The 123319-nt window shown below is 30.3% G+C and overlaps 6 protein-coding genes across 7 annotated transcripts in view; 3 read left to right on the forward strand and 3 right to left on the reverse strand.

Annotated features, from left to right (window-relative positions):
- The window catches only part of Dnaaf4 (Dynein axonemal assembly factor 4), an 8474-nt gene extending 7393 nt beyond the window's left edge, over nt 1-1081 (reverse strand). Inside the window, 2 exon segments of the mRNA XM_067280825.1 lie at nt 430-580; nt 959-1081. Of these exon segments, the coding sequence (XP_067136926.1) occupies nt 430-580; nt 959-1081 (274 nt within the window).
- Nucleotides 1082-5286: 4205 nt separating this feature from the next.
- Nucleotides 5287-63074, reverse strand: Sf3b3 (splicing factor 3b subunit 3). Its single transcript, XM_067280824.1, has 26 exons — nt 62952-63074; nt 43617-43875; nt 39322-39398; nt 36232-36325; nt 35393-35565; nt 35179-35320; nt 32351-32463; nt 31750-31812; nt 29711-29785; nt 28740-28843; nt 28412-28673; nt 22553-22625; nt 22330-22481; nt 19858-20013; nt 19622-19777; nt 16643-16780; nt 16159-16436; nt 14568-14742; nt 8704-8909; nt 8330-8609; nt 8034-8246; nt 7858-7956; nt 5925-6068; nt 5743-5847; nt 5543-5638; nt 5287-5453 (listed from the first exon to the last, which is right to left on the reverse strand). The coding sequence occupies exons 2-26, from the start codon at nt 43840-43842 to the stop codon at nt 5409-5411; spliced, it is 3645 nt and encodes a 1214-aa protein (XP_067136925.1). The 5' UTR covers nt 43843-43875; nt 62952-63074; the 3' UTR covers nt 5287-5408.
- On the forward strand, nt 56150-57004 carry LOC136983927 (uncharacterized). Its single transcript, XM_067280814.1, has one exon. The coding sequence runs from the start codon at nt 56150-56152 to the stop codon at nt 57002-57004; it is 855 nt and encodes a 284-aa protein (XP_067136915.1).
- Nucleotides 63075-66160: 3086 nt separating the features above from the next.
- Cog4 (conserved oligomeric Golgi complex subunit 4) lies at nt 66161-103198 on the forward strand. The gene is made up of 23 exons (XM_067280827.1): nt 66161-66250; nt 66347-66524; nt 68495-68577; nt 69128-69242; nt 70693-70794; nt 70892-70967; nt 71766-71959; nt 72030-72186; nt 72915-73021; nt 75034-75083; nt 75162-75258; nt 75455-75497; nt 78835-78953; nt 82254-82339; nt 83276-83498; nt 88326-88388; nt 88465-88521; nt 90599-90745; nt 93847-93939; nt 94020-94121; nt 94196-94324; nt 94400-94491; nt 103032-103198. The coding sequence occupies exons 2-23, from the start codon at nt 66453-66455 to the stop codon at nt 103072-103074; spliced, it is 2250 nt and encodes a 749-aa protein (XP_067136928.1). The 5' UTR covers nt 66161-66250; nt 66347-66452; the 3' UTR covers nt 103075-103198.
- Nucleotides 103199-104626: 1428 nt separating this feature from the next.
- LOC136983930 (GDP-D-glycero-alpha-D-manno-heptose dehydrogenase-like) lies at nt 104627-111343 on the forward strand. 2 transcript variants are annotated; one of them, XM_067280818.1, is made up of 2 exons: nt 104627-104775; nt 110301-111343. In XM_067280818.1, the coding sequence occupies exon 2, from the start codon at nt 110312-110314 to the stop codon at nt 111308-111310; it is 999 nt and encodes a 332-aa protein (XP_067136919.1). In that variant the 5' UTR covers nt 104627-104775; nt 110301-110311; the 3' UTR covers nt 111311-111343. The 2 variants fall into 2 exon arrangements, with proteins under 2 accessions (XP_067136919.1, XP_067136920.1); XM_067280819.1 differs by having other exon boundaries at nt 104676-104762; nt 110283-111343.
- A 9454-nt stretch (nt 111344-120797) lies between these two features.
- Nucleotides 120798-121427, reverse strand: LOC136983928 (jerky protein homolog-like). Its single transcript, XM_067280815.1, has one exon. It carries the CDS (start codon nt 121425-121427, stop codon nt 120798-120800), a length of 630 nt encoding a protein of 209 aa, XP_067136916.1.
- Between the last annotated feature and the right edge of the window lie 1892 nt (nt 121428-123319).

The raw sequence follows: 123319 nt of genomic DNA on the forward strand, positions 1-123319 counted from the left end.
GGCTTACAGGAAAGCGGCGCTGAACATCCGACGTATACGTTTTCGCGTTTAAAACTTCGGCCTCAACTCGCTATTAATTAATAGTATTACATTTCAAAACTTTTCCCGGGTATTCCTCAATCCAAGATTCTGTCCCACAATTTGCTAGAGCTACCCTTATTTGTCTAGCTATGCCAATTTTCCAAAATTTTTTAATAGTGGCAACCCCAATTTGCTAAACTTTTTTGCGACATCCCTACTTCTTTATCGATGTAAATTCGCTGCGCTTTTCGTACCTTTAGTAATACACTTAAGAAGTGTTACGGCGCTGTTCGGCAGTATTTCGCGGCAACCTTGAAGTGTGGTCGAGCCGACCTATTGTGCGCCCTTCGATATAACGGACATCCGTCATTATATCGAAGATGGCCCGTGTGCAGAAAACATTATTACCTAAATTTTCATGATACAGATTTTTCCAAAGACCTTTCTCTCGTTTGACGAGAGCAAATGATACGGCATCATCTCCGACGAAAGCGTTGCACTTCTTGATATCGATGGCTTTTTTTAAAAACGCTTCCCAAAAGAAAGGCGGATGACTTATCTTGAAAAAAAGAAAAAAATATTAACAATTTTATGCATTGAAAATTATTTAATTTCTTTTTAAAAAGTCCTCTTAGTGTCCACAGGACTAAGAGGACTTTTTGTTTCAGCAACGTCATTACGGATTCGAACCCGGGTCCACCGGCTGTCTCATTATTATTTAAAATTATAATACTTTAAAAACAATAAATGTATATAAATAATTTATAAATTGTTTTTATTGATTTATGATTTAAATTTTGATTGTGAATAAATTTAATTTTTATGTATTGTCTTAATTAAAATTAATAATTCCCTGGTTAATTAGGTTATTAATAACCCAATTTTAATTAAAATTAGTTAATTGAGTTATTAATTAATAAATTTGTGTCATTCAAACCTTTAAGTACTGACTAGATGATAAAATTGAAAGATTCTTCTTGTTTACGTTATTTAAGGCAACATTAATGGAGATATTTTCTTCTGTTTCCGACCAAGAAACATCTTTTATAAAAATAGGCATCTTTATAAACGCATTTATGTTTGAATTCGTTACTATAGCAACGTCCACACAGTGTTGCCAGAAGATTTCCAGCTGAATAAAAATTCATCTCGAAATCTTCGTAATTTTGTTAAATTTTTCATTTAAATTATCATTATTCTCTTTATTTACTGTCAAAATTTCTGACAGTAAATAATGTTGTTATAAATATGACAAAAGTTATAATTTTGCCATCTCGAGAAAGATCAGTCACTACCGGTCAGCGGACAGTCGGCGTTGTAATATTCAATCCTAATGAATGCATTATAAAAAAAAGATTATATTTATTATATAGTTTACATCAAATCATATCGAATTATAATAAAAATTTTAGATTTAATAAAGAATACAATACGATACATAATACATACTTTTCCTGTTAACAATGGAGTCGTGCTTAGAATCCATCTGTTTGTCTTTAATCCTTAAAGACAAACAGATGGATGCTAGTGAGAATTTGTCTTCAATGTTTTTAAAATAGCCCAATAAAGATCAGTGTTAAATCAATATAAAACCTTTCTTTGTAAAAATAGTCATATGCTCAGTATATCCCCATTATTTAGTAACTTCTTAAGTTACCTGCTGGAACATCTTTCCTGCATTTCATGTTAGATGTGCAAGGCAGCCAGCAGAGCAACTCCTTTTAAAAGCCAAAAACTGGCCTTATTATCCATATTTTAGGAAAAAAATTTTTGCTACTTTGGGAATATTTTGTCCCCATGAACAATTTTTCTATTGACAGCTCAGGATAATTAGGCTCTTTTTTTTAGTTAGTTTGTTTGTTTAGTTAAGATATGGCAATGCAACACTTGGGCAATCTGCCTAGGGAGGTCTTTCTACGGGTAACTAGCCCCTATTCGGGCATTACAGACATGGAGAAAACCCGGAAAACTCGCTCCACGTGGCCAGCCTGTCCCGGTGAGGCATGAACCCACGACCGAACTCCGTGTTTGGGGAACGAAACCGCTAGGCCATGGACCAGCCTTTTTTTTCTAGACATAATTTTTATTTCCTCTTTTTAAGGGGCCAGTTTTAGACTAATTTTACACTTGACACAGCAATTGTCTTTGCCACTGAAACAAAATATTAGGCAACTGTATAAGTAATAAAGATATGGCTGTATTTAGAAATTCCAAATAACCTTAATGTAGTACATACATATATATATATATTAGAAATTTTACATCAAAATCCTCACTATCAAATATTTAAACATAATACTGTTTAACCTTGTTAATTCAAAATTAGAATTTAATAGATTTTACTGTCATTTCCTAGATATTAGCATTATATTAAATACAGTAATTTGAAATTTTAAGATCCTTTTGGATAACTAAAAATAAATAATAATTTATTATAAAATGTAAAATATATGTAAATATAAAAAACATACCTTAACCAAGTTATTTTATAAAGAAATTTTCTTGGAATGTCAGTTATCATTGTCCTAGAGACATTATTATTATTTAGAAAATACTTTTCCTGTTTTAATAAACTTGGTAATAGAGGGTAACCCAAAAGGAAGTTAACTAAGACATATACTATTAATTAAAAAATCAGCATACCTTAAAGACTATTCTGTTGTTATTAAACTTGGCATTTGCAATGGGTGTGTAAAGATAAAGAAACAATTAATTTTTTTTGCAATAGGACTTGACTTTTTAATTAGAATGCAATAGCAACATAATGGTCACATAATAGTATGTAGTAAAACCATCTCTATGCCAACACAAAATATAGTAGTGCCTTGACTTATGAGTTTAATTTGTTCTGTGACAGAACTCTTAACTCAAATTACTCATATATCAAATCAATTTTTCCCATTGAAATGAAATGAAATGCCATTAATCCATTCCAGACCACAAAACATCGCAATGTTTTTTGTTATATGTTTTTAAATAAGACATATGTACGTATAAAAAAAACAATAAAATGTACTGCAATAAACTGGTTTTGCAGATGTTGCGGCATTCGCTGCATAAATAAAGAAAAGATGGAAAATTTGAGAAACGAGAGACGGTGGCTCCGCACACAGCATGGAAGTGAACTAATGCCTACGTCACTCAATCATGTGTTTTTCTATAAGCTAGCCTGTCAGACATTGGAAGAGTAACAAAAATGATGAAATTGCAGCAGTTTTCCATCATCTTTTTCTTAACCTATGATTTGCTGTGGTGTTTGCTGCACCAACTAGTGGTGGGGTATCTGAAGCTGGCTCATAACCTGAATGTTAGCTCTCAACTCAAAGCATAAAATGTGTCGAGACAGCTTGTATCTGAAAAAACTTGAGTCGAGATACCACTGTATATGGCAAGGCATGAAGTCAAACAACAGTCTAATGTTGTAATTGTTGGGCTAGTTTGCTCACATTCCATGATAGTTGCAACTGCTTTCCTAGCATTTCTCACTCACACTTGATTAGCAAAAGGTCTGGGGACTTTGTCTCCACGGGGTTCATATCCTTTCATGGCCAACTCTGTTCAGAGATTCTCACCATCTTAGTCTGGTATTATTATGCTGATGACCATGGAAGGTGTGACATCATAGGTAGTTCAATTGGCTGAAGACTGTTGTCAACATACTGACCTGATATCAGAGTGCTTTGTAGCAATACTAGAGATCTGCTGTTGTAGGAGATGGATACCAAAACTGTAACTGCACAGCACTGAATTGAATGACCATATGATCATCTGTGTCCAGAGAGAAGCAGTGAACACTACATGACTCCAATAGGATACCGTTCAGGATTCCTAGATTGACCTGCTTATGTTGGGTGATCAATGAAAGATGTTTAGGGACAGTAGGAATTAAGTTCTGTCTCTGTCTCTCCCAAGTGTTGCTGAATGGTCCCCTTTGATAGTACAAGCTGTGTAGAGGAAGGTACATTCCTTTGGATAAAGAATAGGGATGTGACATTGTGCAATTAGAAGAGCAGCCATTACAATAACAATCTATTTTAGATTTGTCACTTTTGAACATCCAGATCATTTGTGATATGTGGGCAGCAGTGGGTTCAGGATGGCAAGCATCATCTTACTGCCATATCGCTTCTACCAAAATGGAAGCTAACGTAACGTGGCTTTTCTTAAGCTTATAATGCAACCTCTCTCAAACTCATTTAGTTGCACTTATTGTCAACAGAACATGTAGTGCTCACTGTTGAGCCATTTTCACAGACTACTTAACATTAATAAACAGGAAACCATGTAAAATCTGTCCATTGGTGCAAACAGTACTGCTTATATGAACCCCAGAATGTATTCCGTTGCACTCTGGAAACATTCAGTGCACTCATTGGCAAAGAAATTTTAATCATTTGTCTATCTAGACGAATGGTAGTTGCGCAGAGTTTTCTGGCTTTTGGCTCTACTTTTTTTGGAATGCCTTGATTTTTTGCAACAGAATGTATTTTTGAGATTATTTTTAACAATAGTTAAAACCAGTTTGAATCACAAACAACATACAGCTTTCCAGTCATTTATAATGAAGAAAATGAATCATGAATTCATGTTCTTATTACAACTTACAAGTAGATAGATGATTTCTAAACTTTTACATGATATATTTTTATTTCATTAGTAATTCTGATAATCAAAATACTGGATAATTTGATTTTTTTCTGTTGGGTCCTTAGAAATTTCAAAGATAGTGAACTCTTATTAATTCATTTCATATTATACTTTTATTATACCACTACAGTAAAAGAGTTTGTATGATTGGTTCTTATGTTAACTGTCTTTTAATGAAATACATTGAATATGTTTATATTTAATAATACAGTAGAGCATTGATTATCCGACTTAATTGGGGACTGCGGTTGGTCGGATAACCGAAAAGTATGAAAAAATACATTATTAGTATAGTGTATTAGGCCTGGTTTAAATACTAGCCTCCCTTTAATGGTCGAGCCAGTGCTGCCAGCTAAAACATGCAAAAATTTAACAAAAATAATATTAAAGTAGTCAAGACATAACCAAATATTGTAGCGCCACATCACTAGCGGACATTTGAATTTGCCGACTAGAACGCGGTCGGTTAATCGGGGGTCGGATAATCGATGCTCTACTGTAATTTATCATTTGTATAAATATAGAAAATGATTTGACAATATACTCAAATTTTTTCCCTACAGTATTTTAAGTTATCTAATTAAAATTATTATAATTTTATATAAAATCAAAACACAATTATAGAATATAATAATGAATAATGGTTTAATATCATGATAAAAATTGCATTCTATTTTACAGTGATCATTGAAATTATAAATATACAAAATAATGAAGTTAAAATCAAAACATTCTGGACTTCAGAATGCATATCGAGTTCTGATATCTTCAAGTTTCTTTGAAACCTGTAATAATAAAATTATTATTTATTAATTAATTTATATACATTTATTATTCATTATTAAGGTTCAAATTTAATTAATTCAATACTAACTTCACTGGGATTCCTGTCCAAATCTTCAGCAATGCTTTTTTGTTTTGCTGGTTCTAATGAATTAAACTGTTCACATAAATCTCCATCAATTACATTCTTTAAAAAAGAAGTAAAAATTAATTGCAATATAAAAATATCCATTAAAAAAATAAAAACGTATTATTTTTTTCCTTTAAAAAATAATAAATAATAAAACCTACCTTAACGGGAAAATAGTATGATCGGAAAGACAAATGATCTCGACCGCAGAGAGGTGGGTTTTCTGATCTCATATGCATTTCCAAATGTTGAAAAAAGTCGTGATCCTAAAATAAAATTTTTAATGAAAATGTATTTATATATATAACATGTTTAAAATATAAAACAATATATTTGAACATACTTCATGAGATGTAAATGGAACTAGAACACCAACGGTGCCTGATAGAGTCGTATAAACTAAAGATTCACTTCCTCCTGGAATGAGAGTAGCTTTTTGCAATGACAGAACAATTTCACCAACATGAAAATTTGCAATTACTTCTGCCTAAAAAATAAATTTTTTTTTATAAATAATAAAATTCAAATTTTTAAAAGAAGTGTTATAGTATACTGTTCAATTATGTAAAGAAAAAAATGCAGATGTCTATAGAATAATTATCATCAACTGTCAAAATAGTTTGCTGATATTATTTTTAACATTTATCTAAATATGCATTGATAAAGTAAATATATTTTTTGGAAAGTGAATTCTTTCTCATATTAGACAGAACTGTTGTAGTCATGAAAATACTGTATATTCCTGAATACAGTTTGAATCTTATAAATATAGCATTTATATTTTATCACCAAACAAGCTGCCGGATTTTATCAAGCTATATTTTAAGGCTATGTAATAATCAGAATCAAAAGCAATTTGTCTAGAGGCAAGCAGTTTGGCCACCATCACTTGATAAATTGACAGACATTCCATTATTATAATCTCTAATTGTGTTTGGTTTTATCAGAAATGATTGTGTGGGTACGACGAAGTCAGACTGCCGTCTAATTTCAGCTAACAAGTCAGAGGGACTTGCCCATGAGTCAGAGATGGCTTATTTTTCTGTAGGGTTTCCCGCAGGGACAGGACTACTTTTTCATCCGGTCAAGTGTGGGAGGGAAGGTGGAGCCGTGGTAAGGCGATAGGCGAATATTCAGGCAAGCAAGACACCAGTTAACAGGATAACAATGATTTTTTGGAATCAAGAGAAACGTTACAAATGCCTAACACACACACACACATATATATATATATCCCTAACACATGAAGAGAGAGAGAGTTCACATGGATGGGTTCCATGCCTCCTAGACAATCCAATGTTCTATAGTGTCGTACCTGTATGCCAAATCGGTAGGATATCCAAAGTTTTCGCACAAGAGACATTAATTCCTTCAGATTCAGAGATGTTAATTATCTTCGGCACACCTTCTATCTACCGGTTGACGATCGACTCCCTGGAGGGGGGGAACCATCTTATATACTTTTTTGCTGGGAAAGTTGGTCATGTGAATGTGATCAGGCCATAGGTGTTCCCAGGATTGGAAACAATACGGCAAATTTGGGCGCTAACTATAAACTTAAGTTGTAAGCTGATCTGTACTCAGCGTAAGAACAATGGATAGTTGACAGTTATATGACCAGGGATGCATATTTTCTCGGCCAGGACATTTTCTAGCGAGGGTGTTTATAACAGGAAAGATTCTCAATTTATAGTAGGGAACAATTATTACAATTTTTCGTTCAGGGGAAGTTCCAGATCTCACAATTGTATCTTGTAGCTGGCCTATTTGAAGAATTTTCTGTTTCATATGCTAAATTATGAGAGCTTGCATAGTACTTTTTTCATCATAAATAAGATTTCATCATTAGTTTGACTGAAGATTATCAAAATTAAAAGAAGCACATTGTTATATACAATACTAACTAAAGAATGACATCGGAAAGTATTTCATTCAATAACATGGTAGTAGTCAACATGTTAAGCAGTCACATATTAAACAGAAATTTTTATTAAAACTATATAATTATATACAACAATATTTTAATCTTTACTAATGTGTTATACTATTTTTATATTAAAGATTGTATTATTAAAAAAGGAAGAGTAAAAATATAAAAAATTTCTAATAAAATATAGCAATAGATAATATCTAAAATTTTATAGAATGACAAATCTTTCCTTAACAACAAATACCTAATTGCCCATTCAAAGTAATAAATAAATGAAGGAATTTTATAAATAATAAATTATCTTTGAAAAAATAACTTGTAATTTAAAGAAAATACAATATTTTACCTTTTGTGAAGAGCCACCAAGCCAACCTCTGTCCCATAAAGCTTTAACACCCGTGGGATCTTCATCTACATCATCACTTATAACAGTTGGAAGACGAATCTGCGCATTTTTATAATCAGAATTAAAACTTTTACATGAAAGAATTATAATCAAATTAATTTAGAAAAAATAATTACAACAGATATATTTCCATATTTATCAGCACCAGCAACAGTATCATAATCCAACAGACAAGCTGAAGTAACCCATCTGGGATTTGTATCATCGGCAAAAACAAGCAATTGATTCTCTTGACGCTTATATCGTAAATAAAAGAAACTATCTTGTACATCTCCAACTATCACACGGTGACCGACAGCATGAATAGTTACTATTAAATTAGGAATGTGCTGGAAAAAATTAAAAGATTTTCTTTTCAATTTTTGTTCAAAATCAAAAATAAAAAATGAATAAAATATTTATTATATATTACTTTATTTTCACATTTTCTAAGTAATTTTTTCTTTCCTAAATCGTATATTCTCAACAAGCGGCCAACACCAATTAAAATTCTCCCCTGAAACGGGCATATTGCAGTTGGCACTTCGTCGACAGGGGTTGCATGTACTAATTCTAGATGTCCTTCTTCCTTTATTCTGTATGTGTGAACAAAACCACCATTGCTTTGACGAGGATTTAAATGTAGTTCTTTTGCCACTCCAACAAGCACAAATATTTCATCACCATGATTTGCAAACTTTGCTAAGGTAATGCTAATCAAAAATTAATTTAAATAATTTTTATGTCATAAAATTTTCATTTTGTTTTGTATTAGAAAAATATATATATATAATGATCTTATTTTACCTAACAGCAGCTTCATTTTGTTCTAGAGCAATTTTCTGAATAGTTTTTCCTTCAATAGGATCTAAGATACGAATAACTGAAGCCCACATTCCAGGTCCAGCTTTAGGTGCACCAAAAGTAGCTTCAGGTAGATTTTCACTCAGAAAAGCAGCAGCCATTTCAGCTGCTAATTCTTGTTCATCTTCACCAGCAGCTTCAACCATTTCCTAAAAATATTTATATAAATAACATATTGTCTTTTTAAATGCAGTTAAACATTTACCTCTAATTATGAAAACATATTACAACATATACAGGGATTTAGTTCATAAATACAATACAAGGTAATAAAAGGGAAGAAAATGAAAATATTTTAAAGGGCAAAATTAGTTCTTTTAAATAAAATATTGTTCGAAAATCCTTCGTTCCGACATTCGACTTTGGAAATTCGGTTTCATTAAAATATTGTTGTAATATGAGAATTCAATTGTGCTATTATCAGCACAAATAAAAATTCTAGATCTGAAAAATATTTTAAATTTTAAAGGAAAGTTAGGGAAAATCCAATAATACAGAAGCAAATCTTATATGTCTACTAGATATGAGAGACTTTAAAATTCAATAATTCTTATTCTTTATTCCAATATATACAAATAATATTGATTTTGAATGGAAGAAACATATCATACAGTGATAAAGACAATGTAAAGTAAGTAAGATTTCAAGTAAGAATAAAATGTTTTATCTTCTATAAATGTGCAAAAATGTGGAGATCATCTGAAGATAATCGTTAATAAAATTAAAGTTAAAATTAATAATTATTAAAAGAAAAAAAATTAATCAAAAAATAAAATATTTGACCAGTCAAGAGAAAAAAAACTATTTTATAAATATTTCTTTTAAACTTTTATTCTGAAATAAGAATAAGAATAAATGTGGTTTAGTCTAAGAATTACTATTCATCAATTTAATTAAAAGCGTATGCAAAAGAAATAGAAACAAAATGGAAGAAAAACTGAATAAATTAATAAAGAAAAAAAAAATTAATAAAAAGCTATGGACAGAAAAAATAAAACTACAAATCTTTACTTAATTATTATTAACTCATAAGTTTGTATTAAGTGAAAAATAATATCTGGAGACAAAATTATTTACAAAAAATACTTATAAATATTCAAAATGGAAAAATACAGTCCGAAAAATAGCTTTGAAAAGATGTTCAGAGTTTTCTGTTTTGACAGACTGAATGAAAAATTTCCAATAAAGTATGGCAAAACAAAACTATATCCCATATGTGGGTGGCGTCAAGTTGTCTTGGCTGTTGGTGACTTTTTCTTTGACTTTACCTTTTTAATAATATACTAGATTTACTACCTTTGATACACTGGTCAAATGAAGCCGACTGATTTTAAGTAATACAATATTCTTGTGGCAGTCTTTTTTTTTCTGAATTATTCTAAAGTAAGAACTCCTCCTAGTGATATGTCTCAAGGTCAGAATGGGAGGAAAGGAGAAAAACACCACCATTCTCCAAGTTATCTAGGAGCTAAATGTCCAAAGCTTGAACATTATTTTATAAAACAAGAATATGTTTTGAAAGCTGATAGAGAGGGTTTAACTTCTTTTTGGCAGTACCTGGAGTCAACCTTAAGTGCAGTTGTAGTGAAATTGATGACTATAGAAGATAAGATTGCCAGTTTGGAACAGGCTTATCGGACTACTTTGTTTTCAGTGAAATCATTGGAGAGTGAATGTTCAAATATTCGATTGGGATTAGATAGACTGGAGCAACAAGAACAACTTGATGATATTGGTGAGTCGCATGCTTTTGTCTACGATAGATTCATTAATGCCTCGAGGAAAAATAATTTGATGTTTAATCATAGTGTTCCACACAAGTTAGAAATTATTGATTATATGGTTAATTTTCTGTCTAAGGAATTAGAGATGGATGACTTTTCTAAACAAGATACAGTCAACATCTCCAGTACACGGGGAAAAAGTCGAGAGTTTTATTAAGTAAAGAATTTCACAGGTTTTCCAAGATGACAATTGTATTCAATTGTCATTTTTATTGTATTCATCTTGGGAAACTTGAAATTCTTTACTTCAGAAATTCAGATTGAAGTTCCAACAAGTTGACAGATAGACGAGCGACATTTAGTTTGGCACCAGATTTGTCTGCCGATTCGTGTTTATGCCATATGAAATTGGTTTCTTACTTAAAAGATTATCATTCTAAGTCTAGTTACATGATGATGATTTATTTATAGATGATAAGCATTATACCTTTTCTATCTTGGAGTCCCCACTTGTTGAACTTCTTCCTCCTTTTTTATTTTAAACTTCTCTCGTGTTTGACTATCTGACGGGTCTCTACAGCACATGACATCCCTCCAAGACTCAACTTGGATCTGGGTCAACCTTTCGATCAGCTTCCTTATCTTTCTGGAATTGTAACGGTATTAGCTCTAAAAGTTCTGTGATTATGAGTTATATGCATAACCACCCAGACCTGTTATATATGGATTTAGTGGAGACCTGGTTGGTTTCATTTGAAGAGGTTATTCTTAGTAGGTTATTGCTATCAAATTGGAACTTTCATGTAATACTGGTGGATAAACTTATAGGCCCAGGAAGGCCTAGTAGTGGTATTCTTTTCTTCTTTAATGAACCTAAAGCTTATTTTGAGCTATTGGATTTTACCCAGACATACTTGTGATTAGTCTAACTCATTCAAACATTTTTGCTTCTCAATCCATCTTAGTATTGATTATTTATGCTAGAACTCCTCAAAAACAGCAAGACATTCATCTTGATTTGTTCTCTGATATCTTGGAAACCTGTTCTCCAATGTTTGATGGAGTTGTCATTATGGGTGACTTTAATGTAGATATTAGTCACGAATTTGACACTTTTGAATACAATCAGACACCACATATTTACAATTCAAGGTGATCAAAGGACCTAAAAATCAACACTAATGGCAGAATGCTTTTACAGTGGTTAATAGTACATGACCTTATTCTTCTCAATGGGCAAACCAGAGATTATCCTGCAGAATTGACTTTTCTTTCAAGTATTGGTTGTTCAGTTATTGACTTCATGATTGTTTCTCAAAGCAAATGTCACTTAATAGAGACTAAAAAACAGAATGTCTGCCATTATCAGATCACTTCTCTATGACCTTGGTCTGGTAGTTCTGAATATCTTTTGGACGGGAAGACCAGTTTCTTTGAGACTTGCTTTGTTTGGAATGAGTCCAAGGTAGGTGCACTTCTGATGCTGTTAAGTCATGTTTTCAGAATAGGAAATTTGCTAATGAATCAGATGATTTTTATCATGTAGTAATTGTTGATTTATTTTCCTTGGCAAGAAACCTTAGCATTTTAAGAGGAGTCAGGGTTAATAATGCCCATTATTCTCCCTGGTTTGACAAACCTTGTCTTGTACTTAAGAAAAAGCAGAATCGAAAATGCAAATCTCTCTGTATTTTTTGAAGATAGGGCCTTGTCAAACTTGCCTGTTTTTAAAAATTGAATAGAGAATTATAGCTCATTTATCAAAGTTAAAACATGGAAATTTTTGGGTAATTTTACCAAGAATTTTGTAAACATTAAAGACTCCAGGACCTTTTGACTACATGTCAGATGGTTTTGTGTGACAAAATATATGACCAATCATATCATTTCCTTGGCTACCTGGTATAATTTTTTTAAACAGTTATTTAGTATTTAGACTTCAATCTTGCTAGACATCCAATTTCTGTCTGGAGCCCTGTTTGTGTAGAATTCTTTTTAGATACTCCAATTTCACTATCAGAGGTGAGCCTTGTACCTGCTCCAGGAATGGATAATATTCCTGGTTTATTGGCTGCTTTTATTGACTATGAAGAAGTGTTTGATAGTGTAGTCTCATCAATTCTATTTACAAAATTAAAAGCATTGAAAATCTCTGATAAATTTATCAAGATAACACAAAGTTTATTTGTAGGGCTAGAATCAAGGCTTATTACTACTTCAGGCACCACAGAAGGTTTTAAGTTAGAAAGGGCCTTCCACACAGTGGTGCCCTTAGCCCTTTGCTGTTTGTTTGCTATGTAAACAACATGGTACAACTTTTGATGATTTAAGAAATGATGCCATTATCTTTGGTGGTTTTGACATTCAACTACTTCAGTTTGCAGGTGATACAGTATTATTGTCAACATCAGACTTCAACTTTCAGAAAAAGCTGGATCTACTATTACAATATTCATCTTCTTTGGGTTTAATTTTCATAAGTCCAGGATTATGATTTTCAGATAGGAAAGATGGCTAATAAAAACTGATAGGTTTTTCATAAATAGTAGACATTAGCATTTTAAACATAATGGTTTACCTGGGTATTTTGTCAATTATGTTTCCTTCATGAAGGGTAAAGCACTCCCTAAAGTAAAAGTAGTGATTGATATCTTATGTAAGATGAGAAATAGTTGTCTCTTTAAAAGATTAGCTGCCTCTCTAGTCATGTTGTGTTGGTTGTATGGTTTATCTTTATGGAGACTTTTTTGCTTTGAGAAGATTGATTCAATTGAGTTCATGTTTTTTTGTCACCTTTTTTGGTCTTGAGAGATTGATACCAACATAAGCTATCAGATCTGAATTAGGTTTGGAATTTCCTCATAATCGTTTTATTAAACTTGTTCTTAAATTTTTGTCAAATATTGTCTCAGACTTGTCCTCTCTTGTGTTCACAGCATACTCTGTTTTAAAAGAACTGTCAATGAGTAGATCCCCAAAAAATGGTTGGTATACCCAATTGGACAGTCTACTGAACCGAATCAGCTTTTCCTTAGCTTTAATCGACCCATCACCAGAGACTATAAATTACTATTGTAACACAATTATATTAGAATTCAATGATTTTTTTTTGTCAGAGAGGAGAACAAAAAGATAACCAATGCTAAGTTCCACCTCTAGTATACAGAAATATTGGGCAGCTGTCAGGCATTTTTTTTACCATCATCAACAATTGCCTTATGCAGTAAAGAAAACGATTGCCAAGATATATTTAAATAAATTTCATTTAACTGGGAAAAAATTTAAGGTTAATTTTAATTCTTTGAATAGCTATCCGTATTGTACACAAGGAAATGATACTTTGAATCATTATACATACAAGTGTAAAAGTTTGTTCTTTTTTTGTCCAATTGAAGATTATAGCAATGTTTGTATTTCTACTGGGGACAAAATACATGTATTGTTTTCTAACACAGATTCTGTTAAAACAATTTGGAAAAAAATATAATTTTATTGTAAATGCCATTAACTGTATTAGCTCTTCTTCCTAGAAGAGAAATCCTGTAAGGAGTATATAAAATAAAAATAAAACTATACACCATACACAATATTATATAAAATATCATGTATGGACAAATGAAATTATAGTCACAATCAGCTCAATCATAAATTAATTGTACTATTCTAAATGTACAGTAGAGCGTCGTTTATCCAAATCAATTGGAGACTGGGGTTGTTTGGATAACTGATTATGTATGAAAAAATATATTAACCTATCCGATGTTGAAATTTTTCTCTGTTGCGTGTCACTTCGTGTTGAATTTTCATTGATTTTAAGCCTAACGAAAATTTTTATAATAATAATCGAGGCTATTGTATCATTAAAAATTATTTATTTACTTTGTACAAACAAAAAAAATATATTGAAAAATATAAAAACAAAAAAATTATACTTTAGAAGTTAATTTAGTATCAAAAACGTTCAATTCAGCATGACACAGTCCGACTGGAAAGCTTTCGGATAAACGACGCTCTACTGTGTTGTATTTTATCATGATAATAGGATTTACATCAAAATAAACTCTTATTTTTATTAAATTTTACCTCAGCCATTTGTTGCTTTCTCTGAACTTTAGTCTTTTCAGTGTAGGCATTATGATCGGTTTCAATAATAATTAAATAACCGGTTTCTGGTTGAATCACAAATCTTCGAGGAGTATATTCCAAGGGGGTTGAAACTTGATTAAAGACAGCTCCCAATTTTTCCAAAGCCAAAATTCTACATAAAAGTTATATTTTTATAACAACATATAATTAAGTATTTTTTAAAAGTCTATAATTTAAAATAGAGAAATAATAATATAAATTTGAAACACTATTAAAAGATTATTTTGAAAAAGTTGCTTTATTGTTCTGTATTATTTTCAAACTATAGTTCAAATCTATTACAACTTGAAACTGAACTGATGTACACAGTGTGGCTACAAAGTTCTAAGATTGCTTTTAAAAATATACAAAAAGTTTTCATTTCAAGTCAGCTGGGGTGAAATTAGAAGAATATGGAGTGATGCAACATTGACATTTCTGGAGGCTAGAAAATGACACACAACTGCTGTGTTGTAAGATTATTAGGTGCATTATTGTGCAGCAGTTTCTTTGTCCTTGTTTAACTGCTCTGCAACCTTCTGAATAGTAACATGTTGGTCAGAAGCCAATGACTGTCAAACTCATTTAATGTTTTCCTGGTTTCTACTTGATGCCTGATGACTGCTCCTTGGGTCATCTTTGACTTCCTCTGTCCCACTGTGAAATTGCACATGCCAAAGAAAAATGTTGGAACAAGTCAAAGAAGCCTCGCCAAATGCCTTCTGGATCTTATCGAATTATTCTGCTAGTGTTCTGCTCAAATACATACAGAATTTGATTGTATACTATTGTTCTTTTGACACCATTCTAACATGTCACACAAAACACATCCATAGAGCGCTGCACTAAACCAATACTGATACAAGTTAGCTGAGATGTTAAAAAAGGTCAGTTAGACAAAGTTCAATTGATAATTCATAATGGCGTTGCTTGTTGATGCTACAGAAAATCAGTCCTAAAACCTTATAGCCACATTTTTTAAATACTTCTATGATTCAAATACAGTATCTTAAAAAAAAAAACAATTATAAATATTAAATATTTTAAATATGTAGCGAATTAATCTAAATTTAAAGTAATATATTAGCTGTAATTAACAGAGTGATATAATTGTAATTACCTTAAAAATCAATTGTCCAAAAACAGGATTAGAAACTCAGTTATCCAAAATGGTTTGCAAATAAATAAATAAAAACAATGTGTAGTGTTATACATACCAAGAGTATAATACACAGACACTCAATTCTCCACATAACTGGAAATCACTATGTCATCTGTTGATTGTAGCACCCGTGAAACTAGGCCATAAACATAAAATTATGTTAGATTTTCAGTAAATTAATTTACCTTCAAATACAGTAAATGCATTACAGTATTTATAGTTCATGAAACTTAAAATTCACTGTGCTTGATGTAAAAAAAGATAAGAACAAATGAGTTTCTGAATTATCTGAGACTGTATATCTGAAAAAAACCTTATTCCCATTAAGTTTGGATAATTGAGTTTCCATTGTATTTCCTAAATTAAGAAGATTCTTTTTATTTTTACCTCAACGTGTTAGAGGAAATAGCGACAATCCCTTCAGGACATTGTTCTGATGAAAATCCAGATGCATATTCTAATGTCTCATATGATAATGGAGTTAAGTGAAATCTGTTTTGATAATAGTAGCTCAGCCATGATCTACTAGACATTGCTAATACTGAATCACTTCCCTGCATCCGGACTTTAAACAGCTTTACCGGTCTTGATCCTAGATAACGGGTTCTAGTATCAGATAAATCACCTGTTATTTGATCCAATACAGTTCTTAATAATACTCCATTCTATAAAAGACAAACAAATCAGCTTATATATTAGAAAAAGTCATCATCAAAACTTAAATTAAAATTATTTCATATTAAATCAGATTTTCAATTTAATCAACAATGCTCATATGGCACGGACAAATGTCATCATTTTCTAATTCTTAACACAAATATTAAATATGTAATAAAACGTCCACAATATTTTAATTAAAAAATTCTCATACTTGTAATCCAATATTGAGATATAATATTCCTTGACCACTTGTATCTCTGGTGCCACCTTCAGAACCGCCCATTTCAACAATAGCCAATGATTCGGGAGTTGCAGGTAATGCCTGCATACTAAGTGGAGAAAGACAATCCTGTTAGGAAAAAATTAATAAATGAAACGTATTAAAAAAGAAATAATTTGATATTTCATAACTTAAACTATCTTAATATAAAAACTGAAACGTTTTTATAATTAATTAATTACAATGCAATTAAAATACCAATTTATTGTTGGTATTTTTTTTTGTCTTTCTTACTACTGGTGTGTTTATTTGTGTACCTGTGTTTGTGTCTGCATACGCACATGCATAGATTCACAAAGGTTGTTCAAAAGTAATTACAAAAATGTGTGGAATTTAAAACAACATAAATACATTAATTAAGCATCACCAGATAAATGGTCTTTTTCAAAAACTTTCCTTTGCAAATACAGAAGTTTCACTTTCTAGAATGGTTTAATGGAACTCCCTAAGAATGTCTGATATTGATGTGAAGACCCTAAGAATGTCTGATATTGATGTGAATCTTGTTTCACCCATATTTATTTTATTTTTGGGAGAAGCCAGAGATCACACAGTACAAAGGTCTAAGCTAAAAGCAGGGATGCACAACCTGCGGCCCGGAGGCCACATACAGCCCCCTTTCATTGTTTATGCGGCCCTCGAACGGTACAAAATTCCTTCTTTCGAAGTTTCTAAGTGTAGAACTTTATCCCTTTCACAAAGTCATTAGCACCCTACTGTTTTATGACTTTCCCTGAAGTGAGAAATGGGGGGTTGAAGTTCTTCTATTTCTAGCTAACATGCTTTCTGATTTAGATATTGAATATTTTAAGTCTAATACATAGTATTATAACGATTTTTAGAAGAATCAAATAAAATGTTAGAACATCATTTCTGATGTTATCAGGAAGTTTCTATTTTGGTGGGCAATTTTCAATTTTATGCTTCAGAAAACTTTCTTATTCATCTAAATAGTGTCAAATAACAAAAATAAGTGACAATAGCGCTGGAAAACAATGAAAATAACAATTTTTAGTGTTTGTTTACATTCTAGATTCTAATTGGTATAGTTAAATTTGAATTAATCTTTTCTGAAAAGATGCTTATTCATCAACCTAATGTCATTCAAACTAGAAAATACCAATCAGAGTTCAAAGAGAAATGTACAAAAGCTATAACAACCAATTATTTACAAAGTCTCTCCATAGACTAACAATAGAAAAAAATTTTTTTGCACAAAAATTTTTAATTATTATGTTGGACCAAGAAAATTAATAGCTGGAATAGTCATACGACTAAAAGGAAGCTGATTGCACTAAAAAGTTTTGGATTTAATAATGATTTCAAACCACGTCAAGTCATAAACTTTCCGTGATTATCAACACTGCCTGCGGCTAAAATACTTAGACTCCTTGTGTCAACAAAGAGGGTTGTAAAATGGTCCAGCCCCCTGGACAGTAAACTTAATCTTAACCTGGCCCTTCTTCAGAAAAGGTTGTGCATCCCTGCTAAAAGCAAGTTAAAAAAACAAGTAATACTTTTCTCACACAAAAATCTCCTAAGACAGTTTCCAAATTAGTTCAATAATTAATAATTATAACAAGTAAAAAATTAATTTACATTTCACTGAACAACATTTTAAAACAATATTAGATATTCACATATATCAGATTATAAATTTAACTTAATCCTTAAAACTAATCTACAGATTAACTAATCAAAAGTTCTGTAGATTTATTAATCAGAGAAAATTCAATAAAAAAAAATTATCAAGAAACCATAATCAATTTCTGATACCTGCAACAACTCATTAAAGCAATCAAATTATAAGATCTTCTTGGGCTTTGTCCTTCCTTAATCATGAGAACAGAGTTAGATACATAAAAGTCAAGATCAGATACGGAAAGCTTAGGGTCAGGAGGCCCCGATTAACTATATAGGAACTTCTGATGAAAAAACCGGAAGTCACTTTATTTCAATTTGAAACTTTTCCCTTGAAAGGAGTAAGATAAATGACTGGCATGAGTCTATTGCTAACAGAAAAGTATTATGTACAGTACGGGGGCGAGACACTACAGCACTAATTTGAGGTGGAGCGCATATATTTTAAATTAAATAAATTTAAAATTGCAGCCCAGCACTGTGACCATGTCACAATAAATAATTGCTCGTTTTTTTAATGTTTCATTTTTATAATAAAAAATGGAACATTCAAAACAATTATTTCAAAAAATTTGCCCGAGTCAAAATCTTATTAAATAACACAGATTAAAAATATGATTTGTAAGAGAATAATCATTATCTCAACAGAATTAGTCTCTCTCTTTGAAGTTAAGCTATCTTTGAATTTCAACTCCATTCAAAGATATTTGGATTAGAAATGATAAAATTATTTTCCTTTAGCATATTGGAATCATTGAATAATGAAGGTTATTCAATATACATAATGAAAAAGTAAAATTTTAATATGAGAAGTTACTAGAAACATTTACTAATCATTCTTAAGTTAGAAAAAGAAAAACGTGATTCTAATATTAATTAAATAACTCAACACCAATTTAATAATAACCAATCAGAATACAAAGTACAATTTGTATCTTAGCATATACACCATCCAAGAATAAAAAAATAACATGAAATAACACATTTTATTTACACATGAACTAAAACAACATATTAAACTATGTTGTTTTAATTCATACATAAATAAAATGCATTATTTCATGTTATTTTTTAAATCATTTTTCTATAATTTTTTCTAATTTTAAAGAATAGTTTTAATTAAAAGAACATTTCATTGAAAAAGGTAGTTCAAATATTAATAATATGTTTTATATAATTTAAAAGAACAAAATTAAAATTTAATATAATAAATCTAATTTTTATATCAGGAACTTATGAGAGCTGAAATACTGAGTTTGAATAACTTACTGAAGGATCTAAAGATATGATTCTGACAGTATTATCTGCAAGGCCAACAGCTAGAAAACGAGATCTCTGTTCTCCAACGGGAACACTAGCAAGTGCCATACATATAACATCAATTGACATTTCCTTCCTGTCGGTATATTCATTTAGTTGACCAGACTATAATTAAATAACAAAACATTAAAAAATGTATTGTCTGTGTTAAATTTTTAAACTGAATACATAAAAATCATATTTACAGGATCCATTTCAAAATAAACTAACTCTCCACCAGTTAAAGCAATAACTACTTGTCTTTGATTAACAGCACATTTTACAATGGTTTTCTTTCCAGGAGTTTTCCATTCATTTACTCTTTTATCTGCTCTTATATGACGAATTCCATCTGGGTATATCTGAAAAAATAAAATAAAAATAACAACAACAGAACAATAGAGTTGAAAAATTAATAGTACTTTTCTCTAATACATAACCAAATCTTCCTATCAAAGCATAATAAATAATTTACTAATTATATTATGTAACAAAATAAAGATTTATTGTTTAATTTTCTGGCATTTTATCCTTTATATATAGAGATCAAACTGAAAGTTATAAATAAAAGTTTAAAATCTAAAATCCCTTATAAGCTAGATGCATAACTGAGACTATCATTAATAAAAATTTTGTAACATATTATTAAACATTTTGTAATTGTTAGTGATGGGACAATACCAAAATTTCTCTTGATTCTGATACAGATTCTGCTGAATACAGTACTTTCTAAAGTTTATTTTAGTTTATAAAAATTAACATACATTATGAGCATGGTACATTCATTAATTAAGCTGCAATTACTAACTTTTCCTTTAATGTATTTTTACAAAAAAAAACATACACACATACATATATGTTATGGATTAAGTAATTAACATGGGCATTATAAACAATACCCGGTCATTATGAATAATGACAAACAACATCGGGTATTATAATAAATTTCACATTCTTTATCATAATCTATCACATTGACTGTCAATATGAATACTGCTAACATCTGTCAGGCAAAGTGACGATAATGATACTTTGAAGAATGATCATTCAACAAACTATTAAATTTTTTTACACCATACGAGATGATTGCAAGTTATAACACCTCTGATTTTTTTTCTCAGGACTGGAAACAGAAACATGCGGTTTGTTTTAAAATACACGTGCACTCATTGTGAATGCGTGACAGAGATGGCAGAACTGTACAGCACACAGAACTCTAGCAGTAGTAGCGAGAATGCGGACTGTTTTTGATACTTAAAATGGCAACATTTTCATTACAAGAACAGCATGTAATCATTTGTTTTCTCCATTTGAGTGGCATGACACCGATTGAAATTCATTGCCAGTTGAGTGAGACGTGTGGTGATGGCGTCATGGATGTGTCTAATGTGCGTTCGTGGGTGCAACAGTTCAAAGAAGGCAGAATGTCATGTGACAACAAACCAAGACAATCTCGGCCTTGCACCAGATGGTCTGATGATATGATCGTGTGAGTGGAGAAAGTTGTTTAGGAGGATCGCCGAATGAGTGTGGAACACAACACCTCCAAAGTTGACATTTCCATAGGATCTGTGCACGCAATCCTGCATGAAGACCTGAAAATGCGAAAAGTGTCCTCCAGATGGGGTGCCATGAATACTGATGGACGACCACAAGGCTATGCACGTGGCTTGTTGCCAATGTTGACACCATCACCATATGTCTCACTCAACTGGCGATGAATTTCAATCAGTGTCACACCATTCAAATGGAGAAAACGAATGATTACCCGCTGTTCTTGTAATGAAAACGTCGTTATTTTAAGTATCAAAAACAGTCCACACTCTTGCTGCTGCCTCTAGAGTTCTGTGCGCTGTACAGTTCTGCCATCTTTGTAATGCCTTCACGAGTGCAGGCGTATTTTAAAACAAACCGCATGTTTCTAACTGTTTCCAATCCTGAGAGAAAAAAAAATCAGAGGTGTTATAACTTGAATGCACCTCGTATATCAAAATGACATTCCAAAAGTTTCCTTTAAGTTGATTTTTATGACAAAATTAATTTAATTATTAACAATAAGATATAATTTTAACAAAAAGTATTAACAGAGTTAATAATACTTACAAACTGAAATATTTTTTTAAAAATAAGTGAAATTTTCACAAATTATTTTGTTGAATGCTATGTGCAAAGTAATTGCCAAAGTGAAGTTATTTTAATAATGATTCTATTTATGTAGTCTGTGTTGATTAATAAAGAATTATATTTATTACATTAACCTACATTAATATAAACCATATAATATGTGCAACATTTTATTAAAATATTTTGAAATAATTCATAATAAATAAATAATTCTTAAAAAAAAAATGGGGATATTTTGAAAATCAAATGGCCCAACGAGAATGTAGCTTTATCCTTAATGTCTGGTCAATGTACTAAATTAGTCGATACTTACCAGGTTGTGTGGCCATTTTGATTATTATTCATAATGGAAAGGCATTACAAATAATGACCCATAACATATATATAACTAAAAATAATTGTATTTTGATAATTATTTTTGTTAATAAAACTTTTTATAGATTAAATAAAAAAAGAGGACTTTGCTAATAATTACTTAAATATTAATTCAACAAACAAATTATTTACATTTTATATTTATATTTTCACATATGCTTAAAATTTAAATAAATTACCTGAACTAAAGCATCATCACCAATTTGAGCACAAGAGAGTGTAGGTGTGGTACCCAGAAATCCTGAATCTGTAACTTCTTCAACAGTTTCTCCAATAGATAATACCAGAGTTGCATTAACGAATGATACAATGATATATGCATCATATTCATCTTAATAAATAAAAAAAATAAAATTATAAAATTATCATAACTCCACAAAATATATATATTATTCTACATACCATCAGATTTCTTTTTTACAGTCCAAACAGCATTAGGATTACCAGGTAGCTCAGAAACAGCCATTTCTGATACCTAAATGCAACAAAAATCACATATTTCAACATTAATAATTAGTTATATTCTAAAACAAATGTGTCATAATTTAAAGCTACTTTAATATTTAAAAACTTTTTAATAAAATATTCAACTAAAATTTTGTTGTAAGATTTAAGGCCAGTTCATATGTTGTGAGAAAAGAAAAGAGAACAAAAAACAACATTAAATAGGTTTAGCGCACAACACTTCATACATTACTAGTAAAATAGCTAATTTGCATAATATGAACTCTAAACCTAAGGACTATTTAAATATTAATAATTGGTTTGATCTGGATTGTCGCCTAATGATCCGTAACAGAAATAGAGCTTGGAGAGCGTTTAAGAAACGTGGTTTAGAATCGGATCGTAAATTATTTGTGTTATTTCGTAGTTTGGTTAAAAAGATCTGTGTAGCTAAGAAAAAAAAGTTCTTGTATACGGTTCAGAATTCGGATATCTTTCGTAAAAATAATAAATGGTTTTGGAATTTGTGTAAAATTAGAAATTATAATAGTAAAGTGAATATTTCTTTGGAGGAATGGTTTACTTATTTTTATTCTTTATATGGTTCTGCACTTCCGTATAGTGTAGATTTGTCTGTTTTCAATGAGTGTTTAAGTTGGTCTGATGAAATTTTGGATGTAGACATTATGGATTCCGAATTGAGCTATGTTTTAAGTAAAGTTAAGGTTGGTTCTGCGCCTGGGGTTGATGGTATACCTTCTGAATTTTGGAAAATGGATTGTGTTTTTCCGATACTGCTCAGAAGTTTTGATAGAATCTTGAGAACGGGGGCAGTCCCAAAAGACTGGGGCAGTGCTATTTTATGTCCGGTATATAAAAATGGCTCTAAAGTAATCCCTAGTAATTATAGAGGAATTTCACTGCTGAACTGTGTTTCAAAGATTTTTTTGTAATATATTGTATCACAGGTTGGTTACTTGGTTAAATTTGAACAATATTTTATTTGAGAATCAGGCCGGTTTTCGTGAAAAATATTCTACGGTAGATAATATATTTATTCTGCATACCCTTATTTCTAAGATTTTAATGAGGAAAAGGCGAAAAGTATATGCATTCTTTGTTGATTTGTCCTCAGCTTTTGATACGGTGGATAGAAATTTAATGTGGAAAAAACTTTTGAAATATGGCATTAGTTTTAAATTTGTTTCTTTACTTACAGAATTATATAGTGAGTCTAATGTAAAGATTAAATGGGGTCGTCTTTGTTCTAGGTCTTTTTTTACTGCTACTGGGGTTAGACAGGGCTGTTTTAAGTCCGGTATTGTTTAGTATATATTTAAATGATTTAATTGAACAAATAACTAATTCTGACTATGAAGGTATAGAGGTGAATGGCATTGGTATCAAAATATTGGCTTACGCAGATGACATAGTCTTGATAGCCGACTCTATTAGAGGTTTACAAGGATTTATTAATATTTTGGACAAATATCTTTTAGAAAATAACATGAGTTTGAATCTTATGAAATCTAAAGTTGTTGTTTTTCGTAACGGTGGTAAACTTGCTAAGTCGGACAAATGGTGGTTTAGAAATGATGTGATTCAGGTAGTTTCTCAATATAAATATTTGGGTGTTGTATTTAAATTTAACGGAAATTATAAATCCCATATTCAGATTGTGAAAAGGAATGCTTTTATTAAAACTGATAGAGTTATTCAGATGTGTAGGTCGGCTAAACTACGTAATTTAAAAGATTGTTTAAAGATTTTTAACTCAATTGTCACATCATCTTTGTTATATGCTGCCGAGGTTTGGGGTTATCAATCTGATGAGTTGGATCCAGTCCTGGCTAATTTTATTAAAAGATTATTTGGTTTGCCTCGTTGTACCCCAAGATATTTGATTTTTATGGAATGTTCGCTATTACCTTTGTCTTTTACAATACTAAATAAGTGTTTGAATTGGATCTTTAGGACTATTGATTTGGATGAAAAGCGATGGAGTAGAACGTGTTTAGGTTATGTGTTAAATAATAGGGATCTGCTGTGGTCCAAAGGTTTAAGGAAAATTTGTGCTGATAACGGTATTAATTTTGATGAATTGCTAAATAATTATCACTGTTGCGCTACTTTGAAATTAAATTATTTTGACAACTTTATCTTTGATTTAAATCGTCGTATTAATGTAAGTTCTTATAATGTTTGGTATAAGCACTTAAACAAATCTTTCTTCGACTGCTTGATTTATAACAATAATCTCTCTTTTAATATTTGCTCCACGATAATGCAAATCAGATGTAATTCCCTTAATTTTTTACAGAACCATCGCAGAGAAATTTGCATATATTGTCAGGGCGATCTGCCATTGGATGCTTTTCACGTGATAGCTAGATGTACAAACTTAGAAAAAATACGTGAAAGTATTTTTGGTATTCCTAGTATTCAGTTTGATAAGTTTTTGGCCCTCATTGGTAATGAATGTAATTTTGATTTAATTAATTTTGTTCAAAAAATTAAATTATTTTTTAGGTAATCTATTATTGTTTTATTGTTTCAGTGTACCTTTTGTACGAAGTTTGGCGTATATTTTGTGTTAATTTGCATATTAAAATATTTGATTTGACCGAAAGGTGGCATTCGCTTCTTTCCTTTAAAGTGTGTTCGTTGCAAGGGATTTTTGGGAGTCTATCTGCTGTTAGACGTGACTGCTTAACTCTTTTGCTTTTCTTTTTTAGGTGGGTATGATTACTTTTTTACTTATATAGTATTCTTTGTTCGGATAGTTCTCCCCACATTTGTTTTCTTTTATATATATATATTATATATTTTGGTTAAATATATAATGTTATCGTTTTGTGTAATATATTTCTTTATTTTTTGTATATGTTCAGTTTCTCTGTAAAATTTATGTATTGTATTTGTATATTAGTTTTGTTGTAAATGTTATGTTTTGATTTTGTACTCCCGCATCATGGGTTCGTCCTAGTATGACTAAATTAAATTAAATTAAATTAAATTACATTACTAGTGACATAATTCCATTCTCTTTGGTTAGAGAGAGAAGTTAACAGAAGTTCTACTTTTCTCTGTTGGTAGACCATAATCATCTTCATAATCTGAGTAAATAATAGTGCAAAATGGATAGAAAAAAATATGATATATTTCCAAGATTAAACTTGAAATTTTAAGAGAATAACTTCATTTTATCAGACATATAAAATATCTGTAAATATTTTATATTTAAGATATAAATGAGGAGCTTATTTCTAAAGAGACATAAGCACCAAATTTGTGATATTTGAACTAATGCCATAATATTACTCATTGCAAGCTCTACTGTTTATGTAAAAAGTGTGTCAAATAGGCCCAAGTCAAATAAATTTACATTTTGTTTTCAAATATATCCATTCTATTGTAGTTCCAGGTGGACATACTAATGGAAGTGTATGATCATATTACATGATTGCAAATGTCTGCTTGAAAAATAATGGCTGCATGATTACATGGTAAGAATGTTATTGATGATGTAGGATTTTATTTTTAAATTATTTAATAATTAAACAGTTATTTAAAATAATTATTTTAAATCTATGTGACTAAAATTATTACTTTAAATATGGCATTATCGGCTAATACAATAATGGCTACTAGTAGTTTGGAAGACAAAACAATGATACTGTCTAAAAAAAGTAAAAGTAGAAAAAAGAAAAGAAATCCTGTCAAGTGGAAAAAATGAAAGAAAAATTCAGGTGAATGTAAAAGGTTTCCATCTTGTCCCACAGATTTCTTGTAACTATGCAAAAAATATATTGGTAAGCCTACTTGGTTTTGTGAAGTCAATATATTATTAATCCACTGTCATAATAATCCGCACAACAATTCATATAAACAAAAGCAAAATGCCTGTAATTCTTTCCTTTATTTCAATTCAACCAGAAAAAAAAAAAGCTAGATAAGCCAATGATGCTAATGCAGTCAAACATATTGTGACTAATTCATATAGGATAACTATGTTTAAACACATTTGTATCATTTTACTGTAGGTAATTTTTTAAAAATAATGGTTAAAAAATATCCTAACAACACATTTATCCTGACTTTTAAATTCCTAAATTTGCATGACTACAATGTAAGGGTCTACTCCACTGCATTTCACAGTACTGACATGATCTCATTATCATATTCCACTTTAAAGAATCTCAATTGGCACAGCATACATAGTAGAAGAAACACTTATAAAGTTAGTTTAGAATCTAAAATATTATTAAAGCAAATTAAAAAGCTACAGTAGAGCATCGTTTATCCGAAAGAGTTCCAGTCGGCAAATTTAAATTTTCGCTAGTGCTGTGCCGCAGCAATCTTTGGCTATGTCTTGAGCTACTCCAATACTTTTTTTGTTGGTGTGTGTTTTAGTTGGCAGCACTGGCACTTTTGTGTAGTGTTTTTCTGAAGACTCTGTTTCGGGACATGTGTCGTGGTTAATCGAAATCCATTTTCATCGGAGACATTAATTTTGGATCTGTGAATTTTTTACTTGTAACAGATTGTTCTGGAGTTATTGGTGAGTTCGAAATGGCAACTAAACGTAAACACGTTGTTCTCAGTATTTCTGATAAACTTAAAATAATAGATCAGTTGAAGATATTAGTAATATTAGATTAACTTCCAAAATGTTTTTTTTTTATTTTTCAATATACAGGTAGGCCTCCTACAACGCGGTAGATACGTTCCTTGAAAATACCGCGTTGTGGGAAATCGCGTTATAGGAGACACCAACTTAATACAAAAACTGGGATTCAGTTCTAAAAAGAGAAAAACTGCCTTTTATGGTGTAACATTTTCATCATTTTTTAAATTTATGTACATAAAAAGCTTAAATAAAATTCAACATCATATAAAAACTAAAAAGATTATGATTTCAAGTCAAAATCAAAAAGAAACATAATGTTATGCTCAAATTCAGTCCTCATCGTCACTTATTATAGTTGTTCGAGAATGTTTGACTGGCCTTATTTCAAGATCTGAGCTTGTTCCATCAAGTTCCACTGCACTTATGTGATCCGTTGCGATTTTTCTGTTATGCGAAAGATAATTCGTTTCTAAATACCCTAAACCGCGTTGTAAGAAAATTTCCGCATTTTTCCAACCGCGTTGGAGCGAAAACGCGTTGTAAAGGTACCGCGTTGTAGGAGGCCTACCTGTATTTTGTTTGTACAAAATAAAGAAATAATTTTTAACAATACAATAGCCATGATTATTATCTTAAAAAAATTTATGTTGGGCTTAACATCGATGAAAATTCAACGCGAAGCGACACGCAATGGAGAGAATTTCAACATCGGATAGGTTAAAATATTTTTTCGTACATAATCGGTTATCCGAACAACCCCAGTCCCCAATTGATTCGGATAAACGACTCTCTACTCTACTTAGTAAGTTTTAAAAATTTTGAGATCTGAGATGAACAGACCATAAAAGTGAAGTCTAAAAGCTGGATTTAGGACCAAAATGAGGTATTTCCAAACTTTCATTCTATAGTTTCACATGTTCTATGTAATGTGGATTTTCTAAATTTGTTGTGGATACACCAAAAACTGGCATTGTAACTCTATTGATATTAGCTAGAAAGAATATTGCCTGTTTTTTAAAGTTTGTATTTCCTGCACTTACATCCATAACTTCTTCAAATATTCTGAGATCAGTTACAGAAAATGATTAAAGGCTCAATTACTTTAATTAGACGACTAAAAAAAATATTCTTCTATATAGAGTTAAGAATTTATAACTAATAATTATATAGAGATTGAAAATAATTACTTCTAATCCATGTCTCAAAACACGCAATGACGATCTTGGTCCTCTTCCACATACAGTATACAACTGTGGTGTGTCTTCATTAGCCAAATCAGCAATATGGCAAGTCATGATTGGTGACAAACTTTCAAGTTCATCTACCAAAACAAGATTCTTAAGTGGACGAGGTGCAAAGAAGAATGTATCACCTTCTTCCAGCGGCATAGCACTACTAAATTCTGGCTCATCGTCGTCATCACCAAGATGAGCAATTTGATATAAATAGCTGAAAAATGTATTCAATTTTATTTTTAAAATACAGATATTAATATAAAGTAACTGAAATACTTACTGATTTCCAAATTCAGAGGCAACAAATAAAAATCCAGTTTTCAAAACACACATAGCTGAAGCCACAGGTACTGTATCAAAATATTTTAGTTTAATTTCTGTAACCTAAAAAAAGTTTAATTATTTTAGAAATCATACAATAGCTTATAATCAATATTTTATTTAAATTTATAACTTATTTTTAAAAATAATAAATCATAAAATTAATTTTATAAAAGTATTTTTTGATTTAAAAGAAAATGCTACTAAATATTGATAGTAAGTAGTTTTTCTTTCCTTCATTAATCATTATAATAATAAGAATTCATAACAATACAATCTAAAAAAACTAAGTATTTTGAATCAATTTCATCAAATGATACCCAAGTAAAAAAAAAAGCTACTCTTACTGATTATTACATCACACTCATAATTAAATTTTTTATTTCTTTCTCTCCATTTTTATTGAATTCTGATAAAATTCTCTATTTCAAAATTTCTATTATTTGGATTTATCTATTCATTTATTCTCAATAAAAAAACAAATCAATTAAATTATATTGTTATTGAAATTCAAATTAAGTTAATTCTGTAATGGCTAACCAAAGCAGCCAAGGTATTGGGTTTTTGATCACCAGAATTAAAAAAACCACAGGATTTTTTGAAGGAATTTGTCTGTTATATCAAGCCCATCTCTCACAAACTCACAGTAATCATATATTATGTAAAATACTTTTTTAGATTATAAATAAAAAGTATAATATATATACAACATATTTTTAAAAACATGAAAATTATATATTACACATATAAAAACACAAATAGTTATATATGTATATATGTAACTGTGCTTAAAATGATACTAAAAATATAACAAAAACACATGAATTGAAAATAGTGCTTGTGACTGTCATTTTAATTGACAGATACAAATTTTTCAAATATGAAATAAATAAATTATATGAAATTAAGAATCTAAGCTAAATACATTACCATATCTTCATCTGCCTCCAAGGTAACTTTAAAAATATCACCTTGCTCAGTTTGTGCAAGAAAGAAAAACATTGCCTAAAATAATAAATTTTTAAAATTAAAGTATGTAGAAAAAAAATGATAATTAAATATTTTAAAATAAATTATGAAATATAATGACAATGTATGTTACAGACTCTTGATTATCATATTAATCTTAAACATTGTAATGTTTCATTTTTATATCATAAATAATTATTTTAATGTGTTTGAAATATTTAAAAAATTTCATTATATATTGAAATGTATTTCCAAACTAGGTATTATGTGAACATTAAAATATTGAATATCATCAAGAACATCAAGAATAATTACTAATGTATCTTATAGAATAATTTTAATAATTTATAGATGTAATCAAAACAACATATTGAAATTAAGTCAATTTCAGAAATACATCAATGAAAATACCCTAAAAATTTTTAAAAAGTAATATGTTTAAACTAATAACTTTGTTTCATAACATACAATTTGATACTCAATCTATTTAAGCTTATCACTTGATTACAAATTACATATTTCATATTCATTTAATCAACTAAATGCTAGAATTTCTGTAAAGATCAAACATATAATTCACTGTTTATACTAAATTTTAGAGTCATTCTAGTTTTACATAGTTAATATCTAGTTAAATTAATTTCATATATAAAAGTTTTAATATTTTTCAAAAATATTAAAATTATTTGAAATTTAAAGAAAACATACATTTAAAAACAGACTCAACAATTTAAAAAAACAATTATTCAACAAAGTGCACATTTTGTAATCAGATGCACTATAAATAATAACACCCACAAAGTAAATATAATCAGATAATATATGTTATATTTATGATTTTAATAATATACTTAGACTAGTTCATTTCTCTTATATTTACTTCAGAATATCTTTTTAAAATTTTTGTATTTATCACAATCATCGATATACTACTTTACTATATAATCATCAAACAATTGTATTCATCAAAATGGCTTAAAAATGTAAATAGCTAACTTTTCATATTCACCAGTCAAGACTCAAGTGAACTGAGTTTTAAGTTGCCATGAAATACAAATTGTTTATCATCATCCATCAGAGAAGCCATTATTAATTGCTCTTCGATTTTACACCACTGAAATTTTTCAGTGAACTATGGTTAATCTTTCATTAACTACTCAGCCAACCTGTTGCAAAGTAATAAATCACATTTCTCAATGTATTGAACAATTGAAGCCAGATTTAATTAATATATATGCTGAGAACTAAACAGGAACAACAATATGTCAGAACAGTTTTCTCTTATTGGATATGGAATTTGTTTTTTGTTAACTTTTCAATAAGTTCTAATAATAATTCTTTAACATTAGTAGTACAACTTTTTTAATTTTTCATAATAAAAATGTTCAAAATCATTTTTCTAGAATAGTTAACAATTATTAAACAAAGAGCGCACACATTTTTCTTTACATATGGCAAAACTTTGGCATCTGTTTTCACCAAACACACCGATCCTAACAACATTTTTTGACTTAAGACAAGAAAGCTTGCATCAAATAATTTTGTAAATATGAAAGTATGAGAGACAGCTCATATTGACTGAACCTAAGATCATATGAGTTTTGTTTTGAGAGTCAACTGAATATGGCGACAGAGTACTGTCACTAAGAAATATTTTATTTATAAATTAGTTAATAACAAACTTTCTTATAGTCATTAAATAATAGAAAAACAAAGTATAATGTAAACTGATTATTTATAATCTACTAACTAATTTTCCATATTTTAATCCTATCCAAATCATGCTTCAGAACAAAAACTGAGAATTTATGGCTAATGTATTCATTAATTAAAGTATGGAAAATTATTTAATAGATTTAAGCTTTAATTATTCTTGTTCTTAATCAGGTATGATTCAGAAGCAGTTCTGAACAGAAAAATGCTTTTCTATTCAAAACTGCTCTTCTCTTATTGCTTAACAATAATAGAAAAGTAGTAATAACTGTTTATTATTTTTTTACCTTGGTTTTATGAGTCGCACTGCAAACAAATATCATACCTCTCTCTGGATCATCAAGGTCATTCTAAAATTAAAATCATCATCTTAACTCAAATTAAATTAGAAGTTCATTTTAATATATGAGCATATATATGTCAATCTAATATATAATAATATGAAATAATTCATAAATTTCATCAAACAGCATTTAAGCTTAAATTGAAATAAAATTTCAAAAATGTAGTTAAAATTATGAAATAAAAAAAAACATTAAAATATTTTTGAAATGTTACAGAATTTAAATTAAAAAATTGTAGACAGAAAGTGAAACCACAATAGCAAGCATATTAAATTATTTTTCCTGATTTAATTTAATTATATGTAGAATATGTAAATAATATGCAGATAAATTTCAGCTTGTATTTAAGGAAATAAAAAATTAAATCTGTAATTATTGCTTACATGAATATTAATGGTTGTACTAACGTTTATTAAAATATGAAATCAACTCATTAAAATTTACATAGTTTTATTGTTTTGCAAACAGACATTATAAATACTAATAACTATTTTACAAAAACTTAATGAAAAATTCTCTTAAAAATAAAAAAGTTACTACTCACTCTTCTTCTTGGAATAGGACATCGAATATCTAACTGATCACCAAAGTTTTTGTAAGTTATATAATTTTCTGAACAAATTAAAACTCCACTAGGACCATCACTGCCACCTGGAACTATAGTTTAAAAACAAATATATTAATTAAAAAGTAAAGTATTTTTTATTGTGGAAGATTATAAACATTTATCCAAAATATGTTCTTATAAAATATAGTTTTAAAACCTTTGATTGGGAGAGATGAAATTTTACATCTTATAATTTAAAAAAACATTTCTTCTAACATACAAAATAAATAGTGTAGGAAAGAAAATGTTTTCTTCTGTCTTGCCTATTAAAAATTTTATTTCAAACTAATTTTACAAATAATCATATTATTAGATCTGTTTATTCATATTATATTAAACCATATTCATATTACCGTACTTTACGGACTATAAGATGCACTTTTTTCTTCGAAAAATTGCCTCCAAAATTCAGGTGCGTCTTATAGGTATTTTTTTAAAAAATTGTTTAAAAATTAAGGTGCGTCTTATAGTCTGTAAAATACGGTATATCATTTGTTTCTAAATCTCCTATGACATAATGACATAATACTACTATATACGACCTTTATTCAAAACAATTTGTTGATTTATAAATTAAATAAATATAAAATTTGGTCTACAAGAATATAATTCTAGAATTTATTAATGAACACTATTTACAAGCATTCTTTTTCATCTTTAGTTTTTTTCTTTAAGATTTTATTTCTGAATTGGATTTTTTCTAATTTATGAATAAACATTCGGTTAGTGCAAAGTAGCATGTCAAAATTGTAAATGTATTATGAAAATTATTTCTTTTGTCATCATCTTATATTAAACTTTATAGGTGAATTTTGGATAAACGTTAACTTTTATTAAAAATTAAAAATTTTAATTAGTCTTTCTAACTAATAAACAATTCCTAGTTACACAAAGTTTTATTTTCACACAAAAGAAAATAATAATACAGTAGAGCGTCGTTTATCCGAAAGCCGATCAACCGAAACGTCGGTTAACTGAAAGCTTTCTAGTCGAAATGTGTCATGCTGAATCAAACATTTTTGATACTAGATTAACTTCTAAAGTATAATTTTTTGTTTTTATATTTTTCTATATATTTATTTTGTTTGTACAAAATAAAGAAATCATTTTTAACGATTATTATAAAAATTTTCGTTAGGCTTAAAATCAACAAAAATTCAATGCAAAGCGACACGCAACGGAGGAAAAATTTCAACATGGGATAGGTTAATATATTTTTTCGTACATAATCGATTATCCGAAAAGTAAGTTATCTGAACAACCCCAGTCCCCAATTGATTTGGATAAATGATGCTCCACTGTAATTGCATAATTATTAAAATTAGGGTTTCTCAAATGGGATTCCGGGATCCCGGTTATTTTTTAAACCCGGAAATATCCCGGGAAAGTTTTCTTATCCCGGGAAATCCCACAAATTTCTTAAAAATTTACTTTTTTCTTATTTTATGTTAAGGTTGAGGAAATTTTGCAAATAGAAAGTATAATTAACTCATAAACTGTCAGAATACATTTGTATTTATTAATTTTAAATACTTATTCGTTTTTTTTTAATTTTTGCTCGTTATGGCACGTCACAAATGGTCAATAATCAAAACGTAGCTTATTTGTGGCAGGACACTCAAAATTCTTTACTAGTAATATCTGGAATAAGTGTGCTTATGCTGTCTTAATTTTTAACCATGCACAGTAGCTTCAATAACTGCGTAACGCCATGTTGTGCAAATTGGGCAAGGATACAAACGAGTAGGAAGTCTGCAAGTATGAAGTTTTTCTTCATAATCCTGATTATTAAAGACAAACAAACTGCTGAATTATTGGGCTATGATGTTTCTATTAAAGTAGTTGAGGTAAACAAATCAAGAATACTAGAGAACAAAAGAAAACTACAATCTTGAAAATAAACTAGAAATCTTTCGGGATACAGGTGAAAAACACATAATATTTGTCTTTTCTTAACTGCATTAAACCTGATTCCAATCACATCAATTGAATCGGAAAAGGTATTCTCGGTAACAAGACTTTTCATTACTAAAATAAGAATTAGATTGAGTGATCGGAGTAATGACCATCTTTGCTTTTTTAAAATATTATAAAAATTTACAATATCTTGTATTATGTTTTATTTAAATAACAAAAATTACCTTATAACTTAGAAGTTTGATCTAAGTTCATTTTTTAAAATTTTTAACTCAATTCAAAGCATTTTGTCGTTGTTGTTGTTGTATGCAGTTTCCAGCAAACTTTAATAAATTTTTTCTATTTGTGAAAATTTCTACGTAATTCAAAGGTAATTTTTAATATATGTCTTACGCAGCATATTAATATGATTTTGGAGGTTGCAGAACGTATTAAATTACTTTAAAAAACAACAAATAATTATATCATTTGATTTAATGATATTTTGTATATCTTAAAAATAATTCATTTTGTCCCGGCATTTCCCGGGAAACAGTTCACTTTTATCCTGGAATCCCAGGACAAGCAAAAGACCGGGAAATGAGAAACCCTAATTAAAATAGCATCTATTTATAAAATAGACCAGAAAATTGATAATCAGATATTGTAAATACTGTTTTTTTTTTATGTTTGCATAAATACTAAAACAAATAAATATGATAATAATGATAAAATAATTTTGATGAAAAAAATTCATTAATTTGCAATTAATATTTAATAACACAATTTTAAACAAATAAATTATTATAACCAAAATTTTTAAGTAATAAAATTTAAACAAATTTAAAAACATATAACAAATTTTCTACCTGATATAAGAAAATTTCCATGTTCTTCTAAAGGTTCGCTATATTTCCTGACTACGTGATTTAACCCCAAATCAAGTTCATAAAAAGTTAATGTCTGTTGAGTTGTTTGAGCTGCTTCTCCAGTAGGATCACTATCAGCATCCTAATATTTATGAAAAAATAATTAAATGTGAAAAGCCAACATTTTTACATTACAAAAATAAATTAATGTTACCTCATAATCCATTTCTAAGCATGCAAACATTGGGTTTTCAAAACCCACATCAACACCAACCATATGATATACCAATGTGTTGGATTTGTGGGCTTCCAATGGAGAAGATATGGTTAAATGTGCAGCTGCATCACGATTCAAAATATATACTAATTTTTGTTTTTCAACAGCTCCTATATTTAAATAAAATAATTAAAAAAAAAACATTATATTTTAATTATTAACATACAAACAATTTTTAATTTTTTAAAAATATCTTTTAGATTTTATAATGCTTAAATGAGTGTTGACATATGTAAATATAAACATTGATTTTGATACATGATATATATGAGCTTAAAAAGCATACTCATTTGTAAAAAGTGAAGATTTTTATTTAAAGAATAAAATGTTTCCTGAACAAATATACATTTATTTGATAACTGTATGTATCTCATAACAAATAATTTAACATTTAATCATTAACATTATAGCAAAGAATAATAATAAAACAGAATAAGTCAGGAGGATTTCTACATAAACTGAACATTTATAGGATTTAGTCAATTATATCTCTGAAATAATCAATTTTATCTGATAATATCTGTTTACTTTGAAAATTCCACACAAACTCAGTTTAATTATTTTTAAAATTACTTTCCTTCTAAAATATATTATTACATTAATGTTTTAGAACATATCAGTTTTCAAACGATTTTTAAGAACGAATTAAGTTCAAAAATCGAGGTTTGACTATAACATTCTCTTTTGCTACTGCATAATATTTGTACTATACCTACAGTATCCAAGTTTTAGGTGGCTAAAAGTTGAATATGTTTCATTTTTAATGACATACTTACCAATCATGACAGCTCTACCCTTTGGATCAATAGCTAAATATTGTCCTGGAACAATTCTCCGACAACCACTTTTACCAAAAGTTTCCTGATGAACCTAAAATAATCAAAGCAAATAAATTAAAAACTGAATATTATACAAAATTTGAATGCACAATAATATTTACTTGTATTAAGAGTAATTTCTTGACCCAATATAGCTTGATCTAAATAATTATACCAGTAGTAGATTATGCAAACATTCAATCAACACGAATTGCAATGAGACATAGTAAGCAGTAAATTACAATAATATCCTAATGCTTAAATCTAAAAACATTTTACTTATTTCTAGATTGTTTAGTTTAAATTGATAATCTGTTTAGTTTTTAAACTGACATTTGCTATTAATCACTAGAATGTACAATCAAACTAAGCCTTACTTAGACAAAGAACAGTTTGGATTCTTTGTTAGAGAATTAATGAATGTCTAAACAACATTACAATCCATTCACATGTAGAGGTGAATTGGCCAGTTGGCATTTTTGTATTTAGTGTCTCCTGACAAACAAGATTCCCCATCATTTTCTGATCTTTAATTAATAAAGTCAAAACACTCAGCTTAAATAAGAAACAGAAAAAGAGAAAGAGAAACACGACAAGAGGTGCAAGCTAGGAGCTGTCTTAAATTATTAGTCAAGTAGCATCTATGTGCTGTATGATACTGTAAAAAAGTTTTGTAAATATTGGGTTGTTCGGAAAGTAATTTAGTTTTTTCCATAGAAAAATAAACGCAATGTTCCTATAATAAATAAATCTTTTATTGAATTATATATTGACCATTTTGGTCAAATACCTGTTGTCATTGTTTCTGGTAGTAGCATGATTTCACATTCATAAAAATTTTGATCGTTGTTTACAAAAAAACTGATCCAAGTGATTTTTGACATTGTCATTTCAAGTAAATGTCTTCAGTTAAAAAAAATTTGTATAGACCAGAACAAGTAATAATCTGAGTGTGCCCGATCTGGCGAATATGGTTGGTGTGATAACACATCTCCATCTAAGCTATAACAGTTTCTGACGAGTTACCAAACTTGTGTGAAATTTGGCATTATCATGGTAAAACACTACACTTTGTTTGTTGATCAATTCTGGCCTTTTCTGTTTGATGATATTACTCAATTTGTTTACTCGATGGCAGTACACTTTCGAATCAATTGTTAAATTGTCTGGTAAAAGCTCAAAAAAAAATTTCTTTAAAATCCCACCATAGAGAGCATCTCTCGTTAATAACATGTGGAACCCATATATCGAGCTTTGAAACGAAACCAATTCGTTTTAAGTAATAATAAACGGTTCAATTTAACAGATTTAATCTCTTAGTGATTTCACGTGTTGTTATACAGCAGATTGCTTCAATCAGTACCTTTATTTTGTTTTCATTGGCTTCAAATGGCCATCCAGAATGTGGTGTATCTTCGATATTAAAATTGCCAGAACGCAATTTTGTAAACCAGTTTTGGCACTGTCTTTCTCTCAACACATCTTATCCAAACATGTACCACAATTTTTTTCTTGTTTGAACAGCATTTTGATTTTTTAGTTATAAAAAAGCAAAATATGCCGAAAATGATGCTTTCAATTTTCCATATTTGATGGGTCACCGAAAAAAAAACAATTGTACAGAATCGAACAAGATTTTTTACAAGTAAGCCTTAAAATGTCAGCTGTTGAAGTACATAATGAAAATGTGGTTTAAAATAAAACTGGCTGGTAAAAATACATCTAATTCCTCTAGTAATAAAAAAAACGAAATTACTTTCCGAACAACTCAATATATAACATTAACAACCCAATTTATTTGTATCACTAAACAATCTAATGGGTTAGCCTCAGGCAATTTTAAGGCAAATAAATAAATTAAATACAAATCAATTTTGCTAGAGATAGGATGTTATGTTGCTATCTCATGATAAATTTAATAATTAGAAATTAATTAATTGCAATTTAGAAAATTCTGGAATAAAAGAATCAGCCCAGAACTTAATTTAGAATATTCTTCCAATACATATCTAAGCTCTCAATTTCATTACAGATGCCACTACAATTGGTGAAAAACAGATCTTTTGCCAACTGTAGTGCTGACTACGATGAAATCAATAGCCCCATCTTGTAACCCCTTGGAGTCTAACATTTTGGTTCAATGACTTTTTTGTAGAATGCATATTTTTATAGTTATTTCAGTGGATTGATTAAAATGGATCACCCTGTATAGTTTTTGCTATTTTTGTTTCCTTTATGTTTAAATTTTTATTTTGTGTGTATCAATTCAAAATAAAATTTACTATAATAAAAACTTTTTTATTTTAATTTAAAGCCTGTGCTTAATTCATTGTAAAAATATATTATAATACCAATAAAATGTTCTGATACATAAAATAATTAAAAAGTAGTTTTCATAATCATAAATTCATAATTTTTACTAATAGGTCCCAAGAATTCCCAGAAGTAGAAAAAATTGTCTCAGAAACAGAAAAATAACCAAGATTCAGAAACCCTAGTATACACTGACTTTTAAAGTTATCGATTATTATAAACAAAAAATATATAAAGTTTTGTTCTTTATTATGCTTTATCCACATTTACAACACAACCTATTTCTCTCCCATAATCAAATACAAAAATTTGCACTAAACCTCACCAACTTTTTCCTTTATCATTACTTAAAGCAATCTTTGACCTAATAAAAATAATTTATATAATAAAGAATAAATATCTGAAGTACAGCTTAATAAATAATTCTAGATGTAATGAAAACTTTCCAGATATCAGGAAATTACGTATTTTCAAATTAATAAAGTTATGTACACTTATTTGAAAATGCTATAAATATTGTACTTCATTAAGATTTTAATTTTTAACAAAAATATGAATCTTAACTGTTAAAGTTTATTTAACATTTTAAAACTTTCACATCATTTTTTATACTTTTTATTTGAAATAACTCATTAAAAATAGTTTTGAAATGCAACAGTTATAAAATAAATTTTAAAGAAAACTATAAATATGATTTTTCATTAGATAAAACAAAATAAAATAAAACTTTGTTACCTTTTCAAAAATATTTTTTTGTGGAATGTATTCAAGTATCACAATCCGACCAGAATCTGATCCAATCACGAGGTAATCTGAAGACGAAATAATCATATTAATTTTCATGAAATATCAAAATTAATTTAATTATCATCATTATTAAAAATACACCAAATTATATCAAGTTCTTATTTAATACAAATTAACAAATTAAATAATTTTGAATTTAAGTGAGTGCTTACATTTAGAAAAACAAACTTCAAATATATTAATTAATTTCTTAAATAATTAAATTTAACATATAATAATTAAAGTATCAACTGATCAATAGATACTTTGACATACACTACACACCTTACGCTTCTGAGAACCAATATTTATTGTCTTACAAACGTTTTCAACCTGATCTACAGGTCATCGTCAGGTACAAAATGTTTGTAAGACAATAAATATTGGTTCTCAGAAGCGTAAGGTGTGTGTGTCAAAGTATTCAAAGAATCTAAGTGTATATTGAAAATGATCAATAGATGATAACATATTTTAATATTAAATTATTCCAATTATTAATTATTTTTATTAAAAAAATAGTAATTCAGTAGTTTGATAAATTATTAATAATTTACTTCCTTTTTAAGTGTTTGGTGTTTTCAAAAATTAATATAATTTTTAATGAAAATTAATGATTATAGATTAAATTTTTGCAACATGGATGATAATTTAGTCATTATACAGTAAAACCTACAAAAGGCAAAAACCTCCTTAAAATGGAAACTTGTGAAAAGCAGAAATCTGCATTTATGCCAATATTAATGTCAAATTTTTTCCTACAAAATAGCATTCCTAAGACAAAACCTGTGAAATGTGAACAGAAAGCTATATACATTATACTGCTGCTATTAATTCATGTTAGTTACAACCTGTCAAAGACAGAAATCTTTGAACTGAAAAGTCTAACAAAAACATTAGGTATAAAAATTAACTCTACTGATTTTTGTTTTGCTTATGACATAATGGATTTTATGGAACAGTTTAGTTAAGTAATATCATAACTGACAGTTTGTAAATTGTCTCAAAAAAATAATAATAAAGCTTAGTTCACACTGAGCAAATAGCAAAAGCGAATGAGAAAAGCGAAAGGCGATTTTTATTCACTTAGAGAAATTGACCCATACAACCAAAAGCAAAAAGCAATTGCAAATTTTAAGGAGCTAATCATTTGCAAGCAATAGAAAACATCATCTCAAAAAAACAAAATGGACACTTCCAATATTCCGTTTGTTTATTTATTGAGAAAGAAAGATATGTCAAAAAGAAAACAATGCTGGGTGAGAGGAATATTAAAAATCCATAATTACAACATTTACTCTATTGCATGAGAAAGTTTCTGTAGCTATCTTGAAAACAACAAGAACCACATGAAAACTAGCGGGAATGACTGGTGGCGAAATTTTTTTGCTAGTGAAAAAGCTAGACTGTTCCAAACTTCGAAGCAATTCACGAAATGGTAAAATTCAATGGAAACGATGTCATGTCTGATGTGTTATTCGCTCTGTTTTTTGCTTTCGCCAGCAAATTGCACTCAAAGTGAACTAAACTTAAATATGATTAAGGTATAACTACATCCCAGCACAAACTAATTTAGAACAAGCAAATATTTATTGTGACATTGTCACAATGCCAGGCTGCAATTTTTAATCATATTTTAAATTTATTTAACTTAAAATATATGCTCTCCACCTCAAATTAGTAGTGTCTTGAACCTGTACATCATACCTTTCCTGTTAGCAATAGACTCATGCCAGTCATCTAACTCAGTGTTTCCCAACCTTTTTTGTGCTATGCCCCACCTAAGCCTTTCTAAAATTCTTATGTCCCCCAACATATACGTTAAACTCTTTTGGAAGGTCTCTCGTTGTCGTGTTCATTGAAGTTTTTCTTGCACTTAATTGCCACACTGTTTTATTGTAACCACGATAAAACCCAATCCTTTCATCAAAGTCTTTTGCACTTTCCAGTCATTGCCGAACGTGACCTGGAACACCACAACTCACGTCTGCCCACCTCGAGGTCTGAGCAAAGAATGTCCTTTCTCCTCTTTCACTGGCCTCAGGGCCTTGTTCATCTCTTTGTTCTCAGTGTTTCCCAGAATTGTTAATCCCACCCCAAGGGAAAAGGGTTATAAAGGGAAGTTCTAAAAGGAAAGGAAAACAAAGAACAAATAAAATTAAAACTAACTTAAATCAATATTTACAATAAATATGGCATACAGCAGCTGTACGATTAACTTAAACTCTGGATGAGTTCATTTTCGAATTTTCCCCCCTTAACAATCAAATTGCCCCTCTGTGGGGCGTGGGCCCCATGTTGGGAAACACTGATCTAACTCCTTTCAGGGAAAATTTTTGAATTGAAATAACTTGATTTCCAGTTTGCATCAGAAGTTTGTATATAGATAATCAGGCTTCCTGCCCCTAAACTTTCTATATCTGGTCTCAGCTTTCATCTATCTAACTTCATTCTTGAGATTAAGGAAGAGCAGGCAGACAGATGACAGTGAAAATTTATAAGTCAGAGTTTTTCAAATTGCACCCAACAACAAAATAAAATTTGTTAAAAACTAGTAAACTTTAACAAGTAATCTAAAATACATGCATTAAATCTTACAACAGATTTAGTATGGCAAATAATAATCTTTTAGCTGTGAGCTGCAATGCTGGAACAACTAAAAGCTGAGCTTACCATCAAAATCCTGAGATGTAGCTCAGCTTAGCTCATTTGGTATAACTCTATTTAAGAGTACTGAATGGAATCTAAAAATGTACACTTTTAGTGAAACAACACAAAGAAGTTTCATTTAGAACAAATATATATATTTTTTCATTTGGCATAAAGAAGGTACAGAAAATAAAACATACATTCATCTATATAATTATATTATAAAAAAGTACAACCTTTGTAACACTCCAGCAAATTATTTAATACTGTAAAAATGTTTTCGACCATCTTTAACAGCCTTCGTCAGTTAAACGTATAATAATAAAAAGAACATTAAAAAAACAGAACGTAAGGAAATTAAATTATGAAAAATAATAAGTGCGCTTGCATAAGTACAACAATAGGTGCTTGGGGAGTATCAAAAATATCAAATAATGACAAAGTAACAAATATATATATATATATATATATATAATATAACATATGGCTTCACATCAAAAAATTGCAAAATTATAGTTTATAATCGTAAAGCTATTTCCATGCTGTAGACAAAGACTCAGTCTCTATGATTAATACACATTGTTTTTATTTGTGCTTTATATATCTCAAGCTTTTCAAGGTGTTTGATATTGTGTCTGTTAGTTGTTGGTCTAATAACGAAAGCTTGGTCCCATAGAACGTTAGCATCATGTTGGTTAGTGTAAGATGCTAAAACTGTATTATCCAGGTTCTTGTTGATAGAGTACTTGTGTTCTTTGCTCTTTGTTCCAAGTTTTGCAAAGTAGCACCTACATAGACCATATCAGAATCAAAACAAAAGTCTTTAATTGGTATGGAGTAAATGCTCGTTACAGCGTTCTGGTTGTCATTCATCTTATCATTCCTCAAAAACTAGTAAACTGTAGGATTACGTTGATAAATAATGCTTAAATTATTGAAGTTCGCAACATCATTCATCATTTTTCTTAAGAATGGGTAATAATTGAGTACTGTCATACGTTTACTGTTAATTATGAGAGAATGGTTAGTTCTATTTTGAAATGTTGCGATGAGTTTTTCTACGATATTCCTCTGGTAACCATTTTGCTGTGCTATTTTGATAATGTAATTCAATTTCTTGTAGGTATCGCATATGTTTGTACAATGAGTGTACGCCCATTTAATCCATTAGAAAGGTGGTACTTTTTTATAATTTAGTCTAATTCCAGTATAATTTATTATATTTATATAATTATAGATGAATGTGTGTTTTATTTTCTGTACCTTTTTCTTATTTATTTTGATGTCAATTCAATGATTGTAGCAACCTACTATAACTAGACTGAAAACTGATACAAAAATATATACACATTTTAAACCAATAATTACTTTCTTGTACTACTGCCTAAAACAGAAAGCCTGCCTAATTTGGAAAGTTCTCATGTAATTTCAGTTTTCACAAGTTTTACTGTATATGAAAAGATAAACTGACAATTAAAATGCTAATTATGATAATTGAAAACTATGTTACACTAATGAAAAATGAAAAATTACAAATATATGTTTCATTTTTGCAGTAATTTAGAGATATAAATACAACTTATTTTAAAATTATTCACCTTTAGAACCACCTGTCAATCTAAACGCCATCATCGATCTTATTACTCCAAATATTTCAACTGTAAGTAATGTATGTACTTTTCCTGTATTTGCATCTGGTCTTAAAAGTTCCAGAATTTTTCCTCTAGAAACAGCAATTTCTTGTTGTTTTGTACCAGAAAAATTACCATGAACAGCATGTGTTATGCCAGTAGCTCTCTGAAGTGTTAAATTATAGAGAAACATTTTTGTATTCCTAAATTCCAATTACGTCCAATACTGTAAAAAAGAAATAAAAACAACTTATTAGAATATTAAATTTGATTTTATAGTTTAATTAAATATTCTAATTAAATAAAAATTATATATAGAATATTAAAAAATATAATTATTATATTTGAATATATATAAAAAGAATTGTAATCGTTTTTGATTAGTTAGATACTACAAATTATCAAAATCTACTAGACTATTATTGAGATATGTACAGGTATCCCTCGTTCAACACAGTTTGAAAATTGAGGATATCCCTGTACAACAGGACTTCTAGTTTCACTCTAACACAGTTTTGAAAATCCTCCATACAAAATTTCACAATTTTTAAGTGTAAACTTCGTTATTCAATACTTTTTTTATTCAAGTAAGCATGCGTATCATCTCAAGTTTGCCTGTGGATTTTACAATATTAAAATTTTCTATTATTTTGTGGTTTTCGTCAGGTTTACTTTAATGAAAACTGATAAGACAAGGAAGAAAAAATTGCACTAACTTTCCTATCAACCAGGTGTGATTGTCGTTGCTTTCAGACTTTAGCCCTTAAGATTGCCACTGTTTTCCTTTTATAGATTAATCTTTGTAAAGTTTATTTAAAAATTTTTAGATAAGCGTTGTTAAATGTTTTTTAACTGTAGGTATTATTTACCTATGAATGATTGCTTCATTTGTAAAATGACAAACGAAATACAGTGGTGTCTTGTTACTTGAACAATTTGATATTCGAACACAAATTCTGGAAAAAACTCGCTCGGTACGCAACTGAACAAACATAACTCACTAGAACAAATTTTTGATTAATAATATATTTTTATTTTGTCATTCATAAAATTTTTTATGATAAAAATAAAAATATGAAAATGTTGCTGATATTCTGATCAAGATCAACAAAAAAAGCTGAGATGATGACAATATTTTGTAAAAAGAAAACACCCTGGTTTAACTAAAATTAATATTAATGCATATTACAGCACTTTTAGTTGTGATTGTTAATTAAGTATTCATTGGAAATAAATTATTGATGGGGATACTATAGATTACCACCTATGGAATTTTCGGACTTTGAGTATATATCTGAACTGAGGAGACCGAGACAAGTTCAACGATACCCTACTTTTGCACCGGAGACGAAAAATAAGAAAGTTATCATAGTTTTTAAGTTAGCATACTTTTTTAATGATTTCATGCAGATGGCACCGTAGTTGCTAGTGCTGCCATCTCATGGGTAAAGTCTGCAAACAAATTTAAAAAAGCACTCTGAAAGGCAAGAAATTGCATGAACAGTCGAATGCCACTTCCTTTTTTTTTCTTTTGTTCAAGAACTACCTTGAATCAATAACTAGTGATGTTAAACAATCCGCAGCCTGCCAGCGGCTCCCTTCCTGGGGGAGTCCGTCGGGAGCACAAACTCGAACGCCAGTTCCTTTTTTTCAAGCATCACGACTCCTGATTGCGATAGCACGGTTGGCTCGTAGTACTAGCCGACCACGAGCGATAGCGTGAGTGAGAAGCCGTAGCCCCCCCCCAAGGTCGATGAGTGAGAGGGTGTGCAAAAAGGACTTAACTCAAACTGTAGACAATCAGTGTGTTCGTGGATCAACATCTGCCTTTGTTGAAGGTATATATGGCCAAGTGCCGGACTGCCTGTTAAACACGCGACAGGCTTAGGGGAGAGAGTGATGAGACTCCCAATCAATGCGCGATCGGGAGTCGCGCATTGATAGTAGGGAACCATTGAACTCGTCTCGGTCCCTGAGTTCAAATATATACTCAAAGTCCCGAAATTCCATAGGTGGTAATCTATAGTACACCTTTATTGATTGCTTTAATAATTTAAAATGTAATAAATTATTTCAACATACAGTCGAGTCCGCATAAGTCAACACCTGGATAACTCAACACCATCGGTTAAGTAGTCAGTTTTCTGTGGTCCAGGCCAACTTACATAGGCATTAATGTTAAAAAACTCCAGTTTACTTGACACCATTTAACTCGTCACCACTGGATAAGTCGACATACTTTTGCTGTCCCATACTCCAATAAGTTGTCACCCTCTCCTGAAAAAATGAATTCACTCCACACATGCAGTGCAAACTCATTTTTTTCAGGAGGGGAGTCAATTTATTTATTAATATATAATTAATATATTATTATTATTAATATATATATACATATTAATAAAAATGCCTTAACATTTTATGTATTTTTATGTATAAAATAATAACAGATAAACAAAAAGAAAATATACAATCTACATCAATGTCACACCAGAATCCAATTTTGCATTTTCTCACACTAGAGCAGTAGTTCCCAACCTTTTTTTAATTGCGACCCTTGACCCCCCTTTTACATCAATCATATTTGATCAATAAAACAAAAAATAAAAGGTTTGACAAAATATATTTTAGGACTTAACAATAGTGATGATATTTTTTATTAAGTATTAATTATTAATGTGATGATTGAGCTTGCATCTGCTTAACTTCGGACTATAGAGCTAGCGAAAGGAATGACGAAACTAGATTGAGGTGCCTCTAGCGGCGATGTCGAGTAACAGAATCAGGGCTACAAAGCACCACTAAAAGTATGACATGCGAAATGGCCTTGTTAACGGAGGTCTCAACTATACCCAGCTAGTTTGCCACAGTCAAATTTCACCAGGCATAAGGAGAGGTGCGGGCGCCGGCTGCCCACTGATTATGTCGCATATCTCGTGTGTTGCCAAGCATAAATAAATTATTAACATTAAGACGACCCCCCTTGTGGGTCGCGACTCATCGGTTGGGAACTGTTGCGCTAGAGGCATTAAAAATCCTTAGACGTTACTTGCCAACAAAGTTCCCCCTAAGCTGTGCAACTGCGTGACCGCGCACTGCTCAAATTGTTGCCGCACATGAGAATTTATGTGCCGCGCAGGCGAGCATGCACACTGATTTGAATTGTTGTTTACTTATTTCTCACTCTGTCTGCAACATGATTATTGCTACGTATATTTCGATTAAATACATTAAATCATTGACAAAAGATAATATTTTATATGGAAGTATGTTTTAAGATGAATTTTAATCTCTACTTTATAATTATTTTAACTTTTATAAGAAAAAATAAGATTTTATATAATTTTTTGCTCAGAATCTGCTCAGCAAAAATTTTTTTTGCTCAGAGAAGTATATGTTCCGCTCGTCTACAAAAAAAATTAGAGGGAACATTGCTTGCCAACAATTGACAATTGTGAAGATGACGTTTTCAAAACGTTCGTGATCGTTGAAAAAGAAAGTCGAGACAGTTAAGTGCTCAAAACAACACTAAACAAATTTTTCAGTTTTTCATCTACAGAGTAATTGTAAATGGAGGACACAATGTATTGTAAGCCTATACTACTGTATAACGCACTACTGTATTTTATTAATTGTAGTTTTGTGGTTTTTTTTCCAACTTCGCTTTAGTCGTCACATCAGATAACTCAACACATTTCTACTTCCCCTTGGAGTGTCGACTTATGCGGACTTGGCTGTATATACAAGGGTAGTTTTTTCAAGCTCCAATGATCCATAAAACAAAGACAAGTGTAAATAACAAAATGAATTTATTACCAAAAATTAGGTACAAACATGGTTACTTTTCAACATAATCACCGTGAAGATTGAGGCATTTGTCATATCTGTAGATGAGCTTTTCCATCCCCTTGTCACAGAATGTTGCCACCAATGACTTGAGATGGGCCCTAATGTTGTTCTGAAGATAGTCATTAGTCTCAAACCTCTGCCCTGCTAGCCATGTTTCCAGTTCAGAAAAGAGGTGGAAGTTTTCACACATTAAAATGTTCCAAGCTGGGTGGAAGTCTTCACCACCTTTAAACACCCAGCATATAGCCCCGATTTAGCGCCAAGCAACTTGTTATTTACACTTGTTTTTGTTTTATGGACCATCGGAGCTTGAAAAGAAACAGCCTACATTGATAATATCATCTTGAAACAAAAGTATAAACTATGGATACTTTCAAGAATTTTATAATTATAAGAAACAAAAAAAATTTGGATTTAATTTGTAATAAAAATAACAATTATTAAGTCCTTTGGGCACATCAAATATTGTGATGTCACTTGGCGCACATGTATCCACAGGATACATAATACAATTAATGCAATTTTCATATTTTTACAGATATATTGGGTTGATGCAAAAGTTTGTCCAGTTTTTAGCACCAGCTGGCTTTGCATTGCAACACTGAAGTGTTATTTCCTTCACATGTGTAAAATTTCGATGTTGTTTGACCAAAGGGATCTCAGCTAGTATTTGAGAATAAAGTTGTGTTACTTAGTTGTGTTTTTTAAATTTTGTCAAGCATTAAAAATGGCAGAAAATAAGGAGCATTTTCAACATATGCTCTTTTATTTCCAAAAAGGCAAGAATGCTTAGCAGACACAAAAGAAGATATGTTCTGTGCATGGTGAGGGAGCCATTGACGATTCCACGTGCCGGAAGTGGTTCAGAAAGTTTCGTAAAAACAATTTTAATCTTAGCGATGCACCACCTTCTGGATGACCAGCCGAGGCTGATGACAACGAAATATTGGCACTAATTGAAAGTGATCAACATAAAACAACTCAAGAGATTGGAGAAATTCTTGGAATCAGTCAGTCAACAGTGTCAAGGCGATTACATCAACTTGGAATGGTTAGCAAGGCCGATGTATGGGTACTGCACGAGTTAACAGAAAAAAATTTGATAGACCGAATTTCTGCTTGCAATTCTCTACTGAAGCGCAATGAAATCAATCCATTTTTAAAGCAAATGATTACATGTGATGAAAAATGGATTGTGTATAATAATGTTAAGTGTAAAAGATCATGGTGTAAGCACGGAGATGCCCCTTCAACCAGTGTAAAAGCCAGTTTCTATCTGAAGAAGGTTATGCTATGCATTTGGTGGGACTGAAAGAGAATCATTTATTATGAGCTGTTACCTGAAAATCAGACCATTAATTCAGATAAATACTGTTCACAGCTAAGTGAATTAAAGCGCGCAATTGACCAGAATCGACCTGAATTAGCCAACAGAAAGGGCATTGTGTTCCATCAAGACAACGCTAGACCACACGTGTCTTTGGCCACCTGACAAAAACCTTTACAACTTGATTGGGATGTTTTGGTCCATCCACCATACTCTCCTGACCTTGCACCCTCTGACTACCATTTATTTAGATCACTTCAAAACAGCTTAGATGGTAAAAACTTTACTTCCCTGGAAGACTTGAAAAATCACCTGAATCAGTTTTTTAGCCAGAAATCTCAGAAATTCTATGAGCACGAACTTATGCAGCTACCGGAGAGATGGAGAAAGGTCATCAAACAGAATGGCACATACTATATTGATCAAATGTAAGTTTTAGTGAATAAAATTTTTCTTCAATTCTTTTCAAATAAACGGGACAAACCTTTGCATCAACCCAATATATACTTGACTACAATTATATCTTTGATTTCTACATTTTCTGCACTATCTAACAGTATGAAATAGTTTTGGATTTAAAAAAAAATGGGATTTTTATTTATATTTTCTGTAATTTGATCTGTAAATGCAAAAAACTAAACTTATCAAATTTCAACTCACTATAAATCATTTCAACTCACTATAAATCATTTCAACTTTCACTTTACATCAGGTTTGTTAAATTTCACAGGATTGTATTATCTTAACTTCAGGGTTGTAAAGCTTTGTTTATTGTAATAAACTCTGCCAGTCCCCCACTGTGAAGGACTGTTGTCAAACTGCTAATCATTTTATTATTTTGTTTTCAAAAACTCCCTTCTCTGTTAGTAGTGAGTCAAATGACTAACAAATTGTTTTCTTGCACCCAGGAGCTGATAGTTGTCTTTCGGCCAGTCTTTCATCTTTTGCTTCAGTTTTGTTATATCCGATAAGGACGACTGGATGCTACTCGCACTGTACAATCGTATTAGAGAACATTCTCTATCTTGGAAAAGAATATTTCAAGAGAAACTATGCTTCCAATTTTTTTCCAGTGCCTACTCAGAAACACCACTGATTCCATTTTTTTTTTAATTATTCTACGTAAATTACTGAACTATTGAATATGATGTTAATCTTACTTAGGAGAAATTAAGGAACTTAAGGAGAAATTAGATGGTAATATTTCGAAAAACATCTAAGTACATATGCTTTTCTATAACTTTAGGTTATTAAAACTTTTATTTCTTAAGACACAATTTGACATTACAATCTGTAATAACATTATAAAACAAAAAAATAACTTTGTCAAAATTACATGCTTTATTTGAACGCATGCTTTCCTTGCCACGTGATCTATAACTACGTACTCTGCATTTTTGAAAACTTCATTCATCCTTGAAAGAAGAGACAAAAGATAAGTGACCAGAATACGGCCCCAGGTTCTCCAAGTCGCAGATAGGGTGTTAAAATCTTTGTGGTTTCTGTTGCATGGATTTGTAGATTTGTAACACCTCTGCATGTCAGATATGTCTTTTCCTGATCAATATGATTTTTTATCATTCAATTTATTAAAAACAAAGAATGTCATTGAAAACAACAAAAAAAAACATTAATAATTAGTATTTTTTGCTGCTTACAAAGGTTTTGTGAGTTGAATTAAAAACTGCATGATTAAGATTAACAACAATTATTCAATTTAAAATGTTTTTGGCTTCAGTTCAAACCAATCATAACATATAAATAAATATCAAATGCAGCACAATGAAATTTTGTTATTCTGTATTTGATGATAAAACTGCTTGGAGAATTTAATATATTTTAATAAATTACTTTTATCATTTAATTTTATAATAAACAGTTCTCTAATCAATTAAATAACAATGATGATGGATAAATACAGGTAGGCCTCCTACAACACAATAGATACATTCCTTGAAAATACCGCGTCGTAGGAAATCGTGTTATAGGAGACACCAACTTAATACAAAAACTGGGATTCGGTTCTAAAAAGAGAAAAACTGCCTTTTATGGTGTAACATTTTCATCATTTTTTAAATTTATATACATAAAAAGCTTAAATAAAATTCAACATCATATAAAAACTAAAAAGATTATGATTTCAAGTCAAAATCAAAAAGAAACATAATGTTATGCTCACAAATTCATTCCTCGTCGTCACTTATTATAGTTGTTCGAGAATGTTTGACTGGCCTTATTTCAAGATCTGAGCTTGTTTCATCAAGTTCCACTGCATTTATGTGATCCGTTGCAATTTTTCTGTTATGTGAAAGATAAATCGTTTCTAAATACTCTAAATCACGTTGTAAAAGTACCGCATTGTAAGAAAATTTCCACGTTTTCCCAACCGGTCTGGAGTGAAAATGCATTGTAAAGGTACCGCATTGTAGGAGGCTTACCTGTATTTAGCAACTGTAAATATTGCTTTATGAGAGTCAATGATATAAAATTCTCTAACATTTTTGAGATTATAGACTTATCTCCAGAATAATATTTTTTGTTAATTTTGAAGATAAATCTACAGGCCTAAAAACAACTAAAAATTTTTATATCAGTCAGCTCTAATAAATTCTAGTCAGTTCAATACGTATAATCAGTAAATTAAAATTTTTTAATATCATTACGATATATGCAATAAATAGTTTTAAATCTGGTAATTATAAATTAACGAATTATGTTACAATTAAATCTATTTTACAAACCCAAGCTCCAGCATATAACATATAGTTTGTAAAGAAAAACAAGCCCACTGAAAACCTTGTTTTTCATTACAAACTGTATTTCCAGCATACAAACTGCAGTTTGTATGCTGGAGTTTGGGCATGTAATATAGTTTTACTAGTTTATATTTAATATTAATTTTATTTAATTTTTTACAGTTTATATTTAATCAATTCTTATTACTCCATTCAAAAACTAAGGCTACATGTAAACAGTTAACAAATCATTGAAACACTTTTTGTCATTACCTCTCTGACTAGTCCTTATAATTGAGAGACAAAAATAATTACATATTTCTGTGTGTAAATGTATGTGTAGACACGTGTGCACAAGACACAGAATTGTTTCCATGAAAACCAATATAGAAAATCCTTGTTAGTTCAAAATTCAAGGGACAAAATAATCATGACTTTGAATTATCTGAGATTTACATATTTATGTACGATATGCCAAATGCCATGTAACTAATGTAATTTTTTAAGCAAACAGAATATGGCAACATATATATACAGAACACTATTTTCATTAATTAATAATTAATAATAATATAAATAAACTATGGGTAAACAGCATGTGTCCACTGAAAACCTCATATGTTGCCAGATAGGTTTTATAAAATTGAAACAGAATTCAATAAAATAAAAACCATTCAAACATCCAGCACAAGTTCTTTAATACTAAGAACGTTTTCAAACGCATTAAGCGTCCATCATCAGTTAATGCATGTGCGCTCTTGGATAAGGAGAGAGCACACGCATTGCACAGACCTTTGTGATACAGTTAAGGAAGTACAATATATCTGAAGAACAGCATTACAACATGGCTACAGAGGAGAAAAAATAGATGCTCTCATCGAGAAAGATCATAATCTTGTGCGTGGGAAGAATGGAAACCACCAAAAAAAAAAAAGTGGTCCTCAATTACATACCCTTTTTTAAGTCATTTGTTAAGAGGATTTCCAAAAGTAGGAACATGCAAATCATTTATCGACGCAATCCCACCATATACAAGCTATTAAGAAATGACAAGAAAAATTATGAATTTAACTCCTTAACAGGAATATACTCAATACTGTTACGAGACCATAGGTTCAACTCTAACATGGTATATATAGGGGGTGACGTTGAGAAATTTGAAAAAGAGAATAATTGAACATAAGCAGTTAGTGTACAAAATGGTTGATAGTACAGTCCTTGCTAATTATGCCAAGCAACAGGGCATCACGGTCTTTTGGGACCAAGCCTCTATCATCAAGGCTACTACACCAAAACACGCGATAAAGTTTTTGGAAAAATTGGAAATTCACAGGGCACAGAAGAGCACACATTGAATCAATTATAGGGACACCAATCGGCTTTCCACCGCTTGGAAGTCCTTTTGTGACGTGTTGGCTTAATTCTATATAAAAGGCATAATTACACTTAGGATATTCATGGATAAATTATTTTATTTGTTTACTTTAAGCATATCATTAATTTTTGTATTTATCGCTTTTATTACTTGCTTGTTAATTTTTATTTTTACTGTATAACCATTTATTTAAAATTTAGTTTACGTAATTTTTGTTCGAATTTCACATTCGATTTAAGGAAAGTAACTGATGATGGACGCTTAATGTGTTTGAAAACGTTCTTAGTATTAAAGAATTTGTGCTGGATGTTTGAATGGTTTTTATTTTATTGAATTTTTAGTCTCCTGTAAAACAGAATTCCTTGAACTGTAGTGCAAATCATTTTTAAAGTGACCCAAAAAGTAGTAGTAACTTCTCCAAACATATTAGCCTAGAGCCCTGAAAAAGTCTCAATCTGCTACTTATAGCCCAATCTTGAAATCCCAAAACCCAGTAGTATTTTATGAGATAAGAGAAAATGAGGTACTCCATGGGTAAGGTGATATCTGAAAATGTGTTACTGTAAAAGCAAAGCCATATTCACCAGATTACAGTTGTTCCTGGTCTAGTGTTCTCTTATAGCATGGAGGCACTTTGACCTAAACGAACAAATTAACACATGCATATCATAGTTCGGACAGAATTTTCACTTCAAATTTCAAAGTAGCCATATTCCAAACTAATCATAAGAATAGAGTTTACCAGTAGAGTATCATGCCAACAGTAATGCGTGAAATGTCTTGCAAGTGGCATGATACGAGTTAGGACGTAGAATTAAAACATAAGCAAAGGAAAATTTTGTTGCTTCTCGATAATTGTGCTGCACATCCTCATTTAGATAAACTCAAAAATATACAGCTGGAACTTCTTCCTCCTAATACAACATCCTTAGTGCAACCAATGGACATGGGGATAATAAAAAACTTTAAAATGTTGTATTGAGAAAAATTAGTTAATTACATACCGGAATCCATTGATTAAAATTGATTGACAAGTTCATCAACAGCCAGAGAGATCAGTGCAAAAATTTCCATTTTGAAAGCCATACAGTTTGTCGCTGACGGTTGGCAAGCTATAAAAAGCAGCACAATACTAAACTGCTTTGCTGTTTGCTGTTTGCTGTTTAAAGCCTTTGGATGTTCCTAAAATTTTGAGCAGTAAGGAAAATGAAGGCATACTACAAGTTCCTATCATCAATAATGAAGAATTTTCACCAATAGATGACAATTTATCATGTTACAACAAAAATGAAAACTTCAAGGATGCAACTGTTGACGTCATTAAATCCAAACGTCAAATATTTGACAATGATGACCCACCTGTGCTTGTGACAAATTGTGAGGCAAAAAAAAATTTATAGTCGGGTTACAGTGTTATTTTATGCAGAAGGTAATGAAGGAAGCCCCACATCTGCACTGAATATATGTTCTGATTTTGTAGAACTGCATCAGTCTAGACGACTACCCCACTTCATCCACCGACCCACCAGTCGTCACGAGCGTCTGTTTCCGGGAGACAGTCACCGCAAAATGGCCGGGCTGGCTCTGTCTAAGCGCGGATGCATCCAAAACCAGTACGCGGACCGCCATTGGCATTGTCTTTTCTAACACCAACAAAACAGAGGCCTGGTCCCTGCACAACTACTGTAGCGTCTTCGGGGCAGAAGCCCAGGGCATCCTGCACGCAATCCACATCAGCGCCCCGCTTGCCAAACCCACCGTTATCTTTTCTGACAGCCACTCGGTCATCCAAGCTATGGCCAACGTCTCGTTCTCTTCACCACCCATCATCATCAATCTCGCGGCTATCGTCTGCGCCCACACGGCGCCCATCATCATCGCTTGGACACCGGGCCATGCCAATATTCCAATTAACGAGGCGGCCGACAAAGCGGCCCGCCGCAACCTGTTCAGTGGATCCATCTGGAAACCCCTCACGCCACGGGACCTCACTCGGGCCATACGGGACACCACCATCGCCACCCTGACGGATGCCTGGTCAACGGCACTCCGCAACAAAGGCCGGGACCACCTTTGCCCGTTTGCCCCCTGGAGCTACAGTTGCGCGTTGTCTCGCCACGCGGAGATGCTCTTGGCCCGGCTCTGGACCAAGACGGCCGCGCTAAATGCCTTCCTTCACTCACAACACCTTCACGACTCTCCGGGGTGCCCCCATTGTGGCGCAGCGGAAACAACTCTTCATTACTGGCTACACTGCCCTAAATATGCCTTAGCCCGCAAGGACCTAGGCAACACGATGACCCTAAACATGTCTCTGGTGCGCACACTGATGCCTATCTACTGGCCGCCGGCCTCCATCACTCCTAGTCACCACGTGGCGGCGCTGGAGCGCTACATTAGTCTCACTGGTTGTTTCGCTTAGCAACTGGCAACGTCAGTCGAAGAAAGAGCTGCAAAGGCTATAATCTCCATATCAAACAAGCGAAAGGAAAGGAACTGCAAAATTTCAGAAGCAAAAGACAGACTACATTTGATGCATTTTTTGCAGGATTAAAATTTGAAATTGTAAAATTTATCATGTACAGTATATGTTATTTTTTTTGTACATTTTATAGTACAAATATTTTCTGTATTTTGCTTTAATAAAGCATTAAAATAGATACAGTAGCTGATTATAATTTTTTTCTTATTTATTTATTTATTTATGTAGTTACATATTTTATTTTAGAATTTATTACAGTAGAGAGTCGTTAATCCGAACCCCAGTAATCCAAATCGCCGGTTATCTGAACGATTTTCAGTCGGACTGTGTTGTGCTGAATTGAACGTTTTTGATACTAGATTTACTTCTAAAGTATAATTTTCATGTTTTTATATTTTAAATATATTTATTTTGTTTGTACAAAATGCAGAAATAATTTTTAACGATACGATAGCCTCAATTATTATTATAAAAATTTTCGTTAGGCTTAAAATCGACGAAAATTCAACACGAAGCAACACGCAACAGAGAAAAATTCAACACGAAGCGACACGCCACAGAGAAAAATTTGAACATCGGACAGGTTAATATATTTTTTCGTACATAATCGGTTATCCAAACAAATCACTAATCCGAACAACCTCAGTCCCCAATTGATTCGGATTAACAACTCTCTACTGTATTAGTTTGTTTAATCAAGCAGCTGCTTAATTGGGCCAAAATGAATTAGTCCCAATGTGTCCTCATAAGAAACTGAATAAAATTCAACGCATTACTCTCATTCGGCTTTGCAAAGCATGTCGAACGGCTCCTACTGCGGCTCTACAGGTAATTGCAGGTGTGCTCCCCCTACATATTAGGGCCAAAGAAGTGATGTGGAATTGGTACCTAGGAAAAAATGGAATCACATATCAGAATGATGACGAAATTGTTGACTATATTCGCATTGGTCTTCTTCCTAACATGAGCATATCCCTCCTTAACAGGCTAGTCACAGAACGCCCATTGCCTCACGAAATCTTTAACATTCATCCAGCAAAATACTCATCCATTGCAATTAAATCTCCGGAAGATAAAGTCTCAGCTACTTACACGATTTTCACGAATGGCTCAAAACAAAATGATAAGGTAGGTGCGGCATATGTTATAATGAAAAATAAGTCAACAACTCCGATTTATACTGCTGGATACAGGCTAGAAAGCTTCTGTACAGTCCCTCAAGCAGAACTGTATGCCATTTTTAAAGCTGTTAATCATCTTAGCAATATGGGGATTGAGAACCAAGTAGTAAGGATTTGCAGTGATAGCCAAACCGCCATCCAAAAGCTCAAAAATCCAACATGTTACTTTTCTCATATGGTGTTTCGTGAAATCCAAAACAACAGCAATTCAATCGTGTTAACCTGGGTAAAAGGACATGCAGGCTTAGCTGGCAATGAGGCAGCTGATAAACAAGCAAAGTTAAGTGCAAATTCTTCCTCCCTCCTGAGTTCAGCGACCTTCCCTACACCAGTATCAAGAACACTGTTTATGCTACGGCTATCAGTCTTTGGCAGAGGGAATGGGAGAATGGTAACACTGAAAAGATAACATTTTCCTTCATCCCCAACATAGAGACAAGACTTAAACTGAAGCATCTTTCCATCACATATATAAATACACAAATTTTTACCGGACATGGCAACCTTGAGGCCTATCTTCACCGGTTTGGTCACAGAGACACTCCCTTATGCGGCTGTAACAACACCTCAATACAAGACATTCATCATTATATATTTGACTGTGATAACTTCACACATGAACGAGAACCACTTCTAAGGACTGCACTTTCCCAAGGACTCAACTGGCCATGCGAAATGGAAAACTTCATGACAGATCAATAACTTTTTAAAAGTCTCATGGACTTCCTTGTTTCAACTGGAGTGTTGGAATCTGACTCTCGATCATCACGACAGTGAGTGCATTTATGTAGTGTATACTTTTCTTCAACAATTGATCACAAATGTATATAATGTAAATACTACCTAAGTCGCTTCCACAAAGTGAAGTGGGCGTGTGTTTGGTACATTTTCAATGTTACTAATGTGTGAGATCGAGGGAGGTAGGAGGAAGTCATATCTCCCCTTTCCAGTAACAGGTCGTTGACCTTTCACTTGTCAAGATGGCTAAAGTTTCGTTTTCAGTCCCGAGAGACGGGACTCTCCTTGTTGGACGAGTGGATAGGAGGTGAGATGGGGTCGACGATAAGGCGAAAGCGATATTCGAGTCAAAGAGGACACCATTTAACAATTAAAACAAGATTTATTGGAATTAACAAAGGACACAATTACAAACGTTGACTCATTTCCCTAAGTCGCGTAGGGTTCGAGAGAGAGGGCTTACAGGTTTCAGTTCATACCTCAAAATACGTTCCTTATAGAGTTATATATATCCTCATCCTACACACTGGGGTGTATAAAATATAAATCGAACTCACTTGTGTCTATTGACCGGTGTGAACTAAATAATTCAATTCAACGAACGTTTTCTGGACGCCTTCCGTGTCCTTCTTATTTTTTTTTTTTTAAAATAATAGAATCCAGCAGTTAACCTGAAGAAGGACACGGAAGGCGTCCAGAAAACGTTCGTTGAATTGAATTTATTTATTTCACACCGGTCAATAGGCACAAGTGAGTTCGATTTATATCTTATAGAGTTAGCACTTTGATATCCAAGAATTGTATATAGGTATCCGAAATGGCACAGTTTTATAAAGTCGCGACTGAGCGCGGAGACGTTGGGCCTGTAGGTCCAGAGCAGTGACAACCTGCGATGGCGTTCGTCCGGCAGATGATAAGAGACTCCCCTGAGGGGGGGAAAGGAGTGGCTTTTATAGCTTTAGGCTAAGAAAATTGGTCACGTGATCGATGGTTGATGGCGATTTGGGTCATAGGTGTTCCTGGGACTAAAAATATATGACGAATTCGGATGTTAACTATAAACTGAAGTTGCAAGATGATCTGGGTACAGCTTAAGAACAATAGATAGTTGACAGTTATACGGCCAGGGACGCATATTTTCTCGGCCAGGATCGTTTTTAGACAGGATGTTTATAATAGGAAAATTCTCAAGTTAACCAGAAAGGGAACAATTTTTATAATTTTACTTTCAGGGGAATTTCCGGATCTCACAAATGTAATGTTTGTCATTTAATCTCTGTATTTTTTTTAATTTTTTTTATTTTACTTATTTTGGTTTAATAAATCCGATGAAGACGCCCTATACCTCCCTTTTTCCGCCCCTATCCTATTTTCTGTATTTTCACCTTTGCCTTCTGCCTTCTTTTCTTTATTTTCAAGCCAGGTAATACCACTGAGTGCACCTGGTCTTCCGCCCCTGTCAGCTACAAGTGTACAAGTCCCAATGTGTCCCAATTAAACAGAATCGACTGTACTTGGAATGATCAGTCTGATAGCAAGGTTTTCTCACTCAATCTGATGTACTGTGCAGCAAATAGAATTGTCACTGCTGTACTGTACACTCCCTCTCTAATTGCACTGAGTCAATCCTAGTCATAACCAGAGTTGCCAGATGTACTTTATTTCAAAAGTCAATCCTTTATTTTACCTAAACTGTCTTTGTCCCTTATTGAAACAAGAAAGGGTGCAATTGTCCTTCATTTTCATTTTTTCAATGTTCATGTTTTGTGAAAAAGTAGTGGAAGACTTCCATGCAGGCATATGTCTGACTTCATATGTAAATCCATATCCTTCTCCATAGAGTTATGATTTATAATTAAATACAGTTTGACTGTATTTTAAATTCTAAACTAAACTAAAATTTGCAAACATTTATAATCAATATGTAAACTACAATTTTTAAAATCAAAATATAAAAAATGTGAACAGAATGTTTAGTTATTAACTAAAAAATCATTTAATTTTACTTTTATGAAGTGGAATGGGGTATAAACCCCATATACATTAAAGCAATACATACCCGATATACATTAAAACAATACACCAACCATAGCCGAATTATCGGGCTAGAAACGGTAAGCAGGAGTTGCGGGTTCGAGTCCCAATTCTTTTCTTCTAGTTAGTTCTAAATTATTTAAATTATTTAATTAAAATTATAATTATTAAATTTAGCAAGAGATGGCACCTAACGCCTAACTCTAGTACCAAATTATCTTATAAATTATTATTATTATTATAGCTGTTTCTAGCCCGATAATTTGGCTTTGGTTGGTGTACTGCTGGAATGGGGTAGAGTGAAAGTTGGAAAGTGGTAGTATTAATCATTTTCAAGTGTCATTGGGTACATTCCACTATGCACCAAACATAACATTGGTGAAATGCAATGTACTAAAATGTGTTCTGATATTCACTGATAAACTTATCAGTACAGCAACCAATGCACAATTAACTCACTGGGCTGTGAATATGGTGAGGCCTTTCAAAGCAATTTGCATTTTTCGTGAACTATAGAGGGTGCTGCATTTTTACAAAATGGCTACTTTATCTGGGTCGCTTGTAACTAGTCAATGTAAAATTAATCATATATTACCGTCCAATATAATGATGTATGTTGCTTGTAGCTGTTTATTGAGAAATTTTATAGGAGAACAATTATAGCTAGCGGGACATATCATTATATGTGGTATTATAGAAAACAAATGAGTGAGATCATTCTATACATTTGTGCTCTTTGTGTTAAAAAACATTAGATTTGACATCTGTCCCATCAGGGTCACATTTACAAGTACGCTATGATACCTTTTTGCTTAGGACATTGAGTTTCAAGGGACCTAAAAATTTCTACAAAAAGAGAAAATTGAAGTCAAATTTTGTACTAAACTTTTTTTTTACAAACCAACAAAATATACTTTAAATACTACATGTTTATGTCAATTCTTTTCTTTTTATGATTGACTTCTAAAAATGCAAAGGGTTGGTAAGGGGCACATAGTTGCCAGATTGGGCTACAAGTAGCGGATTGGGCTACTTTTTAAGTGCCCTCGCTACAAAAATTTTAAATTGAGCAACACGCTACTTTTTGGGCTAGTAATAATTACCTTCAGGCTACAATTCTTAAAAATACGCTACTTTTTTATTTTCATATATAAAATCGCACAATATTTATTGTATCATACAAAACTAATAAAGTTTTATTTCATTTCATTACACTTAATTGTATAAATAAAGTTGCAACGTTTAATAAAGATAAAGATACTTTGCTTCCGTTTTCTATCCATCGTTTGCTCCAGTAATCCACAATCCACAATCCATTGCCACTAACACTGCTAATTTTATTAATTTTTTTTCCTCTCATATATCTATCAATATGCGCCTATTTTTAATTATTTTTTTTAAAACGAAAATATGCTACTCACAAATTTATTTGTACTCTTACTTTGTTTTCCTGTTTTTTTCCGCTTGACTTCTTGATTCTACTTCTGTTTTAGAACGTTCCTTTCTCTAATTTGACGATTTCACTACATTTTTAGTAGACGTTTCCTTTTTTTCCATTTTTTAGGTATTCGTTGGAATACCTAAAAAAAGAAAAAAAAGGAAAAGTCTACTAAAACTGTAGTGAATAGGCCCAGTGTTACTCAGGCAAAAGTAACAACAGCGAAGATTAAGATTATTACATTATAGCCAATCTCATCTTTTTTCACAGAATGCAAAAATTAGGTTTCCCCGTTTTCAGACTAATTAGAAAATTTTTAGATGGGTCTGAAAATATGTTCGATTTCCTGCAAAAACGCATCTGCGCCTGTAAATATTGCACGTCGCTTTTTCTTAACACTTCCATTGTTAACCCTTCGAGGACGGTGACCTCGTTTCACACTCCCCTTTCCAGCGCTGACCTTCCATGAGTCAAGACAGTGTAATCTTTGTGTATTCTTTGTTGTATAACCAGTTACGCGAGTCTAACTAGTTTTTACTAATCTCTCCGACAGTCTCCAAAGTAGTCTAACAGATACAACAGTTCTTGATACAGTGTAAACAGAGAGACCTTAAAACTGAAAACAAAAGTTGCAGTCGCTAAGTTTCTAAGTTCAAAAAATGAATTGCCACACCTGCGAATGACTCGCTTTGATTTAGAGAAAATTGATGCAGATACACCGAATGTCCATATATATATATATATTACAAACTTATTTCATTAGTAAAAGTGCATAGTTGCAAAATAATTCGGTTTTATTGTTTGGGCTACAAACAGTTCAAATCCGCTACTTTTGGAGCACAACCACGCTACTTTTTAACCTTCAGATCAGGCAACTATGAAGGGGCATCACACAGAATTTAGCTTAGGGCCTCAAAATGCTTAAATCTGGTCCTGTGGTCCACACAAAATTACTGGCATTTTAAACTTTAAGGAAAAATCCTTTAAAATTGACAGTATAACTTGTTCATATAAAGCTGGACAATTTTTTGCTAATTCTTAACAGTCGAATCCACTCTTTTCTTTGGTTATATTTATGAGCTTCTCAGAACTCTGATTTCCAAATAATCATCTTTTTTTATATGGGAACAGACGAAAACTTATATTGGACTCCCGTATGGCTTTGATATTGCAATTTGGAATGCAACAGAAAACTTTGCTTTTTCTATTGCTATTCATCTTTACTGTTAACAACATACAAGAAAGATTTAAATGACCCAGATAAAATAGTTTTGTTTTGAAACACCAGAGGACAAGAATCTGGTGAAAAATGTGAATATGGCAGCCTCCAAGATTATATTTAGTAACTTTACAAAATAACCATAAAAACTGAATGTTAGTATGTAATAATTTTAATCCCATACATTGCCATTAAATATCATTTCGTAATGATTAAAAACATTTTTACTATCCAAATACTCTAGTAAAAGCTTATTAAGCAGTTAAGCAGTCCATTTGTTGTGGGAGAGACCGATGCACACTGAACCGTACCCATTTAATCAGTTGTTGAAATCTAACAATCCTAGTTGTAACACAAAAATGTCATTGCATCGACGTATCTTCCACAACTCAAGTAACTAGTGAAACACGACTTTATTGAATTGTCACCTGTGTACACACCTGCATTTGAAGTTACAAATACAACATAATAAGGATAGTACAGTACTATAGAATCTGTACAGTAATCTTGTTTTGTACAGTAATAGAAGGTAATATTTATATAAATAAAAATTACTTAAAAGTAACTTCTATTCAACTTCCTATAAATTTTACAATTTTTATGTGATTAATTAATTGTACATACCAAAAAAATGAAATCTCAACTGTTTTTGAGTTAAAAAGTTAAAAAAAAATAGTATATTGAATTGAGTGTACACTAAATATGTTTAATACGTATAACGAAAGTCTTTATTTTTTATAATTTTTCTGTATTACTGTAAGTAGCTTTTACAAGTATATCCCAAGCTTTGCATCCTCAAAATGTATACAATAGGCTAACAACTTATCAACTATTTGATTTTGACATCGATTCATATATTTCAAGTTGTAACATAACTAAATTAATAAGAAACGTGGAATTTCAATAAGATGAATAGAAAAAGCTTACTTGGAAAACTTTCTTTAGAAAAAAATATCCAATGCGGTTAAATAAAATGGCGACCACGTGATTATTCCATTAAGTTAGAATTTGACGCTAAGCTAAATTTTTAGTGTTGCCAACTTAACGAATATAATATAATATAACTCTCTATATAATATATATATATATATATATATTATTTATAGTTCGGCTGTTCTATTAATCAAAATTAATAAAATATATTAAATATTAGTGAAATTTAAACGATAAATATTAATTAAATTATTTATGAATTAATTATATGGATATTAGAGCTTTTTCGATATGAGACGCAAAAACATTTTATCAAATAGAATATATTCTTACATTAAAGATAAGAAAACTTGCTGATAATTTTTATTATGTTGATTGATGCAAAATTAAGTTTATCGTTAAGTATTAAATTCGTTATTTCAAGAGATAAAAGGATAACTCGTGTATCAATACATTGTATATCTTTTCATATTGTTCAATACTTATATGAAGATTATGACTTCAGTCTGCATTCCTTTCGAACATGAAGAACAGTGTTGAGAGGAATGTGCGACAGATTTTCAAGAATTCCTAAACATGACACAAACAACAGTAATATAAAACGGCTATCAGGAGGGAGAGTCGAGACAGTTAAGGCTTCAGTCAACCACTCTGGAGGATCCGGAATCGAATCCGGCTGCGCAATACCAGGAAGGTTTTCTTCAGCAGTTTGTTCTGGATATGTCGGGCTCCGTCTCTTATCGCTCGACCATATCCATTTTGTCCTAGCGGAACACATGATGAGCATGATTAAAAAGGCTCTCTTAGTATTCACAGGACAGAAAAAAAAAAAAAAAAAAAAAAAAAAAGCTGTCCGATCATTATGAGGAAAGTAAAATACTGTATCTGTAAATGACAAATTAAAGATTGGAAAGAAGTACTGTACTCGTAACTTATATGAACACAGAGATCAGGAATATTCATAATCATTGTAATTAGTAACTATAAGAAATTGTTAATAATTGATAATGTGAAACATTTTTGTTATTATAAACATAAGTTTTATACAAGACATGGGCAAATGCGGCTCTTTTTGAGTTACATGTGGCTCTTGCTGAAAGTGTTAATTTCTGTTTTTATTATTGTTTTTAAAATTTTATTTTTTAATTTTGTGAAAATATGTTTATTAAAACAATTCAATATTTGTTTTATATTACATTTTTATTATATAATAAAATCGCGCGCCTTACCATACTATCCGCCACGACAGTACAGAACTGCGGCTCCGATGCATTTTGCAAAACTTACATTTCGGCTCCCACTGAACTCTTGCTTGCTCACATCTATTATATACAATGAGTGATCGGTTAACAAACATAATCCGTTCCAAGACCGTGTTCGCTACCCAAATTGTTAACCGATTATCGATTTACCATAGATTTTTATGGAAATTTGATTAATTCGTTCTGAAGACCCTCAAAAATATAAAAAAAATTATATATTTTCTTACTACGTTTATTTATATGTAATAATAAAAATACATATATACACAGCCTCGCATTTTTAACAATTATGTTTTTTCGATTTGGAGGGTTAAAGAATCTGTGCAATATCGATTATTTTTCTCTCTTTTTCGGGATTTTTCGGAAATAATTGATATCATTGTCGTTTTAAAGATCTCCTAGCCTATTAACCTCAATCTGGTTTGGATACCATTTGGATAACCGTTGTTCTGACGTCTTCCCACTTCTTCAAAAGAGCTTTAAAACGTTAACGAATATTCGATGAGACAGTTAAATTTCGTCTTTCGGAAAGAAAAAAACCGACGCAAATCTTAATGAGTGTTCGCCCGACAGTCTCGCGAAAACTATAAAAAAGTCAGAAAGGTAAATAAAAGGCTGGAATTACAAGGGAGAGTTTCAAAGTTCGGAGGATTACTATTCGATCGTTATCGGGTTGAGCGTCGATGTCGACGTTTCCCGAGCTCCGAAGGTTTATTTATTTATTTTTTTTAAACTCTTTCCGCCCTGTGGGCACTAAGAGGGCCTTTTTTTGCAAGCCCATTATGGGTTCGGCCAGGCCCACAATGGGGCGACCGGGTGGAGAGGGACGGGGCCCGACATATTCGGACGGACCACCCGCCGAAAAATTCCTGGGGATTTTTCGACCCGTCGGGATTCGAACCCGGGTCCCCTAGAGCGGTAGGCTGCCGCCTTGACCGCTCGGCCATCCGGCCTCTACTCCGAAAGGTTTCGAACTGTCACCTGGAGACAAGGGAAGACCAATCGTTATTCACTGTTTTATGTCTCTTCTTGTGTTTGTTCTGTGAGGTGTTCATTATCCGAACATGTGTTCGTTGTCCGAACATAAAAATCTTTCGCGAAAGTGTTCGTTGTCCGATTTGTTCGCAGTCCGAACTGTTCGTTAACCGATCACCCATTATATATACAGGTATGCCTCGCCTTACGTCGGTAATTGTTCCAGAGAGGAATAGTCGAAAACGACGTAAGTCGAATTTACTTGTGTAGTTACGACGTAAGTCGAAACTACGGTGGAAAACGCCAATAATGAGTACTTAAAGACCGCTAAATAAGACGACAACACAGAAACACAGATGTTTTCATGTTTCGTTCTCTAGGATTTATGATGATTATATTAACATTTACTGTAAATGTACATATTTTAATATATTTTATATGTTTTTAACGCTTTTCTAGTGATATTACGACTTCAATATTTGTGGCAGACGGATGTAAAGTCGAATGAAATGACTTAAACTTGATTTTTATTTTTCCATATACTTTTTTGACAAACGACGTATAATCGAGAACGACGTAACTCGAGGTATACCTGTATATATTCGTACTTTTAACTCTTTCCGCTCTGTTGACACTAAGAAAGCCTCTTTTAGCAAGCCCATTAGGGGTTCGGCCAGGTCCACAATGGGGTAACCGGGTGATGAGGGACGGGAGCCTAGTCCCTCAGCCAGTCGGACCACACCCAAAAAATTCCCGAGAATTTTTCGATCCATGGCGGTAGACTGCCTGCCACCTTGACCGTTCGGCCATCCGATCGTCGAAGAAGATATAATATTCTAATTCATTCCTTCCGAAAAGCAACAATAATTATTTTGATTAATTTAATTTGAAAATTATGACAAATTTTCTAAATGAATACAATTTTAGGTCTACAATAATTTATAAAGATATTTCATCGTACAATTCTTATTTTTAATTTTTTTATGAATAATAAGAATTTGAATAATAAGTACTCCAGTTGGCAACACTTTATCATTAGAGATGGATGTAAACAAGGTGTGTTGGAGTATGTTTTTAAAAAATATTTTAAATAAATACAACGTTACATATTGAAATATATTAATATAAACCAATTATTTACATTTGTGTCAGGTTAAAGCGCATCTGTACAGTTTGCACGTGTAAAGAAATGTCTTGAAGCATTGTTTTGATATTTGTTAGTTGTGATAAAATACCAAGTGTATAATTTATTTGTAAAATGTCACTGCATCCAGAGATTTCAACATATGAAGAACTTGAAAGTCATTATCGAGAATTATGCCAGAAAGAGGTAGGATTCAAATATGTCTAGACTGTTTGTTTGGTTATACAATTATGATTTTAATAATAGATGGGTAATTCTGTATATAAATATCTTAGTTTAATGAGATTAAGATACATATAACAATATAAAAAGTCCACCACAGTTTTCATAATATGTGATTGGATTAATGGGATACGGCAATCTGCCAATTGGATATGCCTTATCCCATTAATATGAGAAACTATCCTATTTCTTCATGTATCTAACACCTATCTAAACTAGATGTCATATACATGAAGAAAGCCAGGCTTTCTGGTTAGTGTTGTTCAGGTGTGAACCCACAACTAATGTTCAATTGTCTTACCTTATCGGTACGATGACACTGTTGGGACCTTATCAGAGCTGTAGGCCATACCCGTAGGAGCAAAAAGTCAAGGAACTATATTTCTACATGTGACCCTTTGCAAGATACAGTCCCTCTTACAGGGGGTCTATAACTCTGGTGGGTGGTAAATCCCTCATTCAGAATTTACATCTTATCATTTTATCCACTTGGCCACTGGTGGGTGCCATTATATATGAATTTCTTAGAAATCTCTCTGAATATTAACAGAATAAAAGCAAAAACAGAAGTTGATCAACTGAACAACTTAAATCTTAGTATTTCTATAAATGATTCCATATATTTTATAGGGCATATTGTTACAGCTTGTCTCTTTGGCAGATGTTGTATGTAAAACAGCTGTGGCTGTATAGAACAGAAACAGTTTTTTTCCCCCTGTAGAAAATGGTTATGCATATTCTATGATAAATTATCTGTCTTAATAAAATGTTGTTAATATATATATGAAGTGGAAATTTTGCTAATAAGCGTTAATTGGGATCAAATTTTCAAATTATTCATAATAAATAAATAAATATTGAAATGCTGTCTATCAACAATAATTAACTATTGTGTGTCATAATCAACATTAATGTCATTAGACAAGTTTTGATCTATTTATAATTTATTTTGATATTAAGTGCTATACTATTTCAAGTTATTCATAATTTTCCAGTAACATTTATTGATATTATCTACTATGAATGAACCATAATTGCCAGAGTTATGAAAAAGTTATCAATCACAAGGTTTAAAAGTAAAATTTTTACTTGATATTTATGATTTTTAAAATAATAAAAGCAAGTTCTCACCTGATGTGTTTAAAAATAGCAATGCTAAGTGAAATTACATATAACAAAACCAATTTTACCATAGGCTAAGTAATAGTAATATAAACAAAATAGATAAATTAGTTAATAGTATTCTAATTGGATTACATTTGCATTAAATTTTATGTTGCACATTTCTTTTGTATATTGTAATAAATGAATTTTATTAAGAATGAAATACATAATTAAATTCAAATGAAATTGAACTTTTAAATTTAAAAGAGTTAAATGCATATTATTTTTTAAAAATTTACTAGCAATAATATGTATCTAACTGTATAGAGAATTAAAGGTGTAATTTCTTTAAATGGTTTAATTAATTAATCTGTTTTATTAGTACAATCAATCTCTATTGATTGATATGTTATAACTTCTGTTTAGTTTTTAATGAAAATATTGTTTTTAAAAACTGAAGATTACATTATTTTATATAATAAATAGTGAAACATTTAAACCATTGTTATCCCACAATAATAATTTCCAGTTTGATCAAATATAAAATAATATAATATTTAATAATTATAAATAACTCTAAATCACAATAGTGTAATGTTTTAAAGAAAATAAAATGTTAGATGTTATATGAATTATTATTTAACACATGCATTATTTAAATTCCGTGGCATCTTGGTTTTTGAAAATTATATTTATTTGTTTATTAAAACCCCTTCTTAATTTTTGTAATTTGTACTTGTTAATTAAAATTTTATTTTTATTTTTATTTTAATTAAATTTCAATAAGTACATTAATATAATAATGATTTATATTTTTTATTAATTTTTAGGAAATTATAAACAAGGAACTAGAAAATCTTTTAGACAGACATGTTCATGTTGAAGGAAAGATTATGTATCTCCAAAAAATGCTGTAAGATTTAATTTTTTGAGTTTGATTAACTTGACTTTGCAATATAATACATTGAATTTACAATTATATAAAAACATAGCATATAAAATATTTATAAATTGAAATAATTAAATAATTTCAATACATCTTTAATTCCTTATGAAATTTAATTAATATTTTTGGCTATTTTTATAACCATTAAGTCAAATTTCTTAAATAATGATGTATGTATTTTTAAAGAGTTAAATCTATTTTTAAGCAATTCTATCCAAAATAGTTTAAAGAAAAGTACATGATAATATATAAAAAATCATTAGATTACAAGTAAAAATATAAATAAATATTTTAACTTATGTGATATATATCCAAACTTAAGTAGAGAAAAGAATTTTATAAAAATACATGGGCTGCATTCTAGTCACTGTCTCTGGTCTCTTGTCTCTCACAAGCCGGTCGCTAATTGGCTAATCATTTGGATTAGCCAATCGGCAACCAGCTTGTGAGAGACGAGAGACCAGAGATGGTGACCAGAATACAGCCCCATGTATTACTTTACATTCATTTCTTACAGGCCAAATTTACAGCTGGTATATTCTGATTCAGAACAATTAACCAATTTAATATCATTCACTTCATCATTGGCTGAAAATATAAGCAGTAAAGTCAAGAAGTTGGATCTTACAAAGGCAAGTATTATTATTTAATAAGAATAATAATATATACAAGGAAGTTCCTCAAATGTAAAATCCAACCCAAATTGCATTTTGCTGCACCGAGAATTTTTTGCTCTGGAAAATGCTGTGGGTTGGATTGCAAGAAAATATTAAACTTTGCCATACAAAACTGATTTACAATCACACTTAGAAGATATTTTATGCACAATATTAACGTAAATAATTGAAAATTAGTATAAATAATAAAATTTTATGGACTTATTTTAAAATTCATTATCTATCTAAAAATCAATGTTAAAATAAATGAAATGCATATTTTAAAATGAGCAATGCTGGACTGCAATTTTTAATCATATTTTTTATTAATTTAATTTAAAATATATGCTCACCTCAAATTAGTGGTGGCTTGCCCCTGAACATACTTTTCCTGTTAGCAATGGAGTCGTGCAGATCATCTATCTAACTCCTTTCAGAGGAAAATTTTTGAATTGAAATAACATGACTTCTGGTTTGCATCAGAAGTTCATATATAGTTAGTTGGGGCCTCTTGCCCCTAAGTTTTCCCATATCTGGTCTCACCTTTTAGCTATCTAACTCCATTCTCAAGATTAAGGAAAGACAGATGGACAATAGTGGAAATTTATAGGTCTACAATTTTTTCAAATTGCAGCCTAAATAGTCTATAATTGTTTTTACATAAATTTAAAAAAATAATCAGAAAATCAACATTGTTTTTGTAGTAATTCTGAATTGTCTTACATGCAAATAAATATTTTTCTGTACTTGTAATCTTAGCATTTCAGACTATAAAATCATTCTATTAAATCTGGATTTATTGGTTTGTTTAAATCATTGTTAATTTTTAGTTTTTAAATAGGGCTTTATCTAATTATGTGCGAGATTAATGAATTTAAATTAACCTCAATAGTTATTTTTAATTAGTAAATCATTATTATCAATATTTGTGTCAGCACATTTTAAATTTATAATTACTTATTCATATAAATGTGTCAATAAGCTATTGTAAATTTCATTTTAATTTTAAAATTGAAGGAAATGAGTAATAAATAAATAGTAAAAAACAAGTTAATTTCAAATTAAATTTTTTCATATATGTAAGCAATGTTTTATTATTTTAAACATTACTCAAGAGATCTGTTATAATACAGTGCAAAGTTTATTAACATACTGTATTTTCCATATACATACAATATTTTTTTTATAGTACTATAGAACTACCTTTCAAACCAGCATAGATATTTTTAATTTCTAGTACTTTCAACCATAAAAGAGTATCTTCAGGATATACACAATAAAAATAAAAACAATGATCTTTTAAGGTTGAAAATACTGAGAATTAAAAATGTTTGTGCTGGTTTGAAAGATGTTTCTATCTACTGTAAGATAATTTAACTAATTAAGAATTCTTCTTTGTATATTTAAAATTATTTTTCATTTTTAGGGGAGAGTAACTGAATGCATGCAAAGAGTAGAAGATATTTTAGATCTTAAATTTTGTACTGATGGTGTGCAAACCGCACTTCAAAATGAATATTACGAACAGGTAGACAAATGTTTTTGAAATTTTAAATAAAGATATGAATTATAAATTTGAATTTCAATATAAATATACTGCGATATTTTTATGTTTTAAATTTTAGGCAGCAGCTCACATTCGTCGTTTTCTTAGTTTAGATCAGACTGTATTAAAACGTTCCACTGCTGACAGTATTGAAGGTAATCAAAATCTGTGATATAATTATTTAAGTTTATCTCTGTAATTGATTTGTATATTTTGGAAGTAATAATTATTGTCACCATAAAATTCCTGTAGTAAAGTGCTTACTATTATGAATGATACTTAAGCCTGGACTCCACATTACCGGAATCCGCGACGTAATCGTAAAACTGAAAGCCAAACTGACGAAACTTTCAGTTTTGGAACGTTCAGTTGGACAGAAACAAGACTGAAAGCAGAGTTAAAAATTATTTAACTTTTCCGTTTTCGTTTCGCGCTTCTGTCGTACTGCAACCAATAAAAACGCAAGGATTTGTGACGCGTAGTCACGTGTAGTTTGTTGTCGTAATGGCGGAAAGTGTAGCGAAAAGGACGAAGAAACAAATAGATTTGGAATTATTCATCAAAGAAGTTAGAAAATACAGATGTCTGTATGACAAAAAATGTAAATAATTCAAAGATTATCATCAATTTCGTTGTTGATAAATGCAGAGAAAGCATGGCGAAATCTGTAGCATCATCCATGTGCACCTCTACGACAATTACAGAACTAATCAACAGATGGCGCATTTCCACATAACGTTCATTTCAATGCTAGTAGCGTCACGGTAAAACGAAAACAGAACTGAAATGAAAACGCTGTATGTTTCAGTTCTGTTTCTGAGTTTCTGTTTTCAGATAATGTGGAGTCCAGGCATTAAACATACTTATTTTATTAGTTGATTTTTTAGATGTTTAGATGAAAAAACTTTACAATTCAGGTTTTTTGTTTTCAATAGTTACTTTTTCATTGCTAGGAAGTAGTTTAGATGAAGCATTCTCAAAATTGCATGAAGCAGAAAATAAACTAAAGGCAATAGTACTAAGAAAATTTGATGAAGCTGTTCGAGATGAAGACATTGCTTCTGTAGAAAGATTTTTCAAAATTTTTCCATTATTAAATCAACACAATGAAGGTTTAAGAAAATTTTCAACATATCTATGTTCACAGGTAAAATATGAATTATGAAATTTTACTCCTAAATATTTTAGTTTTTATAAATAATTATTTATTTTTATAGATTGCAGAAACTGCACAAAAAAATTTAAAGATTGCTCAGAATATTGAAAGTAACAATAAAAGAGCAAATGTGATTTATGCTGATACAATAACTTTATTATTTGAAGGAATTGCTAGAGTTGTTGAAATTCATCAGCCTCTTATTGAAACTTATTATGGTATGTCATTTAATTTTATAATAAATAAAATGTATAAAAATTATTAAAATAATATATTATTTTATCTTTCTAAATTTCACTAAATGTGATGCATGATTCAAAATTTTACACACATTATCTATAATTAATCAGATAAAATTATAATAAAAATGATCATGATTTGTAATATTGTTTTATGAATTTTGAAATAGCACACTCTTATAAATAATTATTATAAATTTATTATAATTTAATTAAAACTTAAAATAATGCATTGTATATTTAAGAACACAAAATCTCATATAAATTAAGGCTTCTGTGTTCATTCTTTATCATTTTTAGCCAATTAATTTACTCATTATGATGATGTAGACATATTATAATGAAGGAAATGAAAGGATAGATATATTGTTCTAAATGAGATGAACAGTATTTCAAGATCATTTCTAAATGATAACTTTTTGAAATAGATGAGTTTTATATTTATTATAACTGTAAATTTGATTAAAAAATAATTTATAATAATATCAAAATATATTTAATTAGAATTAAAAATAACTAATGAAAATTCAGAAATAAGAAACACAGTATTTTATTAAACTATTTTTGAAATATTCTTCAAGTGAAATAGGAATTTAATTTTTATATAATTTAATTGTTTTATATATATTTTTTTCAATGAATTTTTTTTATATTTAATTAGATTTCACTTGGTAATAAGTTTAAATAAAATATTTTTGTTTTCAAAGGTCCAGGCAAACTTTTTTCTGTTATAGAAATTTTACAAAAGGAATGTGATCGACAAGTTAAAAAAATTTTAGATGACTTTAAAACAAGCAGGCAATTTCTGAAAAAGGTATAAAATATAAAATTAATTTACTTTTTTGCATAATACTGTCACATATTTAATGGTTCTGAATGAATGACAATCTAAAAGAAAATATAGAATTATAGCTTTTATTTGAATTTAATTTATACACAAAGCTATTATCATCTTTCCATCCAATATCACATAACCGTTTGTGAGGCTAGTGACATTCAACCTAATTCAAAAATTTGTTAAAAGAGAAAGTAAAAACTGTTTAAAGCAATTTAAAATATATGTTTCTTGATAATTCAAGGGCAATCATTGCTTTTAGTATAATCTATCATCCTTGTAATTATAATTTTTATATTTTAAGATTAATCCTAAAATTTCTGAAAATTATCTGTTGTTGGAATATAATCAGATTTTTAGAAAAATATTAAAAACAACTGAAAAAATTTTTTAAATTATAATTATTGATAAATTTATAGAACAAGGATTTGTATAGTGGTATTAGTAGGAAACTGCCATAATGACACATTTATATTATTATTATTATTATTATTATTATAATGCTAATGAAATTAATAACAGTTTAGGTTTTAAGCAAAGCATTTAATGAAATCTGAAATTAAAAATTTTATCCGGTTTAATTATTTCGGTTATAAGTTATCCATATGGTTCCGAGATGAGCGATGGGTGAAATTTTCCCTATGTTGGAGACTGCGACGGGGAAAAAGTTTTTCCCTCGATTCAAGATGGCCGCGTTTCTGGCTGCCATCTTGAATTTCTCTGCAGACTCTGCGGACGTTAATCAAAATAACCAAAAAAAAAAAAAAAAAATTTTTTTTACTCACTTTTTCGATGGTGGTTGCCTACTTCTTCCTACTTTTTTTCCCCTTTCCGATCCATTCTTTTTTCGGTTTTGCCAGCTTGGATACTTTCCTTTTCTCTTGGTGCGGCTCTTTTCTTCCCTGTTCTTTTCGATTTGGCTGCTCTTTTATTGGTCGATTGGCGTTTCCCTCTGTTCGATTTATTACTACTTGGCCATATAAACGACAGAATGCAACCCCAAGAAATGTGGCCAAATTTACTTTTAAATGTTCCTTCAAAGGCAGAAGTCTTCGTTCCTCACTTACTACATCGCAAGAAACAGCTTTCTCTATTACTCCGATGATATAATTTGCATTTAGAATCGCACGGAATGCAAACGGACTCGGTCGGCTGCATGCCTAATTTTACAGCAAAATCCGGAAATCTCAATGCGTTATCGATACGGGGAGGCAAACCTGGCTCCAAAAAGTCGTCTTCCATTAACTTGTAGAAATCACGTGTGGTGCAACTCGACCGAAATTCGTCGTTGAAACTCAAATCGGCAAAACTACTCATTATCGAATAATTGGCAATAAACTAAACGCGGGGAGGTGGTGAGGAAAAAAAATGAAATATCGTAACCAGAAAAATAAACAGCAAATATTCCAATACGCAATTCGTCGCAACACTGCAGTAAACGATTCCAACTGGAAACTAGTCGATTTGCATAAAATTGCATTGAAATGAACAGAAATCATGTCACAGATCGAGCATTTGCATATTCGTTCGTAACACAACTACGAATTTCCCGCTGATATTACTCTCGCACGACGTCACGAAAAGGCTCCCTCTACCGTTGCAAATTTACACATGACCGTCGCCGTTTCAAGGTTACAGGATACTCGGCAACGTCGAACTCAGGGTTGAAACCGAACGGGGAAAAATTCTCAACGGCGTCGACGTCACGACTCTAGGGAAAATATTATTTTCCCCTAATGCAATGAAATTAGGATAACATTCCGGTAACGCAAAGCATTTAATGAAATCTGAAATTAAAAATTTTATCCGGTTTAATTATTTCTTATAAGTATCTGTCATATTGTGTTACATTGCAGCATATAAGAGTTTCGATATGTTGATATGATAACAAATTTTCTAAGCAATAAATTTTAACATTAATTCCAAAGATGATCAATTTATTATAAATAATATTATTTATTTTGTTTATTTACATAATTGGTTCTTTTTAGGCTAATACAGTTCAACAAATTTTAAAAAATTCATACAAATCTACAGAGAAGTAAGATATTAATTCATATTTAGTGAAATTTTAATATATTTTGAAATTATTTCATTGAATAATAATTTTTTTTTCTAGATTAGATCCTTTAGAGTTAGATGTTTTATTAGCTGAAGTCACACTTTTGAATACCAGAACAGAACTTTATTTTAGATTCATTAGGCGCAGAGTAACAGTAAGCATTTTGATAATTTTGTTTATTTTTATAACTTATTCTTTGCAGAATATTGAAATCTATATTTTATTAAAAATAGCCAGCTTTTCGTTTTATTAATTTAATTTGAAACTTCCTGTAGTTTAAGTAATTTAAAATAGATATATTTTTAAAGAGTATTTTTTTTTTTTTCATTTAAAATTTCAATAACTTTTAGGGAGATGTTGAAATTGCTGCATTGGATGAAAAGTCAAGAGAAGGTAAATTGGTTATCAAATTTAATCTCAGTTGTTCTTCTAAAACTTTACGAATTGCTAGAATAAAGCATTGAGTTGAGAAATATTTTTTACTTTAATTTTGTTCATGTTTATTCTTCTCATATATGTTACTTTATTGAAATTAAGATATAATTATGAATTCTCTAAAAGTTTATTTAAATAAAGTTTATTCTTAAGCAGATATTTAAAAATTATTCCAATATTTTCTTAAATTTTTTTTATAGTCTTGGACATTTAAAATATTCTTATAACATGCTTTATAAAGATAATTCATTATGAAACAGTTGAATTAGATGATTTAATTATTTTGAGAGAGAGAGAAAATATTTTTATCTAATTCAGTGTATGAATTCAAGTACTGTAATTGTTTAATTTATACAGAAAATATTTCATTTCATTTTTATTTAAATTAATAAATCATCATCATAATTTATTATTAACAATAATATTACAAATTAATACAATACAAATTAGCAATACAAAAAAAAAAAATTTCTCTGTTATGGGGGGATAATACAAGTGGTTGGAAAGGATTACAAATTAACAAATTTAGAGTACAAAGGTACAAAGCTTATACAGAAAATATTGATATTAACCAAAAAAATAAAAAGCTAATCTAGAAATAAAAGTTGATGCTATTAAATTTTAATGCTTTTATTCTTGCAATATTTGCAAAAGTAGTAAAAAAATTAATAGAAGATACATGTTAGCTTGTTTTTCCTTAATGATTCATAGTATTTCTTGTTATAGTTTTATAGTTGGCAAAATAAAAATCTTTAAAAAATATAAATTCTCATTAATGAGTTTAAAAAATGAGAAAAAACAATAAAGTTTTAAATAGCTACAATGCTAAATATTAATAGTAAAAGATAATGTATACAACTGTCTGTTGGTGGCATTATGTTAAAAGTAATTTATTTTACAAGTACTTTCAACAGTATATAACTATTCTCTTCGAGCAGAATTGTTCATAGAGAACAAAACGTTTGAATTCAAGAAAAAGAACCCGAACATCAACCAATGTTTTTTCAAATTATTTGTCTTGCATGCACATGGAAAATATGAATTACACATGTACAGTTTACAGAATTATACAATAATACAAAATACAATGATATTTAAAAGATAAACTTCAAGAATAAAATTGTATTAAAGTAAAATACATAAATAATAATAAATTAAATAGTCAATAAACAAATAATAAACATATAGCAGCACTAATGTCACTATGGGGTGTTTTATTGGAACTATGTGATTTATAACTTTAGAAGATTAAACAGTGCTATCCACAACTCTTGTATATCTAGCGTGAGAGAGTTGCTGCACAGTGACAATGTTGAGAAAAAATAAATATATTTATTCTTACGGTTAAAATTATTTTGTTTATTGAAATTTTTAAATGAGTTTATAAACAGGCTTAAAACAACAATTTTTTTTTACCTGTTCCAAGTTTACTTTTTATGTTTTACAAATAACATTTTATTTGATCATCTTGTAGCTTAAGAATTAATGTAAATGTAAGTTTTGTTTGTATAAAATTTTATTTAATTATTAATCTGTTAAATCAATTAAAATTATATTATTTTTAACATTTGTTGCTGATCAATTTATTAATCTTAATGTTATTTATTATTGTGTTTATGTTTTTTCATATATAAATGATATTTAGATGACATTTTAGAATACAAAATGCATTAAGTTTACTCCATGAAGATTAATTTGAAATAGGAGTCTTGTTTAAGTTGTTTTTACCTTATCAATGAATTTCTAGGAATGAATTATATCTGCTGAAATTAATTTTTCTAATGGTAAAAAGGCATAAAAAAAAAGAATTTTGGATTAAATCAAAATTTTCAGAAATATTTATCTTTTATTTTTTCGTAATATTAAAGAAGCGTCTTCCTTCTTATACTTTATGCTTATAACTTATTTTATTACGTTGTATTTTGAGTTTAATAATTAAATTAAAATTGAAATATTGAAACGTTGAAATGCTGCAACTTGCTACCCTATTTTCATATCACTTATCTTTTTCATCCACGTGCAGTAATGTTTGAAGCTTATTCGTTTGTGAGGTCATAGTATGTAAAATATGCGAAAATAAATGCAAAGAAATAAAAGTTTTATTTAATGACAAAAGAGTTAAATCTACACAGGCTTGTTTTCACTAAACAGGAAATGACGTCACAAGTTTTAATCTCTTGTTTTATAAGGTTTAAACATGAGGAATAATAACAATAATAATAATAATGCTAGCGATGCAGTAAAATAATAAAGTTACATATAAAATTGACTAAACCAAACCAAAACTCTGAACTTAGGTCATCTAGTTCCAGTGCTTAGTGTCTTATTCACTCGGCTATTGCCGCTCTCGGATATGAAACTTCTGAAAACTTATAAGCTAAACACTAAATTTTCAGAGGCTCAATTTTTGGAAATGCTTGAGAAGTGGGTCCTATTATTTGGACAATGAGTTGTTTGTGTTTAGGGCTACAGGCTCACCAAGTTTTGTTTGAATTGAAGACCTGAATGTCTGGTCCCCTTGCTAACAATAGGAATCATTTTTGAATAATTTTGAATAACACATTTGATCACAATGTTAAATAGTATTTCACAGGTTCTGTCATGTCAAAATTTTTGTTTTAGTCTACTGAAAAAAAGATCAAAGTGAAAAAAGTCATCCCAAAAAATTCCCCAAAATTTCTGTCAGTTGATAAAAAATTCCAGTCTGGAATTCTAGGTAGCATTGCACAAAACTACATTTGGTTCTCAATGTCACTTTCTACTTTTCTTCCCGAACTTGCCATGTGACGTCATGAAATTGCTACATGTGTGGTGCATGGGTCTCCCATTGTATGGAAGCTTGACATTTTGCAGTTTTCCCTGAAGTGTGATTTGTGATTTAATTTTATGCTGCAAGCAAACTAAGATTTTATCACCACTTTCTGTCGTCAGTATTATATTTTTATTGCCACCTTAATAAAAATATCGCCAAGTGGCAATTTTGGCCCTATGTAGCGTGACTTCTGCATTTGGTAGGCTGACACCTTAACCACACAGCCATTCAGCACACATCATTACATTTGTACATTCTGAAAATGATGTCATGAAATTTTTCTATAAGTTTTTCAGAGTAGATTATTAATATTTTATTAAGTGATTCTGTAATTAATGTATAGTAATTACTAATTTGCTTTAAATTTTAAATTAAAAATACTAAAAATTATAGTTTTGATTATATATAAAGTTGATTTAAATTTTATTAATGAGTTTACAATGTTTTGCGTTATCTTCTGAAATATTAAAATTTTTATTTCAGAACAATTGAAACAATTAGATTGCTTAATTATGGAATGTGAATTAAGTCAGTCTATGCAAGAATTATTAGGAATGTATATTATGATGGAAGAATATTTTATGCAAGAATCTGTGAATAAGGTTTGAATTTTAGCTTAAAAATTTTTTAAAGATGCAATACAGATATACTTAAATATAAGTTATTATAATTCTTTTTACATAAATACAAATATTGATTAACCTGATTTTTAGATTAATGCCAAATAATTACCAGATTATATTAGGCTACATTAATTAGCACTGAAGGCGTCCCCAGTCGGTGCTGTGGGTATCGGTATGGTTATATCTAAATTAATAGTTCTTGAAGAGATTGGATGGAGGTTCAGGTAGTGTAACTGGCAATGTATCTTCACAGCAAATGAGAGTTGCAGATTTAAGTCTCACTCCAGGCCAATTTTTTTCTTCTAGAACCACCTAAATTAATTATTAAATTTATCAAGAGATAGTGCCCAATGCCTAACTCTATTACTTCTCAGTTAATTATTAATAGTATCATTAATATAGTCTGATATAATCTAATAATCATTTGACATTACATTTTACATAAATAAAATTGTAAAATAATTAACTATAAGTCATGCCAATTAACTAAATTACTAAATAATTTTTAATTATTTTTTTTAAAATTAAAAACAAATTATTTATAAATTTAACAATAAGTTATTAAACAAATTTAAGAATAAATTAAAACCAAAGTGGCATTAATTCTACTTTTCTCTAAGATGAAAGATCATTGAAATTATCTTATTTTAATTACTAATTTAGTTTGAATGTAATAAGTAAAGTCATCATTGACTTATGATTACCATCCTTAAACATAACAGTACAAAAGATGTCCTGTTAAATTGCAATAGATAAACAATAAAAATGAAAATAAAAAAGGCAGCCATCTGATAAAACAGTTTAAAATGAGCTATAATAAAGGGTGTCATAGCATAAACAATGTATATGTATATTAGATAAAATGAGATAAAATACAAAATAGTTGCCTAAGCTAGGAACTTCAGTATAAATTATATTTACAAAATTTCATAAAATGTGTAAAATTATAAAATAAACAATCTTCAAATGAAGAAATATTAGAGACAGCATAAGAAAAACATCTTTTGAAAACATAACCTGTACATTGGAGGGCAAAGACAGGACATGTTCCAGGTAGTGTGACTGGATACATGTAAAAAATTTTGTCAGAAGGAATAACATTATGGAAGTATTTGAAATATAAGATATGATCAGAATATTCCTTTCGAGCTTAAAGTATGCCTAATTTAAATTTTAAAATATCAGGTCAGTCCATAAGTTCATGCGTATTTTTATCTACAAAAAAAGCAGCAAAAAATTTTAATTAAATTTTATTTCAATCTATAATGTATTCACCATTATTTTGTACAATTTCTTGCCATCTTGATGGTAGCTTTTTAATCCCGTCTTCGTAAAATGATTTCGGTTTTGAATCAAAATATTCAGAAATAGCCTTTTTTACATTGTTCTCATCCTCAAAAGTTTTCCCTTTTAAAAAATTCTGCAAACTGCGAAAAAGATGATAATCACTGGGAGCAATATCTGGCAAATATGGTGGATGAGGTAAAATTTTCCAGTTGTAGCTTTCAAGTTTCTGTACAGTTATTTTTGCAGCGTGTGGTCTAGCATTGTTATGCTGCAAGAGAACCTGCTTTCTGTTCACTAACGACGGTCGACTTTTTTTTCAATTTTTCATTTAAAACGCTGTAATTGCTCACAATACATTTGAGCTGTAATTGTTTGATTAGGTTCTAACAGCTCAAAGTGAATTACACCTGACATATCCCACCAAACAGACAAAAGAATTTTTTTTGGATGCAACCCACCTTTTGCAGTCGGTTTTGGCTGCTTGTTGAGATCCATCTATTGTCTTTTTCTCGTCACATTATTATAGAGCAGGGGTGGCCAACAAGTCGATCACGATTGACCGGTTGACCGCAATGCCAATTTTGGTCGATCGCTCGTGACGTCTTGACTTAATGTGTTACACTTGTAACTGAACGCAACACGTGAATGTTTTTCGTCTCCAGTAACCAGCTTACCAAGAAAAGGTTCTAAAGCAATATGGGATAAAAGAGACGTGCAAATGTTTACACGTTGTTGTCAGTTAGCTATTGACAGTTCGTGTGGTATCCATTTTCCTAGCTTTGAAACTTTTCCGATTTGTTGTAGGTGTCTATGAACAGTTCCATGGGATGAATTTAAATGTTCCACAATTTCATCAACTGTTAAAGATGATTCTGCTTCAACTAGTGCAGAGAGAGCATCATCATCAAAGTCAACGGGTCTTCCAGTACGAGCCTTATCCTTCACACTAAAATCGTTGTTTCTAAATCTTTCAAACCACTTCTGCGCAGTCCTTGCACTAATTACGATTTAATTATTTACAGTATTTATTTTTTTGGCTGCATTTGTAGCATTCTCACCACTTAAAAATAAAAAGTATAAAACATGTCTTTTATATTTGTCGGTTACTTCCATTTTAATGAAAATAAACGACTGAAATTAAATCAATGTTATGACCATACAAATAATTTTGGGTCTTTGCAGAATTATCCTTTTTAATTGTCCAATCAGAGACAGATGGTAACAACTTAAAACCGACAAATGACATTAAAAAATACATACAATACAATAGACGCTAACCTTTTCTTTGAGGATCCGACGCCAAAAACACAGTATCACAATTCTTCACAATATCACTTAGGTAAAAAACAGTTGTATTTATGTCCATCTGCTGACCACTGGTGGAACTCTGGAACAGCTTCTTAATTTGCATACAGTCATAACATGGTCTGGTGTATGGTCATAACATTGATTTAATCAACAAAATTAATCCTTGAAACTTTGTTAATAAACAACTGAAATGTTCACAATTCTAAACAGTATTATATGAATGAGATCCAATTTAACACTTCAGTGTAAAAATTATTACATTAGACTGACATTTTTAACAGCAAAACAAGATTTTTTTCAAGGTCATAAAAATGCCCATGGCCTTATGGACTGACGTGATATTTGACCTTATTTTCAGAAAATAAGAGATTTATCTTAAGAGAAATAATAGATTTAATTTTAAAATAATATTTTATGACAATTTGTGTTTTTATTATAAAAAAATATACAAATTTAAAAATAATAATAAATTACCATAGAAGTGTATTAATATTTTAATAAATTTAACTGAAATATTAAGTTTATTTAATTATTTTAATTAATTAATTAATTTAATATTAATTATTTTATTTAATTAACTTAAGTAATTTAATAAACTTTACTATTTTTGAAAACAAAAGTATTTATTTTGTAATTTTAAAATGTTTTTTATTAAAATTTTTTATAAATATTCTATAAATGTAGGCTGTAAGTCTGGATACAATTGAACAAAATTCACATATTTCAAGTATGTTGGATGATGTGTTTTTCATTCTGAAGAAATGTTTAAGGTAATTTAAAATTTTAACCTTTTCAAAGTTTATATATATTTATTTATTAAATTAAATTAATGAACACTAAGTTACTTAGTATTCATTAATTTATTTTTAATTTAAACTATTTTTAAAAATAGTAATTAGTCTATTGATTGGGTTTATCATTCAAATGTATGTGAAAAATAATTAAAATGATCATTACTGTTTGTAATGACTGTAGGTTTGCTGTCTTGATTCAAAATAATCAGATCAGTATCTACCAAGAAATTCAGAAGATAATCTCTTCTGGAATTTTCACCTAAATTAGTCAAACTCCTAACCTGACTTCTGAACACTCAGGAATGAGCCATGGGGGTTTAGGGATCCTCCCTAACACCTGGGACTGTATTAGAGCTCCAGAAGCTGCTAATTGTGAGCCAACAGCAGTGGACCTGCTGCTGGCTTGCATACATGCAATGTATGTAGTACATGATACAATGAAATGTTGTCTAGTGCCTTGAGGAAATAGTTTGCAACAGCTGTTATACTATCCCAGTACCTTCCAGCTGTCAGCCTGATGCCTCTCACCTTGGCATTGGTGGGTGCTTCTTAGTTTGATCTGACCACAACTATCAAGCGAGGAAGACCCCATTAAGAGGCTGCAACACAATCACTAAGCTCCACCAAAACAAGACGGAGACATAAAGAGACAGGTTTTTACTAATAAATGTGGATCAAATGGTTATTCTAGGATGAGAATGCATTATCTGTTATACAAATCTAAAAAAAATTTTTTTAAATTGTTTTTATATATATTATCTAGAACTATTAAATTTCAACTATTATATAAAAACTATTTGATTTAATAAATAAATTCTGAAAATGGCATTTAATAATAGAAATAATTGCTTTAGTTTCAAAATACATTTACAAAGTGTAATTATGATCCAGCATTCTAAAATATTTTTTTAGGAGGACAGTAAGCAGTTCTAGTGTAGATGGAATATGTGCAGTGCTAAATAATACATGTACACTGTTGCAATCAAATTTTTGTACTGTTATTAATGATCGCCTGAAACAGGGGTTTCCATCTGGAATGCTTGATTTGAGTCAGGCATATAATGTGCTTCAGTCTAGTATCCAACAAGGAAGATTACAATCATCAGATACAGATACTGCTCGAATTATGTTTCTTGTAAGTATATTAAAAAAAACAGAATAAATTTTAATTTTAAACTTTCATAGTATATATCATCTTTAAAATTTTAATTAAAATAATATTCATGTTATATTATAAAAACATTTTAATAATTGTGTCTATATTTTATCGTATCTAAATATAGAATAACACTCTAAGATTATTCTAAGCGAAAATATATTTTTTCAGCTTCAAACTTTTTGTATGATATGTTCTTTATCAGATTAATGTAATTTGTCAATGCATACTTTTAATATATGATATTTGAAAATTTGTTATCTTTGAATTCCAGTTCTTTCTAGTGTAAACATGAATACTGTTTTTTATGTCAACAAAATTTATTTAAGATATTAATGATATGAAAAAATGATATGAAGGTAGAACGTGAAGACATGTTCTACCTTCATATCATTCTTTGAAGGTAATTTGTCAAGCACCTTAATTCTAATTTTACTATTAATAAAGATAAACTTTACACATTTTACCTTTATTAATTCATAAATATTTTTGTAAAATATACTAAAATAATTGTTGGATTAATAATGTAATTAAGATAACACTTTAAAATGATATTCTCATTGCATTATTTATCTAATATTTACACTAATTTGGTTTCACCAGTTGTTGTTGTTGTTGTTTGGAAAATCTTATTTCACAAAAGTATTTTTAATGCTTATATAAATTAATTAAATATAAAAAAATATTTTAATATTTCTATTAAATTCAATTAAATTTATATTTTAAATTATACAAATAAAAATACTTGTTATAAATTCTTAAATAAACCAATAATTTGATTTCAAAAATTCATTCTGTTATTTGGTTTTGACATAATGAACTGAAATATGAATTAGATTATCACCAGAATATTTTCAAGTACAGAAAATAAAAAGTGAATCTAAAAAAATTTAACAAAGTATAATTTTTTGAAATAAGTTATTTCTTTAGACTTGATAAACACTAATGTTGTGTGTTTTTTTCCTTAAAGACACTTGGCAAGTTTTCTATCAGATATTATTCGTTCTCGTTGATACGGTACTCTGTCTGTACACGTTTCGGGCCTTGCCCCTCCTCAGTCAACTGTTGATTATTTTTTTTAAAAAAATGTAAAATTTTGTTAACTGTATACATTACGTTGTAAGAAGTTCATTGACTATAAAAGGTGTATTATAACTTTAAAAGTTCGCTGCAAAACATAAAAATATATTACAAATATGAAAGATTTTTAAAACTGTTTCCGCCCCCTTTTTCTCTTCCACCCCCTCCTTGACGTTTACACTGGTACGGCTAGTGTTACCACGTATGGCGTTCGCCGCCTTGTGGTCATTTACCAAAACTTTTTTGCAGGCTCATTTTTTCAAAAGAAATTGTTTTTCCCCAAAATATTTTAATTTATAATATATTAAGCCAGTTGTCGTTTATTTTAAGGCTTAGGTTTTTATTTATATTGTCTTTACTTTTTATAATTTCTGTGGTTTCCTTAAACTTCCGGTTGTACGTTAATTTTTCTTTATGCAGTATTTTGACGTTATCTTTGTCTATGTTGCAGTTATTTAGAGTACAATGTTCGTAAAATGCAGAATTAATTCTATTGTATTTTAAATCTGCTATATGTTCTTTCAGTCTGGTTTTTACTTTTCTTTTTGTTTCTCCTATGTAATATTTTTTATTTTTGCAGGTACACGGAATTTTATATACTGCACTTTGAACTTCGGTCGGTATTTGTTGGTTTTTTAACGGGTTCGAGGTTAACAGCTTGCTCTCTATTTTTTGATATGTTGGTGCTAATTTGTAGTTTATTCTTTTTATTTCTGTATTGATTTGTTCATATAAGCCTTTGATATAAGGAAATTTAATATATTTTGTTTTAGTTACTTGTTTATTTTGGTTAAGCGTTTGTGGGTTTTTAAGTTTGGTTTCCCATCTGTTTAACAGTCTTTGCGGGTATCCTGCTAGGAGAAATTTCGTTCTTAATTCCATGAGGTCTTCATATACGTGTACTTCTTGGCTTGTCCGGTTTTTTATTTTGTCATATTCCATTTTATATATATTGTACTTGACGTATAACGGCATTTTTGAGTGGTATCTAATTGTTTCTTGGTTAGAACTTGGCTTTTTGTATATTCTATATTCTAGATGTTGTTTTAGTCTTGTTATTGTAATATCTAGGTAATTTATTGTTTGCTTTGTTATATCTTCGTTTTCTATTTTAAATTTTATTGCGTTGTGTATATCATTTACTTGCTTATTAATTTCTTCTATATTAATTTCTGTTTCGTCGTATATTATTAAAATGTCGTCAACGTATCTTTTGTAAAATTTTATGCCTGGTATATTATATATTATGTTATCTATATCTATCATAATCAGTTCGGCTAGTTTTGGGCCGATCACCGATCCCATGCTTATTCCTTCTGTTTGGGTATAGTATTCTCCGTTGGTTTCGAAGTGGTTACTTCTATACGTAAATTCTATTAAATCTATTATTTCTTTGTTGACGTTTAAATTATTAAGTTTTTCTTCTATTATGTCCCAAGTTATTGATGGATACATATCAACTATGTCCAGGCTAGCCATTCTGTATTTGTCTTTTATATCGATTTTATTTAGTTCTTGTATAAGTTCGTCTGCGTTTTTAATTGCAAGTTGTGAGTTATCGTATTTTTTAAGCTTTTGTTTTAAAAATTTTTCTAGGTTGTATAAGGTTGAATATTTAAAATCTATTATTGGTCTTACTTTTTCGCCTATCTTATGCGTTTTAAGTTTTATATTTAGTTTTGGTATACGGTTATTTTCTTCGTTTAGTATAAACCATTTTTCTGTTTTAGTAATTTCGTTAAGTTTTTCTAGTTTATTAATTCTTTTTTTAAGCTCTGAATATATTACTTCTATAGGATTTATAGGTAGCTTTTTAAATTTATGATTTGTTACAATTTCTTGTTTTTTATTTTTTATCCATTCTTGAGTAACTATTACTATTTGTTTTGATTTATCAGCTTTAATAATTCCTAATGTATTGTCTTTTAGGAAGTTGTTCAAATTCTGAATTTGGGTTTTATATTGAAAGTAACTAGGATCTTTTATTATTGTTTTGTTTCCTTCTCTAGTTATATATGTTCTGATTTTATTACTTAGTTTAGTTTTCATTATAGTTGATTCTGCTTCAGGTAGATCGTTACACATTTTATCTAGATTCGGTATTATGTTTAGAACGTCCCATTTGTTGGGGCCGTTGAAGTCTAATCCTTTATGTAATATCTCTTTGATGTTTATTGGAAGGTTTATTCTAGCTTGCGAGTTGTATTTTAGTTGGGTATTGAAATTTTTTGATTAATTTTTTATATTTATTGTCTTCGTATTGTTGGTTATATTTTGTTAGTTCTTTAGTATCTTGTGGCGATCTTATCTTAGTTTTTTTCCCATATTTTTTAAGGGTTCTTTTTAATCTTCTAATTTTTATATATTTGTATTTTATCGCTGCTCTAAGAATTTTAAAGTTGATATAATTTCTTTCTCTTGTAGGTATAGCTTCTGCTATTGATTTTGGTAAAGATAATGTTCTAAGGGGTGTCCGTTCATTTAGGTGCGCTTTTAGGTACTTTAAGTCTATAGAAAGTTTTTCTATCTCACCTTGTATTTTTTCTTCTTGTTTATAATCCTGATGTTGACTTCTTTGCATTTTATTTGATGAATCTTGCCGTTTCTAGTTTCCTTTGATTTGTTGATTTGTTTTATAAAACCGTGTCTTGTTCTATAATTTAGACTTGATAAACACTAATGTTGTGTGTTTTTTCTTCAAAGACACTTGGCAAGTTTTCTATCAGATATTATTCGTTCTCGTTGATACGGTACTCTGTCTGTACACGTTTCGGGCCTTGCCCCTCCTCAGTCAACTGTTGATTATCTTTTTTAAAAAAATGTAAAATTTTGTTAACTGTATACATTACGTTGTAAGAAGTTCATCGACTATAAAAGGTGTATTATAACTTTAAAAGTTTGCTGCAAAACATAAAAATATATTACAAATATGAAAGATTTTTAAAAACTGTTTCCGCCCCCTTTTTTAATATATTATAAATTAAAATATTTTGGGGAAAAACAATTTCTTTTGAAAAAATGAGCCTGCAAAAAAGTTTTGGTAAATGACCACAAGGCGGCGAACGCCATACGTGGCAACACTGGCCGTACCAGTGTAAACGTCAAGGAGGGGGTGGAAGAGAAAAAGGGGGCGGAAACAGTTTTAAAAATCTTTCATATTTGTAATATATTTTTATGTTTTGCAGCAAACTTTTAAAGTTATAATACACCTTTTATAGTCGATGAACTTCTTACAACGTAATGTATACAGTTAACAAAATTTTACATTTTTTTAAAAAAGATAATCAACAGTTGACTGAGGAGGGGCAAGGCCCGAAACGTGTACAGACAGAGTACCGTATCAACGAGAACGAATAATATCTGATAGAAAACTTGCCAAGTGTCTTTAATGAAAAAAACACACAACATTAGTGTTTATCAAGTCTAAATTATAGAACAAGACACGGTTTTTATAAAACAAATCAAGTTATTTCTTATAAAATATATATCTTATTTTGATTGAAAAGTTAATTAGCAAAAGCCAAAAAAGATTTGTTCCTAAATAAATAAAATATTTACAGTTAAGCTATAAATAAAGTTGTAAGCAGTAAGTTATTCCTTAGACACATATGATTTATATAAAGAGAGAAGAAATTTAGAATTTACAGCATAGTCTCTTTAAGTGTTCTAAATAATGAATACAAACATTATTTTCTTATTAATTTTTTAAAACTATTTGTTTTTCAGACTACCCTTAATAATGCAGAAGTTGCATGTGAACATATCAGAACACTTCGTAAAACTTTAGAAGTATATGAATTTTAATTAATTAAACATATCTCTTTAACTAAATAAGATAATTTATTTTATTTGTTGTTTAATCAAGGAAGAAATGAATAAAGTTTTTAGTCAAGCATCTGAAGCAGAGAAAGCCAAATTGGAAGTATGAATTATTTTCTTAATATCGTTTATATATTTTTATAAATATATTATTTATTAAGTTTTTTTCTCTCTACATCTAAATAAATACTTTGATCATAATTACAACTTTTCTAATAGTTCTGTTTGTAGTGAATTCAATGTCTGATTAAAGACTACTGTTTTTTAATATAATTAATAATATTTGTTTTAAAAAAATGGTTGATGAATTTATTAAAAACATACATAAAAGGTCATCTCTACAATGGAAGACTTCATTTTTACCATGTCCAATCACCAGTAAAAATGAAGACATTTTAGTTTCTTGTATGTATTTTTTAATAATATTTGGTTTGGTCTGGAAATTGATGAATTATTATTATTATTTTTTTAACTGTTATTAAATAATTGTTTTGGTTTTAACTAAATTAAATGTGAATAACTTGATTGTACTTAATATATTTTTATTTATTCATGTGTAGTGAATCATATAAACAATCTGAATTTCCTTATTTGAACTTTTGAAGAATACAATGACATTGTTTCTTGTTTTTCATCAGTCACAAAGCTGGGCCATAGAGTTAAAGAGGCCACACAGATGGCCAAAATATTAATGTGAATAGTAGATGAAACTAAACCATGTTCCAAAAACCCTTTACAGTCTTTGTGGTTGGTTGAAGGCAAGAAATAATACAATCATATTCGCTACAAGTTCAAATAATAATATTACAGGTTACTATTATTCTTACTGACTGTTAATGTTAACATTCTAAATTTGTATATGAATGTCATTTCTTGTAGATAAGAATCTATATTAGAATCTATATTATATATATTCACTGTAGTTATAAATCTGTGCAACTGTATGTAATAAATATATATTCTAATGACTGCTAGTAATAAAAGTTTTTACTGTTAATAAAATGTATCTCTATAAATAGATCTTTATATGTATAATTATATATATTATATATTATATATTATATTACATATTATATATTATATATATATATTATATACAAACACCCTGATAAATATTACTAATTAAACATTACGGTAGGATTTTTGCAGGCTACTATGAGGCTAATTAATTAATTAGATATTAAGCAATTTGGACTAGTGATAAGCTAATTGCCTATTGTGCCTATATGCTGTCTTCTAGTGTTTAGAAATAAATTATTTAATTTTAATTTATTTCTAATTAATAAATTTAGCACCCCAAGACATAAAACAGCCAATGATGAAGTTTACTATGCTTATTCAGTTCCAATTTAATTCCTTCTGTCGTCTTCAAAAAATTTATATCTATATTAGCAACTATTCTTTCTCCACATATTTCATATTTTTCTTATAAACAAATTATCTCATCTGCCTTACATTGACTCATCTGATATAGCTCAAATTTGTCTATGACTCCCTGGTATTTTTAAATGTGTTACTTACTTCAGTCAGTTGTTCACATATAAATACTACGGTGGCTTGCTTCCTTCACAGTATATTAATTTAAAAATTCCATATGCTCATACTAGAAATATTTCGTGTTTTTATGTTCCTTTCTATCACCTTAATATTATAATAAGATCTTTCTATTCTTGTTGTTATAAATTAGTAATTAATATACAAAATATGCTATATATAGAGTACCATTTATACAAACCCAGTAATAAATAGATATTACATATTTAATTTTATGCTTTTTTATATGTATTATTTTACATTTAATTGCTAATGTTTTATATTACTTTTAATGGGAATTGTTATATGTGAGAGGTTAAAATTGTCCTTGTGACATTGTCTTCTTATTAAATAAATAAATAAATAATTAGTCTCATATTAGCCCAATAAGAATCCAGTTGTAATGTTTGATTAGAAATCTTCATATATGTTATTTATTCTATATTTTTCACCAGAAATTTTTCAAGTATTAAAATTATATATAAAATTAATTTTAATGATTTTCATGCTTTATTATAGTTGTCTTCCACTTTCATAATTTTTATAGAATAATTTTATTTTTATTTTATGATGTTAGTGTAAAAATTACATTTTTTTTTAATACTGAAATTTGATCAAAGTTAAAAAAACGATATTTAATTTTACAGAGTTGTCTTTCTGATTTAAGTGGAGTTACTTCTAAATTTCAAACAATTCTTAATAACGGAATGAGCCAGTTATGTTCTACTGGAGTTAAACCTCGCATTAAACCTTGGGTTGATACATTTCAATCAAGAAGCCATATTATAACTGAGGTATACCTTCAAATATGTTAGATGTAATTGAAATAAATCATAAAATTGTTAGTGCTCTTTATTAATAATTTGTTTTATTAATTAGAACAAAAATAATTATCAGAGATTACAGATTTAAATTTAGTTAGTTTACATGATAATTTTGGAAATTGTTCTTTCCAATATTCGTATATTAAATGTAATTTTGACAAAATTTAAGAAAATTCAAAATGCTATCAATCGAGATTTTTAAAGATTGCTATTTTATATGAAAGAAATTCATGTATTTTTAATAATAATATTTTCTTTTAACTTTAAGAAGCAAAGAAAATTGTATACAGTAGATCCCCTATAACACGGTAGATACATTCCATGTTGTACGAGTCACTTAGATTTTACAAATACATGAGCCATTCACAGCCCGGCACTTGTGCAGTTTAGGAGGTACGGCTGTTTGAAAGGTTTTCTTCCATAAAATTAATTGATTCTAGACTAATTTGAACATTTCCAAAACACGTATAAATTTTTGGGAATAATCCATATAAACCATGCTATAAACAAAAAACTGTAGGAATACTTACCAAGTGCGCACCGTTCGAAGACACCATTGCTTAAGCTTGTTTTTGTCGCAGAGCGGCTCATTGAATGGCGGACGTGTTTCCTGATAAGTTATTCTTTCTGTGAAAAGTTCGCTGAACTTTAGAGACATCATTAATAGAAATATAATTTTTATGGTCATTGAATAATAAATGTTTTTTAGGGGTAGATCTGCTGCTCTTTTAAACTCAATGGTTTGTGCAATGTCCGCTATTGGTCCAGATTTGACCAATCCTGTCGAGAGACAAGTCAGCCATGACAATCTGTCATTCTTTTAGTGTGTTATACAAACACGATCTCAATTTTTCCATCATGTTATACGAATCCGTCTTATATGAACCCGTGTTATAGGGGGGTCTACTGTATTTAATACCACCGATTATAAAAGTTTATATATAAATTAATAAATAATTTATTTAAATCAAGATTTTATTTAAGTCTTGAAAAGTCATAATAGGAAACATTATTACTATTATAAATTTTTTTACTTTGTGTTTATTTTCAAAATCTATATATTTTGGAAACATTATTATATTTTGAATTTTATAACATTTGCCAAATTTGTTAAAATTAATTTTATCATTATAAAACTAACTGTTTTTTGTAATGAGCTTTAAGCATTTAATGACATTATTTATGCAGGGTGATTCAAAAAGGCTGATCTCAAACTTCAGAAATATATAGAGGGGTTTGAATAGAAAGATGTATTTGCTGACGTAATCCCAAGTCAGTGTAAGCCATCTAATGTAAGGAACTATACTGCAGATAGCATGACAACATAAAACAAACTAATGAATAAATGTTTAATAATAAAACAAAGAGTGCATTAATGTAAATGTAATACACATGAAATAGTGCTGTTACAAAAGTTACTTGAATTGATGACTCCCACATTCAGTGCAGCATTGCATTTTGAAAGGAAACTTTGGTGCATCATCTCAAATATCCAGACATCTGGACCATATCTACTGCTGCAAGAATTCTAGCTATAACAGTGTTTTTGGTCTTCCAGTGTCTCATAAATGTGGCTTTTGATATGTCTCAAAAAATTTACATTAGATGGCTTGTACTGACTCAGAATTACACTAGCAAACACAAATTCCTCTTTGAAAGCTGTTACATTTCAATCCCTTTATACACTCCTAAAGTTTGAGACCAACCTTTTGAATCTGATTAATACCTGTTATAACCTTTTATATTAGTTGAACTACTCTAAAAACTGGTTTAGTTATCTGTCATAAGTTATTATTTTTTTTAATGAAAATCAAAATTAAGTTATATTTCACATAAAATTAAAATATAGCCCAAAGATGACAAACCTATTTGAGCAAGCATGCCATATAGTAAGCATACTTAGCTTTATTTTGTCACATAAAATGTGACAAAGTTTTAAACTTCAAAGAACAATATTTTTAAAGAAATTAAACAAATATGCTTTAATTGGAATAAATGTGAAAGAGCTGATTGAAAAAGAGGATAATCGGGTGAAAAGATGAAAGAACGATTGAAAAAGACAGATGACAAATCAAAATTGTATGATAAGTTGTGCCAGATGATTTTTCTGTATGTGCCATTTTGGGCACATGTCATAGGTTTGCCTCTCCTGTTATAGGCTAATAATAATATATCATTAGGTCCAGGTGATATAATGAAAAAATTGAATATGAAAAGCAAAGGAAAAGAAAAAGAAACATGTTGTACAGTACATAATGTTATATCAAAGTACCATTAATATATTAAAATAAAAAATAATAATAATAATTGTGGCCAATATTTATGTTAACGCACCTAAGATATATTAGAGTTGTATAACTGTTATGTTGTATGCTTCTGTTACTGAGATGCTGTTCTTTTGAGAATTTTTTTTACTGTTGTATTATTTCTAAGGATACAACAGTAAACTTTTACTTATTTATGAAAAATGAGTTTTATTCTTATTCTCTATTTTTCCAAGTTTCGTTTTTTGTGGTAAGTCATCTATAGGATGTTACTATAATAGTGAAATTGCAGCCTTCTAGATCTTTACTGTGGTTTCTGTATATTTATACAATTTCTTATATAATAATTCTTTTACAATCTTAAAAAGTAATTATAAAAGTATTACACATATGTAATATTTTAAAAAATTTTCTGACTATTGTTACGTGATATACGCATGAATTGTAGCATACTGTGCAACTTAACCTTGAACAGAACTGAAAGCTAAAGGCACATTCGTAAAGTTGAAGGAGTTAAACAAATGTTTACCTAGTTTTGTCATAAAGTACCAGTAAAGAAACTATAATGTTCACTATAGAATTGTGATAACCACTCTTTATAGTATCTTAAGTGTATGTAAAGTAAAATACCATTACAGTAGGGGATGAGGCTGTCACACATTCCTGAGGCAATATATAGCTCTTGTTTGGCCACCTTTGTCATTTTATATTTTTTATACACTGAAAGGAAATTTGAAACAAATTTATATAACGAGTATTTGTTTTATATTCGTTAATATTTAAGTTTATAATATTTTTAATATTTAGGAAGAATTTATTCAGTATGAAGCAAATGATGGAATGAGACCATTTGTTCAAAGTTTTATGTTGAATATTGATAATTTATTGAAATCTTTTAAAGTAAGAAATTCTTTTACATAATTTTTATAGATTGAAAGATTTGGTTTTTATTATTACTAATTCATTAAAAACTTTTATAGGAAAGCTTGACTCCCACAAATTATGATACATTAGTGAGTTATCTGACTACTGAATTAACTCACCAGTTGGAAAAAGTGATTAAAAAGTGTACTTTTAACAGAGTAGGTATTAATTTTAAGTTTATAAACGAAAGTTAAAAAGTATTAGTTAACAGAAATTTTATCATGTACTTCAGCTTGGAGGCTTGCAGTTTGATCGAGAACTCAGATCACTTGTTTCATATTTAACGTCTGTAACTACTTGGACCATACGAGATAAATTTGCAAGATTAACACAGATTGCAACAATTTTAAATCTGGAAACAGTAAGCATAATTTAAAAGTTAATATCTAGTACAAAAATTTATTTTCAAATTTAATTTTAATTTGTTTATATGCAGGTTACAGAAATATTAGATCTCTGGGGTCCAAATTCTGGTTCTTTAACTTGGAGACTGACACCAAGTGAAGTGAGACAAATATTAGCTTTGAGGTAAATTTAAAATTTTAAATTTTAAATATAAATTATACGAAACTTTTGAATATCATTATTTATAAATTAGTTTTCTCGCAAAAGAGACATTTTTATTAAGTTATTAAACTTTAAAAATACCATGTGAATGCATTATATTATTTTTCTATTTATTCAGTACTTGTTATGATATAGGCATGAAATTGTACTTCCTCATGTTTATTATAATAAATATAGATTATTTTAGTAGGGCCTTGTTTTATGTGGGATTAATGTATGCAGATTTGTGTTTTGCAGATGGTAAATGATTACATTAACCCTTGGATGAACAGGGTTAAGTCTGATTAATGCCCAAGCTATTTTTATTACAAAATCTGTATTTATAGTAAAATCAACTGTGAAATGTTTTAAACACATTTTTATTTTTCTGTTAATTGTAAATATTTACATAAATGGGGGGACACACTGGTCTTCAATGTTACTGGCGTCTTTTTTCTCCAGGTAGTTAGGTTTTAATAATAAACAATTTAATGGATTTTTTGCTGTTAAATTTGGTGAAAATTAACAAAAATAAGTTCATATTAATACTGCTATTAATTTCTGGGATTCAACCAAACCCTGGTCCTATGCAAAGATCTCCAGCAAAAAGAGGAAGACCACCTTTAAATCAACAAAAACAACTTTCTAGTAAAGCAACTTCTTCAGATTTGGATATGAAACTAATTACTGAATTTACTGAAGCTAGGAAATCTGATTCTCCCATTCAATCAACTGAGCAACTTAAGTCAAATTCTTCGCAAGATTTATCAACAGTAAAAGCCGAAGACATTACAACTGCAGATCTATGGTCAAAAATTGTTGAACTGATTACTTTGAATAACGAAAGGTTGGTTAGTCAAATTTCATTGATTATAGAAGAAATTAATGTTATACAAAATTATTTTAAAGACTATAAACCAACTGCAATTAATTAATGAAAGAAATAAAAAAAACTGGATATAGAAATTAATAAATTAAAAATAGAAAAAGAATTAATTCAATATAAATTAGATACTTTAGTAAATAATACTAATAGAAATAAAATAATACAGTGGAACCTCGGTATACGACCTTAATCCGTTCCTGATGTTTGGACTTATACCAAATAGGACGTATACCAAACCAACCTTTCCCATAAGAAGCAATGTAAAAATGATTAATCCGTTCTCACGTAAAAAAAAATCTTCTTGATATGATATATTAATGGGGTTGTAAAATAATTTAAACACTGAGCACATTGATAAAAAAATAAATTTTATTATAGATTTTTAAAGTTATTACAGTATATTATATTATATTATTTAAATCATTAAATCAAATCAAATCAAACTCTCCTTAATACTAATAATCTGTTTAGAAATTGATTAAACCCCTTTTGCAACGTTAGCAGATTTAATAATGTCTTTATTTTTCACGACTGTCAATATCATCGTTCTCGGAATATGGTATGCAACAGTTAAATCTCGAACAGCCATGCCACCTTCATATTTCTCAACAATCTCTTTTTTCAGTTCCATTGTGATTCTAGTCACTTTTTTAGTTTTCTGTTGCTTTTCATTTGCCTTTTTGCAATTCATGATTAATAAAAATAATAAAATTTTACTTACAAATTAAAATCAGAAGAAATTTAACAAAGTTATAAACCGTGGGACCACGAACGTCTAGTCTAGTCTAGTACACCGATAGTGCTACTTGTTCATAGATGGCACTATAATTGAATTACGTCGTATACTGAACAAAAGTCGTATACTGAGCAAAATTTGTTTCGTCCAAACAGGACGTATTCCGAATTGGACGTATATACTGAGGTTCCACTGTATATAATTATCCAACCACCATTAAAGAAGAATAAAAAACAGAAATATTTAATTTTTTCATAAAAATTCTAAAATTAGAGAATATTGAACTAGAAGATGTAAAATATATATATATATATATTCTATATCTATATCTAATTCCAAAATTAGTATTACATGTGTAGTGACAAGATGTGATCATTTAAGAAATAGAATATTTTCAGTTTTTAACAAGTTTAAACAAAGTAAGGAATTAGGAGAATGGCAACAGATTAATATGTCTGCAGTTCTAGTTAAAAATTCTTGTAAAAGGAAGAAATTAAAGTCATTATAAAAAGGCAAAAGTAAAAAACAAGATATCTAAGTAAAACTTTGCGATAACTATTTAATAATTAATCACTTAAAAATTACCTATTGTTATATGCAGAATCAATTGGTAAACGTTGAAGATTTTTTGTTGTTTTTCCCTTTGAAAAGTTCAATATCGTAAATATGTCTGACAATGAAATGAATCTTAAAGGTAATCAAAATTTTTCAGAAAAACTAAAATTAAAAATAATAAATTGGAACTGTCGGGGAAAACAATTGACTAATTTATTTAATGTCGAGAATACTAACGATAGGTTTGATGATATTTATCCAACATTATACAAAGGATCTGAGATCAAGATCATTAATTGGAATACTCAAGGTTTTAGAAATAAGTTTTTTTTCTGTCTATTTCAAAAACTATTAGAAATTTATGATATCGTAGGACTAGAAGAGACTTGGATTATTAAGTTAACTGAAAAGGAGATAAAACTCTTGCAAGGATCATTCAACTAGATTATGGTTCTGGCAATAAAAAACCTGGAGTCAGTAGGCCGAAGAGAGGAATAATGCTATCAGTAAACAAATCTTTGGGGAAGTTGGTTCATTCCTATTAGAGTACTTACTTAATATTTACTATGATTAAATTAGAAAATCACAAATTTAATGTGTTCTCCAATGGTTGTTTGGCAATAATTATTAATTATACTCCTCTCTGCAAAATGCTCCGAAGTCCATTTGAAGAAATCGAGAAAACCTTTTTGAAATGGTCATATTTTACCTCGTTATGGCTAATTCTTGGGGATTTCAATGCCAGAATTGGAAATAAATGTGATTCAATCTGTAACAGGAATAATCTTGTGGTTATAAAATTAGACTTGCTTCGACCTTTAACCGGTGTGCATTACGATTAAATCTTGAAAATTGAACTCAAGAAAATGTTTAATTTTCAAGATTTAATCTTAATACACACCAGTTAAAGGTTGAAATGAGTCTAATTTCATATTCTTTCTGGTTTGTGGTCCAATTTGTAATCTGGAGGTTTATAATACAAGAAGTCACGATACAGGAGTCAACGAGAAAGGAAATTTATTAATTAAATTTGCCAAAAGTTGTGATTTCTTTATTTTAAATAGTTGTATGATAGACGATTATCCAGGTAGACATACCTTTATTTTGTTGAGAGGTGCATCGGTGATTGACTATATCTTATGTTCTGAATTTATCTTGGACTATTGTGTTGAATTCAAGGTACTCAATAATGATTTATCAGATCACTTTCCAATGCAATTGACTATTAGATTAAATTTAAATTTATCACTGTCTAATGAGAAGATAAGTAAAGGAGTCAGTTTACAAATGAAGATATATAAATATAACATTAAAAAATTTGAGTCTGAAATAGGTGATAGAATAAAACTAGTTCATGGCAGGTTTCAGAGAAATATATAATAAATTAAATGAAATTTTCAGTGACTGTATAATCGAACTGAATCCTAGAACAGTCCAAATCAACAGGACAGTCCAAATCAAACCAGGAATGGTTTGATTTGGACTGTTATAAGGCCAAAAGACTCAAAGAATACAGTTTGGCAACATTTTGTAAAAATACAAGAGAACTATTAATTGAATGTATTAGTTCAAAAAATATATATACAACAATTTTATAAAGGCAAAGAAAAGAAGCTATTTTAACTTGTTGAATAAGAAACTTTTAATAGACAAGAACACCACCTTCTTTTGGTCAACAGTAAAAAAATATCGTCCGAGAATGGGATGGAAAACCAAGAATATATTGATTTTGTCAAATGGTTCGATATTTTTCAAGGAGAGGAAATCAGATATGACAATTAGTCCATTAGAAATAGATGTAGTTATAGTGTATGGTGAGGAGATGACGGCGATGAACCCGCCAATTCAGGCCTCTGAAATAACAAACATTATTAGTAAACTAAGTGAAACTACTGCTGTTGGACCTGATTTAATTCCAGTCAGTTTTCTAAAATGATTACCAATTGAAGTGGTGGAATTTTTGGCACTCAACTGTAATTTCTTATATGAACATGTCATTTTTCCTGAATCGTGGTGTTCTGCATACTTTCAGATGATATATAAAAGTCAAATCCTAGTAATTATAGACCCATTGCTATATTCTTAACATTAAGAAAAATTTTTACATCAGTTCTTGCTAATAGGTTTGAACAATGGACAAGAGTGAATTCTTTGATATCAAATTCACAATTTGCTTTCATTAAGAGGAGTGGAACAGAAGTTGCAACTTACGTATTGCTTTCGACTATTCAAATCCATCTTTCTAGAAAAAGACACAAAGTCTATGCAGCTTTTTTTAGACCTTTGATTCGATATCAATAGAAAATCTGTGCGCCAAACTAAAACTACATGGTGCAGATTCATTATTTATAAAAGCAATTAAATCTCTATTTGGTCACTATAGGTAAGAACTATTCGTAAGAATACTTACTCCCCTTTTGACATATGTGGAGGACTCTTGCAAGGTGATCCATTATTGCCTGATTTATTTAACTTCATGATCCATGACATTGAAAAGCAGTTTAATAGGGAAGAAGATGGAATTTCAGTGGGAAATCAGTTAGTCCATTCAATTCAATATGCTGATGATGTTGTGTTAATTTTGACAACCAAAATTGGTTTACAAAGAAAACTAAATCAGATGCAGGAATATTTTTTCAATTGGAAATGAAGATCGATCCAAATAAAACCCATATTCTTACATTTCGAAAAGGAGGAAGAATGGCTAAGCAGGATTGCGATTTTTATCTTTTAAATGATAAATTGAATGTAGTTGTTGAAATTTCATACTTAGGAATTCAGTTTATTTCGACACTATCATTCGGAAAACATCTCCAGTGAGTACAGAATAAAGCAATTAGAATAATAAATAATTTAATTTACCTTCTAGCCAAAATGAAAATTAATTCTACACAAAAACAGTTTCAGCTCTTTTCATCATTAGTCATAAACTTGATACATTATTCTCTCCCAGTGTGGGATATGGATTAGCTGTCTCACTTTCAGAAAAATTTATTGTTTGGACAGGGCTGTACCTGGATATGCAATTCATCATGATACTAATAGGTCTCCAACACTAGAGGAAATTGTATTTTATTTTCGGTCTAACTTTAGATTGTAGTTTTATAATTTAATGTATCCCCCTTGTAACTGGATAAATTCCAAAATATGCTAACAAATTTGAATTTGAATATACATGTTTAAGCAGTTATCTAGAACTACTAGGTTGATCACAAATATACATAGAATTTTATTTTTTACAGTTCTGGCTGATATGTAACCTCTGCATAAAATATGGCTAAACTGTGTTTAATGTATAAACTTTATTGTCAAAATTATATTAAAGAATGTAGGTTAAAGGTTAAAACTCTAAAGGAAGGATGATAACCTACAATCTAATAATGCATGCAACATTTCCACATTAAAACTTTCAACCGTATGGAATCATTCCTTGTTTGACACAAATATAATTCTCTCTAAGGTTTTGTGAAAGAAAAACAAATGTTAATATTACAAAATTTGTTTATTTTCATTTAAAATTTAAATCATCATTCAAATTTGTCGCATATTTTTGAACTTTTACTTTTTGGCAAGAAAAATTTCTTCAGTTAAAGTGCTTTTAGTTAAAGAATCTCTTTGTATCACGGATAATGTGAAATTATCCCTTTTGATTTATTGTCCACAAGACAAAACATGTCCTTAATAAGTTCTACATGGTCTGCAGAGAGACGGGAAGCAATATTTGGGAAGTAATACACTATTAAAATAAATTAAAGGATGGTTAAAGTTGACATTATGATCAGAGAAAGAAGATACCGCATATCTTTTGTTTCATCTTCATACAAAACTAAAAGTAGAATGTAGCAATTTTATAGAATCTCAATAATGGATAATAAGAATAAAGAATTTAATGTAGTTGGGATTTTATTAAAAGAGGAGATATATACGGAGATTGTTTGACTGGATTGGCAAATAATAATTAAAGATGGAGAAAAATAAAACTGTAAAACAGATGTAAAGAAAATTGAAGTCATTTCCATCTTGTTCTAGAATGGGCATTAAACTCTATCTGTTACTAAGAATTTAATTTCTAGATGATTGAGATGGTGAAAGATGTCATAACTTCCGAGTGACTTGGATTGAAAACTAGATCAGATCCTTGGAAATTTCAAGACAGTGGTTTAACTTAGATAAATTAAGCATATTAGGGACCTAATGAAACAGTAATAGGCATGATAATATACCTTCTTAGTCCTTGCAAGATAGAAAGAGCAAAAAGAGTTTGTAAAATAAAGATTAAAAATCCAGGATAAAATATATTTATGTACGAGCGATGATCAAAAAGTAAGTTTATTTGTAACTTTATTTTAAATTATAGTTTTACATCGTTAAATATTTAAAAAATTGGAACGCGATATTCGACGGTTTCAAACGATAGAACAGTATGTTTTTTGGTTGTATGTTCCTGAAGAAGGCCTCTAAATGACACCGAAAATGTTAGAGCATTAAAGTCTATTGTTCATTTCTGCTGGAAGGAGTGTTTAGGTGTTAAATTTGTAAGTAAGGTTACAAAGCCTGCAGTGAAAAGTGTACATTTTATTTCATACAACCAATACAGCCAACTGATAGTACATACATTAGTTTATTTTTAGACATAGTTTCCATATTGGTTTAGGCACTTGTCACTTCGTGTGATGAGTTTGAAAATTCCCTCCTGGTAAAAATCCTGTTCTTGCGTGTTCAGCCAAGTTGTCATGAAGTGTTTCACTTCCTCATCTGAAGCAAATCGTCATCCTGCTAGGTTCTCCTGCAAGAAAGGAAACAGACGCTTGGAGCGAGGTCCGGGCTGTAGGGAGCGTGGTTGATGATGTCCCAACGAAACTGCTTCAACAGCGTGGTGGTCTTCGAGCTGTATAAGGTCGCACGTTGTCATGAAGGAAGATGACGCTTTCAGTGAGAAGTCCTGGCCATTTCCTCCTGATTGCTTCATGCAATCGTTCAAGGTCTCGCAGTATAGGTCAGCAGTCACTGTATGCCCTCTTTCCAAAAACTCCATGAGTATGACACCCGTGCTGTCCCAGAACATTGTGGCCATCACCTTTCCAGCAGATGGTGTCACCTTAAACTTTTTTGTCTTTGGAGAGGAGGTGTGTTTCCACTCCATTGACAACTGCTTACTGCTGGGGGTGTACCCCAGCAGTAAACGGTTGATCCATGTTTTGTCACCTGTGACAATGTTGTGAAGAAAACTGTTCCCTTCTGTGGAAAACCGTAGCAAAAGTTGCAGACTTTCCCCCATGCGCTTCTCCTCATGTTGGTTGGACAGATTTTGTGGAACCCATCGGGCACAAACTTTCTGGTACTGCAGAATATTGTGAACAATGTGACAAACACTTCCGAATGACATTCCCAATTCTATTGTCATATGCCGTAACATGATCCTCCTGTTGTCCTGAATCAGCTCCTCCATGCGAGCTGTGTTGACATCTGTTGATGCCGTGCTGGGTCAGCCACTGCAATCCTCGTCGGTGACGTTTTCTCTACTGGCCGCAAACTTCCGACACCATTCTGCAATATGCCGACAAGACATTACAGTCTCTTCATAAACCTCTACCAGCTGCCAGTGAATTTCAGCCGTGGTTACATGTTTCGCCCACAGAAATCGAATAACTGAGCAGATTTCTTCGCAAGACCAGTTTTCCAAACGAGTCGCCATTTGTGTTTACCTACAACTAGCACTGTAGGTGGTGTGTGGCCGAAACTCTGCACAGTTGCCAACTGCATGTATTGGAACTACCGCACACTTCTCACTTCTCTATAACAAACAAAACTCCAGGAATATTGGCCTTGTAAGCTTTTTAAGCAACCCTCATAGTATTGAAGACAAAATACTAAAAAAAAAAAAAATTTTTTTGAAGTCTTATCAAACGTGTTCTAGCGTAAATGGTCATATGGTCATTCAGTAAGACTTCAAAAAATATTTATTTGTATTTTGCATGGCACATTTAGAAATATGGCATGCCTAGGCCCACAATATGTAGGTGCCTCTAAAGTAATAGTACTGCTTTTGCACCAAATGATTCTATTTTATAATTGTAATTCTACAATAATTGTATTTTTACAGATTTTTAAATATCAAAAGGGCAAAGGTCACTGCTATTGAAAGCCTTCATTAGTACTACCACTCTGTTCATGCAAAATGTATTCATATATTAATATTATCTAATTGTCCCTATTTAAGCTTTTAATTTGCTCTAATTCCTTTATGAATTGTTTCTACATAAAATTTTTGTTCATTATTTTATTGTTGTTATTATTATTATTATTTTTGAATAAACAGAGATTAAATTTATCATTATCTTTCAGATCCGATTTCAGGCCGGAAGACATTAAAAGGTTAAAACTCTAAAGGAATATTTGAAATTTATTCAAATAATGTGTCTATCTTTTTTATTGGCTATTTGTAAAATATTTGCAAAGAATAATTATATTTATACAAATATTAAAATAAAGGTTAAAGGTAAAGAGCATAATATTTTTTATTTATTTTTAAATTAAATAAATATATATTTGAAAAAATTTGACACGTTACAATATAGAAGAACGTTAACAAATATATTTATTTAATTATAACATTCGTATGATAGATTTTTTTAAAAAATAAATTTAATTTTTAGCTTCTGGAGCAATGCCCGGCACATCTGTTAGTTTTTAATTAATAAAAGCAATTCGATAATGGTCTCGGTGACTAAAGTGTACATTCATTGACTCGAGTATATCTAAAATGATTAAACTACAAAACATAAAATATTGCTCGGGATAAAGTTAAGAGGGAGTGGGTTTTAGGGGTGTTCGGGGAAACTCCATAGTATTTCTTCTAGGGTGTCAAAGAATATTCATACCAAATTCGGTGCAGATATGTTAAATGGTATATAACCCTTTAAAGAAATGTACCTACATATTTTGACTTATAATATATATATATAAGTTTTTCAACACATTAAATTAACTAAAATATTGTAATTTGTTTGTCTTTCTTAATAATTTAAAAGAGTTTTATATTTTTAAATTAAAAACTCGTAAACATTCCCGGGAAAAATTTGTTATTGGACTTGTTGTATCATCAATAAAATTATTGTAAGGGTATTGAATTTTGATATCCCTAATATATTTTTTTACAGCAGTTTATCATGAAAAAATTTAATATATAGAAGATTAGGAATGACAATTATTCCATGGAGTCACTTTGCATAATTACATAAATATATAGAAGATTATTATTCCACTATGATTAATGAATAAGTAAATTTTTACATATATTATCCATTGCCTAAGTCTTTTTTATTTACAAAAAATAAATAAATAAATAAATGCATTTATATTTTTATGCAATATGGGAGGAGAAAGAGCATTCTGATTACACAAAATGATGTCATTGATCTGATTTGCATCATCGTTAGTTAATAAAAGAGTTACACATCTTGTTGCTATCTATATAAATGCACTGCACAGTTTTTTCCATTCTCCAAGTAATGGAATCGTATTACCAATAAGAAAACATTTAAGAAAGCAACGAGTTCATTCAGTTTAAATGATAAATAAAAAGTGTTCAGTAAAGAGACTATAACCAGACATCATTTGATACTTGAGGTCATGCCATAATTTCTTAGGAAAAGATACGTATTCTAAAGAAGATGCCCCCAGCAAAGTTTCAAGGGTAAATTCGAAATTTATTCTAAAGAATAAATCCATTTCTAACTCGAGAATCGCCCACCCAAGCGTATAGAACATTACTTTATAATTAAATTTTCAACATAATTTTTTCTTTATTTTATGTAACGACGTGAAAGTAATTCTAGAAATTGCTGTGATATATATATAAATTACGTAATTTATCATTTGCATATACGGAGCGACCTTTGAACTTATTACTAATCGAATAAAAAAGCGGATCGAAAAATACGTGACGTCTATATTAAATCTCGCGCTGAACTTTTAGCCAATCGCAAATCGATTTATCACGTGAGAGATATTTATTTATAAAAATTCATAGTCGCTAGAGATTGGACATTGTTAAAAGCAGGAAGTCGACTTAAGCTTTGGGCGATTTGTAAGTAAGACGATTTAATTTTAATTAAATTTATATTTATTTAATTTAATGCGTTAATTAAGTAGCGATAATATCCCCATTTTTTTCCTATTTTCAATTTTATTAATTTAATTGTTATTTATTGTATTATTAAAAGGTGAAGGAAGTGAAATTTTAGCGACGTCGTTGCAAGTTAATAATAGCGACGATAAAAAGTTAAATAAATCAAAGAATTAAATTTAATTTTCGCCGTGTTAATCGTTGTATTACGATAAATTTTAATTCGATTTTTCAATTAAATCGCGGCATTAAAAACTTAGAAAGGTCACGTTGCTCCTCACTGGGTAAATTAGTGTGTTATTTTTTTATGACAATGGCTCACGTGAATAATTTAATTTTACTTTAATGCAAAAAACAAAAAAAAAATTGTTTATCAAATGCTAGATTTTTAAATATTTAGGCGAATGTTTTATGTACAAGAGGCATAATTTAATAAAAACATTCTTATTCTTCTGTTTGTTTCCATGTGTATAACATTGGTAATACTGTACACATCGTGGGACGTCTATTAATTACGCGTACAATTTTACGAAGAGAGGATGTCAAAACGTACATCATCGTACACAATGGGAGAGGGCAGTGGCGTAGCGAACATAACTGGCGCCCGACACTTTATTGGCGCCCCTCTCCCTCTCCAGAAACACACAGTTTGTCTTGGAAACCATTTGGGCGCCCCTCTGCGAGTGGCGCCCGGTGCGTGATATACCCCCTTTCATCCCCCTCGCTACGCCACTGGGAGAGGGGGGTCGAGGTATTGCCTACATAGACGTGTTTTTCATTGGTGGCTTACGAATCTGTTCTTATAAGCCTACTATCAGAAAATATTTGCAGAACTTTCGATAGGAAGATGAAGAATATTTGCAGAACAAATGTGATAGGATGTAGGATAATCTACATTAAATAACATCATAAACTTGGTATTTTGTATAAAATAATATTTTTTTCTGGAATTTGGGGTATGTTTACAATTTTGTTTTTAAACTATTCCATTAATATATTACACAAAGTTGAAAAATATATAAATATATCTAATTGTATCCTGCTATAGACATGAGAAAATTGTGCATTTTTTTCAATTAATATCATTTTTCATTAATTAATTAATTAATATATGAGAATGGAAGGCATTCTGTAAGGAGCCGTTCATAAATTAAGTAACGCAGATATGGGTGGGTAGGCATGCAGGTAATCGTTACGGTGCGTTACAATGGGTGGGGATGTTCATAAAAACGTTACGTAATGCTCTGGGGTAACAGAACGATTGATTTTTGTTTACGAAGTGTTACATAGCGAACAGTACTGTTTACGTCACTGCTTTGTGTGTTATATTATTGTTGCGTGTTGTATTTATCGTATAGAAATTAAATTAAGCATATTCTTTTTTAATGTGTCGTTTACTTCCGGTATGTTTTATCAGTATTATTTTGAAACATTTACTATTAAAAAATATATAGATTACGGCATATATTAGGTTTCAAACATTTTTTTTTACATGTAACACGTTTGTCTTCTCTGAATAAGGCGTGAATATAAAAGCTAGGCGATTTACCTGTTACAAGACTTTGAAACGCTTATGTTAATTCTGTGTTATTTTTGGTAACTTCAAGAGCTTTTACTATTTAACATTGATACTTTAGAAACAAGTTTAAAACAATATTGTGATACTAAGTACAATGGGACCGTCCATAAATTACGTAGCGCTATTTTTATATTTTTCAACTATCGTCCCTCCGTACGCCGTGGCACATACCCACTTCCAAAATTACGTAACGCATAAACTCGATCGATTCCCTTAATTACACTGAGGAATAATACACAGTACGAGGTACCGAACATAATGTAAAACGTACAAAGCCGTGACGTAAACAATTCGGTTGTCTATGCGACGCTTCATAAACAAAAATGAATCGTTCTGTTATCCCAGGGTCGAGACCCTGGCGTTACTTAAAGTTTTTGTAAACACTCCCATCCCTTGTAACGCATCGTAACGATTACCTGCATACACACTCATTTATAGACATTCCCCAAGAAGTGGCGCTTCATGGGGCTTAGACAAATTTGAATTGGGCCCCACGTACAGTGTTGACTTCGAGGGAATTTTTTGGGGAAAATATTTTCTTATAGAAGATTGGTTTGGGCTCCCTGTTGGTGGGGTCCAAGCAATTTCCCATTTTTCCATAGGATAATGCGCTACTGCCCCATGGATGCGATCATGAGTTTAGTGTAAAGATTTTAGTATTAATAAAATACACTATTAAAATTTTGTAGGAATACGGCTGGAATAGGAGTCAAAAAAATAAAACAACCAAAATAAATAAATAAACGGTTTTGTGTTATCTATATACGGTATATACAGTTGAAACTCAAATATCCGAACTTGATGACAGTAGGAGTCTTTCGGATTATCCAGAAACTCGTTTGTTGTATTTTCAAAAACACAAGAAAAGCTGTAGCGTTTTACTATCACAAAGAATATAATACTACACAATATAAAAGTACAGGAAGAGTTTGGCCTCTGTACAGACAAACTCTCCTGACATCTGTCGATTGTAGCGCCACGAAATTAGGTCATATATATGTAACATTACGTTACATTTTGAGTAAATTAATTTACCTTTAAATACAGTAATTTCATTTCACTATTAATGTTTTACAGTGCACTTAAAGTGCACAGTGCTCGACGTACCCTAAAATACAAAAACAAACGAGTTTCTGGATTATCCGAAAGACTCCTACTCTCATCAAGTTCGGATATTTGAGTTTCAACTGTTTAAGTATCTAACAAGGGAGTATCCAACCTACAGCAAATGGATCAAGGACAGCCCAACCTTGTTTTCACAGACAATGTTTTATTAACATTCGAACAAGCTTAAGCACATAAAGTTTTGAAAAGTCAATTAGAATTAATAGTGACCATTGTTATTTAGAAACTAAAAAGTCTTCGACTATATCTTTCGTACCTGGTTCCATACTTGATTTCTACAGCTTACGTGGCTCTTATAAGAAAAATATTGAAAAATCCTGATATCAGATGGACATTTTCTCAAAAATAATTTTGTTTAATAATAAGCCATTGGGTTTCACATAATAAGGAAAGCGTATTAAATACATAGGGGTAAAAGATTTCATGTTTTAATTGTTAATAGGCCTACGAGTATATAGACTACTTTTGCTTATCTATTAAATTTTTCCTCTGAAAGGAGTTCGGTAGACGACCGGCACGACTCCATTGCTAACGGAAAAGTATGAGGTACAGGGGCAAGCCGCTACTAATTTGAGGTGGAGAGCATATATTTTAAATTAAAGAAATTAAAAATATGATAAAAATTTGCAGTCCGGCATTGTGACGACATCACAATAAATAACTGCTCGTTAACCGTTAAAATCCCCTCACCTCCCTTTTTAAATAAAGACAATATTAACCTAGGTCTTCGGGGCATCAGTCCCGATAAATATCACGTAGCTTAAAATCAAATAAAATTTCATATTAAAAGAATACGCGACCCACCGTATCTGTCATCTAAACGTACTGTACTGTACATCACAGAATAGCATTTTCACGGTCGATTAACGCCCATCAGGTGGTTCGGATAGAAACTGATTTTTATCGCATTGGTTAGCTTAACGATACCCCCCTGAAATCCTAACAGAGCCTTTTTAATTATACTATCAGGTGTTTAACCAAACCCATAATGGGGCGGGACGGAGCTTGACATATCTGAGACAAAGCTTGACATATCTGAGACAAAACCCAATGCTATTTTATGAAGTGTAATCAAAGTATTTGACGAAAACAGGAGAAACAAAGACACGCAACTGACTACCTGTGTTCAATGGGGCTCATCGCTTACACCGGATAGTCGCTAGAAAAACGACGTCTTTAGAAAACTCTCATTATTAACCTGATTCCGAGAATATCTGATTTGAATTTAAATTAAAATTTAAGAGAAATTTTTTGGTGATTAAATTTATGCTTAATTACTAAAGGAACTAATCACAGGGCACACGCCAGTAATCGACTATGCCAACTTTATTAAACAGGAAAATGCTTCTGTCCCTCTTCAGTCCTTTATTACAAATCTATTTAATTAATGAAACAAAAAAAAAAAAAAAAAATGCTATATGGTTCTAATACACCATATTGAATACATACGAGTAATATACTTTTTTAAAATTTAAATACAGTAAATTATGTTTGAATGTTTTATTTATTTATTTATTTTAAAATTAAACGAACCCATTGTGGATCCCATTCATCCCCGGGCCCAATAGTGGCCGAGAGGATAAAACCATTAAACACTGGTACTTGGTCGTGGGTTCGTTCCTCTCCAATTGGACTGGCCACGTGGAGTTTTTCGGGTATTCTTCACGTTCGTAACACCTAAATAAGAGATAGTTTCCCATAATTTAAGTCTGAGTTTTATTATTATTATTATTCCGAAGTTAAGACAATGAAGAAAATATACATTTTCAAGTCTATGTTTTAATCCATTTTTCACCAACCACAGAAGTGGTTGGTTTTCTTCATTGTCTTAACTTCGAAATAGAAGATATCCAGAGTTATGTAACGATTATTATTATTATTTTTAAGTCGTATTAGATAGAATTTAGTAATCGTAGCAAATTTTATAAATTCCAGCAACGGGTTGAGTAACTTTTCCGGTTAAAAATATTGTGTGTTGCGCCATCTGTAATGAGATTTTATTTTAAAAAATAAAATAACTTTTCTATTATTAATTACAGTAGAGCGTCGATAAGTGGAACCAATTGGGGTCCTTCCAGATTTGTTCCAGTTTCCGACTTTGTACGAAAAAATACATTAACCTGTCCGATGTTCAAATTTTTCTCCGTTGCGTATCGCTTCCTGTTGAATTTTTCTCCGTTGCGTGTCGCTTCGTGTTGAATTTTCGTCGATTTTAAGCCTAACGAAAATTTTTATAATAATCATCGAGGCTATCGTATCGTTAAAAATTATTTCTGCATTTTGTACAAACAAAATAAATATATTAAAGAATATAAAAAACATGAAAATTATACTTTAGAAGTAAATTTAGTATCAAAAACATTCGAATCAGCACGACACAGTCCGACTGAAAATCGTTCCACTTTCCGACCATTCCACTTACCGACGTTCCACTTATCGACGCTCTACTGTATAATAAAAAAAAGGCAAAGGCTGGATTTTGAGAATAGAGACGGGTTTTTATTTGATACACTAAAAATTTGTACGAGTAAAATATAATTTTATAACTTGCGGGGCCATATCTGAAAAACCTCCCCATCTTAAATTAATATCTGCATTGGTTGGACAGATATTTAGGGGAAAGACACAGAAAAATAATTTTCACTATTAAAATTCGTTTTATTAAATGGAATAATTATAATTAAACAATAATTACATCAATTTAGATTTCATATGCATACATTTTGAAATTTCAGTTGTCTTTTAATTTTTTAAATAATGACACTTTTATGTATTCTAACAGAACAGAACAAGATGCCAGAACACACTCCCGTTCAAAATGGTTCTTCTTCGGATTCCAGAAACAACATAATCGACCACGTGTTAATTACAGGAGGAGCGGGTTACATCGGTTCCAAATTAGTTCCACTTATGCTTCAACAAAACTACAAAGTAACCGTTTACGACCTGTTCAATTATGGAATTTCTTCATTGTTATCTCATGCCAATAATCCAAATTTAACATTACTAAAAGGTGATATCAGGGATAAATTCAAATTAGAATCCGTTCTTCAAGAGGTGGATGCCGTCATTCATTTAGCTGCCATCGTCGGTTATCCGGCTTGCGAAAATGATCCGGAACTGGCGCGTAACGTAAACGAATACGGAACACAGTGCTTAGTCGATTGTATGAAGTCCCATCAGAAATTAATTTATGCTTCGACCGGTTCGTGTTACGGTGCCGTCGAAGGTATCTGCACGGAAGAATCGAAGATATCGCCTCTCACTCTCTACGGAGCTACCAAGGCCAGAGGAGAAAGCATCGTTATTAAAAAAGGTGGCGTAGCTCTTAGATTGGCTACAGTTTTTGGCATATCGCCACGCATGCGACTGGATTTATTAATTAACGACTTGACGATGAAAGCCTTGACCGTCAAATATTTAGAATTGTACCAAGGATCTTTCCGTCGCACTTTTTTACACGTTAAGGACGCTTGCATGGCTTTCCTCTTCGCTTTACGTCATTACGATATTATGAAAGGTCAAGCCTTTAATGTGGGAGACGAAACCATGAACATGACTAAATGGCAAGCGGCGGTGGCTATTCGCGACGTCATTCCGGATTGCATCATCGTGCAATCCGATTGCGGCGAAGATAAAGACAAAAGAGATTACGTCGTTTCTTACTCGAAAATGTCGAAATTGGGTTTTAAATCGACTGTGACACTTCGCGAAGGCATCGAAGAACTTATCAAAGTCATTCCTAAAATGTCACCTAACGAAATAGCTCTGAGCAAAAATGTGCAAGTGTAAACGTCTCGATCAATTAAAAATCCATTTCAAATATTTCTATCGGTGCTTATAAGCTTCCATAATAAATAAAGTGAGAACATTTTAACCTATGTTAAAATGGAGATTATAATAATTATTATATTTTTCTAATTTATAATTAAATTGCTAATTAAAAAACAAAATTCCGTCTTTTATTTAACTGATGTACGAATTATTATTATTATTATTTTTGTAATTTTAAAATATGTAAGTAATAAAGTAATCTCAAATTACCGATTTAACATAATGGTCGTAAGCGATAATAATAATTAACTTTTTAGATTAATTAATAGTATATGAGCTGCAAAATTTGTAACTGAATTGACAAACCCTTAAGATTATTATTAATCCAGCAATGTAGAGAATTCTTTTCAGGACAAATCCACTTGAAAAATACCGTATGGATATTAAATGGGCCGTCCATTAATAACCTATGCAGTCTTTGACCATCTCTCCTACAATGGTGCACTTTTGGCAACCCCCTTTTCCCTTTAATTACGCGTACAATATACTTCACGGACCTTCCTGACATTGAAAATATTTACAGAATTTTTCAAACTTGCAGTTTATTCACATGACCAGCAATTAGGCTTATAAGAACAAATGTGCGCGCCATTAATACCACTAAAGAAGTCCACATGGACATTGTCTGGACTCTCCCTTTCCATCGTCTACACTGATGTACTTTTCGCAAGTCGTCTCCCATAAACCGTGGACGTAATTTATGGACGGCCCAAATCTATGATTTTGATTTGCATAAAAATAAATTTGCTAATAAAAAAATATTTAAAAACTAAATATAACTATAAAAATTTCGAATATTGTGAATTCGTAATAATGAGCCTTTTAGTTTCCAAATCTGGTCTCGGATTTCATCTGTCTAATTCCGTTCTCGAGAGTAAGGAAAGACGGACTGACGGACGGACGAGTGGGAATTTATAAATCTACAATTTTTTTCAAATTGCAGCTCGATTGCTTTGAAACCGCTACCGCAGTACACTATAAAAAGGTCGGCGGAGGTCGTGTTCAGAGTTTTCAATTTACCTGTTGTTTGGAGTTCTTCGAATGCCAGGCCTGCCTTCACGATTGAGTAAAATACATTACGGAGTTTGAGAATGGCCGCATCATTGTATTGAAAAAAGCAGGATGGCCATTTCAACAAATCTTTCGCCATCTGTTCTGTTCCGACACGACCGAGATGTTGGGTCAGTGGATATGCCAGGCCACAGCTACACGGCGGATTGGCTCGAATGCCTCAAGACCGCCAGGAAAGATGACCACCCTATTTAGGTGTTACTTCACGTTAGTAACACCTAAATAGAGGCATCGCCGTAACCAAATAAACCAAACCAAATCTAATAATTTTTCTATAAATGCGATATTTACGAGGACTTACGAGGATTGAAAAATTCTTTCCTCCTCTACACAATTTAAAGTGTTTTTAAAATCTGTTAGATTGGTCACTTGGTGTGATAAACCCTTACGTAAGATAACCTTTGTAGTTCTGTTATATTATAGTACTTGATTTATATAAAGGTTAGAAGTACGAAATAATCTAATAACTTTAATGTCTGTTCTTATTTTTTGCCCGGGCAACGCCGGGCTTACCTGCTAGTTTATTTATTTATATGCGGTAGGCAGTCTCGAAAGCTGCCTACCACATTGAAAATGTTGGTGTTGAGCAAGAAGCAATGAATCGTCGACGACAAACTCATAACACGTTTCACTTATATAAACAAAACACAGCGGTCAAGGTGGCAGCTACGGCTATGAGGTACCCGGGATCGAATCCGGACGGGTCGAAGAATCCCCAGGTATTTTTCAGGGAGTGGTCCGTCTGGATATGTCGGGCCCCGTTCCTCACCACCCGGCCGCCCCATTGTGGGCCTGGCTAAGCCCATAATGGGCTTACTAAGAGAGACTTTCTTAGTGCCCACAGGGTGGAGTTAGAAAAAACTTCGACAAATATGCCCACAAATGTTGCAACTGCCGCTCCAGTTTCCCACATTCTTATATGGCCGAAGCCAATGAGATTCGGTCATATAAGAGTACGATCACATCTGGTGTTGAGCAAGAAGCAATGAATCGTCGACGACAAACTCATAACAAATCTGTAGAGTGGACAAGCCAAGAAAGTTTAGAAGATAACAGAAACATTCCTGGAAAATTGTGTGGGGCTGAGCTGAAAATGGCTGTTTGCAAACAGATTTCCTGAATGTTCTGCTATGCCACCAATGTCCCTCTTACCGCTACTAGGAGTGACGACTGTCCTACGAGATAGCTCCTTAAACCAGCATGTTAACAGCGGAGACTGTGCTGCTCAACTGTAAAAGAGGGACAAACTTTTTCCAAATTAAAATGTAATTATAAAGATTAAGATCAACCCTGAAAGATTCATGCTAATAAACTGACATGGGAATTTTGTGCAGGGTTGAAAACGATCATGGCATCTATAATCAAAAAGATATTTTAATGCATTAGCACATAGATATTATTTTTTGTATCAATTTTATACAAGGTAATAAACAGTTTTATTTTACACATCGTTACTTAAGCATCCTTTTTGTGATATTTTGTTCAAGTTCTTTAAGGTTCCATTTATTTGTTTACGGCAACATGACACGTGGACAATATGCAAGAAAAGAGGATGCCACCCGGAGAGACTTTATGGGAAACTGGCCTCTATTTAGGTGTTAAAAACGTGAAGAAAACCCGGAAAACTCCACACGCCAGCCTGTAGGTGAGATGCAAACTCACGACCAACCAGCAGTGTCCAACGGTTTTTATCCACTCGGCCACTGATAGGTACTTTTAATTAAGCAACTTAGAGCCTAAATACAAATAAATGATGTAAAACATTTGTAAAAAATGGTCAGTTAGTTAACTTCCTCTCTTCTTATTCATAAGTGCCAACACCGGTCCATATATATTTCCCTTGCTGTTTGAACAAGTCTCATCTGCTCATGAGATAGATTAAAAATTCTGAACACAGTGTACTTCTGAGTCTTTTATTTAAATAGGATACTGGGAAAGCAAGTTTAAGGCACTCTACTGGATCACAATTGTATTCATTTACATGCCTGCATGAGCGATAGCTGTATGACAGTTCAGCAGAAGTGGATAATTCTTTCTGGGTGCTTAACTTTTTTGTCAATGAGTGTATTTCAAGAAAAATCAGCAATTATATAGAATAAGACTAAATTCGTTATTTCACAAATTTTTTCCTGTACATATTATTTATTTATGCCCAAAAGTTTTAACAACCTTCTAAAGAAAACTGGTTCCTATTTAGGTGTTAGACCTATAAAGAAATGGGAAAAAACTATGGCCAGCAGCCTGAACTCAATCTATTATCAGTGTTCAGCAGTTGTATCCACTTAGTCACTGATGGACAGATAATCTTAACATCACGAATAAGTTTCACGAATAGCAAAATTATGTTTTTTGTCACACACATTTTTAAAATGTGCATCAGCGCATCATGTATTTTCTTCTATAAAATGTCATTCAAAGAAATCACGAGTTTTTGAATGAGATATTTTTACTTATACTAGCATATTATTCATTTTTAATTAAAAAATGAAGATTTGCAGCATTTTCTTTGTTATCCATCATGCTGGACAGACTGAGTTTCTTGTACAGAGTAGTTAAATTTGATTTAATATTTTATACTACAGAAATTATTTTTTTAAAAATAATTAATAAATTACATAAATTTTATTTTACAAATAAAATATACAAACTGTACAAATTAATAAATTGACATTTAATGTATAATACAGAGATGAGAAAAATCTGATTTAATGAGGTAAATATAATTAGCATCAACAAACATTATGAGAAACTTGAATTCACAGATAAGAATTGAGCTTATTTTTAAATCGATATTACTAATCATTGTAATTACATCTCATAATTACAAACACACTATTCTGCATTCAACAAACATCATTTAGATAACACTTTATAACTGATGATTCTATATTATTAATGATCAAATGAGATAATCAGATTGTCATTTAATATCTAACTATAAAAGTTCATAATTTGTATAAAAATTTTAAAATTTTTATTGAAAAAAAATAAATAAAAATCATTTAATTAATGTTTTAATATCTTTTGTAATACAAATGTACTGTATTATAGAAAAATAAAGTGCTCCATTTGCTGGTTGAAACCAAGATTAAGTGAAATGAACATTTCTGGTTTTTATTAAGACATAAATTTAATAATAATCTATAAACACATATATTTAAAAATATACTTGAATTAATTTAATAGCGAGGTTGAGGACGATGTTTTAAACGTGAAAATGTGTACGTCGGACGTTCGGCGCCACTTTCCCCCAAGCCGAGAAGTTTGAAAATGGCGTTTGGAATGTCGAGCATGATTCCACTGACTTTCCAAACACCATTGTCAAACATCTAGGCTTATGGGAAAGTGGCACTGAACGTCCAACGTACACATTTTCGCGTTTAAAACATCGGCCTCAACCTCTCTAATAAAATCACTATAAAAAAAACTATATACTATATATATATATATATATATTCTTTTGATTAACTGAAATGCATAACAACAATATATTTAAATTAAAGTTAATATAGTTTTTATTCAATCTAAATAAATTAATTTCTATTAATCTAATAAAAATTCTATTACATTAATACTTGAAAGTGTAAATAAATGAAGATTTAGTTTTTTCAATATTGTTTGAATGTTATCAAACAAAAGAAACAGCGTTTATGTTGTTTTTACTAAACATGCAAGTGTAGGTTAATAGCCCATATTTACAGAATTCGTAATAAATAATAAGCTTTAATATAATTTTAAATATCCAAAAATCGCATGTAACACATCGTTATTGATGTGTTTATCAGTATTAATTATTGCATATAAAGACAATACATTTAGTAACTGAAATATATATCAAGTATAATTTTGTTGTACTGTACTGTACTGTACATACTATGTTTTTCTCACAACATGTACCAAAATTTATATTATTATTAGTTGTATCAATGTGTTAAACAATCTGAAATTGATTAATCAATTAAAATTCTGGCTGGATGACAAGGCAGTTAAGGCATCAGCCTACCATTCTGAGGGACCTGGCATAGAATCCAGGTGGGTTGAAAACCCCAGGAATTTTTCAGGGGCGATTTGTCCTGGACATGCTAGGCTTCAACCCTCACCACCAGTCACCTCACCATGGTCCTGGCCAACTCTTGATGGATTCCAAAAAGGATCTCTTAGCATTCACAGGGTGGAAAGTCAGAAAATATTTAATTTTTATCTATTACTAGTGCAGAATTTATTCATCATTCCCAAATATAACAGTTAACTATTGCAAGTTTTGATAATTTTAAACATATTTTTCAATTTATTAGATTTTAAATTTCAATTATATTTAATAGTTATTCTGAAATTTTTAATTTTGTAAGTATCAAATACTGATAAAAATTTATCTTAAATATACTAGAAAGAACTTTTTAATACCGCTATTAAAGTGCTTATACTGTTATCCAAAAGATAGTTCCGTACAGTGTAAAAATATTTGAAAATACTTCTTGTTTGCAAATTTCTTTGTTATGTTGTTATATTGTCATACTTAATATGCTATGCATTAAGTTTATAGCAATGTTAAAAAACACAGTAATAATAATAATAATAATAATAATAATAATAATAGCTTCATGAACATTATATTATGATTTAGTTTACTTCAAAATAGAAGAAACATTTTTAAATTTTAAATCGCCATTATAAAAAATAGTGAAATCAGCACATAACATAATAAATTGTTGTAGCACAAAACATATTACAGAGAATACAGTATATAAGACCTGTGGGAAGACAAGACCAATCTTAGCAAACTCTTATTGTGTTTATGAAGTTATCTTGAAGATCTATTACTAATTCTGGCAGTGGAGGACCTGTATTTTTGGTGCCCTGAAGCTTGAACTATTACAAGGGGTCCCTTTGCAACCAGCAACAATAAGATATTTAAAAAAAGTGCTTCAGGGATGGCCCTTGAAGCCACTTTTTTTGAATGCTGTCCTATTGTTGCTGGTTTTATTTTCAGAACCTCCAGGATTTGGAGCTTAAAAATTAAGCTTTATTAGTTTCACAGTAGATCTACCACAGAGTTCTGCCACTGATTTTAAAAGTTCTCTCTCTCAAAATAATTTAATAATATTAATAAATTATAAAAATCTAAATTTTTTGCAATATTACAAAAAGAAGAACTTAATTTACATTCAAATCATATGCCTCTGTGTCCTTATCTTATAGTTTAGTATTTAAGATGTCTACTCTGACTTACTTTATTAATAGGACTTATACAGACAACTTGGTTCGGCAATAATAATAATCAGGTATAATAAGTCCGAGTAGACATCTCAAATACTAAACTTTAATTTACATTCATTGAAGATAAATAGTAAACTTAGTACAATTATATTTGATATTTTTTCAGCATATATTTATAAAAGCAAAAACAATAAATTCAGTTTATGAAACTGAAATTTTCTGTATATATTTAATTAATTAAAAATTGTCATTATGTACAATGATAACAGTTCTATACTTATACAATAAATAAAATATACTCAATATTTCTAAAAAATATGAAACATTGAAGACTTAATATTGACTAGAATATGGTAAGTTTTCTTTTTCCTTAATAACTTTAATTTTTGAAAACCTAACAAGATTTTAATTTATATTTTTAATACCAAACTTTAAATATGACGACTTTCTTGTTTAATTACTTGAACTGAATACTTTACGTAAATATTTATTTTGATTTTAAAAAATTTTAGGAGAGAATTTTAGATAAATAATATATAGAAAATAATTTAAAACTTTGTCTTGATAATTGTAAAAAAACAGTTCATAGCCTTACTTATCATTACTTAAATAATTACTTATGCCATTAATTCACAATTTGTATTAAATTTAATAGTAATAAGTTTTGAATTTAATAAATTATTAGTTCATAAAATAGTTATAACACTCCCATATTTTGAATATTTAAATCACATTAAAAGATTATTTAATCAAAAAAGATATGAAAAAGGCTTTTGTCAGATTTAAACTAGAAACTAGTGAAATTTATAAATAAAAAACCATTTAACCCGATCCTGTAAGTTCATTTAAATATGCTAAAAAATATCAATAATCACTAGATTGGATTCATTTAGTTAACAGTTTTCTTTTGATTTCTTAAAAGTGTACAGTTTGAACTCGATTCAATGAATTTGAATAATTAAATTTGAATTCATTATTCAATAGTTCCTATTTTTAACCTTTAATGCTAATGATTGATAACAGAATATACTAAAATTCGACTATCAGATATTTGTAAAGATTTTTTGAATATATGTACAAAATAATACTAGAAATTTGAAGTATATATATTACCGAATAAAATAAGTAAAAATAATACTCCATAAATATGATACTAATATATAATTTTATATAGAATTGTGGTTTATTCTCAAAATTCTGACTAAAAAATTACGGCACACACTTTTTAACAGTTTCACGAAATCAATACTATGACAATTTTTATTATTATGAGTTTTGCTTTCACATTTTCACCAATAATTGAAATATTACAGTTAATTAACTACAGCAGAGTCCCAGAAACTTGACATTCCTTAAAACTTGTTGTTGGGTTGTTAAAAAAAATACTTGTAATGTAATTTTTACCTTTATAATTTAATACTAGGATGAAATAAGTTGTTGTTCTTCACTGGTGACATTTAATAGCATCAATTCTGCACATTCGAGAATATAACCCTATTTCCAAGGTGCCACTGCAAAATGCCAGGGCACAAATGTCACTTGCTCAAAAGTAGCCACTGAATAGCCAATATATTTTTAAAATTAAAATTTAACTACAAATAGAAATTGTCATTATTAATTATATAGTTAATACATATGTGAATTTGTATATATATCATCTTTACAAAAATTCTGCTGTTTAGACCAGCATCATCACTATCTGTAAAACTCATCATTCTTGATAACTTGTCAACTTCTCAGTCCACACTAAGTTGAGTTTGCAGGACTCTACTGTATTGATTTTATTTGTTATTAAATTTTTCAGAGATTTACTCTTTGTTTATGTTATATAAAATATATCAAATGAAACTACATGCAAATTTTGATTCTTATATATCTTTTTATCCAAGAATTGCAAACTGGTGGCCTGTGGGTTAGATACAGTCTGTTAAGGCTTTGTATTTGGCCTGTGGCCTCAATGATTTCTAAAAATCAATGTTTCTAACATCTTGCATGGATTAAAACAAAAGATCTAACTGTCGACATAAGTCAAAGGCCTGGCAACAAAAAATCCTTTGTTAGTTTTTTTTAAATTACAGTATATTTTGGTTTACTGAGTATAGTATTGAATACAGTCTGCATCTGATATACATGTATTTGACTGGTTCTTTGCTGCATTTGAGTTTGAAATCCCTCTTTTAATCTATGTATTTTATAGAAAATTTTATTTATTTTTAAATATATAAAAATAATCATCATTTAAACATAAGCCAATATTCTAAGTATAATAAGAGATTATTTATATATATAAATCTTTCATTATACTTAAATTCGACTAAGCATCAAAATTACTTATAAGAAATAATACTAATTATTAAAATAATCCTCTTTTTAGTAATATAAAAAACAATATCATTATCAAATCAAATGCTTAATTTAACAAGTTTTTTAGTAATGACATAAAATCCCTAGAAATGTTTATATAAAATTTGCATTCAAACAACAGTAGAAAGATTCCTCAATCTGTACTTTATGCAGGGTGTTAAAAAAGCATTCAGCATTTATAGGGTAGACAGTACACATCATTTTGAGTAAAAATTCTTAGTAAACGTAGCTTAAAATCAACCATTTCTGAGATAAATAATCTGGCAAAGACCTGAAATTTTTGGAGAGTTTAAAACTCTAAGATGACAAGCATACATGGAAGAGAAAAGAAGACATGTGGAATACCTATAAATATTGAAATAAGGATTTTGGCAAGATCATCCTCTCTTTTCATGTTGCATGTAACATGTAGAAGCCAATATACAGAATTGTTAATACAGTAGAGCATCGATTATCCGACTTAATTGGGGACTGGGGTCAGTCGGATAACTGAAAAGTCGGATAACCGAAAAGTATGAAAAAATACATTATTAGTATAGTATATTAGTATATCGCTATTAACCTACCCCATGTTGAAATTTTTCTCCATTGTGCATCGCTTTGCGTTGAATTTCTAACGATGTTAAGCCTAACAAAAAGTTTTTTTAAAAATAATAATCGTCGCTATTGTATCGTGAAAAATTATTTCTTTATTTTGCACAAAATAAATATAGTACTGTACTGTAAATTGAAATATATAAAACAAAAAAATGTATATTTGGGTTACATATTTTTCATAAAGTAGGCCTATACATTAGGAAAAAAAGTCTAAAATTTTCTTTTGCTTCACAGCTGATACGCGTTTTTTTGCCACTAAATCTCGCACATGTTTTAAAAACAGCAATTGGATAGTGTCACATTCTTCTTGCTGTTCTAACCACTTCATAGCTGTCTCAAGTCCATGAAAAGCTTCTTCACTGGATGGTCCTTTTTCAGCACGGTTGTCGTCACTGGGTTCTTCCTCATCATCACAAGGGTCTTGGTTGTCGATGACACTGGCAATGATTTCATCGTCCGACAATATTTGATAGCCAGGGTCATCGGCATCACATTCAAGCCAGTCTTGAATATTTTCGTTGTCGCATTCTTCAAATCCATAACATTCTTTAATCAGCCCACACAGATGTGACGCAAATTGGCTGTTTGGTGGTTCTTCAGGTGCAGAGATAGACTCATCTGATGGTAGGAGCTTATTCCAAGCTGTTACTAGTGTAGTGTCCTTGACAGTAGCCCAAGCATCTGCTGCCATGTACATAGCATCCTTCAAGTTAATTTCAGTGTACACTTGCTGAATTGTTTTTTCACATTCTTCCCCGAGCATTACCATACGCAGCAATGCCTTTCTGTAATATCGTTTGAAGCTTTCAATGACTCCTTGGTCCATTGGTTGGAGGACTGAAGTAATGTTGAGAAGCAAGTAAACAACTTTAAACTTACACCTTTGGTGGATTTTAAATTTTTGGTATTATATAATTTAGAACATTACTTAAAAAACTACTTACATTGTATACCAGACTGAATATACCGTAAAAAATACAGATCAATTAATTTCAAGAATAATGCAAGGTCAAACTAGAGAATCCTACAGATTCCTATCCTTAGACGTAAAATCTATGTATCCTTCAGTAAATTGGAATTTTATTATGGAAAGTTTAAGTAAATATAATTTACCTTGTCATATTTTAGAATTTATTCAATTTACTTTTAAAAATAACTATTTTAAAATTTCTACAGAGTATTATCGTTAAAGAGACGGGATTGCAATGGGATCGGTAATTGGCCCAAAACTTGCAGACATTTGTATGGCATCAGTAGACGAAAAAATCTTCCAGCTTCAAGGTATTGTTTTTTACGTTAGATATGTGGATGACACATTTTGTATGACTCAAATGATGTTACAGCCGAAAACATTAAGAATTATGCAAATAGTTTAAATAATAACGTAAAATTTACTTATGAAGAAGAAAGAAATTACGAAATTAATTATTTAGATGTAACAATTACAAGACAAAATGAAGCATTGTTGTTCCGTAAGTACGAAAAAATATGCAATAACAATAAAGTAATTAATTATAAATCATATTGTTCTATACGAATAAAACGAAATGTTTTTTTGATGAAACTAAAGAAAATACTTAATAGAACAACTTTAAAAGAATATATTGATATACAAATTAAGAACCTTTTTAAAAAATATTTATTAAATGATTATCCGCAACAGATTATACAAAAGTGGCATAGTACGTATATTAACAATAGATATAACGTTAAGAATAAAAAACTAGAAAATTTATATATTAAAGTACCATATATTTCAAAATTTTATGAAAAATATAAACTGTATATTAAAGAATTATTTTCTGTTAACTTAGTAGGCAAACAAAGAAATAAGTTAAACAAAGGCATTTGTCTGATTAATAAAGCAAATGAGATACAATCAAAAAACATTTTGGAAATGGCTGAAGTCGTGTATGAATTAATGTGTACATGCACGGAACGGAAATGCTACGTTGGAGAAACAGGAAGAAAATTGGAAGTGAGGCTGAAAGAGCATGAGGCGGCAATTAGATTGAACAGAATAGAATCCCCGTGGCAACAGCACTGCAGCATAACAAATTGTATTATCGACCGAAATAATATTAAAATACTGTATAAAGTAAAAAATAGTGAAAAACGACGTATTATAGAACATTATTGTATAAAGGGACATGCAAATTGTATAAATTTAAATACCGGCGCATGTATTGATGCATGCTGGGATTGCTTGATGAATTATAAAAGTACCAGCAATGTAACAGTGTAATATCCACTGAAGAGGCTGTTTAAGTGAAATATATATAGAAAAATTAAAGTAAGAAATAGTTGAATTGATTTAATGGTCTTTCTTTTTCTTTCAACTCTATCGAAGTCGGAATTAAAAAGTGTATTCACTTGTAGTTCTCGGAGATTTTAAAAGAAAAAATTTCTTAGAATTGATTAATTTTAGTGTTTAAACTTTCCGTTTTCTCTTTCCAATGAAATGTTTGAGGGATGACTTGGGGCATTATCAATCAACAACAAAACATTTCCAGTATTCCCAGTTTTAAGTTGATGCTTTTTGACTTCAGGGATAAATACAGTATCATACCATTCTATAAAAATGCTTGTATCCATCCATGAATTCTTTTGATTTTTGTAGATGACCGGCAATTTTTTTATTCCCTTAAAGCACCGTGGATTTTTAGACTTTCCTACAATTAGCAAAGGTAGCCTGTGCGTTCCAGTAACATTTCCGCA

The sequence above is a fragment of the Centruroides vittatus genome, unplaced genomic scaffold (genome assembly GCF_030686945.1).
Source record: "Centruroides vittatus isolate TY-2023 unplaced genomic scaffold, ASM3068694v2 contig_897, whole genome shotgun sequence".
Classification (NCBI taxonomy): Eukaryota; Metazoa; Arthropoda; class Arachnida; order Scorpiones; family Buthidae; genus Centruroides; species Centruroides vittatus.

What these genes read in the sequence shown, in the direction of transcription:
- LOC136983928 (XM_067280815.1), bottom strand. Translation starts at nt 121,427, where the DNA reads ATGGACCAAGGAGTCATTGAAAGCTTCAAACGATATTACAGAAAGGCA.
- Cog4 (XM_067280827.1), top strand. Translation starts at nt 66,453, where the DNA reads ATGTCACTGCATCCAGAGATTTCAACATATGAAGAACTTGAAAGTCAT. An exon ending in GAGAATTATGCCAGAAAGAG is followed by an intron (nt 66,525 to 68,494) that starts GTAGGATTCAAA and finishes ATTAATTTTTAG; the next exon opens with GAAATTATAAACAAGGAACT. An exon ending in CACTGCTGACAGTATTGAAG is followed by an intron (nt 70,968 to 71,765) that starts GTAATCAAAATC and finishes TTTCATTGCTAG; the next exon opens with GAAGTAGTTTAGATGAAGCA.
- Sf3b3 (XM_067280824.1), bottom strand. Translation starts at nt 43,842, where the DNA reads ATGTTTCTCTATAATTTAACACTTCAGAGAGCTACTGGCATAACACAT. An exon ending in GTGCGACTCATAAAACCAAG is followed by an intron (nt 29,786 to 31,749) that starts GTAAAAAAATAA and finishes TTATTATTTTAG; the next exon opens with GCAATGTTTTTCTTTCTTGC. An exon ending in AATATGGAAATATATCTGTT is followed by an intron (nt 7,957 to 8,033) that starts GTAATTATTTTT and finishes AAAAATGCGCAG; the next exon opens with ATTCGTCTTCCAACTGTTAT.
- LOC136983930 (XM_067280818.1), top strand. Translation starts at nt 110,312, where the DNA reads ATGCCAGAACACACTCCCGTTCAAAATGGTTCTTCTTCGGATTCCAGA.
- LOC136983927 (XM_067280814.1), top strand. Translation starts at nt 56,150, where the DNA reads ATGTGTCCTCATAAGAAACTGAATAAAATTCAACGCATTACTCTCATT.